We start from the raw sequence: 140701 nt of genomic DNA, 5'->3' as shown, positions 1-140701 counted from the left end.
TCCACAAGACGGTACCCAATCACCTCGATCTCAATCGGTGGCCACTCCAAAGTGGGGTGCTGAGGAATGGTCATTTTAACTCTGTTCTTCTTAATTCCATCCTCCGAAAACTGACGTCCCGTGTACTGGGGTGGATCTGGGTAGTGGAAGATACGAAGTGAATCCCAAAGAATCCTCGGAAAACCCTCCCAGTACAGACAATCGGTATGAGCATTTCCCTCCTCATCCCAAAAGATCTGGGAACAAGTCGCCATCTAAATCAAAAAGGATTCAAATGTGAGTAATACAATTATCTCAAGACTTCTCAAATAAAGCTTTAAGAAGACTGCGGTAAAACAAATGTGATTCTAATTCACAAGATGATATGATTCCAAACTCAAAGAATAATAAACCACAATTGGTACTGGTTCATCATTTGAGATTCTAAGGAATGAAAAGATCCTTATAACAACAAGATGGGGCTTAGGAGGAAGGCATGACTCGAAACCATATTTTTCATCTAAGGAAACCTAAGCATTTTACAAGCATGCTACTAAAATCAGAATTTCACTCACTCATGTTTTAAGCACACTAACACTTATCTTATAAGGATTCATACTAGAAATTCCTTAACAAGCTCATGTAGCAACTTCAACTATTATGAACCAATCAAACATCAACCAAATATGCATGCACATCCTGACCGACCTCACAAGATAAACAATTGCCAACTATGGTTGGGCTTACGTGGTTAGCACGGTGGTATACATAAATACGGCTCTCCCTATATAGCTAGTCGATACATTCTAACCGTTCTTATCTTATCGAATCGTGGTTAGCGTACCTGCATAAGATTGACATAACATAAATATATATATCCCCAATGAACCTTTCATGCCAGCACTCATGAAAGCGTTCCCAAACATTACCGCTTACTATAGAAGCGGCAGCCATACAATTTCCGCCGTATGGCCAACGTTAACATACGCTACTCAGAGGCGTATTCACAAGTTCCTTTACTCCCAATATAGTCGACTGAGATCGGTATATTGGCAGCAGCTCAAGTAAGTCACTGCTTGAGCGCAGCGTTTGGTTCGCATCGCCGACGGGAAGGTCAGACTCCCTCAGCTGACTGAGCACACTTTACTTCCAATATAGTCAACTAATAGTCGGTATATTGGAAGCACCTCAAGTAAGCCACTGCTTGAGGGCAGCGTTCGGCTCGCATCGCCGACGGGAAGGTCAGACTCCCTCAGCTGACTGAGTATCCTTACCATCTTACCTCAACGTAGGTGCGTCGTTACAGAAATTAAGAGTTGCTTGTGAGTATGGTTTGACAAAATGTAAAGTGCTGGAAGTCAGATAACATAAACCATACAGAAATAACCACCTAGTAATTCCCATAAATTCCCTAGGACTTTACGTTCTATGCACAACCCTTAACGAATCCAACGTATTTTTTTTGAAATACCCTGTTGTTCCAATTTTATACGGAAAGCGATTTTTAAGGTTCCAACACCTCTGATGTACGCTTGCAGCTCTGATGCCAGCTGTGGCAGAACCGCCTAAATTATCCCGGCTCAAGTGCGTAAACCATCACCATAAAGGCAACATTAGCTTAAACGCACTTCAAACGGAACAATTTTTGGTCTGTCGGGTAACGTCCCGATACAACCACCGATTCTCGGATCGAACAAGCATACCCCGCACGAAGGCGAGTTCAGAGATATTACAACCACAATTTTTACAACACAGGCATAGTAATGATTACAAGCCAGTTAAACACATTATTACAAGGCCAACTTAAATAAAACAGTTATACAAGTTATGATTATAAGTTCAGAGTCTAAACAGCGGAAAATGAGACACGATGACTACAACACATCACAAAAGTATACCAAGCTAGACCAAGCATGGTATTACTCGTCACAGTCATTGCCGGCCGAAGACGTATCCCATTCTACGGACCAGCCAGGAGGCAACGAGCAAGGATAGGTCAAGCTAGCGATCTGATCCTCAAAACTCATACCTGAAAAAGAGTTTCAACAGCAAGGCTGAGTATTCTAATACTCAGCAAGACTTAACCGACAACGGGTATAAGTAGCCCACCTTAACTAGACTATGCAAGGCTTTGTAAGGCTCTGGTTTTCCTTTGCTGAAAAGCAATAAAGAGTAGGTCCTTACTTTCAAGTTTTAGCTTCAAGATTCTAGTTGATTAACCATTCTATGTAAGCATCTACTATCCAAACATGGTGGAACTTCTAAGCAAACATCAAGATTAATAAGAATATTGTTGCTCTTATTACTCTGTGTGGCAAAGAGATCAAGCAGTCTCATTTCATCGTGAGAGGCGGACGATTCTGAATCGAAATTCAACCTTGCAAGGATAACCTAGCACACACGTCTGGAACACCGTCGGGTCATTCCCAAACAACCGTTGACCTTTCTTTCCAGCTTGTGGATAGGAACACTCTCCCCGACTACAGGGCTCCAAGGTCCACCCGTGCTCGGTCCACCCTTGTCCCTAGAAGTCGTGGTGTTGCGCAACATAAAATAAAACCTATCTCTAAGAGAGAGTGTCAGGTATATCCACTCCCCGGTCCAATCAGCTACTAGGCTTGCCGCGTACCATATTTACGGCATGTGACTAGTACTTTCAAAAACTTAACCAGCACTACCACACACCGCGACCTTAGCAAGTTCATCAACACAGACGGGGTATCACATAAGGTCATGATATCGAACACAACCCCGTCCGTCGTCCTTATATTGATAACAGAAAGTAAACAATCAATTCCTATAAAGCTCGCGAGTGACAGGCAATCACTCGACTTTTACCGGTCCTATAAGCTTAGCAATTATTCGAACTCAAGTCTAGTGTTTAGTACATAGGTTCCTAGGATCATGCATCTAAGGTTTCAATTCAACTCCTATGAACTGTAAATGCACAAGTAAAATAATACAGTAAATGATATTAATTTGAAATATAGGTCATGTCCGGGGCTTGCCTTCTCGGTAGTTACTAACTATTTCAGCGCTAGGCTCTTCCGAACTTTGGTTCGGGGCTTCAGTTAGTTCCGCAGTGTTTACTTGAGCGTCGAGATCACCTCCGTCAGACTCCGGAATCAACTCGTACGTCCCGTCCGACAAAGTAGTCGTATCTATATGTAATGCAAGGACAATATTAAAAACACACATGGGCAATCGTTTATAGAGTAGTTAAATAACACACTTAACTACACAAGGCATCATGATCAACAGCACAAAAGAAGTTAACTAACTTCATAAAATGAGTGGTGGTGATTTACTATACCACTAAGTCATGGTTTGTAAATATATCAACAAATCAGAGTACAAAAAGTAATAAATTCTACCAAAATTACCCTAAACAGAACATTAACATACTAAGCTACCCTGCAAAAATCATGCCAAGACATGTAACCATTTAATCACAACAAATCATTTATGCAGGCAACACCTAACAAAAGCTTGAATTATACAGACTAAAATATAGCAAAGTAGAAGCTCAAAATTTAACAGAAGATCTACACAGGGATGATTTATCTATTGTAAATTTTTCATGATTTTATCTACAAAGAATTAATTCTGAGAAAATAAACAAAACAGACATCAGTTTAGCAAGATTCAATTTTATCTCCTGTTCTAGTCATGAACTAAGGCTTAAACTTCCTGGACAAGCTAATATTCTCCAGATGAACACTCAGGAATATTTTCAGGATTTATCAAGAACAGAAACTATTTATCATAAATTAAGTATACTAAACAAGGATTAAATCAAATAAATAGCTACAGCAAAGAACTGATCATGAAATTTTTATAGAAAAGCTAGTGTAACAAGAGTAAACTACCATCAAAATTTCAGCGCAAAACCAGCTTTCAAACATCAGATAAGAAAAAGATTAAATAACTAGTATTTATAAACCTAGTAACACAAATCAAAATCTACAGCAAAAACTTGCAACTAAAGCCTAACATATTATGGTTCTACTGAATAGAGCTCTTCAAGAGGATTCCAAAACATCAAGATTTGCTATTTTACGAATTTTCTATGAATTGATATTGAATTTCAAAGATCACAGCAAACTATTACAAACAAGTCCTTAGTGCACTATTCACATGAGTCTAGGTCTATTCAAATAACACCCTGAAGTTTTGTTTCTTCCACCCCGAGGTCCCTGGGCCGGGTCAGAGAGAGGGGGCGGCGGTTGACCGGCGATTTCCCGGCGAGGGGCTCACCGGCGGCGAGGGTAGAGAGGTGTGTGAGCTGCACAGGTCCACGGCGCACCTCTAGGTGATCTAGGGTTGCGGGGAGGGGCTCGGAGGTGGCGGCTCGACGGAGCAGGGTGGCTTGACGGCGGAGGCAAGCGACGGCGAGGTAGTTCCGGCGAGGTTCGGGCGATGGGAAGCGGCCTGGGAGCTGCGCGAGGTCGAGGCGCGACTAAAGGTGGGGGCTATTGGGGTGGAGCGGGCTTGTGGTGGCGGCTCCGCGGCAGGGTGAGCTCGCCGGCGTTCCAGTGGGGCGGCGGCGGTGTTCTGCGGTGTGGGAGCGAGGAGAGCGAAGAAGGGCGGTAGGAATTGGTTTCTGGGGTATTTGTAGGGCCCGGGCGCTCGCTAGAAGGGGACGGCGGCCACTGCAGCGGGCTCTCCACCGCGACGGCGAGGTGGCGGTGGCGCGGGCGCTTCTGGACTCGGCGGCGCGCGTGGCACGGCCAGGGAGCTCCAGCGCGAGGCAACAGGAGGGGGAGGAGGTCGTCCGCGACGCGTGGGTGCCAGCGCACGGCGAAGTAATGGCCGGGAAAGCCGGGAAGGCGTCAGCGGCGACGCTGTCGGTGGCGTCGGCGGCGAGAAGCAGAGCAGGGAGGGGAGGAAGGGGATAAGGGCGATTTTGAAATTTCCAAAAGTTCCAGGGACCCAACTGTAAAACAGCGATAACTTTTAAACCAAAGCTCAAATGGAAAAGTGCCCAACATGAAAGTTGTTCAATTTTTCAAGAGCTACAACTTTTATGTTGTGCAAAAATTTATTTGACCAAAGGATAGAGAGCTAAATTTGAAAACACAATAGGGATTTTAAATTCTAGGAAATTTGTCTTTTTCAATGCAAATTCACTTCAAAATTAGACTTAAAAACAAAATTGGATGCCATGCAATAAATGCACTGAAATTTTGCACAAACACCCTCCATAAAAGCTATAAACACAAATAACTTTATAAAGGACCTCGCATAAAATCATAATTACACATATAACCTTTCATAATTACAAAAAGATCATTTTTAAGCATTTCAAGCACAAGATGCATAGCAACAAACACAATTACTGTGCAGACACTTATTTAATTACTGTGCAAACACCCGGGGTGTTACAATACCCGATCAGGAAGGAGCGAACGTGCTTTCGACGATTTGCCTGCATGCACAAACATGTGTGAACATTAGTCTGAGCCGTGGTCGGCTCCTCGGGACGACTCTTGCATCGGCTTTAAAGAGCCGATCGAGTCCCGGTGTCAGATCAGATCTGCATATCTAGATATTAATAGATAAAGCAAATAACTGCAAAAGCTGCTTCAATTAGATCTAGCTAATCCAATCCTCGATGGTAAAAGCTTCACTGCTAGATCGGAACATCCTACACGTAGTTAGGCCCAACGAGTGTAATAGATAACCAAACTTTAACCAGAATAGAGGCCTAAGAATAAGCGAAAGCCGATTCCCGGATCAATCCCTATTAAGATCAAAGCAAAGTATCTAATATGTCGCCGGATCATCCAACCCGTTTGCAAGGCCTAACCTAGCAGATATTAAGCCGATTCTTAAGTATAAGAACAAACCATAACAGATTAGATCTACTAGATAGAAAAGAAGCACGGTGTTATCTCTACGCGACTAATTCCTATGCAATGGGAATTAGCGTAAGATTAATACATGATCACGCAGAGATAACATGATATTCGTAGATGATAGATAACAAGAACATGATTGGTCTACTAAAGGTCATGCTACGAACATCAGGATAACTAGCACTACTCACCATAAAAAACACTTCAGTATGAGTAATACCAAGGTAAAAGCAAGAACAATGCTGCCCTGATCACAAGAAGTGATCAGGGCAGCGTGGCGCGTACTTGGATGAAACCCTAGGATTAGGGGTGGCGGTGCGCCGAGAATTGTTGTTGTGAGACATGATGTCATTCTTTCTTTATGAATATCATATGGTACATATTTATAGTCCGGACTCACGCAGGAGCCTATTCACGAGCCTTCTTTAATTCCTGCTTTAAGCCCAACTTGCTCGTGGCCCATTAATTAACCCTGTTAATTTATGGTGATAACACATGCCCCCAAGTTTCAAAGTATGAATGCTTTGAAACTTTGTATAGTCGACGCCTCAATCTGCATGATGGACTCAGCGCCTCGGCTCTTCTGATGCTACTCTTCTGATAGCTGATGCTTTACTGATAGCCGACGCAAAGAGACGAATAAACTTTACTCCTCCTGCTAAATAACTTGGATCTTTTGAACAGAAAATAACTTCACTCCTCAAATGATTCTCTCAAATCGCTCAATGTGTATGATTCCTCACCAAAGCATTATATTGCCTCCTTTCTCCCTATCTCTAGTATGGCTTTTTGTGGAGTTCAGGGTAGGGAATGAAGAGGTAGCATACTCAGGCCGCACATGTTGCAAAGGCAAAGACCGGATCCAATAGAGAAAGCAAGTCATACAATCAGATCAAGATGTGCATGTGTGTGGAATTTTTGTGGTTGGAACTTGCATCCCCCTTTTGCAGAACTCTCCCTTTTATCTTTTGCTGAGATATGAGTTGTCTTTCATTTTTCTTTCTTCATTTTGTTTCTTCTCATGCTTTTTGGGGCACGGACATTTCTATTTTTTTCTTTTTTTACATAGCCCAAATCTTTCTACATGATGAATATAAAGAGTTCTATCAAAAAAGGAATGAAGCATTTTTATGGATGGAAGGCATATACTTGCGTAACTTCCAGTGTAGAAGTCAGCATATGAGTGGTTGAGTACATGGAGTGTACGTGATCTTGATCTTAAAAATATGAAGCGAATCTCACAAGGATCACAAAGAATTTGACAATGCTCAATGCAAACACAAGCAGCATATGTATAAAGGTTTTAAATGTGTATATATGGCTCTGGTAGGAATTTAGCATATCACTGAGGAGCTAAGCTATTTAAATTCAAAATTCCCAAGTATTTTGCAGTAAGAAATAAAGTTTGCTCGTCATACCGGTATCAGCAGTGTTGGCGGCATCGGCAATTTGTTGGTGATCTCCTGTAGCTTCCCGATGCTCTCAACAATTGGTCGATAGAATAGATCCTGCTCTTTTTTTTATATGTTGGAGGTGATGGCAATGCATCAACTTTCCTTAATGTCCCTGTTCCTGGAGGTGATGGCAACACATCGGCTTTCCTCACTGTCCCTTGAGGCGATGGCAACATATCAGCTCCCCACACTGTTCCTGGAGGTGATGAATTTCAACTCAACGTGTTGCCCTTTTATAATACAGCCAGATGGATTTCATCAGCTCTTGTTATTCGCCTTCCCACATGCTCGGGAAATATTTCTTGAGGTTTTGGCCATTGACGGCTACAGGAAACTTGGCACCGTCTAATTCTTCAAGCATGTATGCATTTCCAGGCAGGACCTGATCAACCTTGTATGGCCCATGCCAAGTTGGAGACCATTTACCATACTTCCTATCTTTAGTTCCCAATGGTAGCACTGCCTCCTAAACCAGGTCTCCAGCCTGGAAATTTTTCGGCTTGACCTTTTTGTTGTATGCACGAGCGACTTTAGCCTTGTTTTCCTTGATCTTCTCAAGTGACCAAAGTCTTAGCTCTGTGAGATCCTCCACATTGTCGCTCATCAAGGCTGCATACTCCTCAGCCGACAGATCATTCTGGAACTCAACACGCCTCGATCCGGCCGTCATCTCCAATGGCAACACAGCGTCTTGACCGTAGACCAGATGGTATGGTGACGTCTTGATGGATCTGTGACACGAAATACGATATGCCCACAAAGCCTCTGACAACACCTCGTGCCAGCGCCTAGGATATTCATCAATCTTCCTTTTGATCAGCTTGATAAGGCTCTAGTTGGATACTTCAGCCTGTCCATTAACCTGGGCATAATATGGAGATGATCTGATCAGCTTGAACCCCGTGTCATCGGCGAACTTCCTAAATTCCTCCGATATAAACACTGATCCTCCATCGGTCGTAATGGTCTGGGGAATCCCGAACCTATGAATGATGTGCTCTTTAACGAAACTGATCACATCTTTCGATGCCACCGACCTCATGGGTACCGCCCCTACCCATTTCGTGAAATAATCCGTGACAGCCAACACCCATTGGTGACCTTTGCTGGATGGCAGGTTGATCTGGCCAATCATATCCATGGCCCAACCCCTGAACGGCCATGGCTTAATGATAGGATTCATTACTGATGCCGGCACCATCTGAATCTTGCCGAATCTTTGACATGCCCGACATCCCTTGTAATATTTAAAGCAGTCCTCAAGCATTGTAGGCCAGTAATATCTCGATCGCCTAATCAGCCACTTCATCTTATGGGCTGATTGATGAGTACTGCGGGCTCCCTCATGAACCTCATGCAAAAGCCGATTCAACTCCGAAGGCCCCAGACATTTAAGCAGCAGTCCTTCCAAAGTCCTGTAGAACATATCGTCCCCTATCAGAACATACTTCATAGCTTTGAGTCTTATCCTTCTGGGTGCCCCCCGAGCCGAATCCTTCAAATAATTGAAGATATCGGCTCTCCAATCTCCAGGTTCTAGAAACTGAACCTCTACATCTACCCCATCGGCTGTTTCCTTATATCCGGAAGCCATCTGTGCCAAGTCAATGGCTTCATTGTTCAAAGTCCTACGTATCCAGTGGAAATTAATGTACTTGAATTGTGACATCAACTCACGGCACAGCATCCATATCGGAAAAAGAGCCTCTGTATTCTTTCGTGAGCTGAGAAATCACCAGTTTCGTATCCCCAAAGATTTCCACCGCTTCTTCACCAGCTTCCAGGAGTAATTCCATCCCCTTGCGAACGGCATCATACTCTACAAAATTATTGGTGCATGGAGTGGTCATCCTGATGGAAAAGGAATAAGTCGCCCCTCGAGGTGATACCAAAAGAATTCCTACACCGCACCCATCATCACACGCCGATCCGTCGAAAAACATGGCCATTGGACGTATGAAAAGTGCAGCCACATCAGTGCTGATCCTGTCTGCAATGAGATCCACCAGTGCATGTCCCTTGACTTCCTTTGCCGGTTGATATCGGATATCGAACTCTGACAGCGCAAACATCCACTTTCCGAGTCGGCCTTTCAGAACAGGAGCCAACAGCATATGCTTTATGACATCCGATTTGCAAATAACGATTGTATCCGCCGAGAGCAAAATATGACGAAGCTTTGTACATATAAAGAATAAACAGAGACAAAACTTTTCAATCTCAGGGTACCTGGTCTCGGCGTCCAACATGCGCCTGCTAAGGTAGAACACAACCCTTTCCTGTCCGTCATGCTTCTGAACCAGCACCGAGGCGATGGAGGTGTCGCCTACGGATAAGTATACGTAGAAGGGCCTATCATGCTGTGGAGGAACCAAAACTGGAGGCTTCGACAAGTATTCCTTGATTTCGTCGAAAGCTTGCTGCTGTTCTGCACCCCAGTGAAATTCATCATCGGAATTGATTTTCACGAGACCCATGAATGGCTCGATTAGTCCAGATAGATTGGAGACGAATCGTCTGACAAAGTTGATTTTGCCAATGAGCTTCTGCAACTCCTACTTCGTAGTAGGCGGCCTTATCATCCTTACAGCTTCTTGACTTTTTAGGCCGATCTCGATCCCTCGCTCATGTACCAGGAATCCTAAGAACTGACCGGCCGATACACCAAAGGCGCATTTCTTCGGGTTCATTCTGAGCCCAAACCTCCGAGTCCGCTCCAATACCTTACGCAAATCTTCCAGATGTCCCCCAGCTGATGTGGACTTGACCACGACATCATCAATGTAGATTTCTACCAGTTTGCCGATGAGATCATGAAAAATGTAATTCATGGCGCGTTGATATGTCGCACCGGTATTTTTCAATCCAAAGGTCATAACCAAGTACTCGAACAAGCCGACCGGGCCTGGTACTCTGAACGCGGTCTTGCTTATATCCTCTAGGGCCATGAAGATCTGGTTGTAGCCGGCGTTACCATCCATAAAGCTCAGCATTTTGTGACCGGCAGCTGCGTTGATCAATGTTTCCGCGACGGGCATCGGGTACTCGTCCTTTGGCGTTGCTCTATTGAGGTCTCTGAAATCCACACAGACTCGCCATCGGCCATCCTTCTTTTGTACAGGGACCACGCTGGAGATCCATTCTGCATACCGACATGGCCCGATGAACCCTGCATCCAATATCTTTTGCACCTCTTTCTTAACCTCCTCTAGGATTTCGGCCTTCATCTGTCGTGCTCGTTGTTGAAACGGCTGAAATCCTTTCTTAAGCGGGAGCCGATATTCGACGATGCTTCTATCCAGACCGGGCATTTCAGTATAATCCCAAGCGAAACAGTCCCGGAATTCTTTCAATAGTGCTATCATCGGCTCACGCAGGCTCGGGTCTAACCTTTTGCTGATAAATGTTGGTCGCGGCTTATCCCCGGGACCTATATCAACTTCCTCCAAATCGTCGGCTGATGTAAACTCGTACCCCAACTTGTTGTCGCCTGTAAAATCAATTGTGGACGCAGGCAACTCGTCGTCATCTGCCACGTCGATAGCAAATACGGAGAGATAACAAAAGAAAATTTTCAGCCGACCGCACGGGCTGGACATTTCTGTATTACCATTCGAAATTGAATGCTCATTAACTAACCAACTGCTAGAGCAGGCTATTGTATGTTCATAATGTAACAGTTTCAACTCCAAAAAAGAATTATCTACCTTTTGGGGCCGGTCGCTGGGACCGGCCTCTCTGATGAGGACATGACCAATACGCATATGACCAAGGCCCAAGCGAAGATAGAGTTCAAAGCCCAATCCACATTGAAGTCCGATTTATTCGCGAGTCCGGTTCGGACTGCAGGAGCAGGCCTCACGAAAACGGACGCCCAGGCCACATACGGGCTTCGTTTTGGGCGTTCTATATATCGTTGGAAAGCTAAGGAGATAAGCTTTCCAACCCAACTGATCCCATATCAAAATACGCTCGGAGTCGACGGGAATCGTCGAAACAACATGACGACCAGAATCTGCCTGGATGCAGCGACGCCAGTTTTTGGGCCCGAAGTCCTTGTACTCCCTAGGGTTGCCCGGCCACCCCCTTGGCCGCCCCCTAGCCTCTCTCTTCTATATACACAGCAGCCGCCATTAGGTTACTGGGGTTTTGCTTAGATTCATTCTGTCAAGAACAGTTGTCGCCGTTCATCGGTTTGTGAAACCCCAACTTGTGAGATTAATCAATCATCTGCAGAGTCACTCTATTTGAGCTGCGTTTCTTTCGAGTTCTTGCTTGTGTTCTTCGTTGCGCTTGCAGGGATTAGCCTTCTTGGCGAGGTCAACCGGGTTGTGACACGGTTGATAACCAGAGGAGTTGTGGTGCTAAGATTGCTGGATTCGGGTTTTAGGATCTGAAGCCGGATCGGTGTGTCTCGCTCCGCCTACAACGAGAGTTATCTATAACCTGACGGAAGATCGGGAACCCACGTCCCCATTACTCTCTAAACCTGCTGACTTCCGAAGCGTACCAAGATGTGTTTATTCTGTGAGGCCAGTGGATAAGACCAGCCTCAATCTGTTTTTTGTCGCTTCGATCCGATCACAGTCTTCTAGCACAATCCCTGAGATCGGCTCTTGTTCTTCCGTGTCCCAGGCATTCATGTCTGCGAGTGAAACCTCGCTGGAGTCATCTGCACGGACCACCTCCACTTCGTCGCCATCCCATTGAACCAAACACTGGTGCATTGTGGAAGGAACACAACAATTGGCGTGAATCCAATCCCTCCCAAGCAGCACTGTGTACGTACTCTTACTGTTGACGATGAAGAACGAAGTTGGGACGGTCTTGCGGCCAACTGTCAACTCCACATTGAGGACGCCCTTTGCCTCCGATGGCTGCTCGTTGAAATTATTGAGCATTACGTTGGTCTTGATAAGGTCAGCAGCAGAACGACCCAATTGACGCAGCACTGAATACGACATCAAATTAACTGCGGCGCCAGTATCAACCAACATCCTGTTCACAGGCTTGCCGTCGATGAGGCCCTTGAGATATAACCCCTTCAGGTGTTTGTAGCTTTTCTCCTTAAGCTTCTCGAAGATGATCGGCTGGGGGCCAAGATCGAACTGTGCGACGGCCAACTCCTCCGGTTGGGATGCTCGAAATTCCGACGGAAGCACAAATACTATATTCACATCAACCGATGGTTTCTCGTCGGCTTTCAAATGTTTGGGATGCCACCCCCTCCTTGGAGGGTGCCTTGCCACTCTTTGCGGGTGCCTGACTTGCCCCGCGAGATCTGGGCGCGCCTTCCTCAACACATCGAGGTACCTTGCTTCCGCTTCTTCGAGATTGCACAAGCGCTGCACTCTGCGAGCGACTGAGTCTGTCAGGACACCATCGTGGACAATGATACTTATCCTCCCCTTCGAGCTCAAGTTCATCCCTGGGTGGCCGCTCAACATGGTCGTCATGACGTGCTTTGGGCCCCAAGCGTCGGAACTCCGACGTGTCGCCTGACTGGCGTCCCCGAGGCCTGCACTCTAGGCAATCATCGATAGTAGGCAATCGTCTCATGCCAGAATTCCAATAGTACCTGAAGAATGGGTAATGCCAGTGGTCGCGTACAGCCTGGCACCTCCCCAGCGTTCTCCCCGCGCGGTGCTCGTACTCCTCCTCTTCCGATTCATACCGGCGACGCAGCTTGTACTGATACTCGTATTTTTCAAGAAGCCGATTGGAAACTGGGAGTTGATTGCGGATGTGACGCACTTGTTCTTCAGTAATATGTTGGTGCTTCGACTCATCTTCATCCTAGGGCCGTTTGCCAGAATAGGCCTCTTTCCTCTGCTCGTCACGGCGGCGTACGGATCCCACCATGTTAATCCGGAACGCAAAATTCTGGCCCTCAGATCTAAGATCTGACAGCCCCACCATGTTAGCCTGTGGGAACGGTTGACTGTCAACCTTCATCGTGTGTTGGGCCAGAATTAATCGGACTTGCTCAATAGCCGATTGGATCTGCCGACGCAGCTCCTTGCAGTCATTCGTGGCATGGGTGAACGAGTGGTGCCACTTGCAGTATGGCCTCCCCTGCAGCTCTTGCGTCATTGGCAGCTTGTGATTCTCTGGGAGCTTCAATTGCTTTTCCTTGAGCAGTAGATCGAATATCTGCTCTGCCTTGGCCACGTCAAAGTCAAAGCCCTTCACAAGCCCCTTCTGTTTGACCCACTTGCACGGGATGGAGTTTGCCCCCCCCCCCCCCCCGGGTCCACTCTGCCATAGCCACTTCTTGCTCCCTGCTAGAATCATCAGAATCATCTTCTCGGGCCATATTCACATGGCGCTTGAATTTTTCCTGGTACAGCTCAGGGTGATAGTGTTCATACGTCATGAGCTTCTGTACCATGTGCACCAGAGAGGTGAATTCCAACTGAAAAGCCAGATCCTTGATCGGCTTAGCGAGCCCCAGAACTGCCAAATCGACTGCCTCCTTTTCTGTGATGCGTGATGAGTAGCATCGATTCTTAAACTCTCTGAAGCACTGCACGTACTCCGACACACTTTTCCCTCGCTTCTGCTTGACTTGGGCGAGGTTGGCAATCCCGGCTTCAGCAGCCTCTGAGTGATACTAGGTGTGGAACTGATCTTCCAGCTGTCTCCAAGTGCGGATCGAATCTGGGGCCAATGATGTGTACCATCCAAAGGCTGAGCCCGTGAGAGACTGGCAGAAGAACCGGACCCTCAGAGGATCCGATACTAAAATCATCCCGAGCTGTGTTAGGTATCGGCTCACATGCTCGATGGAGCTGGCCCCTTCTGACCTGCTGAACTTGGTGAACTCCGGGAGCCGATACTTGGGTGGCAACGGGATCAAGTCGTAGTCGTTTGGTTACGGCTTGGAATATTTGATAGCCTTTCTCTTGGGCAGAATGCCGAACTGGTCCCTTAGTATTGCACTGATCTGCTCCACACTAAGAACTCCTGGGGCCGAGGGCTCAGAACTTGGCTCAGTAGCGTACTTCGCTAGCCATGTTTGTTTCTCCACATCTGTCCCTGAAGCTCCTGTACTCACCAACTGTCCCGCGCGTGTTGGGTTGATGTTGTCAGGTATGTACACACACGTGTAGCCGTGTGGGATCTCCTAGGCGGCTCACTCAGGAACTGGCCCTCCCTGGGATCACCGCCAATCCTGCAGATGACATAGATCGGCGAACTCTGCGGCCCTGGAGTTGTGAGAGAGTATGGCAATGGCGGCCTAGACTGAAGTGGGGCCTCTCCCCTGTGACTCCCCAGGATTGGTCCCGATGGGGAGTACTGGTTCTTGATCACCTTCTAGACGACGCGATGTGCCACACGCTCGAACTCGTTCACCAAGCTTTCTGAGTGCCGATGAAGCGAGTGAGCCACCATGTAGTTCATCTCCTGGCGCAGGGCTCTGGTGCGCTCCTCTGATGGTACGGACAGGTCGATGTTGTCAAGAGCGCCTTCGGGTGAGAACCTCTTCCACCTGATTCCGTGGTTGCGGGTCCTCTCGAAAGAGCCGATGAGATCGGCTTCGAACTGAGCTTTCACCTCATCATACTTCTGCTGGTGTTCGGGGGTCAGCTCTTCATACGTTACAGGGTTGGTGACCGACGGAACCGGCGCTTGGTTCTGAGGTCCAGTCATCCCGGCGGTGGACGTTGTTGCTGATGAAGGTCCCACCGGGTGTGCCAGAATGTGTTGTCGGTCAAAACCCACCGGCGAGTAGCGACAGGCAACACGAAGAGCCGGTAGGCTGCTGGGGCGTTGGCTGGCACCGGTCCCTCGGTCAACGGCCCAGATCCTGGCACACGCCGATGCTTCCGGAGATGCAGGGCGTGCCACCTGACCTATACCCGATCAGGAAGGTGCAATGTGCTTTCGACGATTTGCCTGCATGCACAAACACGTGTAAACATTAGTCCGAGCCGTGGTCGGCTCCCCGGGACGACTCTTGCATCGGCTTTAAAGAGCCGATCGAGTCCCGGTGTCAGATCAGATCTGCATATCTGGATATTAATAGATAAAGCAAATAACTGCAAAAGCTGCTTCAATTAGATCTAGCTAATCCAATCCTCGATGGTAAAAGCTTCACTGCTAGATCAGAAAATCCTACACGTAGTTAGGCCCAACGAGTGTAATAGATAACCAAACTTTAACCAGAATAGAGGCCTAAGAATAAGCGAAAGCCGATTCCCGGATCAATCCCTATTAAGATCAAAGCAAAGCATCTAATATGTCGCCGGATCATCCAACCCGTTTGCAAGGCCTAACCTAGCAGATATTAAGCCGATTCTTAAGTATAAGAACAAACCATAACATATTAGATCTACTAGATAGAAAAGAAGCAGGGTGTTATCTCTACGCGACTAATTCCTATGCAATGGGAATTAGCGTAAGATTAATACATGATCACACAGAGATAACATGATATTCGTAGATGATAGACAACAAGAACATGATAGATCTACTAAAGGTCATGCTACGAACATCATGATAACTAGCACTACTCGCTATCGTGGGCTTTTGGGGATACCCACAGCCGGGTGGCGGAACGCACCCGCCTATTCCCTGAGGGGGTGTACTCGGGGAAGTGCCAAGCTTATTAGGCCGATCTAGCTTGGGGGCAAGAATGCAAGAACACACGGATTTAGAGTGGTTCGGGCCGCCAGAGCATAATACCCTACGTCCACTGTGTGGTGTATTGCTCTTAGTATGAATGAGTCTATCCTCTGCCCTGTCGGGCTTGAGTCATTCTCTAGCGGGCGTCCCCCTTTTATAGTGCAAGGAGGGCGCGTACACGGGTGTTGGACCCCGACAGGTGGGCTCAACAAGGAGGTATTCTATACTTAAATAGGCTCTAATGGTGCTACAGTGATGGAGAATCTCTTGCCAGATATGCTTCGCTGTCTTGTAGACTCCCTGCCGAGGGGGTCTTCTCCTTTCCCATCGGTGAGACGCCCGTTGAGACAGTGTAGGTTGCGGCGTAGACTGTTGGGGCTACCACGTAGCCGTTATGATACTCTTTCACCGAGTTGTCGTGTCTAACTGGCGTAGTAGACTGACATGCGTAGCGTAAGTGGAGCTAGCAGCTGTACTGTGTACCTTGGTAACGTGTGACCAACAGTACAGCCTGGCAAAAGTCTCCTCGGGCTCTGCTTTGGCATAGCGCACTTAACGTCTCCCGCATTGAATGAGGTAGGTGAGCAAGTCATCCAGAGGAAGCTTGGCAGTCGTGCACGCTCCTGCGCCTGCGGACACGTGGTGGCTCCGGACCACTCTTAGGTGGGATGTCTGTTCCCTTCCTACTGTGGGGTCCGGGTAGCATTTGGGGATCCGGGACCCCATGGGGGGTCCGGGGCCTCCGGCCGTTTTGGTCCTGAGCGCCTTCTTCTCTAGGACACGTGGCGACACCGGACCTGTCCCGAGCGGGAAGCGGGTCCGGGGCTGTTGGCCCGGTGAGATGGAACCGGACCCCAGGGATCCGGCTGCTCCGCTCCTTAGGGCGTAGTTGCGAATAACTACACGAGACTTGTCATAGTAAGAGAGGGGGTACCCCAGTCCTGAGGTACCGACACTCGCCATCAAAAATGCTTCAGTACGAGTAATACCAAGGTAAAAGCAAGAACAATGCTGCCCTGATCACAAGAAGTGATCAGGGCAGCGTGGCGCTTACTTGGATGAAACCCTAGGATTAGGGGTGGCGGTGCGCCGAGAATTATTGTTGCGAGACGTGATGTCATTTTTTCTTTACGAATATCATAGGGTACATATTTATAGTCTGGAGACTTGGAAACAATCTAAACCAACGTGTCCAAATCGGACTCTATCTCTAACCCATACTGAACTAAATCTAAAGATACATGGCCCACATGGCCCAAACACTCACGTAGGAGCCGATTCACGAGCCTTCTTTAATTCCTGCTTTATGCCCAACTTGCTCGCGGCCCATTAATTAACCCTGTTAATTTATGGTGATAACAAAGTGCTTTGCCCCCAAGCCGTTCGTGCGGCTTGGGTGAACATCTGGGGCGTCCACTGTGTGCGTGGCGCCCCTAACTATGTTTAAATTTTTGTTCGTCTTTCGTTTTTGCTCCGTTTTCTGTCTCACTAGAGTTTGTTTTTGGAAAGCATTCTTGCATTTGCTTTGCGATTTGGTTGTGAGAGCTTCTGTGCGTTGCGTGCTGCACGGTTTGCCCTAGTGAGGCCCCTAAGCGCCTTGGCCTGAAAGTGTTCAATGCAAGGGGCTGTAGAGGCGGGAAACAACGGGAAGTAAGATGGTCGAAGACTATGGTCTGGCCCCCGAGCGCAGTGAACATATAAAATAGGGAAGTGTGTGGCCCCCGAGTGGTTTCGGGTCACGGTGGTGGCCGGGTCGGGGCGCTAAGTGAGTGCACTGTGTTGTGCGGGAGAAAAAAATCGATAGTTGTCAGGGCCCCGAGTGCTTTGAGATGGAAGTGGCCGGGTCGGGGCACTTGGACTGAGCCGCTAGTGCGTCTTACGGGAAGAAACGACGTAAATGTTCTATATTTGGTCAAAATGTTACCGTCGGAGTCTTTTAGCTTGTAGGTGCCTGGTCGTATAACCTTTGCGATGCTGTAGAGCCCTTCCCATGGCGGCAAGAGCTTTAGCTTGTCCTTCGTCGACATGACCCGTCGCAGCACCAGGGCGACCTGCAGCGTCCTCTCCCGTATGCGCCTTTCGTGGTACCTGCGTAAAGTTTGTTGATAGCAGGCCGATCAATGCAACGTAGCTAGCCTTGCTTCTTCCAAAACTTCCATGGCATCCCTCTGGGCTTCGGCTACCAATGCTGGGTCAAAGGCTTTGACTCTTGGTGCACCGTAGTCCAGATCAGAAGGCAGTACGGCCTCGGAGCCGTAGGTTAGGAAGAAAGGCGTTAGCCCTATGGATCGGTTAGGTGTGGTTCGCAAGCTCCAGAGCACTGCCGACAGCTCTTCAACCCAACGACCCGTGAACTTTTTGAGCATGTCAAAAATGCGCGGTTTGAGCCCTTGGAGTATTAAGCCGTTAGCTCTTTCTACTTGCCCATTTGTGCGCGGGTGTCTGACCGATGCCAAGTCGATCCGGATCCCGTATCCTTCTGCGAACTCTTGGAAGTAATGGACTGTGAAGTTGGTCCCGTTGTCGGTGATAAGGGAGTTGGGCACGCCAAATCTGTACACGATGTATAGGAAGAACTTGACGGCTTCCTTGGAGTCGATCGTGGTTATCGGTTTTGCCTCTATCCATTTTGTGAACTTGTCGATTGCGACAAGTAAGTGGGTGAACCCTCCCGGTGCCTTCTTGAGTGGCCCAACCATGTCTAGACCCCATACGGCGAATGGCCATGTTATGGGGATGGTCTGAAAGGCTTGGGCTGGCAAGTGGGTTCGTTTGGCGTAGAACTAGCATCCTTTGTATGCATGGACGATGTCTTCCGCGTTGCGCAGGGCTGTTGGCCAGTAAAATCCCTACCGGAAAGCCTTTCCGACTAAGGAGCATGGCACAGCGTGGTGTCCGCAGATCCCGGCATGTATCTCGAGGAGGAGCTCCTTGCCCTGGGCAATGGTGATGCACTTCATGAGAATGCCAGTCTCTGAGGGGCTGCGCTTGTAAAGCTCGCCTTCGATCACAGCGAAGGTTTTGGCTCGTCGAGCTAACCGACGGGCTGTGTTGCGTTCCTCAGGGAGGACTTTGTGGAGGAGGTAAGCCAATAGGTCAGCTCTCCAATCTGTGTTGTCTTCCTGGCTCGGGTTTGATTGTCCCGTAGCGAGACAGGTTGGCCCCTCGAGTACCTGGTCGGGCTGGGTCGTAGGGAGTGTGCTCTGTTTTCTCTACATGCTCTATTTCCCCTATTTTTGTCTTGTCTGCAGCTGGCTGTTTCTCTTGCGCCGACAGTGCGTTCAGGTCATTAACAAAAATGCCATTGGGTGCCGGCTTGCGCTCGGCGGCCACTTTTGCGAGAGCATCCGCGTCGGGGTTTTACTTCCGTGGGATATGGTGAAGCTCCAAACCCCGAAATCTCCCTTCTAGCTTGCGGACTTCTTGGCAGTATGCGTCCATGAGAGGGCTCTCGCAGTTGGAGTTCTTCATGACCTGGTCGACTACTAGCTCGGAGTCGCCGTAGATGTACAGGCGGGTTGCCCCGATGTCGATGGCCATGCGGAGGCCACTGATGAGTGCCTCATATACTGCAACGTTGTTGGATGAAGGGAAATGGAGGCGGACCGCATACTGGAACTTGCCTCCTTCTGGGGAGATCAAGATGACCCCGGCCCCGCGCCGGGTCCCATGACCGATTCGTCAAAGTAGAGGGTCCAGTACTCGTGAGACATTTCTGGGATCGGAACTTGGACTTCCGTTCATTCGGCGATGAAATTGGCTAGGGCCTGGGATTTTATCGCCGTGCGTGGCACGAACTTGACGTCGTAGTCTATCAGCTCAATTGCCCATTTGGAAATCCTTCCCACGGCGTCGCGGTTGCGAACAACTTCTCTGAGTGGGAATGAGGTGACGACCGACACCTCGTGCTCGGTGAAGTAGTGTTTCAGCTTCTTGGCCGCCATGATGACGATGTAGAGAAGTTTTTGTGTCTGCGGGTACCGTGACTTGGTGTCGGTCAGTACTTGACTGATGAAGTAAACAGGTCGTTGGACCTTAAGGGCGTGCCCCTATTCCTCCCTTTCGACCACCAGGGCGGCGTTGACCACATGGTTGGTGGCTGCCAAATAGAGAGGGGTTCGCAGGGATTCGGTGCGATGAGCACCGGCGGAGAGGATAGGAGAGCCTTGAGACGGTCGAGGGCCACCTGCGCCTCCTCCATCCAGACAAAGGTGTCGGATTTCTTGAGGAGTTTGTATAGCGGCAGGCCTCACTCTCCCATCCGGGCGGTGAATCGGTTGAGTGCCGCCAGGCACCCGGTTAACCTCTGGACGCCCTTGAGACCACGGATGGGCCCCATGTTGGTGATGGCCGCGATTTTGTCGCGGTTGGCTTCGATGCCACGCTCGGACACCATGTATCCTAGTAGTTTGCCCTTAGGCACGCCGAACGTGCATTTCTTAGGATTCAACTTGATGTTGAACTTCCTAAGATTTGCGAACGTGGCGCTTAGGGTGGCGACCAGGTCATCCGCGCGCGGTGTTTTGACAATGATGTCATCAACATAGACCGCGACCGTCGCCCGAGGTGGGTCCGGCCGGTCGGGGTCAATTGGCGGGTTGATCTGGTCGGAAAAGCAGGCTTGCATGCATCGCTGGTATGTTGCCCCTGCATTCTTGAGACCGAAAGGCATTGATACGTAGCAGTACGAGCCGAACGGCGTGACGAAGGATGTCGCGAGCTGGTCGGATTCCTTCATCGCTATCTAGTGATAGCCCAAGTAAGCGTCTAGAAAGGATAAGATCTCGCACCCGGAGGTAGAGTCGATTATCGGATCTATTCTAGGCAAAGAAAAAGGGTCTTTGGGGCAAGCCTTGTTCAGGCTGGTGTAATCAACACACATCCTCCATTAACCAGTTTTCTTTTTTACAAGGACTGGATTAGACAGCCAGTCGGAGTGGTAGACTTCTTTGATGAAGCCGGCAGCTAATAGCTTAGCTATCTCCTCTCCTATGGCCCTACGCCTCTCATCGTTGAAACGGCGCAGTCGTTCCTGGACGGGCTTGGATCCCGGCAAAATGCGGAGTTTGTGCTTGGCAACCTCCCTAGGTATGCCCGGCATGTCGGACGGCTTCCAGGCAAAAGTGTCCTTGTTGGCGCGAAGAAAGTCGATGGGCACGTGTTCCTATTTGGCCGGCAGCTGGGAGCTGATACGCACCGTCTTGGTTAGGTCGGCGTCGTCGACCGCGACAGTCTTGGTCTCGTCGGTTGAGACGAAGGCCGGTGCCTGGCTATGCTTACCAGGGTCAGGACGACACTCGGGAGTTGTGGCGCGAAGCTGACCAAGCTCAGCCGGTGCTCGAAGGAGCCGCTCACGGAGATGACCCCGTTCGGGCCCGGCATCTTGAGCTTGAGGTAGGTGTAGTTGGGCACCACCATGAACTTGGCGTAGGCGGGGCGTGTTGACGGCCATTATTTTCTATTTTGATCATCAACTTCTCGGGAATAACATGAGCTTTACACCATATTCCATACATATTTTGATTATTTCTAACAAGTGCAACACGTTTTGGATGAGTTGTGGTCGCAAGAAATAGTGTACCAAAAATCAGGAAAAATGGACAAAATACCAGGCCGACCGGCCTATCCAAGGCCGGCCGGCCTGGCACCTCAACATACCATGCCACAAAACTTTACCAAAGTGATCATGAGCACAAATCCAAGCCAATCCAATTTGGTTTCGTCCAAATTCACAAAAAAAGACTGAAAGGCTTGAGCAATGGAAGGTTGGGTCCACTTTCAGTGTCCAAACGCAGTTTCAAGACCAAAACCGCCTTGAGCAAGAATGTGCAACCATTGATTGATGCGTCGGTGAAATAGAGGGCCGAGAGGAGCCAAACCCAGGCCGGCCGGCCTAAGGGAGGCCGGTTGGCCTAACAATCACGTGCTTTGGACCGAATACTCTTCCACCGACTTCCAGGAGACAATCCAAGCCGTCCACAAAAAGTCGGTGGCCAGATGACGGGATCCCCAGACCGGCCGGCCAAGGGGAGGCCGGCTGGCCCCACTTTGTGGCGTCTCAAGCTCAGTTTTGGAGTGGAAATTAAGCACAACTGCCACAATTGCTTGCAACTGACGCTAGCCCAAATACCAACCTTGGAGCACTTTAAATAGAGAACAATACCCTCACTCTCAACACACACCAAAGGAGTTCTCTCTTCTCACTTTTAGTTTCTAGAGTAGGTTAGGTAGTCTGGGAGTTAGAGTCGAGTCGAGCTTGTCTCGAGATTCTGGAGTCGTCATCGGAAGTCGGGTATAAGCTCTTGTATCTTTTCCTTTGATATTTATCAATTTAAGTAATCTTCTTTATCTTTTCGAGGCAGCTTTACTTTTCACATTTATTTACCTTTCCAAGTTATCTTACTTGTGTGCGAAAGTAATTCTCTAGTTTAGACTTTGTACCTATCTAGTTTATTGGGATCTTACCTTACAGGTTTTCTCGCCCGGACTAGAGTATCTTAAGTTAGTGCTCTAGGTTGAGGGGGGTTTCTCTTGTTCGCGATAAGAAAAATCCTAACACCGAGTACGGACATGGTGTCTGGGCTTAGTGTTAGCTAGAAAGTGTGTTCCACCCCACGGAACCGTTGTGGTAGTCGGTAGGTTGTGACAACCCTATCTGTTCTTTGTAGTCCTCCACGTTCGGGTGTTTTCATAACAGTAGTTGCAGGTTGCCGTTGGACTCCCCTCTCATCCCTTTCTGAAGTCCTTCCTCTTCCAGCCGCCGAAGTAAGCTCTAGGTTCCCGATAACTAGTTAGAAGCAAGGTTTAGTCTAGAGAGTCTAGCTTGATAGTTTAGAAGTGTTTTAGGGGTCTTTCTCGCTCTTTGCGATTGTGAGCAAGCATCAGCGTCATGTCAAAGGTAATTTATGATAAACTTAACCATCATGTGCTTGCTCCTACTGCCTTGTGTTTGCAGCTAGCAGACCAATCAGTTCGTCATCTCGTGGGGATCGCCAAGGATATTCCGGTGAAAATACGGAATTTCTTTGTCCCCGTTGATTTTGTCATTCTCGACATGGAAGTCGACATTGAGATCCCTCTCATATTGGGGAGGCCATTCTTGAGCATGACAACTGCACACATTGATGCGGGAGTTGGAGTAATCCAACTCAACATCAATGGGCAGAAGGTGAGATTCGGTTTCAGACAGAAGGATGAACAATGCTCACAAATCAAAAGTTTCAACCGGAAGGAATCCATGAAAGAGCTGGAGAAGCCGTATTCCCTCACCGAATTCGTGGAGAATCTTCGAACTCGAGAGGAGATTAAGGTGTATAACCAACAGAACGCGAAGCGGAATATCCAACGTAGGAATTTTCTAGAATTTGGGAAGAAAGAGATCGAAGTACCTCTGCCTACACGGAAGGTGTAGCAGAAGAATGAGTCGCCACCAATGTCTCCATCAGGTGACGACGACCAAACCCAAAGTATGGATAGTCTTGCTCAAGACGAGAAACTCGAGCCCTTGCCATGAGGTACGTGGTAGTTATCCATTCTTGCATTTGCATATAGGATAGTTTATCTTCTTGCGTAGTCTTCCTTTTCTCATCATGGCATATTTAAATTCTCACAAATGCATTCTTTTCACTTTACATTGCATACAAAAAAAATCGACCAAGATGGCAAACCTACTGAGCTTCATTCAAGCTTGGGGGGTGCCAATGTATCCAGTTAAGTCATCTGACCTATCATTTCATATTGTGTCCTAAAAAAAGTTGATTAGTTAGTTTAAATCATTCAAAAAACTCAAAAAATAAGTAAAAATACAAAATAAAATAAAAACAAGAAATAAATTAATTAATTAAAACACACAAAAAAATGTTTCATGCTTTGAATAAAACTCCCAACTCATATGTGTGGAAATCCGTGTAAGCTCTTATCATGGAGATGATGAATAGTTGCTCTGTCCATGCTTTGCAAGTGCCTTGTTTACAACTATTTACTCTCCTAGTACTTGAACTAGTTGACACATAAGCAGTTCCACTAAAATCTGGTTGTGTGGGAGCATGAGCTTGATTTGCAAGTCTAAGTTGTTGTGAGATTTGAGATAGCCCGAACCGGAATAAAACTGCATGCTCTAGTAGGGAACCTCTCGGAATTTCTTTAAAATAAAACATGGTAAATAATTCCCCTTTGGTTTACATGTCCTACCCAGAGCCATAAAGTTTTATCATATGAACCGATATAAGCTATCTTGAGTTATTTTGAGCTTTGCCGAATGGTGAGTTCGTTCGAGGAAGGTACTTGTCATCTACCGATCTTTCTCCTTTGCGTACCCATTGTTTTGCTAGCCTCAAAATGTCTGGCATGTCAATTACCTACTCCGGGTATTGATATCCACCTTCGCTAGACAATTCCCTCACAACAAAACCCAATATCTCTACAGTGAATCTATACATCTCGAATGGTCTATCCAAGCAATGCTCCCTTCCAATAACTGTGACACCCCGGCCCAGGGCTTAATAGGATTAATAGGATAATCATACCAACAAGTTGCAACTTCTTTTCCGGAAGCCGATCTCCAAAGAACTCCGAGGTTAAGCGTGCTTGGCCCGGAGCAATTTGGGGATGGGTGACCGACCGGGAAGTTATTCCCGGGTGCGCACGAGTGAGGACAAAGTTTGCAGAAAAGACATGTGTTGGTCTGTGAGGGCAGTCTATGTCCTAGAAAGCTGTCAGATGTAAGCGGGCCCGGCCTCGGGGAGGCGGGACGTTACAATAACTCTGTACTTATGGAGTGTGGGTCATCTTCTTAAAAAAACTGGAGCTGAAGCAATGAGAAAAAAAAAGAGAGACAAGACCTATACCTCCACTCAAAAGAGTTGAAATAAGGAGCTCAAATAAAAAAGACCACAAATGTTCTAAGTGTGAGTCCATGTCATCCCTCTCTCCTGAACACTTCACCTTCCATAAGATCAGGATTTGATCGAGTACCAACCTCTTACGAACCACTTTTTGGCTCGGCAACACAGATAACTAAGGTATGCTACACTCTTCCTACCCAAAACTCCACATATCAGCCCTAGAGTAGGAAGAAGATGGTCAAATTGTCCGACCATAGTGAGGATCATACACCTTGAGCGACTTGAGAGTACCATCGGGGAACCTTAAACCACTTTTGAAAAAACTTGCAAAAACTCTGAGATAGGAACCTGAATAGGAGGCTGGCCTGGCACCTCAACATACCATTCCATGAAACTTTGCCAAAGTGATCATGAGCACAAATCCAAGCCAATCTTTCGTCCAAATTCACAAACAAAGACCGAAAGGCTTGAGCAATGGAAGGTTGGGTCCACTTTCAGTGTCCAAACGCAGTTTCAAGACCAAAACCGCCTTGAGTAAGAATGTGCAACCGTTGATTGATGCGTCGGTGAAACGGAGGGCCGAGATGAGCCAAACCCAAGCCGGCCGGCCTAAGGGAGACCGGCCGGCCTAACAATCACATGCTTTGGACCCAATCGTCTTCCACCGACTTCCAGGAGACAATCCAAACCGTCCACAAAAAGTCAGTGGCCAGATGACGGGAAGCGTCGAACTCCTTCCCGGTGGAGGCCAAGCACACCATAAGATGGATTGCACCTTAACTCCTACATTTATTGGTAGTAGATGAACAATAAGAGGTGCCCGTCAACACCTGGCTAAGCAATCCATTTAACGTGGAAACTAGCACGCGAAAAATGGGACTAGTTTGCTAAAACGAGCGTATTTTCCACGTTCGGTGTCCGATTTTAATGAAATTTTTTTGGTGGAGAGCTGAAGCATAGACCACCACCCTCAAAACAAAATTTCAAAGAATATATTATAGTTAAATTTTCTAAAAATATAAACAATTAGCAACTAACGTAGTATTCCCCCGGATATCATCAATATTCGACCCGCAAGCTATTTTCAGCGTCGAACTCCTTCCCGGTGGAGGCCAAGCACACCATAAGATGGATTGCACCTTAACTCCTACATTTATTGGTAGTAGATGAAGAATAAGAGGTGCCCGTCAACACCTGGCTAAGCAATCCATTTAACGTGGAAGCTATCAAGCGAAAAATGGGACTTTGCGGCGTCTCAAGCTCAGTTCTGATGTGGAAGTTAAGCACAACCGCCACAACTGCTTGCAACTGACGCTAGCCCAAATACCGACCTTGGAGCTCTATAAATAGAGAGCAACACCCTCACTCTCAACACACACCAAAGGAGTTCTCTCTTCTCACTTTTAGTTTCTAGAGTAGGTTAGGTAGTCTGGGAGTTAGAGTCGAGTCGAGCTTGTCTCGGGATTCCAGAGTCGTCATCGGAAGTCGGGTATAAGCTCTTGTATCTTTTCCTTTGATATTTATCAATTTAAGTAATCTTATTTATCTTTTCGAGTTAGCTTTACTTTCCGCATATATTTACCTTTCCAAGTTATCTTACTAGTGTGAGGAAGTAATTCTCTAGCTTAGGCTTTGTACCTATCTTGTTTATCGAGATCTTACCTTACGAGTTTTCTCGCCCGGACTAGAGTATCTCAAGTTAGTGCTCTCGGTTGAGAGGGATTTCTCTTGTTCGCAACAAGAGAAATCCTAACACCGAGTACAGACGTGGTGTCTAGTCTTAGTGTTAGCTATAAAGTGTATTTCACCCCACGGAACCGTTGTGGTAGTCGGTAGGTGGTGACAGCCCTATCCGTTCTTTGTAGTCCACCACGTTCGGGTGTTTTCATAGCAGTAGTTGCAGGTTGCCGTTGGACTCCCTTCTCATCCCTTTCTGAAGTCCTTCCTCTTCCAGCCGTCGAAGTAAGCTCTAGGTTCCCGATAACTAGTTAGAAGCAAGGTTTAGTCTAGAGAGGCTAGCTCGATAGTTTAGAAGTGTTTTAGGGGTCTTTCTCGCTCGTTGTCCTCCCAGCTGCTTACCTCTCTAAGGATTAGAGTCTCCTGTGTCAAACAGTCATCGTTGGCCATTATCTTATCCTATCATATCAGGCTTACCCCCACTAAGTTAGCCGGTTGATATCCCTAGTAAAGTTTGTCATTCGATTCTTCGATACCCTTTAACCATAGTGCTTTCCTGAGGTAATATACGATACCCTGGAATACTCCAAGGTGAAGTGCTACAGCGGTGATTTTGTGTGCTTGCGGAATCCATATTTTATTGAGCGTAAGAAACGCCAACAGGACGCCCGAGGAGGGGATGGTAAATCCCCTTCCAGTCCACCACCTCAAATGTGAGGGTCTCGGTGCGGAAGTTGGCTTTGCTGCCAAACGTGACCGGCAAGTCGATGTTGCTGACCGGGTACGCCTTCATGCCCGGCAGGATGCCGTAGAAGGGGAAGAGGGACTCTCACAAGCAGCCCTGCGGGATTCCCATGGCTTCTAGAGTTTCCAAATAGAGGATTTTGAGGCTGCTACCCCCGTCCATCAGCACCTTGGACAGGCGCATGTTGCTGATCACAGGGTCAATGACGAGAGGGTAGCTCCCAGGCCGAGGAATGCTGGCCAGATGGTCGTCCTAATCGAAAACAATGGGCGTGGATGCCCACTTTAACTTTCTAGGAATGGAACTTGCGGCAGCACATACCTTGTGGAGTCGAACCTTCTGCAGTCGTCTGGAGCATTCGTCCTCCAGGCCGCCGATGATCACCAAGCACCAATCCACGTCCAGGAACTCTCCCTCCGCTGGCTTCTCTTTGTCCTGGCCGGCGTCAAGCCGCTTGTCGCGGTCGTCGCCGTCGGTCTTGGCTGGCCTGTGGAGGAGGCGCTTCATCATATCACAATAGCCATGGTTGGTGCATGGCTTCTCCAGGAGCTGGTTGAAGTGGTCGTTTCTCGGCGGGTGTGACACCCCGGCCCAGGGCTTAATAGGATTAATAGGATACTCATACCAACAAGTTGCAATTTCTTTTCCGGAAGTAGGTCTCCAAAGAACTCCGAGGTTAAGCGTGCTTGGCCCGGAGCAATTTGGGGATGGGTGACCGACCGGGAAGTTATTCCCGGGTGCGCACGAGTGAGGACAAAGTGTGCAGAAAAGACTGGTGTTGGTCTGTGAGGACAGTCTATGTCCTAGAAAGCAGCCAGATGTAAGAAAGCAGCCAGATGTAAGCGGGCCCGGCCTCGGGGAGGCGGGACGTTACAGAATAGTATCAGAGCCGACTCTCGAGGTTTCACGGGCACGTACGGGCGTAAGTACGGAGGCATGAGCACGGGCGCGTGGGGGCGCAGATGCCACCGACATGTGCACGGGCGCGTGGCGGGTCAGTGCGCGGGCATCTGGGATGTGCCGTTGGCACTGGACGCACGGACGTGGCACAGGGACCGTTGGCACTGGACGCACAGACGTGGCACATGGGCTGCAGGCACTGGACGTACGGGACGTGGCCAAGAGAGGACGTTCCTGGCTTGGGATTGACCGACGAGGACGTCGGTCTCTTAAGGGGGTGAGTATGTGACACCCCGGCCCAGGGCTTAATAGGATTAATAGGATACTCATACCAACAAGTTGCAATTTCTTTTCCGGAAGCAGGTCTCCAAAGAACTCCGAGGTTAAGCGTGCTTGGCCCGGAGCAATTTGGGAATGGGTGACCGACCGGGAAGTTATTCCCGGGTGCGCATGAGTGAGGACAAAGTGTGTAGAAAAGACTGGTGTTGGTCTGTGAGGACAGTCTATGTCCTAGAAAGCAGCCAGATGTAAGCGGGCCCGGCCTCGGGGAGGCGGGACGTTACAGCGGGCGCTTGTCTTGGCGCTCGGTCACTGCGACCTCGCCGGCGGCGGGAGGTCGGCGGTTCTTCTAGTTCTTCCTGTCCTCGCGGCTCCAGGAAGGCATGTTGCGGTCACGCCGCTTTTCCTTCGCCGCGTGCTGGTCGCGCTCGAAGACTGCCCCGACCGCCTCCTCGCCAGAGGCGTGGTGCGCGGCTTCTGGCACCCTAGTTTGTGGACCAGGGTCTTGCAGTGCGTTCCGTTGAGGAATGCGCCGATGCCATCGGCGTCGACGACGCCCGGCAGTGAGTTGCACTGCTTGGAGAAGCGCTGGATGTAGTCGTGCAGGGACTCGCTGGGCTCCTACTTGCAGTTCTTGAGGTCCCAAGAGTTGCCAGGGCGTACGTACGTGCCTTGAAAGTTGCCGATAAACACTTTTCGGAGATCTGCCCAGCTGCCGATGGAGTCGGCGGGCAAGAAATCCAGCCAAGCGCGAACATTCTCCCCCAAGCAAATGGGGAGGTATTGGATGATGAAGCGGTCGTCGCTTGCTCCTCCGGCCTGGCATGCAAGCTGGTAGTCCTCCAGCCACACGCCGGGGTTCGTATCCCCAGTGTACTTCACGACGTTCGCCGGCGATGAAGCCTAATGATCCAAATGAGCAACGAGGCTCTGATACCAATTGTAAGGATCGATGGACCAAGAGGGGGGTGAATTGGGCCTTTTTCAATTTCTAAAACAAAGTAAAGCAACCTTAACCTATGCAATGCTAGTAGGGCACCAATTCACCAACCGGATAACTAAGCTACCTACACAAGCTAAGAGAGATAAAAACAAAATAAAGCCTAGCAAGGTAGAGCTAAGTTATGATCTCTAAGTCAAGCACATGAGTAAATTGCATGAAAGAAAATGCTTGAATAAAGAGAGTGGACAAGAGACGACCGGATTTTTTCCCGTGGTATCGATGTGTTGGCACACACCCCTAATCCACGTTGTGACACTCACAAAGAGTATTGTCACCTCCCAAGTCACCGAGACGAGGGCGCTCACTAAGAGTCTCCATTCACCATCCAGGTGTGGTGGAGATCAAGCCACGTACAATCTTCTTCTCCGGGCTCCCACAATCCTTGGCAAGCTCCGCGAGAAACACCTCGATCACCAAGATCGCCTAGGTGATGCCAATCACCAAGAGTAACAAGCTAAGGCCTTCACTTGAGCAAGAACCGATCACCAAGAACGGATGCACACTAGCTTCTCTCTACTCAAGTTCTTAATCTTGCTTCTTGATTGATTGAATGCACAAGTATGTAAATGATGAAGCTCAAGGTGGCTCTTGACTATAGTATGAGTGTATGGATGTTGCCTGGTGTCAAGAGTGGGCGAAATGACCCATTGGAGGGGTATATATAGGCAGCTCACACAAATAGAGCCGTTAGAGAAAAACTGCCAGAAAACTGCGTAGCGCCGGTTAATCCGACGTCCCTCCAATAGTCATCGTCGGTTTAACAGGTGAATGTAAACTGCCACTTCTGAAAAACTAGCCGTTACCACTTGGGCAGATTAACCGACGTATCATCGGTTTAACCGGTGAGTGTAGTTGTCCACTGATCAACTGAAAAAAAAAACCAAGTCTCTGGACAACTGCACCGACGTTAACTCAAACCTATCGTCGGTTTAACCGGTGAGTACAACTTTTGAATTCCTCTGAAAAACCATCTCACTGGTCAATTGCACCGACGTCTTGATTTAAACAGCGTCGGTTTAACCGGTGTATAGAACTTGAAATACCCTGGAAAAACCAACTCTGGACTAATGCACCGACGTTAATTTCAAACACGTCGGTTTAACCGGTGTATTGAATTTGTCCAGACTCTGCTGACTTCGTTTAACCGACGTATAGAGAATTGAGAGCGTCGGTTAAACCGGTGTATAGACTTTTTCTGATTTTGTCTTTTCTGATTTGAGTCTTGAATGAAATCCAAATATTCTTGAGATATAGTTTGAGAACCACTTATTTGAACTTCTAGAAACCTGAGTGACCATAGTGTGCATCCATTTTCAAATGATCATGTCCATGCTCAAGTTACTTAGCCTTAACCCCTCTTAATAGTGCGATCACTACAAAACTGTAAAACCTATACTAACCTAAGTGTCCTTCTCAACCTTATGACACTTAGGACTAGAAAGATCCTTAGTCTTGACATAAAATTGAGTTGAATACCGAGATCGCCTTTTTGAATAATGAAATGAGGGGCCTCTTTTGACATATGACCAAATGAGCGATAATGATCTATTAAGCTGCACAAACTCATTAGTCACAATAATGGTTGTCATTAATCACCAAAACATACCTTGAGGGCCTAGATGCTTACACTAGGTTGTATCTTGGTGGACATGGACTTCCTCTTCTATTTGACTACTAGATCCACCCTTGTCAAAAGCTTGAACAAACAACACTAGTGGTAACCCACGATGAGTAGCAATGTTCACATAGTCCCTCCAGTTATGTGTTTCTTCCAAAGGCATCAACTCCCAAAACAGTACTTCACTTCGATTAATTACTGCCCTGACGGACAGCTCATGTTCCTCTTCATTAAGACAAAAAACCTTAAATAACCATTTGCAAATTGACCCCAAGTCCTCTCTCTTGCTCTAGGTACTACTTTTGTTATCGACTTAAATTCAGACAGATCTACCCCTTGAGGACCATAACAAACTTCCCCTAACCCATAAAACACTTGGAAACATAGATTTCTGACATGCCTGCCAACAACAATATTTTAAATAAGACAGTCTGAATTACTAAAATTTTCTAAAAAAAATAATACTACAGGGGCCTGAATTACTAATTATATTTTAATCTATGTGTCGATAAGTATAACAATTTACTACTTCTCAATATTATATATACCAAGCCTGAAAACAACACATTTCTAAGCTGAAGCCAAAAAAAACTATAACAAGATCTAATCTAGTGTACTATATGTCATCGAAACTATAACTATTATTATCTAATACATACTATTACTATATCTCATCTAGTGTACTATATGTCATTAAAAACTAATATACACAAATCACATTGTATAAAATATCTGCATAAAATAAGATCTCCAAAATAGACTGACATATTGAAAAAATACCTTAACCGAAGCGCAGATCCGGCAGGGCTTCGCCAGGGCCTCCTCTCCCCTCCCCTCTCACCCCTACCCTCTCCTCTCCTCCCCCTCTTTCTTTTTTTCGGAATTTTTATGGCATTTACGGCCATTTTTTGGCCTCTTATAGGGGTCAGACGCTTATCGCCAAATGGATTGGCGGTAGCCCATGATCCCACCGCTCCAAATGGCGGAAGCCCCTTACCGCCGTTTGAATTGGGGGAAGCCCGTCGGCCCCCACCATTCCACCAATTGAATTGGAGTTATGCTTTGTGGGGCCATAGGGTGTCAGCATGTCAGGGACCCAGAGTGCTTGCCGCCTATTCAACTAGAGGTTTTTCTCCTACCGTCGTTTCAATTGGTGGTATGTTAAATCACTGTCTCATCTGGCGTTTTCCGGACATACCGCCGTTTCAACTGGCTGTCGCCGTTTCAACTGGCGGCAGCCAGCTATTTCTGCAAATTATGTACCCTAAAATATATTTCTGCAAAATCGTAAAAAAAAAGAAATAAAAAAAATTCCCGAATCTGAAGTCAGAAGTCTTCTCTGGTCCAGCCCAACTCACCTCGATCAACTGGGCTTTTTCCCATACCAATCCGTAAGCTCATTTCATTTTGGCACGGTCAAGCCCAATTCACTTCTCGACGTCCGCTTCTCCAACCTCCAGCCCAGTCCCCACCGCAACAGCACAGCTTCTCCGTTCCCCAATCTCGCAGAAGACGCACGAGCGCACCCCACCGGCGACATCGATGCGGGCGATCTCGACGGCCGCGGCGGCGGCGGGCGGCATGCTGCGCGCGCGGCTCCGCTCCGCGTCCCGCGTGCGCGGTGGCGGCGAGGGCGCGGGGCGGTGGACGACGCCGGGGCACGAGGAGCGGCACAAGGGGTACCTCTTCAATCGCCCGCCGCCGCCGCCGGGGGAGTCGCGGAAGTGGGAGGACTGGGAGCTGCCTTGTTACGTCACCTCTTTCCTCACCGTCGTCATCCTCGGCGTCGGCCTCAACGCCAAGCCTGACCTCACAATCGAGACCTGGGCGCACCAGAAGGCGCTCGAGCGCCTCCAGCAGCAGGAGCTGGCCGCCGCCGGTGCCGTGGGCGACGGAGACGCCGAGTGATCTACCGGTCAGGTCATCCTCGACCCTAGATTTTTCTGATTATCGGTTTGTGCCTGTTCCAATAAGAGTTTGTCTGTACTATGATGTATGTCATATGAGATCCAAAAATGGATGGACATGATCAAATTGAGAATATGTAGCCCTGTTGATGTTTTTCACTATGGTGTCGAGTCTTTGTTACCTATTGCGCAACTGGGAACATGCTATGCAATTTTAATGTTTTCCATCTGTATTCTCTACATGTGCTTGTTGCAGTGAAATTGTTCATGGCTATAGTTTTAATGTATCTGTTCATGGCTGTAATTACATGTATCACGTATTAGTTTTTGTATGCACCCTTCCTTAATGAGTACACAATTAGTTCCGATGTGAGAAATTATGTGGATTCATTCTTCATGTTTACATCTGCCCAGATCTTTCATTTCAGAAACCTAATTCTCAATAGCAACTTAGCAGGTTACAATATGTTATATGCTACACGCTCAAGGCATTGCTAGTTTTAGAAATAATTTGGTTAACTAAAAATTACTTGCATGCAGGAATGATTTTGTAATCGATTCTCTGAACACAACAGTTGCTACACAACATAATTTAGTTTCAATGATCATGTGAGGTTCGGATAAGTGTTGTGCCAAATAGACAAATATGCTATTGATGGATAAGGTTTGGAATTTGCAATCACATTACTGTGTGTCAATGATGAATATCTTTTGATGTGGCTATTTAGAGGGATTGACCCCCCAAACTACAGTTCTTCAAATGTCTCAACGGAGTCTGACCCTGGGAGCTCTACCAAATGGATCCAGAAATTGATGAGTTATGCTCTAGATCAGAATGTATCTGTATTCCATATCAGCTTCCGTTCTGCTGGATAAAGTGGATATAGCATACTCCTTGAAGTTAAATTTGTAAAAATGAGGAGTAAACTACCAGATCAATGCCCTAAACTAGGACCATGGACTTTGTTATTATTACATATTATGTGTATAGAACTATGTGCATTCAGGTGCTAAGGCGAATGTGACTTTGCCATTGTAACAATGGCTTGCCCATAATCATGGTTAAGAGCACTGAGAAATCTTTACGACTAAGAAGGGACAATGACTTGGCAGTTTCTAGCAGCAATCCCAGTTCTGGTGGTAGCATTTGCTCACTGGCCATGTTGTGTCTGATTGCTGGCAATGAGCTCCTGGTGACAAGGCACAACACCTCAGAAAAAAGAACAGTAGTCATTGATCTGAATGGAAATTCATCAAAGGTGATGGAGTCGAATGATAGTTTTCTTTTGAAAGTAGCTCAGATTTGAAATCATCTCTATGAATTGAAAATACAGCTAGTTTTCTTTTGAAAGTAGCTCAGATTTGAAATCATCTATGAATTGAAAATACAGCCTTTATAGTAAACTGGATCCAAAGAACTCAATACTGGAGCATAGCCTTTTCTTTTGAAAGTAGCTCAGATTTGAAATCATCTCTATCAATTGAAAATACACCCTTTATAGTTGGCATAAACTGGATCCAAAGAACTCAATACTGGAGCATAGCTCTCTGTTCCAATCAGATGATGCCATCAAGCCTAGAAAAAAAAAAAGGGACGAAATGAATGTCAGCACACTAAAATACCAAGACAACCAATATGTTCAAAATAAAAGATAATTACATATAGCAAAATAAACTTTTTGAAGATTTTTAAAAGTTAATAAATACAATCGATATCTTCCACAGCTGTCAATTTTATCCTGGTTAAATGAAGTTTGTATAGCTGGCTTTACCCTTCATATTTTTTCCATAATATTAAGTATATGACGCATAGGATAATTTACTCTTTTAAAATATCATCTTTACTGGTGGTTTCTATCGGGTTTAATTTTTAACCAACTAGAACTTGCTTGGTGTCATATAAGCTTTGTTATTGTCATTATAGACTTATAGTCATAATGCGTTACCCACAAAAGAGTGTGTGATAATATAAGTCAAAGTTATTTTGCAATTATGATATTTTACAAAGACACATGTGGCTGTTAAATTTCTAACTATCAGTAATTATGTTGCTCAAAGTTATATAATATTATCTCTAATTTTTTCAAGCAAATAAATTATGTGTATAACTCTAGGTTGTGATTGCAAACGAAATATAAGAATAACACTAAAACATCAAGCCAGTTAACACTACATATTAAGGGTCGTTCTATTTATATGCTGTTTTGACATCATAGCCAATATTGTCACTGTAGCATCAAAACATCACAAAAGTTGAAGTTCATCGTAACAAATTTAGTTAGCAACGCTAACTGACTTCGTTGCAAAGCATTGAACCGAAGCAGCACCCCAAATTGTTCGATGAGAAACAAGCAAATGTGAGCCAGTTGAGTATGTTAAGAAAAAAAAAAGTGGCAGGCACACAAACTTAATTACCGCATGCCGCAGATCTTGCTTCACCATCCAGATAGGCTCTGTTTCAATGCAAACCATGAGGCCCTTATTCCTGTAGAGGCAGAGACAAGGTTCACGTTAGCTTGGATTCAAAGAGAGAGAAAAAAACTCTTTTTCCTCAGAAGTAACATTTAGCACCAGGAAAATTCACCGCTCAAAATAGTCTGTGAAAGCTAAACAAAAAAGCAGACAGAGAGTTGATTTCTTGGCTTACCAATATCTGCGATTGCAACAAGATATGATGGATGAGTGTATGGGGGCTAGGCGGTGGTCTTTGGCAAATGTCTCCATCACTGGCTGGTGTCCAGATACCAGTACCCAAGTCTTGCCCAAAACGACCCAGCCCTACAAAACCAGGATTGCCTGGCAAACTATGGCAGCAGATGATAGAGTTAGGCGAAATGGAAGAAAGGCTGTTACTGCCCTTGTTAGGCGAGACCGAGACACAGAGACAACGTTCATCGATGAACAAGGCGTTGTCTCCAATGCTCGTTACAGGCTCATTCTTTCCTCCGACCAGGTCTGCAAACCTGCAGACTACCAGCCTTGAATGAGAAGCATCACTGTAGGCAACTAGCAAGAGCTCCGAGCCGCATTCTACATAGTTCAGCATGTAAATAAATTTCCCCAACGGGCATTCAGCAATCTTCTCTGGCAGTGGAAGATGAGACGGTCCCTCGTTGGCGTTTGGGCATGGTGGATTAATCTTATAGATGTATACTTTACGCATGCGAAGAATGGGCTGAAATGCGTAGAGTTTGCCTTGGAATGACACGGGTTTGATCAAAGGCTTGAGATTCCAGGCAGACAGAGTCCAGCGTTGGTCGCCGGTGGTGGCGTGGGCTACACGGTGCAGGAGGTCAAGCACCAGCATGACGGTGATGGCCCCAGTGGAGCTGGCGGTGATGGAAGTGCAAACTCTCATGAGTTTGCTGCGCTTATTTAGCTCGCTGTAGAAGTTGTCGGGTTCTATCTGCGGCAGGAGGGATGCCAGCGGCGGCAGCTCGGCGACGTCGCCGGTGAAGGGGTGGAGGACGCGGATGGCGGTGTCGTGGTCGCGGTGCAGGAGGAGGAGGCCGTCGACCGAGTCGAGGACAACGTGGTCGTCCAGGAGCGGGAGGTGGGCGCGGACGAAGGCGCCGGTGGAGAGGTTGAAGAAGCGGACGAAGCCGCCGAGGTCGGGGTGGCCCGGGTAGAGGCCGTGGCCCTCCGGCAGCATCATCCATCGGCGCGGGTGGAAGCGCGGGTCGAGGACGCCGCGGCCGCGGGGGGCGGCGGTGCTGGTGCTCCAGTGGGCGCAGACGGCGCGGAACCGCACGTAGTCCTGCAGGTCGCCGGCCAGCACCCGCCACCCGATCAGCTCCACCAGGTCCCGGCCCAGCGACGCCCAATCCGGGGACACCTCGCCGGCGCCGGCGCCGGCGCTGCGCGTGAGGCGGCGGAGCTTGCTGCAGGGAATCATGGGCTGCGGCAGATCTCCCTCTCTTCTGCTGCAATCGACAACGGCAGATGGAGTCGGTTAACGAAATCTCTCGCTGTCCTCCGGAAAATATATGTGGGGATCGGAACAAAGTCGGAGTCTTCATTTGGCAATAGAATCAAATCAGAATTAGTCTTCCGAGTTCCGACCTTGAAAGACTAGGGAGCCGCCACTAACACTTTGTGAAATGAAAACAAAGTGTAGATTTGTCATTCCTTTTTAAAAACATCCGGATATTGTTGTCTACTATGTTTTATAATTTTTCGTAATATATTGCAATGTAAAATAGGCGTCATCGTTGTGTTTGAGATCCCATGTTGATTTCCAAAACAACACTCTTGCATTTGGAAGGAGTAATGAACTGTTACTTATCAATTTCTGGCCTATCTCTGACAATCTCATCACTATGAGGCTGGTTCCAACAGCGGGTCTGCAGCCCAAGCCCACAACCACAGCCACGTCAGCGCCACGTCAGCTCTCGCCAGCCCACTCGACCCCAGCGCTCCATCAGTCAGCCTGCAGCCTCAGCCCACAGCCACATCAGTGCCACGTCAGTTTCTCCATTCCAGACTTAACCATTTCAGAACGCGTTGCTCTATGATTTAAATTGACACAACAAAACTACTTTATTAAATTTAAAAATTTAGAAATTACATAAAAATTTGAAATAAAAATTACACGACAATTTAAAATAAAGAAAATTACATAAAAATATAAAAATTACATAAATCTACTCGTCGTCGTCGTTGAGGTGAAGCTGTTGTTGCAGACGTTGGCCAATCACAGAGCGCCGCGTGGCAGCCGACCGGACGCGGGGTCGGTACCGACCGCGCGCGGCTCCAACGCCGGTCGGTACCGACCGCCCGGCCGGTCGGTAGCGCTACCGCCCCGCGCTCTCGGTTTCCGCGCTTACCGACCGGCGCGGGTCGGTAGCCGGGTCGGTACCGACCGGCGGGGGTCGGTACCGACCCCCGTTGGAACCAGCCTGAGAAGTTCTGAGCATTTTCCTGTCGACCTTTCCTTGGGTTATCTTCACTTATCTTCATAAGCCACCAACAACAACTATTTCAGTCTTGTTCTTGGGGTCTGTCTGTTCATGAGGAAAAATCTCCCAATAAAAGCCTGTCTATGATAGATATGCTTTGGCCCAACCACTGTAGAGCCAGTTTAACTGAATTGGCCCAGCTAGGTTTACAGAAATTTTGAAAGACCCATGTCATAATCTTGGCCCAACTAGTCTCTGTGGACATGCTCAGGCTAAGTTTGAATGCCTTGAGAAACTAACCCAGTTATGATTGTTTATATCATGGCATCATTGGTATGCCTCCTAGCTAAGGTTATCCGTTTGAACCATGTTAATATGTATTATACACCTTGCTTTTAGGGCTTCACATGCAAGTGATACCCTTGACCAAGCACCGGGAACCAAAACGCTAAAAGGAATAACCCAGTTATGTAAACTGGCGCATGATGTGTTGCTAACAATCGCTTGTCATGTACTTGTTTATATCTGCCCAGTCTCATGCTTGATGCAAAGCATGAAAGGCAGGGGTGGTTGCTTTCTGTACTGTGCAAACTGAAAATGTTACAGAATTTCACATTTGACTGTTGCATCTTTTTTCAGTACTTTAATCATGTATTGAACATCTCGAGGAGATAGCAGTGATGTGTATTATTATATCCTTGAATTTTTAGCAATTATGATCTCACACCTGAGCATCATATGCTTTTCTTTGGTTTAAATAGTTGTCACCATCTTTACCAGCAAAAGGCATTTTTATTCCATCACTGCAGCTTTTGATGTCCAAGCATGCATTGCTTTTGGTCACAGTATATATGATTACCTCTGTAAACTCAATTGCTGATGTTGCTGCAGCTTTGGTAACGAGAACTTCTTGCCTCTGGAGTCATATAATTTTGCTTAGTTTCTTTGCATGCTTTATTTATGATTTGACTTGTGAAATGAAAAAAGTTGATGCTTGTTTAATGCTTCAGACGATGCTGAAGTTGTGCCAACCACAATGGTAAATGAATTCAAGGCAGCTCCTTCACCAAAATTGTCCAGATTCTTATAATTGCCACTCTCTTGCTACTTGATAAAAGCTAATCAAACAAATTTGATATACCAGTAGAACAGGAATCCATTTTAATTTACCTGTATTGTTGACTGGTAAATAAAAGTAAGGAATATGATCTGTTGCCATTTGAGGGGACCACTGGAAGCACATGAACCAGTGGTTAATTGTTTAATGTCTAAAGTTGTTAATTTCAAACTGGTAACAGGACTATTTTATTTGCTTACATTCTGTTAGGTAACTAGCAGGTTAATGATAACTTAGATCGCAACACAGGTCTTCATATTGTAACTTTAACCATACTTTTCAGTTATAACTTGAGAGAATCTAAATTGTTAATTAGCGTTTCTGATGCACAGTACTGTCAAGTAACTCTTGGAAGTTGATTTCATTGAATTTCTGGTCTACCAAATAAAGACCTGTCACTTTACTTATTTGTTGTTTCTTCACGTTACAGTCTACTAACCTTAGTTTCTGAGGCAGCTTGTTTATCCTTTGATGTAGATTTGTTCTCCATGCATTTTTCGAATGCTTTCAACAAGACATGGAGTTTTTGGTGGTCTATACTTATCTACCTTCGTGCGAGTACAGTTTAAACCTTTGCAGAGATTGGAAGCTATGGCATGTGCACTTTAGAAAGAGCTGCAGTTCTTTGTTATCAGATACCTCTTGTTGCATCATGATAGGGCACATTGTCCTCTAATTTCTAAAGTTGGATGTTGGCAGCTTGTATTACAAGCTTACAGTTTTAGGCCGAAAGTTTGAACCAATCTTCTTGCTGTGAGCTGTGACACTAACATCTTACCTGATGGTAGATTTCAGCGAATTCTAGTTGTGCTGGGGTATGCGAAGGACAATTCATATATCCTAAGTCCGGCTGAGTTGCTTTCGCTGGTAGCTAATCTTATCCTTTTTCGAAGTTGATTGATCTCAGTGATGCTGTCTTCAGGTGGGAGAGTTCCAAAATGCAGCTTGAAGTTCTCTTCAAATGCATCTTGATACTTGAGTACTTGATCATCCCAATTGCAAAGTTCCTTGAGAGGCAGTGTCTGTGCAAATGCAGGTATGATGACAGCTTCCTGATTACTGGGTACTGGTACTGGTACTGGGTCACTTTCCCGTTGTATGGTCATGTATTCTCAAAGTAACATATACTTGAATCTAAAGGGTGGCTAGAATCATTACTAGAGGCTATGCTGTTCCATCTCATACCTTACTTTTACTTTCTTTCCCTTCAATTTTGTGCCCCCTCTGCATCTCGCCATGATGGCGTTCAAACGGATATATGCAGCTCGGCTCTGCTCATCCCTAAGACCCTAATGGAGGTAAACGAAACATTGCTTTCCTAACCGTCATTCTACTGTGTTGTTAGCACAGGTGCATGTGTGGTGTCGTGTGGTGGCCTTTTCAGCCCGTGCAAGTGCGTTCACCTCCAAACGTCAAGACTCCAGCCTCCAGGTCAGTACTCCTGTTGCTGTGGGTGCGGCCGTTTTTTTTTGCTCTGAAGCAAGCAATCCTACAGTAGGGTGGCAAGGTACTTGTCAGTGGGTTGATGGTGAGGTGGTATGGGCCGGCACACTGGTGGTGCGCTGGTGTTGCACTTGCAATACGGCGCGTCGTTGTTGGCATGTCCTCGTGTGTTGCTTGCTGTGTTCTGATCTGGCCTGCCGTGCAGGTAAAATGATCTTTGCATCCAGCGACATGACTGACCGCTGGGTGAGCTGTGTGGACGTACACGCTGAGCTGCTGACATTTGCAGCTCAACTTGAATCTTCTGCAAGTGTATCCATTCACCATTTCCTTGCATTGTTCACTGCACGTATGATCCCAATCCATGTGCTGAAACATTCTTTTGCAAAGCTGCTTCTTTGGTCAGGATGGAATGGTAGGGCATGCTTCAGAGTTCAGACTATGATAATGAGAACTGAAAAGGCCCTCTCACCGGCCGTTGGCAGGATCGATCTCGATCGTGAGGGGTTTGTTGATACACCAAGTAAGGAGTATATGCCTGTGGTCTATTTGCAGGGCCCACGTGGCACTGAACGGTCTGCTTTGAACAGCAATGCTAGTGGCGACCTGAACGAGGCTTAACGGGGCTTGATATCTGGTTGGTGAGCGTAGTTTTCTGGCGATTAATCGAAATAATGACGCTTTATTTATGTATAAATTCACGAACTTGTTTCTCCAGGGCTCACTTTCGTCATAAACCCAAGTCAGGCCCCGTTTAGTTCCCAAAATTTTCGTATAGTACCCGTCGTATCGAATTTTTCTACACATGCATAAAATACTAAATGTAGTTGAAAAAAATAACTAATTACACAATCTAACTGATTAGTACGAGATGAATCTTTTAAGCTTAATTAGTTCATAATTGGACATTATTTGTCAAATAACAATAGAACGTTCTACAGTAATTTTTCACCCAACTTTTTACGAACTAAACGCGGCAATGGCTTCTGGAGATGGACCTGGTGTCATCTGACGAAAACTTGTCAGAGAATGAGGCCGGCTGGCCTGCCACTTGATTTCTCCGGCTGGCCGTGGCCGGCGACCGGCCGGCTGGTCCTGGCCGTGGGCAAAATGGTAATTTGCCCGTCCCAAACATAAGCCAAAATTCTCTGATACGCACGGGTACCGGGGACGGCCGGTGGATGTACCACCACCGACAGCTTCTTCCGGTTATCCCAAACTGGGCGATGGGCATGGCACTTTGGTCGCATCGGAGTCAGATCACCTCACAAAAAAAAAGATAGGAAAAGAAAGATGCAGGAACAAGGAAAGGAAAAGGGTTGCTTTCTCATATTTTGTTTTTCTATACCCTAGTGAGAATATGTTCCTCTTTCCTTTTTCTTTTTCGGCTGAATGATTGGAGATCTTCTGTTCTTGATATGGTGCCAATGGCGCACGCATATTTGCACAAGGGTAACATGGAACATGGAGCGATAACAATAGTGCATTAGTGTTGTCCAGCTCCACCTCCCTAGCGTCGAGAGGGACAGAGAGGCCTTGCCAATTGCCATGTGGAGACGACACCACACCATGCCCAAGAGGAAATGCAGATGTCCCTTCACATTTTTTTTTTTTTTTGCAAAGGTGGTGCCACGGTACATGTGTGGTTGATGAAGTCCTATGTACATTTCACACGCAACATTTTATAAAAGTAAATAAAAAATATATTTCTTTTTGGGGGTACAAAAGTTCAGGGTGTCATTTAGTCAACGCCGTGGGGAGATCACGAGCGTGTACGAATGTGTCGTGTTTCGTGAAATGAAGACAAGCACAAGTACGAAATCGTCTCGGGTGTAGTGGGTAGATCGTCGTAGGTAAATAGGTGAGCAGCTGAGCATGTTTGGAGGGAATGCCCAGCCTTGAGGCGCATTAGCCAAAGAGGAAATTACCTTATGCTATTTCCATGAAAAAAAATGTAATGGGTGGACCATAAAATGGAGGAAGAAGGTTGTGATTTGTGCAGAAAGACTTGGTGCATGTGTGGAAGGATCCAGGAAAAAAATGCCTGCACTACTGAGAATTTCGAAGCAGAATAAAGCGTCAAGGGAACATTTAAAAGAGAACCATGATGATCATCAAAAGTGGCTAGAAAGAGAGAAATTTCAGAATTTATGACTCAATTCGCACGTCTCACTGAAATTGACATCCAATTCGCAAGCCTTTCAAAATTTGACATCAAACAATTCCGGCCTTGGCCCCTGGCCAAGTTGTTGGCTCGTTGCTATGCTGGTGAGTGGTGAAGCACTAGTATGAGAGAGAGAAAGAGAGGGGACAGGAACAGAAGAGAGGAGACGAACAGGAGACCAGCAGGGTCGATTCACATGAAGGGATAAGGCAGAGGGGCATTATCGTCTTTTCCCATGGCTTGGTGTTTAAAAAGAAAATAGAAAAAAGAGAAATTGACGAAAAGAGATGAGAAACACCCAAACCGAAGAAATTCGTATGCTCGATGTCAAATTCTGAAAGACTTATGAATTGGATGTCAATTCTAGTGAGGCATGCGAATTGAGTCCCAAATTCTGAAATATCTCCTAGAAAGAAGTCTAGGACCCGTTTGAGATCGACGGAGGACATCATGTTTGTTGTTTTGTGGTTATTGGTTGTATAATCTTAATCTCAGGGTTGGCTTAAATAGATTGGTTGGAAAAAAAACGAATATCACTTACAAAGACGTAAAGAGTGTGGAGAGGCCGATTCATCGAAGAGTTATACTTCTTCCTCCGATTCAAATTGCATATTATTTAGCAAATTTAGATATATAGCTTTCTTTGTACACTTTAATTAACATTATATCTAAGATACATAGCAAAAAAAAATGTATTTAGATTTGCCAAACAACTTACAATTTGGAACGAGGGAGTAGATACTTAACTTAAAATATTATATAATAACATATCAATAGAAAATTCAAGAGGCAACCATATATTGTAACATTTGAAAATTGCAAAGAGTCACACAAAAAATTTGAGAGCTACAAATAAAAGTTAAAAAGACAAAAATAAAAGAGACATGACCTAAGTAAGAGACGACCACACACATGATAATCACGAAGAACTGGAGGTTAAATGCATGTTTAAAAATGCTATCATTTTCTTACGAAGAAAAATGCAACGTACAAAAATCCACCGAACTTGACACAAAAGGAACTGAAAACCAAGAGCTAGAAACCCACATAAATCGGGCCGGCGAAAAGGGCAAGCGGACAAAGACAAGCCGCTTGCCGGCGGCCACCCTCGCCGCCCGCCCATCACCACGCGGTGAGCAGACCCGGCCAAGCCAAAAAAAAAAAAAAAACACTCGCCTGGCGCTCGATTTAAGCAGAGCAACCGCCCACTCTGGCACTCCCCCCCCAACTCCTCTCCGGTCTCCGCCCACCACGCTCTCCGCACGGGCAGACCCAGCCGCGAGCGATCCCACCACGCCTGGCCGCGGGCGTCGCCTCCCCTCCCCTCCCCTCCCGCGCCGACAGCCGCGCGCACGCAGAAACCGGCCCGCGAGCGGCACCGCAGGCACCAAGTGGGGTTGCCTTGCGCGTTCCCGACGGAAGTCTTACCTCCCCGCCGCATTGGATCGCGCGGCGGCGCCACCGCAGCCTGCTGCTGATTGCGCCCGCGGGGACCGGCGCTGGAGCCTCGCCGGACGGTGAGGGATTGATTCTCCCCTCTTCGTCTTCTTACTGTGTTGCAACCTCGCGCCTGGAGCTTCGCGCTCCGTGAAGCCTCCGCCGCCCGGCGGATCTCTGTGGGATCGTGACCGGCGGCGTGGCTCTTGATTCGCCGGCTTATTTATCGCGCTGGGTTCCCTCCAACTTTTTCTTCGTAGTTTATTTTCTCCTGCTTGGGGTCCTAGTATTCCTCTACATGCTCCACGGATCTTTGTCCGACGACAGCAGCATTGATTACCTAGCCTCATAATTTGACCTGGCACTTCGTGATGAGTTGGGCTTGGGCGCCTGGGGAGCAGATCATGCCGAATTTTTTCTACCACGGGATCCACATTTCCGAATTCCGGCGCCTAGTGTTATCACGAGCAATTGGTTCCTCGGTGCTTCCCGATTGCCATTTTTTTCACTCCTCCTGATCTGTTGTCTGTACGACGGGCGAGGTGGTTGCAGATTTGGAATTTCGCGGCGGCTGTTTGGTTTGATTTATGATGGCCTGCCGTCCGCATTTATGATGGAATGTACTCCAAGTAAACTAATTTGCCCCTTCAAGCTGTTCTTGTACTTGGGGGTATTGATTGATGAATTCCCCGTTCCTTGCCAGTTGCCGCTATCGGAAGCCCTGTGCCAGCCTAACAGGTGCTTTTCGGTTGCAGTGGGCTATTTCAGGCAATTGTAATTATTTTTTTTATCAGAGTGGTGTATGGAAATAAGTATTGGTTCACGAGTGGCTTGCGATGGAGTTTGACCATTTGTCCATGAACATACTCATACTGCTATGCTTTGTTACCCTTTCTAGAGTAGTTGGTGGTATGATTTTAATACTTTTGGGGGAACTTGATCACTTTGTAGTATCTCTACTATGGTAATTAGTACGGTTTTGATTGGCAGTCATCCTAAAGATGCTCTTTTGAATCTGCAGAATCGATTATCTTGTCATCCATTAGCTGGTAAATTTTATAGAGCTGTGTCGGTGGTAAAGCCCATACTCCACTGCAGGTTCAAGGTGATTATCTCACCTAAAGTAGATGGGATTGTGGGGTGGGGAGGGGGTGTGCTCTTACCCGTTGTGTCCTTTGCCTCCTTGATTTCATTGTCGCATCCTAGAGTTCATGATAGAGTTCAGTTATGGAAATGAAAGTGAGCTTGATTTGAGTTCCAATAGTTCGAAGTGTGCTTATTAATCCTCTTTTCCAGATCTCCTGTTTCTTCTGATTCAAGTGTCACTAACGTTAGATCTATTTGAACATGCTTGCTTTTCAAAGTCTGTTCAGCTTGCAAAAATTGCTAGAACAACCTAACCAGTTGTGCTTGTTATTTCTCCAGGAATCAAAGTTTCAAACAGATTAGAAGTACTCCGAAATGGGTGCTAGAGATAATGTGGAAGGGAGAGAAGAGAAGAAGGGGGTTGGATCAGATTATGTACATGCTAGGGACTCCTTTTCATCACAAGGTGAGTCTCGGGTTCCAAGGAAGCTCAGTAAAAAGGAGACTAAAGAAAATAGCCCCCGCACGACCAAAAGCAGTGCTAGCCGTCTAGCTCAAAATAAGCTGCAACAAAAAGGATTAAACAATGTTCAGAGCAAATCTCAGAAGCAAAAGAAAACAGTTAGCGCTGCTAAAGCTGTTGAAGTTAGAAAGCCAGACATTGCCAGAGTTCCTTCTCGCCCTCCATCAGAATTGTCTGAGGAAACAGATGATATAATCAGCGATGCTGGAACCATCGACGATAAAGGCATTGAGGAGGCCAAGGAGATCGACGTATTAGATGAAGCTCCACACTGTGATCAGAGTACTGGCACTGATGATGATAGTCCTGATATTGAAGAGAAGATAGTTCATCATGACAAGTCAGTTTTAGGTCAAGGGAATGAGGAATCAGCGTCAAGAATTGACAAGTTGGAACAAGAACTTCGTGAAGTTGCTGCTCTCGAAGTTTCTCTATACTCTGTTGTGCCCGAGCATGGAAGTTCAGCACATAAGTTGCATACCCCAGCTCGGCGTCTCTCAAGGCTATATATTCATGCATCCAAGTTTTGGTCCGCAGACAAGAGAGCTTCAGTAGCAAAAAACATTGCTTCTGGCCTCGTGCTTGTTGCAAAGTCCAGTAGCAATGATGCTTCAAGGTATAATACGGCTGCGCTTTTCTGAATTTTGGCTCTAGCATATGACATCATCACCAGAAAATTCCCCCAACTGACAAACTATTCTTGATATAGGTTGACATTCTGGCTGTCCAACACAGTTGTCGTTAGGGAGATCATTGCACAAACATTTGGCGTCTTGCGTGTGAATCCAACGATGATGACCATGAACATGAATGGTGGTGCCAAAAAGCTTGATGGGAAACCTATGACAATGCCAGATGATTGGCAGGAAACAAGTACATTTTTGGCTTCATTAGAGAAGATTGAATCTTGGATATTTTCTCGGATTGTTGATACAGTATGGTGGCAGGTAAATATCTGTTTCTTGATAATAGATTCTAACTGACACTTCATGAGGCTGGGAGCATTCTGTCCTAGTCCGGTGTTTCAAAAATATACTTCAGTGTTTCTCCTCTGGCCTACCTGTTTTCTGAATATGTTGGAATATTCATGTTGTCAGTTTTATGAAAAATGTTTCTCTTCCAGGCACTTACTCCTCACATGCAAACGCCGGCTGAAGGTTCATCTACTCCAAAGGCTGGCAGAGTGTTAGGTCCTGCTTTGGGTAACCAGCAGCAGGGCACCTTTTCTGTTAACCTGTGGAAGGCTGCATTTCTTGATGCATTCAGTAGAATGTGCCCTCTCCGTGCTGGTGGACATAAGTGTGGCTGTTTACCAGTATTGGCAAAATTGGTATTATTTAACATCCTTATTTTCGAAATAATAAGATTTTTTCGTTACTGCAAATATATTTCCGGTTCTCATGGTTCTCCCATTATCAGGTGATGGAGCAATGTGTAGCCCGTTTGGATGTTGCAATGTTTAATGCCATCCTTCGTGAATCAGCAAATGAGATACCAACCGATCCTATATCTGACCCGATTGTTGACCCAAAAGTTCTACCAATCCCAGCTGGTGATCTAAGCTTTGGGTCAGGCGCACAGCTGAAGAACTCTGTATGTGCTGATTCAGTTCTTTGTGCATTCCAAAGTAGTTTTTTGTTATAACTGTTATATAGTTGTTTGTCAAAGGTTATGCTTGCTAAGGAACAAAACTAGACTGTCAATGTGCTAGGATCTTGCTATTACCTCTCAAACAATTAATTTATGTAAAATAAATGACTGCAGATTGGAAACTGGTCAAGATGGTTGACGGATAAATTTGGCATTGATGATGATGATTCGGACATAGGAAACGACGACGATGATAAAAGAAGAGGTGCAGCTGAATCAAAATCATTTCAACTGCTTAACGAATTGAGTGATCTCCTGATGCTACCAAAGGACATGCTTCTTGAAAAATCTATCAGGAAAGAGGTCAGTGTTCACGCATAGCAACTGGCAAATTATTATACTATTTCCTCTTTTACGTGACGATCAAATGACCAGTGGTTATGCCTTTGATGTCTCAGGTCTGCCCCTCAGTTGGCCTTCAGTTAGTGACAAGAATCCTGTGCAACTTCACACCTGATGAGTTCTGTCCTGATCCTGTTCCAAGCACAGTCTTAGAGGAGCTGAATTCAGAGGTTTGTTTCATTCTCACGAAATGCTGTAGGCTTCTAGCCTCACACAAATTTATACACAAAAATGTAGTGGTTAAGAAATACTTGATGCTATGCAGAGCTTGCTGGAGCGATGCACCAACAAAGATGTGCTCGGCGCATTTCCATGCATTGCCGCTCCTGTTGTGTACCGAGCACCTTCGACATCAGATGCGGCAGAGAAAGTGGCAGACATAGGAGGTGTCCCAAAGCTCGATAGGAAAGCCTCAATGGTGCAGAGGAGAGGGTACACCAGCGACGACGACCTGGATGACCTGGACTCTCCCCTTGGATCCCTAATTGACAGGAGTGCTCCACCTTCACCATCAAATGGTATTGCGCATTTCAGTGCTCAGAGAGGAGCTTCCATGGAGAATGTAAGATACACGCTCCTAAGAGAAGTATGGTCGGAGCAGCGGTGATCAATGCATCTGTAAAACCTAAAATCTCTTCTACAGCTGCCGTATAAGATCACAAGAAGGCGCCGATGTGTATGCCCTTCAACAGTCTTTTCACAGTTACAAAATATGAAACACTTCTTGTACAGCACATTCCCACAATCCTATATATGTAGCCCTTTTGTAGTATAGCACAACTCTAGACACGGATAGTAAGACTATTGCACCTTGAAGTTGAATAACACTATCTACGGTGCAAATTTGTGGAGTGAAGCTATGAAAGTTCGTTTGCCGACCTAGCTACCATTGTGTAGGGTGTTGGCATGGATGATGATGCAGTATTTCAACTGCATTTCTTTATTGATATGGTATTCTCCTCATGGAACAATTGGATAGGGACTCGAGACGCTTACATTTGAGCTGTCTCCACTATTCTTAACAAATCAGAGTATGGTGACGGCCCAACGGAAGCCAATCGTCGTCGGACGGCCGCCGACGATGGCGACCCTCCATCTGCAGATGCCGCTCTCGCGCTGGATTGTGCCGATCCATCAAGTTCATTGCAACCTGGTGTGGTGGGGCTTGGCGTTTGATTATAAAGTACACACAAAAAGCATAGGGACCTCGTCAAGTTCACAAGCCGCCAACCATCCTTCGCAGCTGCCACCGGGAGGGTCATGGCTGATCAATTGGCATTCAACCACCACACAGGGTTTGCGATGGCTGAGCATGATACCCGGGACTGGGCACTACATTTGTCAGTTGTCAGGAAACACGGCCTTAAGACGTAGACAAAACTGAACAGGCAAGCATCTAACAATTCATTTGAGCAAGTTCGATATAGTATGTTTCAGCTTTCCTCACAAAAAAAGAGTATGTTTCAGCTAAGAAAACCATTCACCCTTTCAAATGCAAGATTCCTCGCCATCACATGACACAAGTTCAGGCAAAATCACACTGGCGTTACCAATTACCCAAGGAGCACTACTGAGATAAAATACAAAAAAATGGCATTTCCTAAGAACCCAGCTTGACAGTAAATCATAAGGGCAATTTTGAAGAAATGAATAACTAACCATTGAATTCGATTTAAGGAAATAGAACTGTGTGATGTCGCATCACAGTACAAGAGTTCAGAACTTCTTTGGGGCACAAAAGGTTTGCTGTTGCCAATACAAGCTACACTCGTTCTAAAGATGTAGAGGATGTGAGAGCTTAATCCGCTTCGTCGATGACCTTGGTTCCCAGCCCTTTCAAACCCTCAGCAGGGATCTCAGCGACAGTGACGAGGGAGTAGAGTTCCTCCTTGGCATCCTCCTCATCATTCCTCCTGCGGGCGATTCTCACACGCACCCTCCGCGGAACGCTTCTGATCCCGCTGCTCCAGATGTGCTTGTTGAGCTTCACATCAACCCGGACATCTGTGGTGCCCATAGCCTTCTGTGCAAACTTCCTGATCTCCTTGATGGCATTGGGCGCCTTCTTCTTGAAGGTGCTGCCAAAGATCAGAAAATGTTGAGTAAAAAGAAAGGGATAATGGTCACATTCAGTAACCTTCAATTCCAATAACAGTACAAGATTAAGTATAAACAGGTCATGCAGAGAACAGAAAACACTCAGATAAACATTCAGTAACTGAAATGGAACAATCGATAAGTCCATTGGATCCAGATGAAACATTTAAACAGGTGAGCTGAAGTGAGCAATCAAAACAAACAGCGCTGAAGTGAGCAATCAAAACAAACAGCTTTTCTTCTGCATTTTTTTAGTCCATACTAAGCCTTCCACAGACAATGTCAAAAACAATGGATTACAATGTCAAATGAGGATTCTCAGCCTTGCATGGTTTATATGTTTGGTAAAAACTTACCTCATAAGAAAGTGTGTTGAGCATATACCGCTATATCTTTCTAAGACAGGTAAAACAGACCCTACATTGCTACCCATAAGTTCTCTGATAGCATATTTTGCAATTCTAAGTGGAAATAAAGGGCGAGGGGCCGGCCTATTGCTTTTACCTTCCATGGCTATTAGTAAATGAAATTAAGAAGATGTCAAAATGTTTCTTCTCGTGCTCATTGCAACTTACGAAGAGAACAACTAATCACGTAGAACATACTAAATGTTCAGCAATTCAGGGCCTCCAGATCGCAACGAGAACAGAACAGGGAGATCCTTGTCTAGTACCACTGAACACACAACATCGCCTGCTACCAATCATCTCATGATTGCTTGATACTACGATGCGAACCGCGCGATCGAGCCGGATCTCCTAGCGAGAACAGAGCGCAGCGCGCAGCAAACACCAACAAGGTGGCGAGAGGGAGGGAGGAGAGGGGTACCAGCCGTGGAGGCGCTTGTGGAGGTTGATGGTGTACTCCCTGGTGACCACCTCCTCCTTCCTCGCCGCTGCTCCCTTCTTCTCGGCCATCTCCTCTCCTCCGCTCTGCTCCGAGGGGCGGCGATTCGGGTTGGGAGTGTTCCGTTCCGGCGGCGCGAGAAGAAAACCCTACCCGCGACGGGGGTGCCTTTTATACGAGCGGCGCGCAGAGTTATGGGCCGTTAAAAGGACTATGAGCGGCGTTCAAGCTGGATAGTGGGCCACGACTATACTCGGGCTGAATGGCTGGCGGGCCGCGTGCAATTATATATTAACTGTATTTCCAAAATGTGAATTGACTTGTAGTCTAATGGTAGGACGGTCCAATGGGACGCTACCCACCCAGATTCAAATCCTAGTGCCCGCATCTTTTTCTAGGATTTACCAACGTTATGCTTTAAGTGGTATAAGCGACGTCCCGAGTTATGCTTTAAGTGGTATAAGCGTCGTTCCCATCAACAGCGACGCGCTATAATGACTTCGGTCCTTGCGAAAACAAAAGAAATAAACCTCAGGTTTTCAGGGGCGTTGAACATGACAAGCCCCCATGATAATCATGATACTCTAGTTACAGGAGCTTCTTATCAGTTTTACTTTTATTACCGAACTGGATTGGATTTGCAAATATTTAGAGCCATGGGATGGAATGAGGCAGGTGGTCGCGGAGGATGAAAATCTGCCTAATTCGGATGAAATTCTGCCTAGTTCTGATCAATAGCCAGCCAGGCGTGGGTCCGTGCGATGAGGAAGGCTGCTCCGAGCCCCCAAACCTCTGCAACCGCAACCAGCCTGCAAATTTTGCACACACGCTTTGATTTGTAAGGTAAGGTAATCGGCCATGGATGTGCAACTGCCTTCTTCGACTATTTTGATTTACAAATACTACATTTCTATTAAAAGTTCCTTACCACTTGTGCTGCAAAAGGGAGCATCCTCTCTGGTGGCATGCCGGTGCACAAACCTAATCCAAAAGAACAAAACAATAAGCCTGTATGGTAAATATTTCAGAATAGACGCAGCAATCAGCATTTATAACCTAACAAAGTGCTTCTGGTTAAAAGCAGAAAGAAGAGTAACAGCAAGATGAGCAAGCTGCCACAGGACATGATTGTGAGACATTGCAACTAGCCCATGTATTGTATTCGTTTCAGGGCTTTTCAATTCCTGGGCAGAGCCTTATGCAACCAAAACTTCAACAACTTTGATACTCCCTCCGTCCCAAAATACAGGTCATCCTAGAAATTCTAGGACAATTTAACAAGAAGGTAAAATGACCATGTTTGCCCCTATATATTATCCATATTTGGCACTAGTTGATTCTTGCAATGCGCATGCACTTTCTAAATAGGGTAGGATGACTTGTTTTTTGGGACAAATTTTGAATCCTAGGATGACTTGTTTTTTGGGACGGAGGGAGTAGAGTACAGACCATTATCGATATGAGACAGGAAGGTTATTTCTTACCTTGTCACAATTGATTTCTGGAAAAGGAAATTTACTAGCTTAACTAACAAAAGGTGCTGTAAAAATAGAAACACTAAGCAGAAGAATTGATTTCCGCGGCTATATTTATGGTGGAGAAGGAGACATTGCACACTGACCGTACAGAACTGCTCCAATGAATGCATCTCCTGCGCCAGTTGTATCTATGAGCTCTCCAGGTGGTATAACTTCAGCTGTACCTAGAAGTAACCTGCCACTTATAGAGCCTACTCCATCCGCGCTTATTCTCAAATTCGACTGAAAACAAGGACAGACGCAAAAACAAATGTATTAGGAAAACACTATATGAAATTGCCAATTCTAGCATAATGAATCATGAATTTCATGCAGATTGCCACTAATATACTCCAGACAATATGTCTGTCTGGAAGCAGACATTTTGAAGTGCTACCACTCATTTAATTTTTAATTTTCAAACCAGAGGACTTCAAGTGTTCAAGATGATAGATGAATATACATACGTATGGAAAATATACCATCCACGTTCCACGTTACATGTAAGGTCTCATACCTTGGAAGAAATGCATTTTGGTATAGTAGAACTCTGGTCAACATTCTTCTGTAGTGATTCCAGTAAAGCCTCTGCATCTATTTCCCCTGCCTCAGAAGCATCTGCAACATGTTTATTTCAAAGGAGAGAAAAACCATCACTAGATCCTTTGCCTGTGCAACGCACAATCCCTTGTATCCATGTCTATAAATACTAAGACCGTCCACAGCGAAAAGAGCAAATGGAGGAGCAAATGTACTGTTTGGCACTGTAGACGCACTGTTTGGCACTGTAGACAGAGAGGGCGTGGAAACCGAGGAGGAGATGCTCCTTAGGATGCTCGGCCCGTTGTGGACGGCCTAAGGTAGCATAAACATGCAAGCTACAGTAAACTAACCTGTCATACTTCTCTCAAGCATTAAGCAACCTTTCTCCCCCAGAGTTACAATAACAAATTTGATTTTAGGTAGTCTTGAAAGCATGGACACTAAAGCAACCGGTATTGATGAAGCTCCTGTCCAGGCCTACAAATTTATATAGGTGGAAATTATGTAACCCACAACTGAAAATGCTGAACAGATTCCTAAGCCTTATTTACCAAAATATACAGTACAGGGAAATGTTGCTGTCACTCACCTAATTCGGTTGATCTAATCCAACTAAAATTATCTAATATGCTAGATTAAGTAAAGCAAAGCCAGCACATGTTTGTGTTGCAATTAAAATGACACTGGCCATGCCATGAGAAGTATATAAAGCAAATTCCTGCATAAGCCACAGGAAATGTAGGCACTTTTCATTTCTAAAAGGAGGCGTTATTCACGAACAATGTTTTATAGTAAAAATTTGAGACAGCAGTGCTGTAAAACTTTAACCATCATGCGAGCTGATCTGGGCCAATATTAATGAATCACGTGGGGATTCTCTCCCCTCATGTTGTTGACCTTCAAAATGAATTGGAAGGGTCTTGGGTAGGATCTAGAACTAGAAGTTGCACTCTTCTGCTATCAAACAACTAACCTGAGGAAACTTTGCAGAGCATACAACATAGGATGCAAAATTAAGAAGCTCGTCCAGACCCTCCCTCTTTCTTTCGGCATCAATCAAAATAGGGATTTTTCTTTGACTTGCCTGCACTGGATTGTTCCATAAGCAAAGGTCAGTTTCAGTAGCAGTGCAGAGAGAAGGAGAAAACTAGCCAGAAAAAGTCTTATGTGTGGCATTAATCCAATCGAAGGTGTAGATTGACAACATCGAAAAAATAAAACAAATCCTGAAGGCATAAATCAAATTTATAAGCTACCCACAATCACAACTGCAGAAAGAGTAAGTACTCTTTTTCTTTCAATTCTTGTGGACTGAGATGATGTGCCTGGAAGATATTACCTCTTCTGCAACAAGCAAAGCAGTGTCATGCAATCGTACATCAAAATAGACGATGTCTGCTCCATCTAAAGCAGAAGACAAGTTTGCCTTTGTGAGCTCTTCTGGCACCAAGGGGGGAGAACCAGGAGTGTGTATACAAGTACGAGTTTTCCTGAAAGGCAAAAGCGGGACGGCTGAATATAATTCAGTAACAGATATTAGCTAAACATTTTTTTTTGGATATAATAGCTAGGATATGTCACTTGTTCTGAGTTGCTATTGTCTATTGATGATCACAAGAAGTTGGCAAGAATCAGGTAGTAGCATGACCGGTTTGCATATTATCTGATATACCAAAAAAAAAAAGTGACCGTGCAGGTTCCTAACTTGCAGCAGAGCCATGTAATTGCAAAATAGGCATGTGAGCGTGTTATGTGAACTCACGTTTGTTGATCAACGATGACGTAGGTGAAGGGTGAATTCCCGTCCTCTGCGACCTGAAAAGGGACGCATCACGTTCTAGAGGATGAGCTTAGCAGCACTGAGTGACTGATTACGTTGCTAATGCATAGTAATTCATACCAGAATGTAGGATGTGTCGATGCCATCAGCTTGCAGCTCGCTGAGGATGTTCCTTCCTTGAGCATCGTTGGCTACCTGATCCCGATGGGTTGTTTTGTAGGTTACTAGTTGCGTCCTGTTAATGGGGAAGTGAAGGGGAGGGAGGGGGAAATCAAGAACGCACCTTGGAAATGATCCTGGGGCGGAGGCCGAGTCGCGCAGCTGCGGTGAGCGCGTTGCCCGTGTTGCCGCCGCCCTGGACCTTGAGCTCGAGGCTGCGGATCTTGTCGTCGGGGTTGGGGAAGGACGCCACCGTGGCCAGGTAGTCCACGGAGACGGCGCCGCACCCGAGCTGCGGCGCGTCACAGAACGGGAGGGGAGGAGGAGCTGAGACTGAGACCGAGGCGGAGACGGATCGAGCCTTGTCGGAAGGAGAAGAAGGAGCAGGCACCGTACCGCGACCGGGCTGGGGCCGCCGGCGTCCATGGCGGCGACGATGGCGCTGCGGGGGCGGTGACGCGGACGAGGCGGCGGAATAATCCCCCTGCCCGCTTGACGACGAAGAGCGTGGAGAGAAGCGGTGGGCAGCTGCAGGTGCTGGGCGCAGGGCGCCATCTCTCACCCCCCCCCCCCCCCCCCCCCCCCCGCTTTTTTTTTTGCTTGCTGCTGGGCTGGCCTTGGTGCCAATGCCAACGCAACAAGGTGGTTGGCTGGTTGCTAGGATTTCCTTTCCTCGTCTGCCGATGGGCAATGGCGGCTGTGTGCTTCAGTGCTTGCGTGCCAGTGCAAATGCTACCCGCCAAAACAAACTAGCTCCAACCAGATCAAACCGAACCAAATCCAGGGCGATGCGATGCGATGCAAGATCGAGTGGAACGAGCGATGAGAGGAGGACGCTGGCTGGCCGGCGAGGGCAATCCATCCGTCACTCCAACTGCAAACACCAGCCACGTGGGGTGGTGGGCTGCATAGAAGGGAGCAAACAGACTACGGATCGGCCCACGTGGCTGACTGGGACTACGAGTGGGCCACATGGACACGAACGAATTGTGTTGTTGATGGGCTGGGCTGATTTTCGACTGTCTTGGCCTCCTTATGTCCTGGTGCGTTGATGTGCTGACCTTTTTGTTATGGCGATTTTATTGTTTGGTCCTGCAAACCAAAGCTCCTCTAGTCTATTTGGTTAAAGGAGTTGAGGTATGGTCGTCCCCACGAGGTCGCGAGTTTGAATCCCAGTTGGGACGAATTTCCGCCCGTAGGTAAAAAAATCCCCTCGCTGTGCTCGCCGTAAGGCTTGGCCCTCATGGGCATGGGCCAGGGTTCGGGGATTTTTCCGCGGCCGGGAGAAGTTGTGTTGCTTCCTCTTAATGAAAAACGGTGGGGTCCATTCACCCCTCCGGCCTCGCTTTTTTTGTTTGGTCCTGCAACATACAAGGGCTGGGCCTGTGAAGCTTCTTAATTTACTACGGGCTGGGCTGCTGGATCGTCGGCATAATTGGAGGCTATCTCTCTGCTTTGCAAACAAAAAAATCGGGCCCAGAGCCGGACACCAAGAGCCCCAACAAAAGCAGGCCCAGGCCAGAAGTAGGCCTTGGATCCGCGCGCAGCACGATCAATCACATCAGACTCCATCACAGCGCTAAGCTACTATAACTGCTTTAAATTATCTAGTTCACTTTAGTTTGTTATTAGAAGTCTAACTTCTCTAATCGTAATAAAGTTTGTTAAATTTCTTTAAAAAATAAATTTTGTTAAATAATAAACACCAACGATTACAACATCTAATTAGTTTCATTTCATCAAATCCAACATGAAAGTTATGACTCACCCTGATCAGCTTGTCAGCTTTTTCGGTTTATTCTGGCTTATTATCTTTCACAAAACACTATTGAATCAGCTGAAATTAGCGGTCTTCTTTGGATTGGGGAGTACATTTATCTTGATGCTAACAACTATACAGTTAGCCAAAGCTAATCCCAGCTAACCATTAGCTCTAACCCCTAAAACTGATCAAATTAACCAATCAAGAAATATTTCTCCTCACAAACAATGCATCTCTGATGATAACCTCAAATAAAAAGTTATACGATGCTTTGGCTCACCACTACAAACGTCATCATCCTAAGACTGACTTCAACAGCCGAGGTGCATTTTGGAGAGGCAAACTCGGTTTGCCTCTCGTGAACAGTGGATGCAGCCCGCCCGCGAAAATCCTCATTTCCAACACACGGAGGCAAAAGCAGAAGCAACCCACCGACCGTTCCTCTCGTGCGCCGCTTGTGAAGGGAGGGAGCAGAGGCGTCCTGCTCGGCGCTGCTAGCCTGCTACTGGGCCCGCTCCTTTCGTCCTCCTCACCTCGGTAGCGTCCGCGCCCAGATCTCTCGCTCGCTCGCCGGCCCCCGGGCTAGATCTGGGCGAAGCGAGGAGGCGGGGGGCGGCTAGAGCGTGGTGAGGCTCGGAGGAGGAATGGGAGGGGGACGGGGAGGGCAGCGAGCGCGCGCGCCATGGAGCTGGCGGTGGGAGGCGGGATGCGGCGCTCGGCGTCGCACACCTCGCTGTCGGAGTCGCCAAGCTCGACCTCCGCGCTGCCAAGCTCGACCTCGAGGGGAAGCTCGCCGAGGCCCGCCCTCCACCGGCGCTCCTCCGGCGCCGCCCTCCTCTGGTCCGCCGCCCCTCCTCCTCTGGTCCGCCGCCGCCCTCCTCTGCCGGCCAGGCATCACCTCCCTCCTCTGGTCCGCCGCCGCCTCCTCCCCTGGTCCGCCGCCCCCTCCTCCTCTGCCGGCCGGGCATCGCCGCCGTCCAGGGCATCCTTCGCCGCCCGGACACGCCGCCGTCCGGGGCGGCTCGCTCGCCGGCCCCCGGGCTAGATCTGGGCGAAGCGAGGAGGCGGGGGCGGCTAGAGTGTGGTGAGGCTCGGAGGAGGAATGGGAGGGGGACGGGGAGGGCAGCGAGCGCGCGCGCCATGGAGCTGGCGGTGGGAGGCGGGATGCGGCGCTCGGCGTCATACACCTCGCTGTCGGAGTCGCCAAGCTCGACCTCGAGGCCAAGCTCGACCTCCGCGCCGCCAAGCTCGACCTCGAGGGGAAGCTCGCCGAGGCCCGCCCTCCACCGGCGCTCCTCCGGCGCCGCCCTCCTCTGGTCCGCCGCCGCCCTCCTCTGCCGGCCAGGCATCGCCTCCCTCCTCTGGTTCGTCGCCACCTCCTCCTCTGGTCCGCCGCCCCCTCCTCCTCTGCCGGCCGGGCATCGCCGCCGTCCAGGGCATCCTTCGCCGCCCGGACACGCCGCCGTCCGGGGCGGTTAAAGGGGCTCCTCCTTCGGCCGGGCACACCGCAATCCGGGGCGTCCTCTGCCGCCTGGCACGCCGCCGTCCGGGGCGGAGGAAGGGCTCCAACGTCCGGCCGTGCAGCGCGCGCCCGGCGCGTGCGTGCCCCGCGGCTGTAACGTCCCGCCTCCCCGAGGCCGGGCCCGCTTACATCTGGCTGCTTTCTAGGACATAGACTGTCCTCACAGACCAACACCAGTCTTTTCTGCACACTTTGTCCTCACTCGTGCGCACCCGGGAAGAACTTCCCGGTCGGTCACCCATCCCCAAATTTCTCAGGGCCAAGCACGCTTAACCTCGGAGTTCTTTGGAGACCGACTTCCGGAAAAGAAGTTGCAACTTGTTGGTATGAGTATCCTATTAATCCTATTAAGCTCTGGGCCGGGGTGTCACATGCTCACCCCCTAAAGAGACCGACGTTCTCGTTGGTCAATCCCAAGCCAGGAACGTCCTCTTTTGGCCACGTCCCGTACGTCCAGTGCCAGCAGCCCATGTGCCACGTCCGTACATCCAATGCCAACGGTCCCTGTGCCACGTCCGTGCATCCAGTGCCAACAGCGCATCCCAGATGCCCGCGCACTGACCCGCCACGCGCCCGTGCACATGCCGGTGGCATCTGTGCCCCCACGCGCCCGTGCTCATGCCTCCGCACTTACGCCCGTACGTGCCCGTGAAACCGCGAGAGTCGGCTCTGATACCATTCTGTAACGTCCTGACTCCCCGAGGCCGGACCCGCTTACATCTGGCTGTTTTCTAGGACATAGACTGTCCTCACAGACCAACACCAGTCTTTTCTGCACACTTTGTCCTCACTCGTGCGCACCCGGGAAGAACTTACAGGTCGGTCACCCATCCCCAAATTTCTCCGGGCCAAGCACGCTTAACCTCGGAGTTCTTTGGAGACCGGCTTCTGAAAAAGAAGTTGCAACTTGTTGGTATGAGTATCTGAAAGTGATCGGGTGCTCTAACTTATGAGGGGGAGGGGGTGAATTAGGCACTAATAAAAACTTAGACCTATGGCTCCAACTAGTTTGCATAAAACTTAAACTAAAACAGGCTATCTAGATGTGCAACTAGGTTGTTCTAGTGTGAAAACCCTATCCCAAAAGAGTTTAGCAACCTATAGCTTTTCCTATCAAGAAATTATTCTATGAAAGTAAAGGCACACAAAATGCTAGTATGAAATGCGGAAGCTTAAATAGCGGGATATGAGATAGCAAACTCTTGACGCGGGTGTTTATCCCGTGGTTCGGTTAGCCACAAAGGCACACCTACATCCACGTTGTTGTAGCACTCAGTAAGAGTATTGCTACTCGATCACCAAGTCTCTTCCGTGAACACAATCACGATCACCTTGGCCCCGGGTTCCACTAAGGAGCTTCTCCACAAAGGATGGGGGTCTTCACGTCCCCCGCACAAAGATGTCGTCGCCGCTCCACACCAAGTCGGAGGGTCGATGACGTTGCCGGCGAGCTTCACGCTCCAAGGTGCCGGCGCACCAAGCTCTTGTTTTGGTTCACTAGAGAACCACAGCACAAAGGCTCAAGGCCTTGCAATCTCACTCACTAAGAGCTAATCCTTTACACAACACTCTCAAAGTGTGCTAAGGGCTAAGGATATGATCTTGATGCTTTTGTATGGCTTGGAGATGTTCTTGGGTGTGTGTGGGATGTCCAGCAACTCCAGCAATCTTCAAATGGCCGGGGTGAGGCGTATATATAGGCCACCAAGTCTTGTAGCCGTTGCTCCAACGGTCAGCAGAAAATCTGCGTATCACCGGAAGAACCGATGCCTCTGGCAGGGGTAGCATCGGTTCATCCGGTCACTCTAAGACACGAAGTAGCCGTTGAACTCCTGACAGCTGACACAGTGACCACCGGTTGAACCGATGCTTTCCCGTCGGTTAAACCGGTCACTCACAGCATTCTCCTCTTTTGCTGACGTCATTACACCGATGGTATGCACCGATGCTTCACCGGTTCAACCGGTGCTGAAAACTTGGCTTTTGCGCGACTTGCATCGTCTCTGGAACACAGTACGCCCAAAGCACCAATGCCCCTTTTTGAACCGTCGGTTCATCCGGTGCCTATAAGCTGACTTGGCTTCGATTCCTTTCTGCACCAAAATTCCATGGCGTCGGTTCTTCCGGTGCTACTGACCGAAGAGCTTCGGGCCTTCGGGCCTAACTTTGCCTATATTCTCTTTGTCTTTGTCATCACTTGGACCTAATTGCCTGAGAATGTCATCTTAACAATCATATTAGTCCCATTGATTACGTTGTCATTCGATCACCAAAATCACTCGAAATGGCATAAATGGTGCCATGTTCGTTTCAGTATCCTATTAATCCTATTAAGCCCTGAGCCGGGGTGTCACAGCGGCGTGGGCTACCGTCCTGCGCCGCCGCTCGGCAAATGCATTCAAGGAGAGAGGGGATGTATTTTTACATCTCCTCTCTCCTCGAACGCAAACTGCATCACGCGGATGCCTTGTCTGTTGGATGCCGATTTGGTGCGGCACAGTGACAATTGGAGAGGCAAAAAGGGATTTGCCTCTCCTGTTGGGGGTCTGTCTAAGAAGCAGAAAGATTTAGTGTATGCAGAGAACCAGCTAGTGGCGTGCCTTGAACCATCACTACCACTACCAGCCCGGTTTCCTGTATCCTCCTGATACGCGATTAGCCCTGCAAATGGGTTGAAAACCAAACTATACCCATACCAATCCATTCTCATTAAAGAAATCAATATTACCTCCACCACTCCAAACCACCACCACAAACCAATCCAACCCAAATATTTCAGCTCATGATGTAATAAACTATTAGCCAAACTATGGTTACAACCCAATAAAAACCTGTTTCTCAAAGTTGCTGTCAGTTATACTGAGCCATCTCCAACAAATTTCGATTAATTTCGATAAAATTTTATAGTGTGAACGCGATGTTTTATTTCTAGGGTCCGGCTCTTGACGTGGGACCCACATGTAATTCCATCCATGCTGCTTTGCACAAAGTAGCTGCTAGTCATACCGAGTCATCTCCAACAAATTTTAGTCAACTTCGATAAAATTTTATAGTGTGAACGCGATGTTTTATTTCTAGGGTCCGGCTCTTGACGTGGGACCCACATATAATTCTAGCCACGCTGCTTGGCACAGAGTAGCTCCTAATCATACTGAGTCATCTACAATAAATTACAGTCAATTTTGATAAAATTTTATAATGTGAACGCAATGTTTTATTTCTAGAGTCCGGCTCTTACGGGACTGGCATTTATATATAGCCATACTGTTTTGCATAAGGAATCTATTTCAGCCCACCCCAATCCACTCCAATCCATATTTACATAGAACCCGCTCCACCCCACCCCATTAGCTAATACAACCCATTTGAATCAAACCAAACACAATCCATATCAAAATCCAATCCATTAAACCCATTTCAACCCAAACCATTAGCAGGGCTAACGCGATTTCTCTGATCTTGGTAGCATTATCGAATTGAGATAAGCTAAATACTCCCTCTGTCCTAATATCCAAGCATTCAAAATTTTTACCACAATCTAAGCATTTCTAGACTTGTGTGGGTCCCACTCCATCCTTATTCTCCCTACCACGCTTCTCCTCGCTCTCCAATCTCCGACCGCCGCCACGCTGCCCGTGCTCCGACCGGCGCCGCGCGGGGTCACCGCACCACCCTCCTCTCCTCCCGCTCTGGTAGCGCCCCTCCTCCCCTCCCGCTCCGGCCGCCGCGTGGGATCCACCGCGCCGCTCTCCTCCCCTCCCGCTCCCGCCGTCGCGCAGGGTCCATCGCGCTGCCCTCCTTCGATCCCCTCCTGCTCCGACCGCCGCCGAGATCCGCCGTCGCGCCCTCCTCCCCTCCCACTCCTGCCGCTGCGCAGGATCCGCTGCCCTGCCCTCCTCCCCTCCGGCTCCGGCCGCCGGGCGGGGTCCGCAGCACCGCCTTCCTCTCATCCGGCTCCGGCCGCCGTGCGGGGTCCGCCACGCCGCCCTTCTTCCTTCCCGCCCCAGCTGCTGCATGAGGGACTGCCGTACTGCCCTCCTCCCCTCCTATCCCAGCCGCCGCGCGGGGGGCCGCTGCGTTGCCATCCTCCCCTCCCGCTCCGGCGTGCCCTGCAGGAGCAACTACGACGGCGCGCGTGGGAGCAGTGGCCGGTGCAGCGACGCGGACGCGAGAACGTTGGCCAGTCCAGCGGCGAGCGCACGGTACCACAGTGGCAAGGCGGGAGCCGTGACCGGCATCCCTGAGACGGGTGGTGCGGCGGCGCCGGCATCACCTGGAGGTGCGGTGGCATCGCTGAGATTCTGAGAACCGGGCCACTTGCTTGTCCGCTCACTCACCTCAAGGGCAGAAATGGCATTTCCTCTTGTGCTATTTTTGCTTTTGAATCCTTAGAATGCTAATATATTGGGACTGTCGCGGGATTTTTAGGGTACCCACAGTCGGGTGGCGGAGCGCACCCGCCTATTCCCAGTGAGGGAGAACTCGGGAAAGTACTAGGCGGTTAGGCTAATCTAACACTGAGGCAAGCACACATGAACACACGATCTAGAGTGGTTCGGGCCGCCGGAGCGTAATACCCTACGTCCACTGGGAGAAGTATTGTTCTTGGTTGTATATGAACCTATCCTCTGCCCGGCCTTGGCCTTTTTCCAGCCTGAGCCCCCCACTGGGAGAAGTATTGTTCTTGGTTGTATATGAACCTATTCTCTGCCCGGCCTTGGCCTTTTTCCAGCCTGAGCCCCCCACTGGGAGAAGTATTGTTCTTGGTTGTATATGAACCTATCCTCTGCCCGGCCTTGGCCTTTTTCCAGCATGAGCCCCCTTCTAGCGCCCCTCCCCCTTTATAGATCAAGGGGTGCGGATACATTGGTCGTTGAGGCCCCCGACAAGTGGGCCCAATGTGACTGTGTAGCATACTACGCAGAGTACTTAAATGGCTACAGTAGTTGTGAATCTTTTCTCCGATATGCTTCCATGCCCTGCTGGCGCTCTGACTCAGGGAGGTCTTCTCTTGTCCCGTCAGCAAGGTGCCCGTTGGGGAAACGTAGCTTGCGGTGTGGCTTGTTGAGGCTATTATGTAGGCGTCATAATGGGTGAAGCCGAGCCGTCGTGTCCATTTGTCATGGCAGACTGACAGGCGCGGCGTGGGCGGCGCCAGCGGCTCCACTACACGTCTTGGTAATACGCGATCAATAGTGTCCCCTGGTCAAAGACTCGCCTCGGCTTCTGCTATATCAATGCGGACGTCCACCTACCGCAATGAATGCAGTGGAAGGTGAACTTTTAGTATGGAGACCAAGTGGCCTTATATACGTGTCTGTGCTTGCAGACACGTGGCAGCTCCGGACCTCCCCGGGGCGAGGTGTCAATTCCTTCCCTTAGTGAGGGGTCCGGTTACTATACAGGGGTCCGGACCTCCATGGAAGGTCCGGAGCTCCCGGCTGTTCGGGCTGAGCGCCTGCTTTTCCTGAAACACGTGGTGCTCCCAGACCCTTCCCAGCCGGGGGACGGGTCCGGGACCATTGTTGGGTGAACAGGGCTCCGGACCGCAGGAATCCGGCTGTTTGGACGTAGTCAAGGATAACCACAAGGCTCCTGCCTAAACACAGCAAGAGGGGGTACCCCAGTCCTGGGGTACCGACAGGGACGGAGGGAGTAGCTTTTTTGAAGGTCACAGTCCCCAAATTTGCGCATAAAGCAAGGGTCATATGTCTCCTAATCCTTGAACATTCTCCAGGAACACTTCTCTTAAATCAAATGCACTACATATTAAACTACACTTACATATAGAACGGTATAGTCGATCAGAAGCAACATATACAAACTCGTTTTAAATTAGTGTGCTAATGTTGCAAACTAAGAGATTGCTGATTGAGACCAAAAGGGTTTAGGGCTGCATGAGCCCACCGTACCCAACCTAACAAACTTTGGTCAAATTCAACAATAGATTTTTTTTGGCACAATAATTCAACACTAGTTTTAGGCAACTAATTAACAAGATGTGTGATGGTAAACTCACACGTAGACCACCACCCATTGATTATAGATAACACACGAGCGTTATGGTGTCCAGACTCCAGGCCTGCAAAATAATTGCCAATCAGTACTACTAAGTCGTACTAACCGATTTGAGATTAGGTTTAATTATAATGTATTTTTAAAAATGATTAAGATACTTGTATATATAATAAGGAGCTTGAATAGGGCCACCAGTGCAGTTCACCAATATGGATGTTCACCCGTGCACAGAGTGTTAGAGATTCTGAATTCGCAATAGGTTCCAGGAGTATTTTTAAGGGGATGATTTGTTTTCAGATAAAATTCGTATGCCATGCGCATGAGTACGGGTCCATTGAAAATTGAGAAAGTTCTGGCGCCGTGTGGGGGGGGCATTTTTTTTTTTTTTTTGAAACGGTGCTAGCTCGTCTCAACCACCAGCAGCCCGGAACAGCGCGGCGCCTGTACGAATCTGATGGGCATGTTTAATGAGCAGCAACGGCCCAGATTATTGCGAGTCAACAATCATTGGGAGACAGATTAGGCTAGTACTCTGTCATGCATGCTGGATTGTGCTAATTAATTTCTGGCTCGAAACAACGCTCTTTTTTTGTGTCATCCCTGCTACAAATAAATAGGGCCGTGAAATTTTTTGCAAATAAATTTTATTTAGTACTCCATACATAAAAGATTTTTTTGCGTTAGGTGTGCTACGAGTGATCCAAACAGGGCTTAGAATCCATGGCAGACACTTGAATTTAAGATCGAGCATTACATTACACCGGTCAATCAACACTCGAGTTTGCTTCACAATTCTCTCGTGAACTCATCATCATTGGCGAAGTGATTAACGTTTAAGCGGTCAGTAAAAAAATGCTCCAAGTCACGTTACCTTTTCTTCGGTAATCAGTTTCATCGCGTGCAGGGCAAGCGAGAATTACACGAAGAAAATGACTCGACCTCGAGCAACAGCGAGCCCACACGTGCGCCACCCCAGCCCTCCCAAAATGTTTGCACAACCCCGCCAAGTCTACGCCGAATTTACAATGGCATCCCCCCTCCCCGTGTATGTACAGGCACCCTCGAGCCGTCCGTTACAATATGGTACTCTACTGAGGTCCAAATCGCAAAACAACTAAAACCTGCGGCTCAGAACTCCGACGAGAAGTCCGACGAGGCGTCCGACGACGTGGCCTTCGGAGGCGGTGGCTGGTGGAGGTTCCTGAAGTGATCTCTCACGTCGAACCCCTCGCCGGCCGCGAGACCCTCGTCCGCCGGTGGCGGAATGTAGGGCGGCCGGGACACCTCCGTGAGCATGTCCCACGCCACGCCGGCGAAGAACGGGTGCTCGCGGATCTCGTCGGCGCCGCCGGCGTACCCGAGCCTCCTCCTCGGGTCCCGCTCCAGCAGGCGCGAGACGAGGTCGGTGAGCTCCGGCATCCGCCGCCGGCTGTCCCCCGGGAACTCCAGCTCCTTGTGCAGCACGTTCCGGAACGTCTCCTTCCGGTTCTGGCCCTTGAACGGCGTCCGGCCGAACGCCATCTCGTAGACCAGCACGCCGACCGCCCACCAGTCCACGGCGAACCCGTGGCCCTCGCCGCGCACCATCTCCGGCGCCACGTACTCCTCCGTGCCGACGAAGGAGAAGGACTTGCCCCACGCGCCCGCGCCGGCGCTGCCGCCGAAGCTCCCGGGCTTCCGGCTCACCGGCGACACCCGCGCCGACTTGGTCTTCTTGGCTAGGGCTCCGTCGCTCCCCATCAGGTACCGGACCAGGTTCTGGAGCTGCTGGCGCGGCGACGGCGACGGCGCGGACCACGGCTGAGGGGGCCTGGACTTGGCCTGGCCGACAAGGGAGTCGCTGCGGGCGGCGACGCGCGCCCGGCGGTTGTGGCCGCGGTGCGACGGCGGCGGAGGCGGCGAGGGCGAAGAGGACGCGGACGTGGGCCGGTGGTGCAGGAGGCGGGAGAGGTCGAAGTCGGTGAGGATGACGTGGCCGTCGGCGCGGAGGAGCACGTTCTCCGGCTTGAGGTCGCGGTACACGACGCCGGCGGCGTGGAGCTCGGCGATCGCGGAGACGATCTCGGCAATGTAGAAGCGTATGGCGGCGGGGGAGAAGATGCGGTCGGGGAGCGAGTACCGGAGCTCGTTGAGGTCGCCGCCGGAGCAGTAGGGGACGGCCCAGGCGAGGAGGTCGTCCGTCTCGGTGAAGCCGAGGAGGGACGGGAGGTGCGGGTGCGCGAGGCGGGAGAGCACGTTGATCTCCCACCGCGCGCGGCGGTCGGCGTCGGGCTTGGCGGAGCGCTTGTCGAAGGCCTTGAGGGCGTAGCGGTCGGGGCGCGAGGAGGCCGCCGAGGGGCCGTCGGCGACGAGGAACACGGTGCCCATGGCACCCCGGCCGAGGACGCGCAGCGCGCGCGCCCGGTCGAGGTCGATGTCCATGGCTGATGGCCGGCACGGGCGCGCGGGGCAGCCGTGGGTTCGCACGCCGTGCACGGCCGGGAAGTGTTGGAGCCTGGCGCTGGGCTAAGAATAGTGAGCGGGAGCAACCGCGCAAGCGCAAGGGAGGGGAGGCACCAAACGAATGAAGAGGCGAGGAGGGTTTGCAGGGAAGATATAGGAGGGGAAGAGACACTGACAGCGCCCTCCTGCTTTTGAAATAATCTTCTTTTTTTCATCACAGAAAAAAGATCTCTTTTTAGGGTTGTCCGTTTGCACACAGTCAGACCATTTTGCGACCATCTTAACACTGGGTCCCCTACCATTAGATCAAGATCCAACGATGACCTGTAACAGTAAAATCTTGACTTAACGAAGCTAACGATGGGTTTTGTCTACCACTGAAAAAAAATTAGACTATAAAAATACAAGCATCCATGCTGGGTCAAAAACTCTGAACTTGAAACTCGAACTCAAGTGAACTGTGAACCCAAGTATTTTTTTTCTATGAAAAACTATAGATGAACCTCCTTTCACATAAAGAGATTCCACCACACTTGAGAAAGAAACTAAATTATACTCCAAATGGAGATCTTATTAGCTGACAGTTGCCACAGAAGACCTTACTAATTTGGCATTATATTTCCTGCTCCATAGTATTTGGTCAGTCGCCTCTGCAATTCCTTTGCTGTTAAAACTCTGATGATGAAACTACGCATCTCTGTAGCTTCGTCCTGCTAACAAAGCTCTGAAAGACTGAAACACAGTTCTTGACATCTTGTTTGCAACCAAATAAAGTAGCCTGACATGTTCATTCACACTCCACCAATGGGAGTGTGCCACTGTATGCAGAGCGCAACCTTTTGGGTTTGGCGTGAAGTGCTCCTCCCCTGCTGGTGATTAGAATAAAACACGCGCGGTTGCCGATCCACTAATCCTGCGATGAGTTGGATTACGCAAAAACAAAGCAAAGCCCCTGCTCCTATGTGCAGTACTAGCTGCTCGAAAAAAATTATGCTAAAAAAAAGATGGCCGGGCGTGGAGCTCGAGGAGGCAAAGGCGGGGTTTCCACGAGCGGAAGGGAGCAGGGATCCCATTGCAGAAGAACCCATCAATCATACGGTGCAATGGATCTGAAGAAACAGTGGTGTTTGGATGCGATTTCATCAGGCTTTCAGCACAGTGGCTAATCTAGGAGCTAGTACATGCTTTGGCCTCGCAAATGCCAAGCGGTTTTTGTTCAAGGAAGAAGCCAAAATGGCAAGAGATTTTGGAGATTTTGATGGGATGCGTCGTACGCAAATTTCGCGGGGGGCGTGCAGTTCGCCGTTTGTTTCGGTCTCGATGCGCCCCTGCCCAGAAGAATCTGAAGCGGGTTGTTGTCAATTGTCTGCACACCGAGCAGCTGGATGCTAATGCCAGCACAGGCATCTATCGCAAAACAAAAGGTTGAAGTTTTTGCAATAAGTTGCAGAGATATGTACGTGCCGATGATGGGGACTAGCAAGAACTGAACTCGTTGTCATCAGTGATAACAGCAACCTGATCCTTTATTCGTCAGTTCTGAATCACCATCGACGAAACTAATAGCTGATCCACGCATCACCGCGAATACAGCACACTATTGCTTGTCATCTTTTTAATTGGACTGTATTTTGTCAAACGATGCAGAGAACCCCGTTTGGAGTCGAGCGATCAGGAACCGAAGCTGCCTGGAAGCATCGCGCATACAGCTCCCTGCCTCCCTCTGCATGTACAGCACACAGGTGCAGAGCCTGCAAGGACTTGTTAAAAACCACGCACACACGCCTGCGTGGAGCTAACAAATGGTGTCAGTTGTCAGTAGCCCATCAGCCCACAGTATCCTGAATTGCTAGTACAGCTAGCAGTAGTAGACTAGCAGCTGCTGCGGTGCTGCCCGTGCAAACCTTTCATTCCTCCGGCGAACCAGCACCGTACCGCCATTGTTTAGTGCAGGCATCATTGGCTGCTGCTCGGGGTTGATCCGCTCCCCACGATGAGCCGCATGTGAGGAGAATCATGGAGATGATGGAGCTGGAATTAATCTTTGCTGACTGCTGACACCTAATTGCAGTAGGGGATTAGATAGGCAGGGCCAGTATTATACTTCCACTTGTGCGGTTTTTCAGTTAGCTGCTCTGTCTGCTGTGTGTGTCAAGTTGCAAGTTGCAACGATGTATTAGTGGAAGGATTGGTTTCGATGAAAGTGACTGGAGTTTGTTTTGTGCGCTGTCTGCTTTTCGAAATGGTAGTAGCATTTTTGTGCAGAAATTCAACTGGATTTGGATGAACTTATATGAAGAGTAAACTTTTAACTTTTGATCGTCACTGTTGACAAGCTTATTTGTGTAGTTTAAAGGGAAAAATTAGACAAGAAAGTTTATGAGTTGGCAGCACAAGAAGCTGAAGAAAAATAAATTATTTGCCTAGAAGGATGGAAGAATGCAGTTCACTGAGACAGCTCTTGAATTGGGCACAACCAACTTATAGGCCATCTAATCTAATAAATTTCTGACCGAAACTTCTGGCGCCGATCAGCTGATCCGATTTGTGCGTGCGTTAAGCTTCAGAAGTACACGTGCAACAGATCGAATAATTGTATACCGACTGATAAGAAATAATGAAGAGCGAAAAGAAAAAATACCAATGAGTGTCTCTTATTCAAGTTAGTTTATTTATAGTTTGGAATTTTTAAAATGATATAGGACGAAATGAAGAGACCTGCATGTATTGCCGACCAACCTAATAATTGACGCAGAGAGAATCAAACACAAGGTTTGACTTTTTTCATAAAAAGAATTAAGCTGGACCTGAAAATGTATTATTGGAGTGTCTCATAAATTAAAAGAAGTTTTTTTAAAAAATGTTGACATATTTGAGAGAAATTAAGAAGACTGACAGTATATTACGAAATATAGATTTACAAAGAACTACATATCAACTCGATCGAGTAAATAGAAACCTTTAAAGAAATAACCCTGTCGTGGTGTGCAAACCCACAGTCGGGTGGCGTAGTGCACCCGCCTAAACCCAGAGGGTGAGTACTCGGGGGTTAGCTAGGATTAGTCCAATCTAGATATAAGAACACGATGAACACAGTCGGTTTAGAGTGGTTCAGGCCGCCAGAGCGTAATACCCTACGTTCACTGTGTGTTGTATTGCTTGTGCTCTCAAGAGGTTGAGAATGGGATTGTTCGGAGTGAATCCGAGCTTGTGTTGTGTCTGGCTTTACTTGGCCTTAGAGAGTGTCGAGTGAGTCTAGAGTGTGCAGCGAGCGCCTCTCTTTTATATCTCAAGAGAGGCACGTACATGGCCGTTGAGTCCCTGACAGGTGGGCCCAACGATGTTGTATTTAATACGAATAGCCTAGCGCTATTATGATGCTACGTCTGGGAAAGATCTTATTCCGGGATTTTCTTACTTTGCCCGTGGGAATCTTCCGTCCGGCATAGCCATGCCCTGTCTTGTCGAAACGGCGCTAGGGCGTAGCTTGCGGCGCAGCTTGCCGTAGACTGCCGCGTAGCTGAACGGGCCGTGTAGCTTGCGGCGTAGGCGGTATGATGAAAGGGTACCGTGCCGTCGTATCCATTTAATGCGGCAGACGGGCTCTGCGCGGATGCGGCGCATGCGGCTGCACTGTGTACCTCGGTAATATGCAGTCTACAGCCCGCGCCTGCGCCTGCGGGACACGTGGCGCCCCCGGACCCCGCCCCTGCGGTATATTGGTTTTACGCGCATGGGAGGTCCGGACGGACGCGGGGAGGTCCCGGACCCATATGGGGGGTCCGAGCCCTCGGCTATTGGCGCGGAGTTTCCCCACCTCAGGGACACGTGGCGTCACCGGACGCGTTCCCAGAGCGGGGAATGGGTCCGGGGCCGTTGGCCCGGTGAGGTAAGAGCAGGACCCCTGGGGCCCGGCTGCTTCGAGGGGCGTAGTTATGGATGACTACGCGAGTCCTGCCTTGCTGCAGTAGGAGTGGGTATCCCTGCTATAGGGTACCGACAGTGGCCCCCGGGCCCACCTTGGGAAAGGCTACGAACCCGCAGGTGGGGCCACTACTGTGATCTAGCTCTGCATAACTTGAAGCCTCTAGCGTTAGACTGTGCGCGCTGTAGGAATCTTGTCCGGCTTTGACCATCCATCGGGTTCCCTACTAGCCTATCACGTCGCTACGGCTCACTGACTCAAGGCCCCCACGCACAGTGGTGCGCCTAGTCACGCGTACGACGCTCGGCACTACTGCCGCCGGGGTAAAAGGAATTCTTTTCCGCCAGCGCGGTTCCCGAAAGGTCTGACCCTGTCAGCGCTCGTACATGCGCGTCGGTTCGGTTTCCGCCTCGTTCCCCGCGTGCGCGCGGCGGTTCAAATCCCGCCAATCCACACATTCGTTTGTTACCCGCCTCTCCTGACAGGCGGGCCTGGGCCCCTTTGTCATGGACCGGGCGGCTAACACCAAGCGTGAGCGTCGCTTTGCTTCCAGTGACGGTTCTGGGGCGCGCCAGATGGATCAGGCTTTATAAAGGGCCGAACCGCATACCGCGGTTATTTTTCCGCATTCGCCTTCTTCCTTCCAAACCTTTGCGCCCCTTTGCCTTCGATCCTCCCCGCCCCTTGCTCTTCTGCGCAGATTGTTCCTCGCCTCCATAGCAAGATGGCGTCCCTCATTCGTCCCCATCGTTTCCAAACAGAGGCGGAACTGAATGTGGTGCGCCGCCTGCTTGGGCGGAGTCCACAGGAGACTGCCTGGGGAATTCGAGCAGGCTCGGTTCCCCTCAGCGATCTGCGCGCCGGGGAATTTGTGCTGTTTATTTCGCACATTTTCACCGGCGTGGGGCTTCGGATTTCTTCGTTCTTCCTGCTACTGCTGGAGGATTTCAGCCTCCAACTCCAGCATCTCATGCCCCACTCCATCCTTCTGACGTCGATCTTCGTCCACCTATGCGAGATGTTTGTGGGGGTGCGGCCCTGCATCATTCTCTTCCACCACTTCTTTGTCCTGGTGAAGTCCGGGAAGAGCAAGGATGAAGTGGGGGCGTACTACTTCCAGACAAGGAGCGATCTGCAGACGCCCTATATCCCGGGCTTACTGGCGGGAAGTGGGAGGATTGGCACAAGGAGTGGGTGATCACCACCACCGAAGGCAACGAGCGCCTCTTCATGCTGACCGAGGGACCCGCCTCCGACCGCCAGTCCTGGAGGGCCAAGCTGTCCCTGCCGTCGGAGTTTGACCCCGTGCTGAGTAAGATCAGGATGCTGGTGGAGAGCGGCCTCACCTCGCTGCACGTGCTCGAGGACTTCCTAAAGCGCCGGATCGCCCCTCTGAAGCAGCGGCCGCGTCCTGCCTGGAGCTTCACCGGACTCCAAGACTACAGCAGGACCCACCGCGGGGAGGGCAGCGATCTGACCCAGTAAGGCCTGGAGGTCATGGTGCGGGTGGTGACGGGGGAGATCTTCGTCCCGGAGCACCTGATCCTCCCTCAGGGCGTCGTTCCCCTCTACGAGGACTCGAGCCTGAGGGCTGCGGTGCTAGCCACTCTGCCGACCCTCGACGACGGTGGGCTAGCAGCGCGCCAAACTGGGGGCGACCCAGACCGTGGGATCCGAATCCCCAGTGCGTCCGAGGAACAGGCCGTGCTGAGCGCCGCAGGGTCTGGCCCTTCTGCCAAGGGCAAGCAGGCCGTGGTTGGTAGCTCCACCGCGAGCGCTCCCAGCCAGGCCCGAAGCAGCTCCGGCGCATCGCCGGAGGAGGTGAGCTGGCGCAGGTTGCACCATAGTGACGGGACCCCAGTTATGGAGCCCGCGCGCAAAGCGTCAGAGGGCCACTGAGGACGCGGGCAAGGATAGCTCCCGGGCCCCTGGCTCACGTGGGACCCCTGGTGTAGCTGCGCCGCCACTACCACCGCCGGGAGGTGCCTCTTCCCGGCGGCAGCAGCCGCAGCAACAACCTCCACGACCTTCGCCACCACAAGGGCAACAGCAGCAGCCACGAGGTGCACCTCCACCGCAGCCATGGCAGTAGCGGTCGCCCGGCCTCCGTGGACGCTGGAGACCCGGCGCTTCGGGGTAAGTGTTCTTCCGTTCACTCCTCTTATTCCTGATGCTTCGCTTTTTGCTGAAGAGCTTCTTCTCTTCGTTTGCCAGGGCCTCTCGCCCGGGCAGCTCTTTCGCCGCCGCTGGCTCGTCAGCGGGGATCCAGGCGACCGGTGCCTTGGCCGCAACGGCGGAAGCGACGGCAGATGTGGGGAGCTCGGGTGCGGCGACCTCTGCTAACCCGATGGCGCCCAACGCGGCGGCGGCAGATGCACCAGTGCCAGGCGCAGCAATGCCCGACGCGGTGGCCCCCGAGGCCCCGGCTACGGCAGCAGACGCACCGACACCGGGCTTTGCGACGGCGAGCACAGCAGCAGCGGACGAAGCAACGGCGAGCACCTCGGTACCCGAGGGCCCGACGTCTGTGCCAGATGTCCCCACCCCCAGCTCCCAACCTACAGCAGAGGAAGAGCTGGAGGTGGTCTCTGGTAGGCGGCTCTTGCAGGGTCCCCCAGAGGAGGATGCGGTTCCCCTCCCCCGGGTGCTGGTCCGGGTCCGACGGACGATAGAAGAGGCGACCTCTACCGCTGAGGCAGCATTCCGACGGGAGTGGGCAGCTCTAGAGAGCGAGCGTCAGTGCCTCGGTGACTGGCACATCTGCCTAGAGGAGCGCATGAAGGCCGAGGCCTCCTATGCCGCCGCCGCCCGGTCCGAGCTTGAGGCCGACCTTGAGTCCTACAGGAAAGGGCTCCGGAAGGTGTTCGACCGGGAGCTCGGGGCGGCGGGACGGGAGAAAGCCCTGGAGCGGCGGGAGGTTGCTATTGCCAAAAAGGAGGCCAGCTTTGCGGCCCAGGGATCCGAACTCGAGTCTCGCAGCCAGGGACTCGAGGTCCGCAAGAAGGAGCTCAACAAACTCTCCGAGTCCCTGCATCAATGGCGCCAGGAGCTGCAGGAGACCGCCAGCCAGCAGGCAGTTGCCGAGATGGAGCTCGAGGAGGAGAGGAAGTCCCTTGCACGGCGGGAATCCTTCACCACCAGCATGGAATAGGCCCTTGCATGCTAGCGCGAGTGTCTTAAGACCCTGAAGGAGTCAGCGGCGCGGAAGGAGGCCTCACTCCAAGTGAAGACCCGCCAGCTGGAGGCGGCTCAGGCGGCACTAGATGCCCAGGTGCAGGAGGCGGTCCAGGAGGCAGCCTGAAATGTCCCCTCATAAGAGAAGACTTAAATGTGTCACAAACATCAGTCCCAGGAGGCTGACGACACATTTATTACATCAGATGGTTCATTACCGTACAACTCTACGCGGTAGTGAGCATAAAAGCGCCACTATCGCGAGGATTACAATCCACACACACGTAACGATATTAAAAACAAAAAGAAATTCATCAGAGTCTTGCGCCATGCGGTATCTCCTGCGGGTGTCCCAATCCACAGGCAAGGCTGGGTGCAGGACGGTACCCTACTCGACGTCGTCCGGAACGAAGTCTGGATCTTCTTCTGTAAAAATTAGGAGTGGGGTGAGTACAAACGTACTCAGCGTCCAACCGCACCCACGGAGGGGGGTTATAAACAGAGTATAATGCACAGGATAAATCAAAGATAAGGCCAGGGTTTAATTTGTGGAAAGCAATATTTTATGTAAGGGTTCATTTGAAAGAAAGCATTTTCCAAAACCAGTTTTCTTGTTCCGCGTGACACAAAGGGTTGATCCGCATAGGATCCAAGTTTTAACATGCTACCAGACTCCTCATTCATCGTAGCACACGGCACAACTGCCGGACACATTTCCAAAACAACTCACGCCAACCCATCCCAAAGTAAACACTAGTTGTGAGACCACACCATAACTCACCCAATACCGTGGGCATGGACTATTCGAATAGATTCTTAACTCTGCAGAGGTGTGCAACTTTACCCACAAGCGGGGTACCGCAACTCGATCACCTTAGTGTCGGTGCAGATCCCAACAAAGCCATTACCCACCTTAGCTAGACCTGACTAGCCATCACAGGATGCACCAAGGGGTCATCGACCGTTCATCTGGGTTTCACCGGGGCATAAGTCACATGGGGCTTATCCCTTCTCCTTAGTCACCCGTTGCTCTCAGCTCTCCTGATGGCTATCAAACTAGATAGTGGGATTTATGCTAAGCCGTTGCCCATTCAACGGTCGAGTGGTTTGCACGAAAGTGGAGTTAAGTGAGATGTAACCCAACTCGGTCCTTAGTTGTGACAAGATGGATATCTCCCTTCCTTGCCCTGCCACACCGACACGAGCACACCAAATGGCAAGTCACACCGAAATGCCATCCATCCCGTCTAGACTCATCTTTCAAAAATCCAGTTTTATCCCTTCCCACACACACACCTTTTCTTTATGAAACAAGTTATATTGTATGTAAGATCCTAAGCGTTCTAATAGTGATTAACGTCCAAACAAAAATCAGACATTAATCTAGGTGGTCAAGGAATGATCATAACAAATCAAGGGGTGGCTATCCAACCGTGTTTTCAGCAAGCAAAATACATGCAATTTTCTAAACTAGGTCAATGGGTCGTGTTTATAAAAAGCTAGGACAAAAGCATGCATCAAAGGGCGGGATTGAACTTGCCGTCTTCGAAGCCTTCGGGGAGATCCTGGTCGAAGCACTGTCCTTCGGGCTCGGGGTCGCGAAGCTGGTCCTCGTTCACGGGCTCGCAGCACTGCTTATCAACGGGCTCTCCTTCGTTCACACCGTGGTCTACGACACGCACAAACAAACACATAATCAAGAAAAGGAAATAAAAGTTTTATCGTTGAGCTCGAATCGGGAATGATTAAGATACGGAGTTTAGAGTAGTGTTTTCATGTGGTTTCCTAATAGCATTGCCGAAACTAGGTAAAGAAAGGCGTGGTAAAGTTTCGGGCCGATCAGAGTTCGTTTGGTGCATAAAATAATAGATTTTATAAAGGTTCGTGGGTCGGATAAGGGGTCAAGGGCCTAGTTGTAATTAATCTGGAGGTAGGGGCCTGGTTGTAATTTTTGGAAATATCTGGGTTATTCTGGAAAGGTCTTAGGATGTATTTAGAATTTTGTTTATATGTGGAAAGGGTTTATTTTGAAAATAGAGTAAAGGGCAGGTGTCTTTTTGAATAAAAACAATAAGTGGAAGGGCCCTTTAAGTAATAGAGGGAAGTGGGGGGCTATTGGCAAAATTGCCATCCCCTTCCTCCCTCCTCCACGGGAAATAGGGGAGGCGCCCCCCGTGCGTCGGCGGCGGCCGATTCGGCCGTTCTGGACCACGGCGGCGGCCGGGGGTGAGGGGGAAAGGGGGCTAGGGGGTGTGGGGATTCGATTCCCCGGCTCACCTCGGCCTGGGGCGCGGCGAGGGAGCGGGGCATCTCGGGCTGGCAGCGGCGACGCTAATGGAGCGTGGCGGCGGCTCTGGCACTGAGGAGGGGAGGCGGCGGTGGCTGTGGCGGCTTGGGGTGTGGAGGAGCGGCGCCGGCGCCCCTTTTATAGGCGTGCTAGGTCGGCGAGGCGGAGCGGGGTAGGTAAGGGTGGGTGAGGCGGCCGGCGAGCAGCACGGGTCGTAGTAATGGCGCTCCGGCCCCGTCCGTTCGTCGCGGAGTGGTGTGCGGCGGTAGCGCGGGTGTCGAGGCGGCGAGCAGTGCCGCGCTGTGCGGCCGGACAGGGCAGCGGCGGGCGACGCGCGGCGCGGCCAGGCACGCACGTGGGCTCGGCGGAGCTCCCAGCGTTGCGGCCTGGCGCGTTCGCCACAGCCCGGTGCTCCGTGTGCGCGTGCGCGCAAGCGGCGCTGAGCGGGGCGGGGCGCAGCGAGGTGGCGCGGGCGGCGAGGCCGCGGCGTGCGCGTGCGGGCAGCCTGGCAGTGGCGGGCGGCGCGGCAGCGCTCCGGGCACGCGGTCCACGTGCGTGGACTGGCTCGGCGGGGCACGCAGCGGCGCCACGGCAGGCGGTGCGGCCATACAGTGGCAAGCCCGTGTGCGTGCATGAGCGCGCGTGTGGCGACGTCGCGGCTCGGCGGTCGTGCGCGTGTGCCGCGGCGCGGGCAGCGGCGGTGCTCAGGTGCGCAGTGTGCGGGGCAGGAGCGGCGTGCGCGGGGCGCGTGGCGCGGCGGGCCAGTGGGCGCAGCAACGCGGCGCGTGGTCATGGCCGAGCGGGGCGGGGTGCGGCGCGCGGCAGAGAGCAGGGAGGAAGAAGAGAGGGAAGGGAGGAGGAGGAAAAAGAAAAAGGGAGGAAAAATGGAAAAGAGAAAAAAAAAGAAAAAGAAGGGAGAGAGGGAGAGAAAAAGAAAGAGATGGGGCGGGATTTGCGGTGCCGACCGTGGCCGGTCGCGCACGCGCGCCGGTCGCGCGTGACGTGTGGGACAAGGGCTAAAACGGAGATGGGATAGCGGGAGATTTAGATATCAGGCTCGGTTCTTCAGGGTATCGGGAGATCAGGCGGGAAACAATTTAGGAAGGGATCGAGCTCAACGATGAAAGGTTTCGACAAAACAAAGACTAGCGTGTGTTTTATTTTTGGTGTATTTTTTTCGGGATGTCACAAACCTACCCCAGTTAAAATGAATCTCATCCTCGAGATTCGGTTGGTTCCTAAAGAGGTGGGGAAACTCCTTCTTCAGAGCGTCTTCGCGTTCCCACATCGCTTCTTCTACCCCGTGTCTGCTCCACTGGACTCTGCATATCCGCACTTGGGAGTTTCTGGTTCTCCTAGTGACCGTGTCTAGAATCTTGACCGGTACCTCCTGTTATCGCAGGTCTGGCTGTAGATCTATCATTTCTATTGGCACATGCTCTGCCTCGGGTACCCTCAAACACCTTCTCAATTGCGAGACATGGAATACTGGGTGTATATCCGACATCTCTTCTGGTAGCTCCAGACGGTATGCTACTGCTCCGACTTTCTTCAGGACTTGGTATGGTCCAATGTACCGAGGGGCCAGCTTCCCTTGTACCTGAAATCTTCGGGTCCCTCAAATGGGTGACACCTTGAGATACACGAAATCTCCTGGGCTGAAACTTATTTCCCGTCTTTTCTTGTCGGTGTAGCTCTTCTGTCGGGACTGGGCTGCTTTCAGCTTTTCTCTAATCTCGGCAACTCTTTCTTCTGCTTCCTTTATGAGGGCGGGCCCGACTAGGGCACGTTCTCCAATTTCTGACCACATCAGAGGGGTTCTGCATTTCCTTCCGTAGAGAGCTTCGAACGGCGACATGCCCAAGCTTGCTTGATACCCGTTGTCGTATGAGAACTCGGCATAGGATAAACTCTGTTCCCAATCTTTGCCGTAAGTGAGGACACATGCTCTCAACATATCTTCCATAATCTGATTCACCCTTTCTGTCTGTCCGTCTGTCTGTGGGTGATAAGCAGAGCTAAAGTCTAGCTTGGTGCCCATGGCTTTATGCAAACTCTTCCAAAATCTAGAGGTGAACTGGGCCCCTCTATCTGAAACAATTCGACTGGGCACACCATGCAATTTCACTATATTTTCCACATAGAGCTTGGCTAGCTTATCTCCGCCGTAGTTGGTCCGTACAGGTATGAAGTGAGCCGCTTTAGTGAGTCGGTCCACTATTACCCATATGGAATCGTGTCCTTTCTGGGTTCTGGGCAATCCCACTACAAAATCCATTCCTATTTCATCCCATTTCCAAACCGGGATGGGTAGGGGTTGCAACAATCCTGCCGGCTTTTGGTGTTCAGCTTTGATCCTTTGGCAAATATCACAACGAGCGACAAACCGCGCAATATCCGCCTTCATCCCATTCCACCAGTATTTCTGTTTTAAATCCATATACATTTTGGTGGATCCTGGGTGAATGGAGTAGGCTGAGTTGTGGGCTTCATCCATGATTATTTGCCTGAAATCTCCTTTCTGGGGCACACAAATTCTATCTTTATACCATAACATTCCCCTATTATCCACTCTAAAGTCTGGGGCCTTATTTTCTCCGGTCTGCCTCCGGATTTCCATCAGTCCCTTGTCCGATCTTTGGGCTTTCCTGATTCTTTCTTCTAGAGTGGATTGAATGTTCAGTACTTGGCTGGAGCCTCGAGGGACAATGTGCACGTTTAATCGTGTCATTTCCTCTCGTAAATGCTCATCTTTGGGACCGTAGGATTTCCGACTTAGGGCATCAGCTACTACATTTGCTTTACCAGGGTGATAATGGATTTCCAAATTATAATCTTTGACCAATTTCAGCCATCTTCTCTGCCTTAAGTTCAAATCCAGCTGGGTGAAAATGTACTTCAGGCTCTTGTGGTCGGTATAGATTTCGCACTTATTTCCAATCAAATAATGCCTCCAAATTTTAAGTGCGTGCACTACGGCTGCAAGTTCCAAATCATGGGTCGGGTAGTTCTACTCATGAGACCTGAGCTGGCGGGAAGCATATGCAACTACTTTCCCGTCTTGCATCAGCACACAACCCAATCCTTGTCGGGATGCATCACAATAGATGACAAAATCCCGATGAATATCTGGTAGGGTTAGTACTGGAGCGGTCGTCAGTCTTTGCTTCAATTCCTAGAAACTCCTTTCACACGGCACCATCCAGGTGAATTTCTTCTCCTTCTTGAGTAGTTCTATCATGGGCCGAGCTATCTTGGAAAATCCTTCAATGAATCTTCGATAATACCCTGCTAATTCGAGAAAACTTCTGATCTCACTGACGTTGGTTGGTTGCTGCCAGTTGGAGACTGCTTCGACCTTTTCGGGATCCACTGCTACTCCTTCCGCGGTTAGAATATGACCAAGGAAGGCTACCTTCTCCAGCCAGAATTCACACCTGCTGAATTTGGCGTATAGCCTATGCACTCTCAGCTTTTCTAAAACTACCCTCAAGTGTTGTTCGTGCTCCTGGATACTCTTCGAGTAAATAAGTATGTCGTCGATGAAGACTACGACAAACTTATCTAACTCGTCCATAAACACCTTGTTCATGAGATTCATAAAAATATGCAGGTGCATTTGTCAGCCCAAAAGACATCACTGTGAACTCAAACTGCCCATATCGGGTGACAAAGGCTGTTTTTGGGATGTCGCTCTCCCTAATCTTGAGCTGAAAATATCCGGACCTCAGATCGACCTTGGAGAAGTACTTGGCTCCTTTTAACTGATCAAAAAGATCATCGATCCTGGGAAGGGGGTACTTGTTCTTAATAGTGACTTCGTTTAGCGCCCGGTAGTCTACACATAACCTCATACTTCCGTCCTTCTTCTTGACAAATAGAACCGGGGCTCCCCAAGGAGACGAACTTGGCCTGATGAAGCCAATTCGTTGTAGTTCTTCCAGCTGTTTCTTTAATTCTGCTAACTCAGAGGCTGCCATCCTATAGGGTCTCTTGGCTATAGGGGCGGTTCCAGGGACAAGGTCAATAACAAACTCTACATCCCTATCTGGTGGCATATCGGGGAGTTCTTCAGGAAAGACATCTGGGTATTCATTCACTATTGGGACTTCTTCCAAGGACTTGGCTTCCATTCTAAACACCATCGGGTTTGCTCCACTCTCCCGGGTATGACAGGTCACTCGGACTCCTTCCGGGTTCGTGAGGTGTACCACCTTGTCAGTACATCCTATGAGGCCATTGTGTCGGCTTAGCCAGTCCATTCCAAGGATCACGTCTATCCCCTTGGACTTTAGTACTACTAAGTCTGCTAAAAATTCTACCCCACTTAAGTTGATCCTTACCCATAGACAATCTAGTTGACACTTGATGTCACCTCCAGGCGTCCGGGTTAATAGGGGTGTCTTTAGTAGTACTGTAGGTATTTTGTGCTTTTCCACAAAACTCGAGGATATGAATGAGTGTGATGCTCCAGAATCAAATAACACTGTTGCAAGGGCTGAGCTGACTAGGTACTCACCGAGTACTACGCCCTGAGCTCCTTGAGCCTCCTGTGTGATGATATGGTTGACGCGGGCTCGTCCAAACGACTGCTGGGGCTGCCTCATCTGCTGACTGTTGTTGTTGGCGTTGCTGTTGTTGCGGATGGGCACTCGGATGGCACCGGTCAGGACTGGCCTTGGTCCATTCACTGTATTAGAGAAGGCTGACATAGCTGGCTTGTTCTTGGCATAGAGGCAGTCGGCGATAAAATGTCCCATCTCTCGGCAGTTGAAGCAAGCCCTCACATTGCTATTATTGGTGGTGACCTGGATTACATTACTCTGCGGGGCCCTCATGGTGTTCTGGCTTCTGGGCTGGGTGTTAGGGGCCCATGGTCCTGTCACTTGAGACTGAGTCCTGTACTGCATTGGGGCTTGGGACCTTGGTGCGTTGTAGCTGAAGCTTCTGGGCTTCTGGAAACGATCCTGCTGGCGAGACTTGCTCTCCAGGAACTTGCGCTTGTTATCCTTTCTTTCATCAGCCTTGGCCTTCTCTATGAGGATTGCCTTGTTCATCAAAGTGTTGAAATCAGAATAGATCTGAGGGGTGAGCAGGGTCCTGAGTTCTGGGTTTAGTTCCTTCTTGAACATATCCTGCTTCTTCTTGTCGTCGTCCACTTCTTCTGGTGCATAGCGAGCCAGCTCCATAAACTGGTGTGTATACTCTTCCACCGACATACTCCCTTGCTGAAGTGCGCGGAATTCATCCGCCTTGCACTTCATGGTGGTCGAGGGGATATGGTAGCAGCGGAACTCCTTCACAAATTCATTCCAAGTGATGGTGGAGGCATCCTTGGCAGCAACGCAGTAATTTTCCCACCAGGCTAAGGCAGACCCAGTGAGTTGATGTGCTGCCAGCAGAACTTTATCTCGATCCTGGCACTTAAACGGCTCAAGCTTCCTCTGGATCACACGCAGCCAGTCATCTGCATCCAAAGGGTTGCTGGATCCAGCAAAGGTGGGTGGCTTGGTCCTCAGAAAAGCCGTCAGCTTGTCATTCATGGTTTGTCCTCGGGGCTGCCTGTTGACAAGGGCATTGGCCAGTGTTTCTAGGATGAGGGTCTGATTGTGGATTATTTGTGCCAGGTCTCCGAGGGGTGGAGGTAGTGGCAGTGGCACTTCTTGATTTTCTCCCCGTTTCTGGCTCACTTCTTGTTCATCCTGAGGAGAGTTTTGTCCATTCGGCTGCATTCCCACATCAGCGACCAGAGGGTTCCGAATGCGGGAGGCCCTCATAACGCTTCGGGAAGCCATCTGTAAATTGGGTAGAGTTTTTGTGAGATTTGGGATTAAGTGAGGTTTAAGTTGTTTAAATCGTATTTTTTTTGAAAAGGCAGAATCTACCTTCTGCCGAAAAACACACAACCAACAAGCACACAAACATAGCAAACAACAAGCACAAACAACTTCATTGCTGCAAGGGGGTACAACACGGGGCAAGACTAAACATGTACTACTCGTCCGGGTACAGGTTCATACTACGTGTACAACATAAGCCAGTAGGGCTGGGAGGTACAACACTAGGGTGACGTCGGGTATTTTACTCGCAGGGTGAGCCTTCTTCTGGGGCGGAGTGTGTGAGTAGTCCTTGCTCGCCGTCCTCTAAGTTCCCGTTCTCCTGGGGTTGCGCAGTAGCTTCTCCTTCACCGACAGCAGTGGACCCTTCGGGGTTCTCGGGTGGTGCTTGTGGGATTATCACGTGTGGTCCCCATCCTATGACGGGTGTCCCGAGTAGAACTTGGTCTTCCCCAATTGCCGGGACCGGGGTTCCACTTCTGGTCCATTCTTGCATACGCCGGTCTCGGGCTTGCCTGAGGCTCTCCTAAGCAACTGCTTCATTGCTGACCGCGGCTGCAGCTCTGGCCTCGGCTTGGGCTGCTCGTATCTGTTGCAGTCTCACTGTGAGCTCTGCTTGTTCGGCTCGGTGGGTCTGCTCCCTTAGAATGTTGGCTTGCTCGTCAAAGAGCTGATCCAAGGCGGCTAGGTAGGTAGCCACTTGGTACAGAGGGTCCACTTCATGGCGGCGTTGTTCCAGACTTCTCATGCGTGCTTCCCAAAATAGGGTTCTGATGGCCGGTGGAAAGAACCTCATCGGTGTGGGAGCTAGGTGTTCTTCGAAAATCCGGCACAGGAAACGGAGTGCCTTCCTGATGGCCAAGGGATAGGTGTCTTGGTGCCTAAATCCCGTAGCGGTCACTCGCCATGACTGGATGTCGGTGTAGCGATCACTCCTGGCGATGACCAGGATCACCCTGCAGCGGAGGGTACCATGGTGCTCGTATTCTCTGTTGTAGTACCTTGGGCGTTCTGTGACGCCAAGGCTCTCCAGGGCATTGATCAACAGGCTGGGGAAGCCAGGTGCAGTTTGGCAGTCGCCCTGGGTCCATCCTTCCTCAGCCATCTGAAAACAAAGATAGGGTGAAAAACTTGCACAATTATTTGGGGTACACAAAGGGAGTAGATGATATTTATTATTGCAACATGGTGGGGTACAAACTTCATGGTTACATGATTATTAGGGCAGAGGTTCTAGCTTAGGGGGGCTACTCTTATCATGGGGACTCTTCCTCGATCCTAAGAGGGCGCTTCTTCAGTGGAAGGTACTGATCCATCACGTCATCTTCGGTCTGAGTACCTTTATCCCACTGGGTTTCTTCAGGTTCTTCTTCTTCTGTCTGAGTACCAACATCCCAATGGGTTTCCATGGGTTCCTCTTCTTCTTCTTCCTCTATCCATCCACATATTCCTCTGCGAGCCTCGTATTCTCGCATCCGGGCTTGGAGGGCGGCTAGGGAATTCTCGGCGCGTGTGACTCTTGCCTGTTGTTCTTCCAGTTCCACCTCTTTTTCTTGCATTTGAACTTGGAGAGCGGCTAGGGAATATTCGGCGTGTACGGCTCTTGTCCGTTGTTCATCCAACTCTTGGGTTGCCTTCTCTGCTCTGTGGACTTGTTGCTTCAGTTGTGCCGCTTGTTCGCGGTAGAGCTCATCCAGGCCGGTGAGATAGATGGATAGGTGAGAGACTGTATCTTCTAGGTCTTCTTCTCTTCCAAGTCCGCTCATCCGAGCAATCCACGTGCGTCCTCTTCCTTCAGTCGGCGGGAAAAATCCCATAGGAGTCCGCTGAAGGTGGTGCCTGTAGATCACGCGTAGACATCGGAGGGCTTTACGGGCGGCTTTCCGGTAGGTGTCCGGGAAACGGAATCCAGTGGTGGAGATGAACCAAGGGTCCACATCAGAGTAGCGGGTGCTTCTTCCTATGAAGATCATCAGATCACACCGAAAAGTGCCCTTGGAGTCGTACTCCTGATAGAGAAACTCTGGTGGGTCCACAACTCCAATGCGTTCCAGGCTGAGGATCAGTAACTTGGGAAGGCCGGGCTTTGCGTGGCAGATTCCACCAATCCATCCATTGTCAGCCATCTGGAATAGGGAAAGAACCAGTGGTGAGTGTTTGTGTGAAAGAAAGATTAAGGAAAGAAAAGTCCTAGTGAAAAAGGGCCAGAAACAGGGTTTCGCTCCTAGGGTCACGTCCTACAGCCAACCTACGGCTCTGATACCACCTGAAGTGTCCCCTCATAAGAGAAGACTTAAATGTGTTACAAACATCAGTCACAGGAGGCTGACGACACATTTATTACATCAGATGGTTCATTACCGTACAACTCTACGCGGTAGTGAGCAAAGAAGCGCCACTATCATAAGGATTACAATCCACACACATGCAACGATATTAAAAACAAAAAGAAAGTCATTAGAGTCTTGCGCCATACGGTATCTCCTGCGGGTGTACCAATCCACAGGCAAGGCTGGGTGCAGGACGGTACCCTACTCGACGTCGTCCGGAACGAAGTCTGGATCTTCTTCTGTAAAAATTAGGAGTGGGGTGAGTACAAACGTACTCGGCAAGTCCAACCGCACCCACGGAGGGGGGGTATAAACAGAGTATAATGCACAGGATAAATCAAGGATAAGGCCAGGGTTTAATTTGTGGAAAGCAATATTTTATGCAAGGGTTCATTTGAAAGAAAGCATTTTCCAAAACCAGTTTTCTTGTTCCGCGTGACACAAAGGGTTGATCCGCACAGGATCCAAGTTTTAACATGCTACCGGACTCCTCATCCGCCGTAGCACACGGTACAACTGCCGGACACATTTCCAAAACAACTCACGCCAACCCATCCCAAAGTAAACACTAGTTGTCAGACCACACCGTAACTCGACCAATACCGTGGGCATGGACTATTCGAATAGATTCTTAACTCTGCAGAGGTGTGCAACTTTACCCACAAGCGGGGTACCGCAACTCAATCACCTTAGTGTCGGTGCAGATCCCAACAAAGCCATTACCCACCTTAGCTAGACCTGACTAGCCATCACGGGATGCACCAAGGGGTCAACGACCGTTCATCTGGGTTTAACCGGGGCATAAGTCACACGGGGATTATCCCTTCTCCTTAGTCACCCGTTGCTCTCAGCTCTCCTGATGGCTACCAAACTAGCTAGTGGGATTTATGCTAAGCCGTTCCCCATTCAATGGTCGAGTGGTTTGCACGAAAGTGGAGTTAAGTGAGATGTAACCCAACTCGGTCCTTAGTTGTGACAAGATGGATATCTCCCTTCCTTGCCCTGCCACACCGGCACGAGCACACCAAATGGCAAATCACACCGAAATGCCATCCATCCCGTCTAGACTCATCTTTCGAAAATTCACTTTTATCCCTTCCCACACACACACCTTTTCTTTATAAAACAAGTTATATTGTATGTAAGATCCTAAGCGTTCTAACAGTGATTAACGTCCAAACAAAAATCAGACATTAATCTAGGTGGTCAAGGAATGATCATAACAAATCAAGGGGTGTCTATCCAACCGTGTTTTCAGCAAGCAAAATACATGCAATTTTCTAAACCAGGTCAATGGGTCGTGTTTATAAAAGCTAGGACAAAAGCATGCATCAAAGGGCGGGATTGAACTTCCCGTCTTCGAAGCCTTCGGGGAGATCCTGGTCGAAGCACTATCCTTCGGGCTCGGGGTCGCGAAGCTGGTCCTCGTTCTCGGGCTCGTAGCACTGCTCATCAATGGGCTCTCCTTCGTTCATACCGTGGTCTACGACACGCACAAACAAACACACAATCAAGAAAAGGAAATAAAAGTTTTATCGTTGAGCTCGAATCGGGAATGATTAAGATACGAAGTTTGGAGTAGTGTTTTCTTGTGGTTTCTTAATAGCATGGCCGAAACTAGGTTAAGAAAGGCGTGGTTTCGGGCCAATCAGAGTTCGTTTGGTGCATAAAATAATAGATTTTATAAAGGTTCGTGAGTCGGATAAGGGGTCAGGGGCCTAGTTGTAATTAATCTGGAGGAGATAGAGGCCTGGTTGTAATTTTTGGAAATATCTGGGTTATTCTGGAAAGGTCTTAGGATGTATTTAGAATTTTGTTTATATGTGGAAAGGGTTTATTTTGAAAATAGAGTAAAGGGCAGGGGTCTTTTTGAATAAAAACAAGAAGTGGAAGGGCCCTTTAAGTAATAGTGGGAAGTGGGGGGCTATTGGCAAAACTGCCATCCCCTTCCTCCCTCCTCCACGGGAAACAGGGGAGGCGCCCCCCGTGCGTCGGCGGCGGCTGATTCGGCCGTTCTGGACCACGGCGGCGGCCGGGGGTGAGGGGGAAAGGGGGCTAGGGGTGTGGGGGTTCGATTCCCCGGCTCACCTCGGCCTGGGGCGCGGCGAGGGAGCGGGGCGACGCGGGCCGGCGGCGGCGGCACTAATGGAGTGTGGCGGTGGCGCTGGCACTGAGGAGGGGAGGCGGCGGTGGCTGTGGCGGCTTGGGGTGTGGAGGAGCGGCGCCGGCGCCCCTTTTATAGGCGTGCTAGGTCGGCGAGGCGGAGCGGGGTAGGTAAGGGTGGGTGAGGCGGCCGGCGAGCGGCACGGGTCGAAGTAATGGCGCTCCGGCCGCGTCCATTCGTCGCGGAGTGGTGTGCGGCGGTAGCGCGGGCGTCGAGGCGGCGAGCAGTGCCGCGCTGTGCGGCCGGACAGGGCAGCGGCGGGCGACGCGCGGCGCAGCCAGGCGCGCACGTGGGCTCGGCGGAGCTCACAGCGTTGCGGCCTGGCGCGTTCGCCACAGTCCGGTGCTCCGTGTGCGCGCGCGCGCAAGCGGCGCTGAGCGGGGCGGGGCGCAGCAAGGTGGCGCGGGCGGCGAGGCCGCGGCGTGCGCGTGCGGGTAGCCTGGCAGCGGCGGGCAGCGCTCCGGGCACGCGGTCCACGTGCGTGGACTGGCTCGGCGGGGCGCGCAGCGGCGCCACGGCAGGCGGTGCGGCCGTGCAGTGGCAAGCCCGTGTGCGTGCGTGCGCGCGCGCGTGGCGACGTCGTGGCTCGGCGGTCGTGCGCGTGTGCCGCGGCGCGGGCAGCGGCGGTGCTCAGGTGCGCGGTGTGCGAGGCAGGAGCGGCGTGCGCGGGACGCGTGGCGCGGCGGGCCAGTGGGCGCATCAACGCGGCGCGTGGGCGTGGCCGAGCGGGGCGGGGGGCGGCAGAGAGCAGGGAGGAAGAAGAGAGGGAAGGGAGGAGGAGGAAAAAGAAAAAGGGAGGAAAATGGAAAAGAGAAAAAAAAAGAAAAAGAAGGGAGAGAGGGAGAGAAAAAGAGAGAGAGATTGGGCGGGATTCGTGGCGCCGAGGGATAAAAGGGAGATGGGACAGCGGGAGATTTAGATATCAGGCTCGGTTCCTCGGGGTATCGGGAGATCAGGCGGGAAACAATTTAGGAAGGGATCGAGCTCAACGATGAAAGGTTTCGACAAAACAAAGACTAGCGCGTGTTTTATTTTTGGTGTATTTTTTTCGGGATGTCACACAGCCCGAGGAGGACCAACGCATGGGGGCCCAGTGAATCATTGACTGTGCAGGCGAAGCAAGATCAGCTCTGGTACCACTTGGAATGAGTCCAATCCAAATGGCGGAGCGGCCAGCTTCAATTGTTGACGCCCTCCCGGTGCTGAACTCTGCTTCAGAGAGACTCCGGTGCCTGGAGCCGATCCTCGCTGGCCACCTTGAAGCCGAGGGCCGTGAGATGTGCCGGATGGTGGCGGAGTACATTTTGACCTGCCTCCGGAGCCACGACCCTGCCATCTCGCTAGCCCCCGTCGTCGATGGTCTAGTGGCGGAGACGGAAGCCTCCGCTTGGGAAAGCGTGCGGGAGGTCGTCGACTTTGTAGCTACTTATTTCAAGCTGGAGCCTGCAGATTCCTGAGTTGCATCATCACAGCAGTAGAACTTTTGTTTTTTGTGTTATGTAAAAACATTGTACTTGTTGAAATTTTAATAGAAGAAATTTCAACTTAGCTGTTTGTCAGTTGCTCTGGTTGCGGTATGCAGCACCCCGGCGCCTTGGCTCCCTGGTAGATAGGTTCAGTTGTTCGAACCTATCTGTCATCCGAGCTGAGAAGACACTCCGGACCCCCCTATGAGGTTGAACAAGTGTTCTTGGGCATAGGTGTAGCACAGATTGTAAGTCAAATGAGCGACTTATTCCCTAAGTAGCAGAAAAACTATAGAGAAGAAAATCAAACTCACTGGGATGGTAGTAACGATACTGCAACTTAGCTGTTTGACGCATGCAGAATCGATCCTTAGTATCTGGCTCAAAGCGAATGCTCCGGGCCCCCTGGGAGACAGGCTCAGTTGTTTGAGTCTGTCAACCACCGAGACTGGACCTCGATCTGCATGAAGCCTTAAAGCGGATGCCGGGCCCCCCTGGTAGGTAGGCTTAATGGTTTGAGGCTAGCTACCACCAGTCAAGGCTTAACCTGCATACCACTCAAAGTCAAAGCTTAGTAGCAGGCCCGCGGGACGTATTCTAAACCGGCCCCCAAGCTAGTATGAGGTCCGGAGCTCTGGATACGTAGGTCCAGGCAGCACGATGCTCGTTACAGGGTGGTGGAGCATGTAGGCTTTAGGTACAGAACCAGCTAAGCGTTTACACAGGACTCCGGACCACCCCAGGAAACAAGCACCCCCTCTCCAGAGCAGGTCCCTAGGGGTCCAGACCCCTCTCCCAGCAGCAAGGGGGTCCGGACCTGTATGGCAGTCCGGCAACTCAATACAGATCTTAGATGTAGCGACAAGAGTGGAAGTCCACGCGAGGGTTAGAAAGGGAAAAACTCGAGAATCGAGATGCGAAATAAAAATTTAACACAAAGACAGAACTGGGAGCAAATCTTTCCTTTGCAAGTTGATATACATGGCTTGCGCGATGGATGCCTGAGGCCGGGTTTATGAGGGCGGACCTCTACCGCTCTAGGCCGCGTGTTAATGCTAGCCGATGGTGCGATGGATGCCAGAGGCCGGGTTTACGAGGACGGACCCCACCGCTCTGGACCGCATGCTGATCCTATCTTATTACAAAGGAAAAATTCATTTCCTATTCTGTCTAAGCGTAAAACTTACGCAGATGCTCTATGTTCCATGAGTTGGGTAGCAGCACTCCTTCTTATGTGGAAAGGCGAATGCATCCGGGCCGGCATACTTCTGTAACCTTGAAGGGACCCTCCCAGCTGGGGGAGAGTTTGTGGAGCCCTGCTCGGTTCAGGATCCGCTTTAGGATGAGGTCCCCAGCCCGGAGCTCCCTACTGTGCACGAACCATTGATGATAACGCCTGAGCGCCTGGTTGTAGCGTGCATTTCGGATTGCTGCTCGCCACCTTCGTTCGTCAACGAAATCCACATCGTCACACCGCAGTTGTTCCTACATGGATTCGTCAAAAGTCTGGACCCGTGGTGAGCCCAGGTGAATTTTCGGGGGAAGACATGCTTCAGCACCGTAGACTAGGAAGAATGGGGTCTTCCCGGTGGCTCGGCTGGGTGTGGTCCGGTTGCCCCATAGCACGCATGGGAGCTCATCAACCCATTTTGCACCATGCTTCTTCAACCAGTTATAGGTGCAGGTCTTGAGTCCCCTAAGGACCTCTGCATTCGCTCTCTCGACCTGTCCATTGCTGCGGGGATGTGCCACGGACACAAAGCATAGCTCGGTGCCGATGTCCTCGTAGTACTCTTGGAAGAGTCTGCTTTTGAATTGGGTCCTGTTGTCCGCTATGATGCAGTTTGGGACGCCAAATCTGCACACAATAGACTTGAGGAATGCGACTGCTGATTTTTTGGTGATGTTCACCACAGGGGTAACCTCCGGCCATTTTGTGAATTTGTCAATGACGACATAGAGGAACCGGTACCCGCCGATGGCCCGGGGGAACGGCCCCAGGATATCCATGCCCCATACGGCAAATGGCCATGAGGGCGGGATCATTTGCAGAGCTTGAGCCGGTGTGTGTATTTGCTTTGTATGGAACTAGCATGCTTTGCAAGACCTTACCAGCTCAGCTGCATCCTGGAGTGCTGTCGGCCAGTAGAAGCCATGCCGAAAGGCCTTACCAACAAGCGTGCGAGATGAGAAATGACTTCCACACTCGCCTCCATGGATCTCCGCGAGCAACTCGCGGCCCTCTTCCTGAGAAATGCACCGCATGAGGATACCATTGGCGCCACGGTGGTAGAGATCCCCTTCTACCACCGCGTAGCGTTTAGCCAATCGTACTATGCGCTCAGCGGACACATCGTCATCAGGAAGGATATTGTCATTCAGGTAGTCCCGGATCTCGGAGATCCATGCATCAGGACCTCCCTGAGCAGGTGGGAGTGGCTCTATGAGGTCTCCAGGGACCTCAACAGCACACACAACCCTGGGCGAGCACCACGGATGGAATGCCGCCGGGACCGCTAGCTTTGAGGTGCTAGCTTGATCCCCTTCAGCCAGTTCGGCAGGCTGGGCAGTAGGTCTCAGCAACTGTCTTTCGAAGACGCACTCGGGCACGGGTGCCCAGGTAGATGCTCTCGTGGAGAGATCATCTACTGCTGAGTTGAATTCGCGGGGAACATGTTGCATTTCTAAGGCATCGAAGTCCTTCTCGAGCTTCCTCATGTGAATGAGGTATGCCATGAGCTGGGGATTGTTGCAGCTGCAATCCCCCCGGACCTGCTTGATGATTAGCTGAGAATCTCCCTTCACCAGGAGCTGCCGGACCCCCAGAGACAGGGCTTGTGTCAGGCCAAAGATCAAAGCTTCGTACTCTGCCATGTTGTTGGTGGCCTTGAACTCAAGGTGCACCATGTACTTCAGCTGATCTCCGTTTGGGTCGATGAGGACCACACCAGCTCCAGCCCACTGCTTGCGGATGGACCCGTCGAAGAAGAGTGTCCAGTGGGGCTCGGTGAAGACTGGTGTCCTGACTTCCGGCTCCGGGGGTCCGGCGTTGAGGTCCGGACCCCAGAATTGCTTGGGGAAGGAGTCCATTCTGCTATGAAATCAGCCAGGATTTGGCTTTTGACTGCATGGCGGGGCTGGAAGTCCAGCTGGAACTCAGCCAACTCTGCTGCCCACTTGGCGATGTTGCCCGTGGCGTTGGAGTTGTGCAGAATCGCTCTCAGCGGATAAGAGGTCACTACGACTACTCTGTGTGCCTGAAAATAGTGGCGCAGTTTCCTGGACGCAATAAGTATGGCATAGATAAGCTTATGCGTCTCAAGATACCTAGCCTTTGCCTCGTGAAGAACTTCGCTGACATAGTAGACTGGCTTCTGGATGGTCCGGACCCTGGCCACCGGGTCCGGCTCGCCCTTGTCCACCACGTCAGGTCCTTGGGCCCCCAGCGGTTCTAGGTTCCCACTGGGTCGAGACTCCTCCGGACCTCCTTGTCTGGGGTCCGGACCTTCAGACAGAGGAGTGGCTGCCGGACTCCCATGTCCATGGTCCGGCTCACCATCCTTGGCCGGGGGGACCTTGGTGTCCCCCTGGCGAGCTTGCTCCGTCCTCTCGGCCACCAGCACCATGCTGACCGCCTCTGCAGACGCAGCAAGATACAAAAACAATGTCTCACCCGGCTCTGGAGCCACCAACACTGGCAGTGAGGTGAGGTGCTGCTTCAGTTCCTGAAAGGCTTGTTCAGCCTCTTCAGTCCAAGAGAATGGACCGGACCTCCTCAATAGCTTGAAGAAGGGGAGGGCCCTCTTAGCCAGCCTCGAAATGAAGCGGCTAAGAGCGGCCAGAGATCCAGTAAGCTTCTGGACGTTCTTGATGCGGCCAAGAGGCCTCATCACCTCGATCACCTTGATCTTGGCTGGGTTTGCCTCGATGCCTCGATGTGAGACCAGGAAACCCAGCAGCTTCCCTACCGAGACGCCGAAAACGCACTTCTCGGGATTCAGCTTCGTGCGCGTGGCGTGCAGTCGGTCGAAGACGAGGGACAGGTCCTCAAGTAGTGTTGACCGTACCTTAGTCTTGACTACAATGTCATCGACATATACCTTAACTATATCTCTAATTAAATTACAAAAAGTTTTGTTCATAGCTCGCACAAATGTGGGTAAGGCATTTCGCAGACCATATGGCATGACAATATAGCAATAAAGTCCATCCACTGTTACAAAAGCATTATGTTTCCTATCCTCTCTAGACATCTGAATCTGGTGGAAACCAGAGTATGCATCTAGGAAAGACAAAAGGTTACACCCGGAGGTGGAGTCCACAATCTGATTGATACGTGGAAGAGGATAGGGGTCTCTTGGACATGCCTTGTTGAGGCTGGTGTAGTCGATGCACATCCGAAGGTTCCCGTTGGCCTTTGGGACGACGACCGGGTTGGCCAACCACTCGGGGTGGTGGACCTCCTCGATGAAGCCAGCGTGTAGCAGCTTGCGAACTTCTTCACGGATGAAGTTCTACCGCTCCACGGACTGCTTCCGATGCTTCTGGCGTACCGGCGTGGCGTCGGGGTAGATCCTCAGATGGTGCTCGATCACTTCCCTGGGGATCCCGGGCATCTGTGACGGTTCCCAGGCGAACACGTCCACATTTTCCCGGAGGAAAGTGGTGAGCGCGTCTTCCTATTTCTCCTCCAGGTTTCTGATGATGCGGGTGGTCCTGGAGGAGTCCGCTCCGATCTGCGCGGTCTTCACGGGAATATTGTCCGGGTCGGATGGTTGAACCTTATGTGCCCTGGCAGGCACCTTGGCTCGTGAGGTGGATGGGTCCTCATCGGAACGTGCAGCCTCTGCCGCCAGAGCATGCAGTTTCTCAACTACAGCAACGGCAGCGGTGCGGTCGCACCGCATGGTGAGGACACCGGCAGGGGAAGGCATCTTCAGGACCAAATACACGTAATGGGCAATGGCCATGAAGCGGTAGAGGGCCGGCCTGCCAATGATGGCATTGAATGGGAGGTACACCTCCGCAACATCGAACTGGTCGCTCTCTGTGCGGAAGTTCTCCTCGGTCCCAAACATGACCGGCAGAGTGATGCTCCCCAGAGGGAACACCGAATGTGGGCCCACTCCGGAGAATGGGCGAGAGGGAGTCAGCTTGGACTCCGGGATCTGCTGCTGTTTGAATGCTGCATAGCTGATGACGTTGAGGCCAGCCCCACCATCAATCAGCACGTGATAGAGCCTGATGTTGTCTCTGATAGGGGCGGTGACTAGAGGTAGTACACTAGCCCCGGCCATGTTCTCCGGGTAGTCAGATGGCCCAAAGGAGATGGTGGTGTTCCTCCACCTGTGGTGCGGCGCCGCCTTCGGGACCCCCGGCTTTGCCGAAAGGACCTCTCGGCGAAGGGTCTTAACGTTCCGTCGGGAGGCAAGCTCCCAGCTTTCGTCGTATATTACGTACAGCTTCTTGCGGTGCTCCTCGTTGTCAGAGTCGGAGTTGTCATGGCTGTAAACGCCCTTCAGCTCCCGAGTGGGGGATTGGTACCACAGCTCCTTCTCCCCGGCAGCGGTCTCACTGTCGGAGGCTTTCTCCTTGCCAGACCGCTGGCGAGGAGGGGGTGAGCCTTCCTTTGAGGCCTGCTCACGCCGCCCACTGACCCGCTTCGCGAGTTTCTGGATCTCGCGGTAGTCAACGGCGCTGTGGCAAGCGGTGGGATGAACTGGGCATGAACCTCCGTTGCCACTTTGCGGGCGCAGACGCTTGCCATGCGCATTCTGGCCCCCAGCCGCTGCCACAGCAGCTGGTGCCGCTGCTGCAGCGACCAAACCGTCGGCTTGTGGCTCCCCGCGACCCCGGTTCTTGTTCTTCTTTTTCTTGCCACCTCCCTGGACGGTAGCTCCGGAGCCACCAGCCTTGGCGTCTCCATCTTGTGGGGCTGAGTGCCATGCGCGGCCCTCAGCGGCCTTGGCACACTTGTCAGCCAGGGAGAAAAGCATGGTAACGCTTTCCACCTCGTGTGTCGTCAGTTTCTCGAGCATCTTCTCATCACGTACCCCCTGACGGAAAGCAGTAATGATAGATGCGTCAGAGATACGAGGAATGGTACCCCGTACCTTGGTAAAGCGCGAGATGAATGCCCAGAGCGTCTCTCCCAGGAGTGAGGTTCATGAGCCAAGTCCAGGCTGGCCCAGTCAAGGCTACATGAAAGTAGCTCGCCATGACAGCGTCGTTGCCACCAGCTACTGTGATGGTGGTAACGTACACCTGCAGAAATTCCGACGGATTAGTGGTACCGTCGTACTTCTCCGGTAGGTGCGGGCAGAACTTCGACGGCCATGCCACTGCGCGGAGGTGATCCGCCAGCGCAGCGCAGGCCACCCCAGCCACCGGGGTGCCCGCCTGTATCCGAGTGTTTCCCGGAAGCTTGGGTGCCGCTGCATCCAAGTCGGCGTTGAGGTTGCGGCCCTCGATGTTGAGGCGGTGTTCTCGCGCCCTTTTCATGGAGATGCGGGTGACCTCACCCGTGCGCCTACGGTTGAGCTCCGCCCGCAGGTCTTCTGTTCGCGCACCCCTCACCGTGGGGGAGCGCATGGACGCCGACGCACCGCCCTGGCGCTAGTGGTAGGGTACCACCGCATTGCCAGACGGAGGTCATTGCCCAGTCCTTGCAGAAATGGGGGAGGCCTGAGCCAGATGGAGGAGACGGTCAACATCATCCCACCACTGCCTCAGGGCGTCTGGCGAGGCTGCAGCAGCCGGAGGGTTGCGAAGCAACTCCCTAGCTGCTGCCAGTGCTCCGCCGCTCGCAGTTTGTGAGGGGGCCCTTGATGAGCGCCCCGACTCTCGCCGACGTGCAGCGCGCGCCGCTGCCGACGGTGGCTGCTCCACAGGCACGGTTGCCCCTGGAGCAGGAAGGCATGAGGCGCGTGGCGCGGATGACGCCATACCCTCCGTCATCTCCACGTCGTCGTCGTGGTGGGAGTGCTCAACCACCCGAACCATGGAGATGAGCAAGAGATGAGCTAAAACTAGCTAAAGTTTCCCCTACCTGGCGCGCCAGATGTCGTGGTGTGCAAACCCACAGCCGGGTGGCGTAGTGCACCCGCCTAAACCCAGATGGTGAGTACTCGGGGGTTAGCTAGGATTAGTCCAATCTAGATGCAAGAACACATTGAACACAGCCGGTTTAGAGTGGTTCGGGCCGCCGGAGCGTAATACCCTACGTCCATTGTGTGTTGTATTGCTTGTGCTCTCAAGAGGTTGAGAACGGGATTGTTCGGAGTGAATCCGAGCTTGTGTTGTGTCTGGCTTTACTTGGCCTTAGAGAGTGTCGAGTGAGTCTAGAGTGTGCAGCGAGCGCCTCCCTTTTATATCTCAAGGGAGGCGCGTACATGGCCGTTGAGTCCCCGACAGGTGGGCCCAACGATGTTGTATTTAATACGAATGGCCTAGTGCTATTATGGTGCTACGCCTGGGAAAGATCTTATTCCGGGATTTTCTTGCTTTACCCGTAGGAATCTTCCGTCCAGCATAGCCATGCCCTGTCTTGTCGAAATGGCGCCAGGGCGTAGCTTGCGGCGCAGCTTGCCGTAGCCTGCCGCGTAGCTGAACGGGCCATGTAGCTTGCGGCGTAGGCGGTATGATAAAAGGGTGCCGTGCCGTCATATCCATTTAATGCGGCAGACAGGCTCTGCACGGATGCGGCGCATGCGGCTGCACTGTGTACCTCGGTCATATGCGGTCTACAGTGAAGTCTGACAAAAGCTGCCCCGCGTGCCGCGGCGGTAGAGCACGCCTCAACCACCCGCATTGAATGAGGTGGGTGGGCGAGTCTTCCAGTGGAAGACTCGCGCCCGCGCCTGCGCCTGCGGGACACGTGTCACCCCCGGACCCCGCCCCGGCGGTATATTGGTTTTACGCGCGTGGGAGGTCTGGACGGAAGCGGGGAGGTCCCGGACCCATATGGGGGGGTCCGAGCCCTCGGCTGTTGGCGCGGAGCTTCCCCTCCTCAGGGACACGTGGCGTCACCGGACCCATTCCCAGAGCGGGGAACGGGTCCGGGGCCGTTGGCCCGGTGAGGTATGAGCCGGACCCCTGGGGTCCGGCTGCTCCGCCCCTTAGGGTGTAGTTATGGATGACTACGCGAATCCTGCCTTGCTGCAGTAGGAGTGGATATCCCTGCTACAGGGTACCGACAAACCCTGTTTCGTTCAAACTACGGATCAACGGCAGTAGGTTTACTGGAAAAAAAGGTACTGAGGTTACATTCAGCAACTGAAAGGGGCATTCAGTGCAAGTCGACCAGCTTCTTTCGTTTTGTCGGACCATGCTGTTTTCTTGCCTCTCAGTATTTTCCTAAAACCAACCTTGTTTTTGGCCGTTAAGCAGCCATTATTATAAAACAAATTTTTTAGGCGAATTATAAAACAAATTCACCAACGGTACGTGCTCAAACATGCCAGATGCGTACGGGTACGTGCCGTGCGCTTGCATAAAATCCAGAACAATCAGAACGATGAGCCTGTTGGATTGTTGAATGGTGCAAAATCTTCCACGCCGGGAATGTCCGGCACGAATATGGTTATGGAGACATGTTTTAGAAATGACGGCCGCCTAACTGTATGATCTACGCATGAATATATTGTTGCAGCAGCTTAATAGATAATCTCCCGCAAACGTACGTGCAGCGTAGTGCTTCGCAGGCCCCTCTTTTTTTTACATCTAGTGGATCAAGAAAGAAATACGAGGTTTTTAAGATAAAGGATTAACCCGGCCTTATATATCCACTGCCAAAACGTTACAAGAGTGCTTAGACTCTGAACCTCAAATGAGGGATTTCACGAAAAAAGAGAAAAGCCAGGAATAAATCAAGAAAACTAGAAGGCTAAGCTTCAATATTCTACTTTGTTCCTGTTCCATCCTTGTAACATCTTTGCGCAAACACCAATCCATAACATCTCTCGTTTACTTAGAAACTTGATGTCCGGATCAAATCTCTTCTTCCCTCCACACTGACCATGATAGCCCTCCCAAGGACTCCATAGCGATGCCCCAGCAGAAGAGCAATATCAAAGACGTTGTCGTAGCCGGAACATACAATTTAGTTCTTCAATTTTCACTTGGAGCAATCCTTGGAGGTTGAGGTCCTCACAACAACGCCCTCAAGAACGAGAACGATGCACTATGGCACCGTCGTTGCCGGCAACGATTGAAGACCGAGCAAGACTTTCATCCGAGAACATGCACAACCTGGCCACCACCCACCTCTAAATCTGCCACCACAAAGAAGCAGACAACATCGACTGCGGGCTGCCCTACCGGCCGCCGCCGCTGCCATGGTCCACTTGAAGAGGAGAGCCCAGACTAAGCCGAGTCATTGCAAGCCTTCTAACACCTCTGGGTGCTCCAACTAAGCCGGATCTGGACGCCAGCTGCCTCACGCCGGCGCGTCGCCGAGGTGTCACCAGTCACCACCACCGTGGCGCGAGGACGCCGCCCCCACCACGGTACCCCGTACGTCCCGCGCCGCACGTGGCCACTTGCAGGCCACTGCACCGCCGTGCCTGTGAGACACTGACATCGCCACACCTCAGAACTGGCAAGGACAAGGAGCTGGTGCGGCCAACCCCCGCCTCCGCTGCCTGCAACCGCAGACAACGCCCAGCCACACGAGGCACTCTGATGCCGTGGCGGGCCACCAGCCTGCGGCCATCTTCATCGCCGAGCCACCTCCTCGCGCGCACACAGGCAACATGACAACCGGATCTGGCCGGTGCCGTACCGGATTCGAGGCCCACCGGGCTCACCCGCCGCGGAACGCCGCCCGCATTGACGAGCCGCCATAGCAGCCACGCCCACCCAATATTGTCGGAGGATGGGGAAGGAGCCCCGCCGCCGCCCTCCTCGTGGGCTGCACGGGCTTCCGGCGGCCCGCTCGAGCCGCGGCATGGCGGGCGGGGTCAAGATTAGGGTTAGCATTACATCAATAACTCCAACTTATATAACACATTTTTTTATTTTCAGTTTACAAGTTTTGATATTTGAAAATGACATGAGTAGATTTGTGCCAAGGACTGGTTTCATAATAGTTCACTCTTGCTAAGTGTTTGTAATAGTTCACTCTTGGCTCTTGCTATGATGATCCAAACTGCTCGGGGGAGTTTTTTTTTAAAACATAACAGAACATTAGCTATTTTTTCACTAAACCATGTGAGTAAAGGCTACCTTTTTCATCACTGTCGCAAAAAGACACCTCCATGTTTTCTTGAGATATGCTGAAAACATGTGATTCTTCATATTTCATTTCTGAATCGTCGCCGACGAACTTAGGAGGTTAGAGTGATTTATTTCTCTCGCAACAGAGCGCCGAAAGGGTACAAATTCTTGCGTCAGAAAGGTTCTTCTTGTGGCATTGCCCGTGTTAAAAAACAAAATAAACCTTGTTTGTTGCTAGGCGAGGTAGCGATAGGGACATCGGACATGTGCCTGGGTGGGTATCAGTTAGGAAAGTAAAACTACCGAACCTCTCTTGTCTCTTCACAAGGCAGTGCAGAGGAGAGAGGACAACAACCTGATTTTTTTTTTTATAATTTTCCAGAATTAAAGAAAAAAATAAATTCATCACAGTCATTTCAACTTCACAGTAGTAGTGCTGCTACTCATCATCAACAATCCGGAACAACTAGACAAAGAAGATCACTCTTATCTTATCAGCTAGGCTACCTACAATTATTCCATTTTCTTTTGGGCCTCTTGGCCGAACATTTTTTCTCTCTCACCATCTTCTTGATGTAACAAAAGCAATGCATGGAAGAAGCCAAATACACAAGGGAGTAGGAGTAGAAGTAGGTTGCAGTGTTGGACATCACTAGGGGCGAAGCCACGTTAAGTTTGGGTGGTGCACGGGCACCAGGCAAGAAAAAAATATTTAGTATTATGTAGCTTATTTTGACCATATAAATCAGTTCAAAGTAGACATGTTTCTACACTGCTGTTAACGTTGTGCACCACCATAAATTTTACACTACCTTCGCCCCTGGACATCACAGATCATTTGCTCATACACTGCCCCACTGCTGCCTGCATGCAATATTGCAATTCCCAACTCCCAAGTGCCCATGCAAAAAAACGGAAGCTACACCATAGTTGCAAGCATGTTAGCCCACCAACGCAAAACGGCAAAAGGCCTAAGTTTCTGAATTTTGTATGGGTGGCTCGGTCGGCCATGGCACTGCAGCCCATGCCACCGTTCATGGCTTTAGTGCTTGGCCGCCATTTGAATAAGGGCTCCTGGACTTGTAATTGGGGGGACATGAGTGGCAAAAGGTGGTGTTGATTAGAGCACACTCTGCACAGCACGGTTGTGTTTCGGTATGGTGTGCGTCCCGTTGGCATCTTTTGGTGTCAGGGGATTGGATTTTTAGGGGCTAGCAGGGCCTTTTGGCACCGGGAAATGGTGGTGGTGATTGCCCATCAGCGCCACTAATCAGGCTTTGTTTATTGCAAAAAGTTTTGGGTGTAAAGTACTGTAACACTTTCGTTTGTATTTGGTAATTATTGTCCCGTCATAGGTTAACTAGGTTCAAAAAATTCGTCTCGCAAATTATAGTCAAACTGTGCAATTAGTTACTTTATTTAGCTATATTTAATACTTCATACATGCGTTCAAAGATTCGATGTGACGAGGAATCTTGTAAAGTTTTGGAATTTTGAGTGCATCTAAACAAGACCTCAGAATTGTCCTTTATCTGCAGAGGAGGCACCGTGGCAATTGGATTCAGCAATGTAACGTGGTGGAGGAAAAGTGCCTTGTAATCAGGGGCGAAGCCAGGATTTCAAAACAGGGGGGCCTGAACTAACAATGCCATAAATTCGTTGAGTCTCATACTAAACCAACATAGTTGTTTGAAGCGGTTTCATATGACAACATTGATAAATAAAACAAAATACATTGCTAAGAAGTAAAAAAAAATCAAATTGTAATTTTTCCATACCAAAGCAACAGAGCTAAAGCACGACGTTCATTATTCTGCATGAATCATGAGGATTGAGGATCTTCACGAGGAGCATTCTGTATACCAACATAATAAATTGGTGACAATTGGCAAATTAAAAGTTCAAAATAAAATGAAATGTTGAAATGAATAGAACATACCCGAGGCACTAACATTCGGCATTTTTTCATCTCTTCAAAACGTTGCATAATTTTACCATTGCTAATGCTTCTAAATATCTCCTTCTCGATGTAGCATATCATCAAGTGGTTCGTCCAATCATCCCCCATTTTACTATGCAAACCTGCCTTTATAAGAGTCATAGCTGAAAAGACTCTCAACTGAAGCTATTGCCACCGGAAGTATCAATGTCAGTTCTATGAGTTTATAAACCAAAGGATAAGATTTATTCATTCCGGTCTTCACCATTATTTCAGCAACTTTTGGGAGCTCTGTACATCCTAGAAAGTTACTATTTCTCTTCACACGGGTTATGAAATCTTTAAGTTGACCCGGTAACAACAGAAGATTAGCAAAATTGAAATCTTCAACATAAATTTCAGCAAGTCTCACAAGCTTATCCACATCAAAATTAGCGAACGAGTTCCTTGGATTAAGAGAAGCCATGCATAGTAACAACTCTGAACTAACTTCAGTGCACCGATGATTCATCTCTGACAAAATGGCATCAATGTCAGCTAGAAAAATCTCAACATTGTAATAATGCATATTTGTTACCTATGTTCCTTTAGCATTTACTTCCTTATCCATATTTAGCACTTTAATATCATTTTTATCACAAAATAACTTCACCCTTTTAAATAATGGCTCCCATCCATTGTCCCTCATATTCTGCAAGCGTTCTTTCATATCCATGATCAAATGCACTGCTTCAACAATATCTTAGATCCTTTCTTTGCAAAGCACATGACGAAATCATGACGAAATGAATAACCAAGTGATTGTTGAGTTGGTCTCCTCAAAGCATATGCCTTCCTCACCTGATCTCTAATCTCAATTGGATACTCATCAATTGGTTTACGCATTCCTGGATCCCCAACAATATCTAAGCAACTAAATTCTACTCTTGCCAATTTTGGAGGTGGTGGCCTAGTAGTGTTCTCATTATTCGGTGTCTGTGAACTAGGAGTACTGCTATTACTTGAAAAATAGCTCAGCAAATTTCTTTTTGACATCATGCAAATTGCAATTCGATGATTCAGCTATTCAAGCCAAAATACTGCAAAAGAAATGAAAATTTTCCATCTGCATATTCAATTGTGCATTCAGATTCACTAAACATTCAAATAATCAAATTCAAAATTACCTGTGATGTGTGCAACTTTCCGCCGGCCGTCGCTGCTCACTGGTAGGTGGCAGCTGGCCTGAGTGCCACGCTGCACCGTTGGCCGCCGCCGGCCTGGCCACCGCACCGGCCGCCGCCAGACTGTGCACCGCGCTGCGCCGGCCGCTGCCGGCCGCCGGCCTGTGCGCGGTGCGCCACGGCCCACGGCCGCGCTCCGCCTGCCGGCCAGTCGCAGCGCCGCGCGTCCGCGTCGTCGGTTAGTGGCGTGCTAGGCCGGGGGAGGACTGCGGGCGCTGCGCTGCCGCCGCCCGCCGGTGAGGGACCGCGGCCGCGGGGCGTCGCCAGAGGGCTGGTAGTAGGCTGCGCCGTCGCCGCCGGTGAGACGCTGGGATGGGGGCATGGGATGGGGCGCTAGGGTTGGGAGTGGGGGGTTTGGGCTGGGGCGCTGCGTATTTTTTTACTAGGCCGAGTGATCGGAATTGGCCCAAGTACATTTCTGCAATGGTCCACTTTCGGCCCAACGTTGCTAACTGGCCCAAATCGCGAACAGGGTCGTCATTAACCTCCAGAACTGCATCTCATCCCCCCTAGTTTTCCATCAATGGCTACAAAAATTAATGGGGGGCTCCAGGGGGGAGGGGGGATCCACTGCTCTATCGGGGTAGGGGGGGGCTCGAGCCCCCCGTGTACCCACGCTGGATCCACCCCTGCTCCACATCACTCCCCAGTTCCACAATCCGGTTCCCCCTGCGGCCATGGGCCGCATTCTTCTGGCTCTTCTGATGATCGCTTCGGAAGCCGCTGTCATCGCTGCTGAGAAGATCGTGGACATGCTCGGGGCGATCTCGTTGCCGGAATGCGACGTCACCGGTGGTAGTTATCCGGCCGGAAGCTTGTACGCCAAGAACGTCGACTCCCTCATCTCGGGCCTCATAGCGAAAGCGTCTTCATCGCCAGCGCTATTCGCCTCCGGCTCCACCGGCGAAGGTGAGGAAGAAACCTACGGAGTGGTTGTATGCTGCGGGGATGTCACCTCCGAAGACTGCTTCGATTGTGACAGCCGGGCCATCTAGGACTTGCCGGTGGCCTGCAATCGAAGCCTCGACGCAGCGTTACTCTACGGCCGATGTTACATCCACATCGCAACAAAAAAATTCTTTGCATCTTCGAACAACAACGGCTTGGTGATTGTCGACACCGCTTCCAGTCCTTCCACCATCAGCGCCGCCGGCAACTGTTGAATGCCACGGTGACCTACATTGTCGGCAAGGCTGCCGCTTCGTTGCCAAAAGTTTACTTCGGCACCGGTCAAGTCAGTGGTGGATGCAAGATTGGACTCTAGGGGGGTTCTCCTCTTCGTCTTTCTCATCCTACCTTCCCTTCCCTTTTTATTCCTACTCAAATTTGTAGGGGAGGCTTGTGGGGCCTCTAATGGAGATCCTGGGGGTAGGGGGGCTGGAACCCCCTGCACCCACACTGGCTCCGCCCTGCTTGTAATCTAATACAGCCCTTAGTAAAGCAGCTGAGAGTTCAGAGTTGAGTTGCTGAATCTTGTAGCTCCGGAGAAGTAAGAGCTGAAGTGATCACATGCTGCCTCAGAAAACAAAGGCCTTTTGGGTTTCACTGAAACGTGCATCGATCATAGGCACCCCCGTGCCCGGCGTCCCTAGGCCTGCTAATGGGTTGTGTTGAAATGGGTTTTATGGGGTGGGTTTTGAAATGGAGTGTGTTTGGATGATTTAAAATGAGTTGTATTAGTTAATGGGGTGGGTCGGGGCGGGTTCTATATAAATGCGGGTTGAGGCGGGTTGGGGTGGGTTGAAATGGATATTTTTTACAAAATAGTATAACTATATATAAATGTGGGTCCCACGTGAGAGCTGGACTCTGAAATTAAAACCACGTGTTTATATCAGAAAATTTTATCGAAATTGACTGAATTTTGTTGGAGATGACTCAGTACGACTGGCAGCTATTTTGTGCAAAGCAGTGTGGCTAGAACTACCTGTGGGCCCCACATGAAGAGCCGGACCCTGGAATTAAAACCTCACGTTCACACTATAAAATTTTATCGAAATTGACTGAAATTTGTTGGAGATGACTCAGTACGACTGGCAGCTACTCTGTGCAAAGCAGCATGGCTAGAACTACACGTGGGCTCCACATCAAGAGCCGAACCCTAGAATTAAAACCTCGCGTTCACACTATAAAACTTTATCGAAATTGACTGAAATTTGTTGGAGATGACTCAGTACGACTGACAGCTACTCTGTGCAAAGCAGCGTGGCTAGAACTACACGTGGGCTACACATCAAGAGCCGGACCCTAGAATTAAAACCTCGCGTTCACACTATAAAATTTTATCGAAATTGACTGAAATTTGTTGGAGATGACTCAGTACGACTGGCAGCTATTCTGTGCAAAGCAGCGTGGATAGAACTACACGTGGGCTCCACATCAAGAGCCGGACCCTAGAATTAAAACTTCGCGTTCACACTATAAAATTTTATCGAAATTGACTGAAATTTGTTGGAGATGACTCAGTACGATTGGCACCTACTCTGTGCAAAGTAGCGTGGCTAGAACTACACGTGGGCTCCACATCAAGACTCGGACCCTAGAATTAAAACCTCGCGTTCACACTATAAAATTTTATCGAAATTGACTGAAATTTTTAGAGATGAGTCAATATGACTGACAGATACTCTGTGCAAAATAGTGTGGCTAGACATATATGTGGTCCCCACATTAAGTGTAGAACCATTAAATTCCTCTGCATAGTAGAACCCATGGGTTTTTATGGGTTACCCGCTTATAATGGGGCGGGTTGGTTAGAGTTGAGAAATTAATTAATTGGGTTGGGTGGGGTTGGATATCTAAATATGTTAATTTTGGGTGGGGTTGGGTATGGTGCGGGTTCCATCCCATTAGCAGGGCTAGGCGTCCCTTTTGCCGCAGTCGAGTTCAGTATGGGCGCCAAGACGCATGCATCCCGGGCCGGCCCCATGCATGCTGCAGCATTACCGATTACCATGGCCCATCTTCGCATCGATTTCACAGAGCTCTGACGACGAGACTTTGGTCCAGCAGTCGTGCTCGTGCCGTTCAGTTTCCAGTAGAGCGGACCGGCCCGGGCCGTGGTCCTGGTCCGGTGAGAGGCACCGGCACGGCGGCACGGCGATCGATCGCGCGCGCGTGCCGCAAGCCGGGCAGCCTTTCCCGCGCCTTTACAGGCTACCAATCGTGGTCCGCGCAGCAGCCAGCAGGCACCACACGTCTCGTGGTCCGCGCGCACCGGGCAGCGGGCACTGGTGCCGGCGCGGAGGTACTCTATCGGCGGCCCGCGCGCGCGGCACGCGCACACCCACCCAGTCACCTACCGCCTAGAACGGAGGAGAGAGGAGCGAGACCGTGCCCGACTGCCCGTGCGCCGAGCCGCGCGGCTGCCTGCCGGCGTCATCCACAGGCGGCCGGACCGAGCAGCGTTTGCCGTGGCCGGTGAGACGCCCGTGCGGCCACGGCGACCAACCCACGTCTTGTTCTCGCGTGGGAGGAGCCGCGCGGATCGCTTGGGCTGCTGGATGGCTGATGTCGGGAGTGACCAACTGTGCCGCCCATTTTCTGTTGACCAACTGGGCCAGGCCGCCGGAGCTCGGGCACCGCAGCCCACCCAACAAAAAAAAAGTGGGCCAGACCTCGAATGGACGTGCTGGGTTCGAATGGGCTCAAAGCCTGGGACGTGTTGGGCTCTCTCTACTATGGTATTGGTGCTAACCCAAAACTGAACGAGAAATAAAACGGAAGCAATTTGTTCGTAGCCATTTCTAGCTTGCTGCATCTTTACTTGTTTGGCTTTTCGAAACAGCAATGCGATTTTAGAGAGGGGGGGGGTTCTTACATTTGCCACAAGCATAGCAAAACAGGTATATTTCGTTTCAAAAAAAAAAGCAAAACAGGTATAGTCAATATTCTTTGCCTCAGCAAAAATGTGTAACAAGTTCTAGGTTCTTGGAATCAGATGTCACAAACTTCTGTACTTGGTACTATGTTATGAGTAATAGAATCTAATATAAGTATTTTTTCTATTTTATTGTGTTCTCTAACAGATCCACCACTTACATTTAGGCGACACTTAATGAGAGCATAAGTAACACCACACTAAGGACGCAAGGACCATCATAATTGTCATGCAAGCCGTGGCGAATCTAGCCACATACAAGTAGAGGGGCTCATCTCCCCTCTATTATTCTTCCTTCTCTTCCTCTTCATTCTTTTATCCAACAAATAGAGAAGGGTGGCCTAGGGGTATTCATTGATCTTAGGAGGGGGGGGGGGGGCTTGATCCCCCCTTAGATCCGCCCCTGATGCAAACTGCAAAGTGATTGAGTGCTATCGTGGGTAAGTATATGCAAAATGCAAGCACACCATGTTTTCAACGTGTTGGGTTATGATAAAGTAGCAATTTGTTTGAAATTTCTTTGTGGTAAGGTGTGGGTCATTGTCCCCAGTTCATCGTTGTGTTGAACGATATGACATTACTTTGCATCTGTTGAATCCTTGCTATTGGAAATGAGAACAAAATAAGCATACATAGGATTCGTTTCCTTCTTTATTCTGACAAGATGGTTTTAACAGGAAACAAACGTAGTACATGCATTGCATCATGATAACAAGTTCAACCTTTACACAATGCAAATTTCACCCACTTGAGAGGCATACACTCTATTTTCTTATCATGTTTAAAGTGAGGTGTGCTTGGTTGGCTTTCTTTTCATGCCTTTTAGTCATGGAAGATAATAAAACAACCACCGAATGCCATAAACTTTATGAAATCATGTACTCATACTCATTGGCAGTGCAATCCCTCTTTTTAGGGACGGTCGCTGAAGCCTTGAATGATTGCAAAAGAGTAACATAACTAGCTTAAATTGGTCCCTTTTCCTTTGTCATCATATAATTCATTGCTTGTATTTCAGAATTGAAATGAATAAGTAAAAAAAATGCTCATAAAGAGATTGGGGAACATCACGATTTCGGCAGCAATGAAACTCATCCATAAAATGCCCATCCATAAAAGAAAATCGAGCACGGGTGGGTTTAGGTGGGCTTAAAGGATTGCAAGGAGCCAAAGCTAATCTCCCTGTCCATAGACGCCGGCTTTCCCTCCGTTTCTTCCTTCAGAAGTGCGCGCGTACTACTTGTTCATGCAGTTTCTAGCATGATCTCGGCAGCCTTGGCAATCAGCCTACGACCCATTCACCTGATCAAAAAGTTCCATTGCACCGAGCCACACCTCTCCTAACACCGGAGAAAATGCAGTGGAAACTGGCCTCCAATTGAAGATGCCAGAGAAAGATGATGCCCCGCTGGACAGAGCGCGAAACTGGATGGAGATGTCAAGCAACAGCAAAGGTTCGGCGAACCTGCTCTTTGGGGCTGTCCGAAAGGCCGTGTGGCGCATCAACCGGTGTGACTCCAATCCAGCCTCTGATCTCGGTCCCAATCATTGTACTGAACGTCTCAGTCCCCGTTTGGATGACACTAGCATAAAAAGAAATTTTGCCTGCATGAAGCACTAAACGGAGTTTATTTGCAAAATCTATTTATGGATGAGTGTAACTTTTCGTGACGAATCTAATGACTGTAATTAATCGATGATTGACTACAGTGATGCTACAGTAACCAATCTTTAATCGTGCGGTCAAAGGCTTCATTAGATTTGTCTTGCGAAGTAGCGCAGAAGTTATGGAGTTAGTTTTGTAAACTGTCTTTATTTAATACCTTTAATTATTGGTCAAATTTTGTGCTATTCATGCTATTGGAGTAACCAAACAGGACCTCAATTAAGCTTTTTTTTTTAATTTGGAGTGACTACCGATCGTCCTTGATCCGAGCACGATAAGAAAGAGAGGTTTTCCCCGTGGCCCATGAACAGTCAATCGTACAACTAGCTCGGTCCTTCTCTCCCGGCCACGGACCATCCTCCACCGTCACCACGTTCCTGAAACTTTCTACTGTGGCGACCGGGACAAGTCGATAACAGTGTGCCCGTCACGTGATTCCTGACTGATCTCTGCAAACATCCCGTCGTCAGGGCAGGGCCGTCACCGTCGAGGGCGGTGAACCCCCGGACGCGGCTCGGAGCCGGAGGCCCAGCCGCCGCCAGCCATACGCGACCGGAGAGGAAGAAGCTAGCTAGCCGGCGAGCGTCGTCGTCACGGGCGCTAGCGGGGAAGGAAAGCTCGGCCCTCGGGCGAAAGGGAGATCCCTGGCCCGCCGTCCCGTTCCGATCTAGCCTGGACCGCGTGGCGCGGTGGTGTGCGCTCCCGTGGTGAAGGCCACCCGCCCGGGTTCGATTCCAGTTTGGGACGAATTACCGGATGTGGCAAGCGTTTTTCCCCAGTTTTCAGTTAAAGTCTGCGGTCTCTCACACGTGAAACCATAAAAGGACTACAACGCACCCGTCGTCTATAGAGTCGGTGGATTCCGGTGATCTCAATAAAAACGCGATTTAGATCTATGTGTAGTTGTAGATCTGTTTATATATGAGTGGTGTGTGTAGCGTACATGTGTGGAGTGTGTGTATGAACAAATATTACAACTGTACCCAGATGAAAGACACTAAGATAAAATATAGCAGAATAAAAAAAACGGCAGCCGCGGCTGGCAGCCGACCTGTGGCGCCGCGCTCGCGGCTGGACGATGCTGCCCGGGCCGGCCCGGCCCGCGCGTCGCGGCAAGTGGACGGGTACGCGGCGGTGGCCGGTGGAGATGGGTGGCGGATCGGGTACAGCTCCAGCCGAGAGCAGACCTGTGACCACAAGCCGAACACAGCTGCCCACCGCATCGCCGTCGCCGCTGCCGCACCCACACCACCACCTAAAGAGAGATGATAGGCCTCTCCCCTGTTGAACAAAAATCATTGATGGATGCTCGGACCTTTCTTTCTTTGTTTCCATTTTTTTTGTGAAATAATGCTCGGCTGCTCGGACCTTTCCTCTCTGGGTTCGGTCACGCCTTTTTCCACCCAACTACTGTACAAATTCGTACTCGGCGCCTAGAGGAGAAGATAAGCTCAAGGACGCAATGACGACTCTACAAAAACAATGGAAAAGGATGGGGTTAGACGGACGGCAATACCCAAGTGCACGTACCAATCATCAACAGGCTGGGAGGGTGAGGTGAGGTCAGGGTTTAACTTTTCGGCGAAATTTCGCCGAAATTTCGGTTTTTTTTCCGTTTCCGCTAGTTACCGGGATCCGAAATTTCGGTATTTTTCGATATATTTCGTTTCAAAATTCAAAATTCAACAAATTTCGTCCAAAATCCACCGAAATTCGCCGAAATTCACCGAAATTCCGGAACGGAATTCCGTTTCCGCCGATCACCGGGATTCTACCGAAAAACGAAATGGTGAACCCTGGGTGAGGTGAACCAATCCGTCCAACCACAACAGAGCACCACAAACACCAATGGCTCAGCTGTCATGGCAAATCACAGCCAGTGGAATAAATAAATAAACAAGGAGTAGCTGTAGCTCGAGCTGGGCAATAGGGAGATTCCAATTATAATTTAGTTTATACAGAGAGAGATGGAAGGAAAATTTAATAGAAGATTGTGATTTGTAGTAGGACAACACACCAAACCGACCCCTATCTCCACCCCCAACCACCGCTACAACAACATTATCATCGCACTGTGCTCTCGATCCCCTTTTTCCTTCATCATGATTTGCCATGATCCGCTCCTCCTTTTTCCTTGATCATCATCTTCTTCTTCTACTTTGTGGAATTCTCAAGAACAGCATGATGATAGCACCTCGACCAATCACCTTTTTAAACTTTTGTAAAAAGGGAAGAAAAGAGAAAAACAGAGAGGGGATTCCGGAGCGCGGGAGATGGATCGACGATCGGCGTGGAGCTGAGCTGCGTGGTCTCCTCCGGTGCTCCCCAGCTCTCAGAACCTGACGATCTTGGCGGCGCGCACGACGGGGTTCTCCCGGGCGATGGCGTCCCGGGCGACGCCCTTGTAGTCGTAGCCGCAGTCGTGGCGGTCCGAGTACCGGTGCGCGCCGCAGAAGAGCTCGCCGCAGCGGCACCGGAACCCCGTCAGCCCGACCCGCTTCTGGCAGCTGTGGCACCGGTTGACCGACGACGACGTCCGGGGCGCCTTGGAGGGGGACTCCGCGGGGCCCGCCGGGGGCCGGTCGGCGGCCGCGGGGAACGGCGGCCACACGGCGGGAGGGGCGGCCGCCGGCCGCGGCTTGTCGAACACCGCCGGCGAGGGCGACGAGGAGGAGGAGGGCGACGGCGGCGACACGGAGGCCGAGGCGGCCAGGAAGCAGTTCTGGCAGAGGTTCTTGGTCGCCGGGTTGCCCGGGAAGCCGCAGCTGTTGGCGCAGAGCGTGAGCTCCGGCGCGTGCAGCTCCGTCGGCTCCTCCACCTTCTTGTCGCGCTGCGCCATGGGCCGAGAGAGAGAGAGAGAGAGAGAGAGAGAGAGAGAGAGAGAGAGAGAGACGACGAGGTGTCGTGTGAATCCGGCAGCAGCTGGGCTCTTGCCGATCCGGAGACGAGAGGGAGAGGCACCGCCGGGCCTGGGCTGGGTCGTGGAGGCAGGAAGGAAATGGGTTTGGGGGGGAGGCGAGGCCGGGGAGGGGGGCTCCTTTTTATCGCGCGGGGAGGAAGGGAGGAGACGGGCGGCGTACGCGTCCCCCCGCCGGGCCGGCGCGCGACGGCGACGTCCGCCCCGGCGGGGTTATTCCCCCGCCCCCTTGTCGCGGCGCGAAATGGCGGTGCTGCCCCTGGCCCCTGCCGCGGCCGTTGAATCGTCGGGTGGACTCGGCCAGAGCGAGAGGAGGAGCCGGACTTTTCCGTCTCCGAGACGCGCCACTAGCGATTGTTGCGACACGGCCCCCTTTTTTTCTTCGAAAGGAAGGAAAGGCGTGCAGCACGGGGGGCCGTGATGCAAGCGGGTGCGTATTCCTGGATGCGGGACACGGCTGGGATGGCGGTGGTAGTCCGTAGATAGACTCTGCGTACGGTGGTTGGACGGTTATGATTTGGTTGGGCCTATGATACATTGGTTGGGTTTTCACCGAGACTTGTTTAGCAGCAAAATTTAAAATTTCAAAACTATTACTTCGAAAAAAAAATTTACATGCATGGAGTATTAAATTTAGACAAAATAAAAAATAAATTACATAGTTTGTTTGTAAATTGTGAGATGAATCTAATAAGCCTAATTAGGCTGTGATTAAATACTAAATTGCTACAGTACACGTGTCCTTGACTAATTTATTAGTTTTAATAAATTCGTTTCGTAGTTTATAGACGAGTTGTGTAATTAGTTTTATGATTAGTCTATATGTTAATATTTCAAATGTGCAAAGATTCCATTTCAAAAACTTTACGGGCGCAACTAAACAAGGCCCAAAAGTACAAGGTTTGATTAGGTTGCCCGGGCTTTGATTGGTTAGATGCCAATTTTTACCAAACCAAAATCATGGCAAGCCAATATATTGGCTTACCAAAATCAGAGCGTGTCAAAGTGTTGCCAGAAAATTTAGATACTCATTTGATTTGGTGCCAATCAATACTCTCTTCTCTTGTAAGGTTTCGGACATTTCTAGTAACTTGCCAAAATTTTGGTCACAATAACCAATTTGTAGGCATGAACCAATTGATAGCCAAATCTTTTTGACATGCTTTGATTTTGGCATGGCAAAAATTAGTAGCAAACCAAGAGGCATGCAGTGATCATTGCAGTGCTATTTTTTTTAAATGGTAAATGTACAGATGGCGAGGAGTATGTATGTAATTTTATTTTGTGAGCACTTTAAAAATGAGTCAGTAAATTTTAAGATTGGTGAAGTCATCACAAAAACCTAGATATACCATGCACGTTACCTAGCGTTAAAAAATAACGTAGATTAAATTCTAAAATAAATTTAGAAAATACGAGCAGCCATATAAAGTTGAGAACTTAAATTTGAACAGTGAACCAAGATGGATTGCACAAGAAACATTATCAGCTGAGTTATACTCAGCTCGAATACTTCTGTTTTTGAACGCGGGGGGGGGGGGGGGGGGGGGGGTCGGATCATGCTGCGCAGAGAGCGTTTGATCGTAAGAAGCGCTGGAGCCTTACCTCGAACCAGGCAGCATCTACTCTTTTCTCAAAGGTTCTCGGTAAAAGTTTGTCCGATGCCAAATGGTTTCCTACAAATGTCGAGACACGCTTGTGTACACACCGAGGGGCAAAACGGTCAGACCGCGGGGCGGTACAGACGCCCACGCCACGACGTTCCACCGGGGGGGGGGGGCATTGGCTACGCGAGCAAGCAAGCGGCCGCCCAAAGCTGACCGGCCCGCCGCCGCGGCGCACCCGAGACCGAAAACCAGCAGGGAAAGAGAGGGCAGGCAGGCAGGCAGCAAAGCCGAGCCGGAAAACCATCGGCCCCGCCGCCCGCCCGCTTATTATAAGGCGGCGCTCGTCAGCTCGTGTCGTGTGGCCAGGGGTGGTAAAGGGCCCAACATTTTGAACTAGAAAATCTAAGGATCGGGCCCTAAAAGGGCCGGGCTCTAAACATATGTATTTTTGAACTAAAAATTTTAAGGGCTTTATTGGGCTGTGAAGAGGCCATTAGGGCCATGGCCCATTACCACCCCTACGTGTGGCCTCGCTTCGGCTGGCCTGGGTGGTGGAGCCGCCCCCGCCAGGCCGCCTGCGCGCGCCGTCTCAGCTCCAGCCCAGCTGCTTCCTCCTCCCTAGCCGCGTACGCGCGGTCGCTGTCCGCCCGCCCACGCCGCTGAGCTGTGGCGCCGCGGACCGGCACGGGCGCGTGCACCAGCCCAGCTGCTTCCTCCTCCCCCGTCTCCCCCACCCACGCGCGCACCTGCTCCTCATGTCCCTCATGCACGTTAGGCCTCCCCCACCGCGCACGTGACCGCCGCCGAAACCGTGGTTGTCAACTTTTTTTTTACCCCTCGGCACACGCCAGTTTACCGCGCGTCAGTATATCCAACTCGCGTGGGCCATATCGACCTCGCGCCAATAATAGCCAGCTAGCAGGTGTGCGTCATAATAATAAAGTAATAAACACAATATTTTAAAATTATAAAAAAGAAGAAAATTATGGACGGTTGGGGGCACGGCGGCCGGGCCACCTAACGGCGGATCCACCGATGACGAGGCAGGGAGGGAGGTGGGATGTATGGCGGCGGCGGTCGACTAGTATATGTGCGGTCATGATTGCGTGATAAGCGTTCGGCCAGCGTGCACCGGACAGCCGACCTGCCGCGCTGAACCGGCCGGCCGGTTCACGCTCGCGCCCGTTGATTCGCTTCGCTCCGCCGCGCGCCGGGCGCGGCCCAGGTGAGGCCACGCAAACAGGTGGTGGTAGTCGACCTCCACCAGGGCACCAGACCAGGGTGAAGCTGCCCTTTTTGGAGGTGTGCTCTTCTGTTGCTATGTTTTGAAGCCTGTCAGAGTGGTAAAGAGTCATAATTTTTCGTTTAGATAATCTAAGGGCCGGATTCTAAAAGAATCAGACTTTAATCTTATTCAAATTTGAGCTAAAAAATTAAGGGCTATCTAGAATTGTGAAGAGAGCATTAGAGCCATTATCCATTACCACCCCTGGTCAGACTGTCACGACCCACACACTGACTGTTTATGCTGCAATTTGCACGAACTTTTATTTTCCTTTTAGAAAAAACGTTCCACTGTCTACGATCTTGTTGAATTCAGTTTTACACTTCTTTTTTTGCCTGACAGATCAGGAGATTGCCACGTTTTAGACGTGCCTTCTGCACGATTTCTGCGAAGGTCCTGCGGTACCATCATGGCCGGTTGATGCCGCGAGAACCAACCTTTTTCTAGAAAGGGTCACGACGCGGCACTGCTCCGGCGGTACGATGCGAGCCCGCTTTAATCCGCCGACTAATCCTATGCTTATTCGAGTCATCACCATGGGATCGGTTTGTTTACAGCCTTTCCTATGGTGTGGCGGGGGAGGGCCTAGTGGGCTGTCCCCACCAGGATTTAATTAACCGACCGGTCCGGTCAAATCAGCGGGGTCCGGTACCGGTATACCGGACCGGTTTGATCGGAAACCGGTAGAGACCGGTCAAATTCAAATTTAAATTTAAAAAACTCAGTTCAACCGGTTCGAACCGGTATACCGGCCGGTTAGACCGGTTTGAATTCAAATCTAAATTTAAAATCGCATGTGTAACCGGTTTGGAACGGTATACCGACCGGTTTGACCGGTTTACCAAGTGGGCCTTAATGGGCCGTCTCATTTTTTTCCTTTTCTTTTTTGATTTAACTTTAAATGCCTGAAAAGTATGCTAAACGAACGAATTTTTGAGAAAATTTGACACCATTAGATTCGTTGCACCTTGAAGTATTTTTAGGATTTTTTTGAAAATTTTTCATTTTTTGAATTCAAATTTAAATTTTGAATTTTGGCCGGTTTGGTACCGACCGGAACCGGACCGGTTACCACCGGTTTTGTAAACCCTGGTCCCCACACAGCACAGCAACACCTAAGAGCATTTAATAGTTACAGTCCGCTGCTGGCTGTTTGGTTCTTTGCAATTTTCTTCCAGCCCGCTCGTATAGTAGTCAGCTCTCTGCAATTAAAATATAGCCCACATATCTCTCTCACAGAGTTTTTTTTGTTCTTGTGCTCAAGTCGACTGTAAGCTTACAGCCCTCTTCTCCTCTCTCTCCTCCATTCTCTCTTCCATATCAGCATTTAGCCGGCTTACAGCCTATTATTATACTTGCTCTAACACAACACGGAGGACCCATCCATCACCTCAAAAAAATGCAAAAAAAGAAAAAAAAACGGTTCTATCGCCTCCAATGAGGACGACGTGACGGCTCAAGTGGCGGTTTTTATATAGAAGTAGCAGCAGCATGATTTTTCAGGCATCTATCAGCAATGCGGCAGAGAATCCTTAAATCACACCTAAAGCTGTTTCACGCAAGAGGAGGATGAGGGCCAGGCCACAGCGAGACCAAATCCAACATGATATTGTTTTTTAGTGTCCATCCACGCCAGAGCCGCGACACATGCATCGACATGTTGGCACAAGGGAAAGAATCTCCTCTCTCTCTCTCTCTCTCAATCCTTGGAAAAAATAATTGAGCTGAAAGGGTGCGAAAAAGATCAACTAATCATGGTCCTTTGTATTATTAGCGTATAGTATAACCTTATTTGGATCTTAAATGCTGCGAGCTAGGTTCTCGTTCAGCTATTGCTGTGCAGTGTGCACGACCGTCTTCTACCACTTACTAGTACTGTGCGTTACTGAAAACGAACCAAATTGGAAGTCAGAAGACTATATATAGATTGATGTGGCGAGTGCACCTGCTTTACCACCGAAAGCCCCCTCCGTGTCAGAATTCACCTCTCCAACTGACTAACTCAAAAGGCGTGGAAACATTCATGCTAGCGGCGTGTGGTGTTGACCCTTGATTTTTTTTTATGGTACGTGTACCCGTCAAACCTCGAGGCTATGCTGCCGTGCCCATGGCTCATCACCGGTGATGCCATTGGATCATCTTTTAAGACGCCGAGTCGCCCACAAAGCTACCCCAGCAACGCCTAGCATAATGTACTCCCGTGATGACAGAACGCTCACGCCCGGCTGCGTTGTTGAACCACTAGCTGAGGCTTGCCTCGCTCGGAGGCTAACGCCCAATGCAGCACGCCCCACGTGCTGGAACTTTGCACGGTTCAGCTTGCTGACGCCCTGTGGACGGCGTCTCGCGCCCGAATACGATTTTTTTGTGTCGTTAGTGCAACTCAATGGGAGGTCAGCACTAGGTTCACAACCAGGGCAAAAACACATGCATTATTCAGATATCAAGTGACATCCTGTGCCCATACATAAAACATAAAGCGACTCGAATACTTGAGAGTTCAGAAATGCATAATGGTTGCTCTTACGCAACCATCCATCCATCCCCGCCAGGCCGCCACCATGCGAGAACCAAAGCTGTTCACCACACAAAGCATTAGGGCGAGAAAGGGGGGAGGAAAAAGAAGAAAAGGCCAGAAATGTCTTTTTGCATTTCAAGTTAAGCCTCCAACAATTGACTTTCCCAAGCATGCTCATTAGCGAGTAAACAACAAATGGCTACCCTATATACAAGATACAACCTACAACTACTACAGCCACAAGCAGATATCATGGCAACATCTAAAGTGCAGTTGCATTTCTTGCCAAACAGTTCGTGTATGGCATCGAAAGTGTGGTCGCATCGTTGAACGAATATATATGATGCAAGTCATGCATAGACCAGGCACGGTCAGCACTAAGTTCACAACCAGGGCAAGAGATATCAACTATTAAACTGAAATTTGTAACTTAAAATTTTGATCCATGAGTCAAGTAGCATGTTCAATCTCATTATTGACAACACAGGATAAGTATTGTAAAAATGTTCACAATGAATGTCCAATTAAAATATCATACCAGTACAATAAATTGAACAGTTCATGAGAACAAAGAAGAATAGAACACCTTTTTTTTGGGTTGGGAAAGAGATTGATTCAGAGAAAGGGTATAAATAGATTGGTTATTGCTATACAATTAAGGCTTACATCCATGATCACAAAATGTCTTGTCCAAAATCTGCTCATCTTTTTCTACTTGATAAGCATCTGCCATCCCACAAGTTTGAAGCAAATGTTCATCAATCCTGCCCATGAGACTGAACACAACCAAAAGGTTGTGATTATCACGAATGTTGATGATCCTCTTTAAGATGGCTGGAGTCTGCTTGCCCAGTATGTTAAGCCAGCTCACATGTTGCGAAGAGGACCAACTCCAGTTATCAGCATGATAAGCTTATCATATTTCTGATGCCAACCTCCTCCCCTGCTTTCTTATTCTTAACCTTTTCTATTTTGCATGCTTTTTTGGACTTTTTTTTACAGTGCAGCAGGAAGGAACAATCTTCTCAGCTTGCTGTCCAAATTTAACCATTACGGGCAACGACCAAGATACCAATTGGTTCTTGTTATCAGCTTAACTATAATATGCTCCGCTATGTGGCAGGTGGGAGCACCTGCTCAGAGGATAACGGCACACTCATGTCAGTTTTTGTACCTGAATCAGTGCCTGAAGGCTCACGTTTCCACTGTAAACTTCTAGCACCAGCTTTCATTGGAGCACGCCCTCTAAAGGAACCGCCAGGGAGAACAGCCCTTGGGTATGCCATCCTACCGTGCCTACCATACAATGATGATCGTCCGCTACCAGGCCAACCATAGAAGTGAGCGGCTTCATGAGAACTACGACGGACAACCTACAATACAAGGAAAAGCAACATAAACACCAACTTTACTTCACGCTCCGAAGCTTTGTTAATAGTTGCATGGGAATACAAAATGATGACAAGAAGAGCAACAAGGAGTGAGTATGCTGCATTCATAGAGCACGAGTACATAGGGTAGAGAGAAAAAGCTGATGAACACAAAAACTGAACAAGATAGGAGGATTATCTCCTATTAAAAATCTGCCGGAGTACCATGTTAGACGATGGCAATCCCTATTGGCCAACAAAATGCAAATGGCAATCTAAGAAATGTTGAAAAGATAAAGAATCATCATACCTTAAGAATACGAGTCATAAATGATGTGCCATTCAATGACAAAGCACGTTCAGCTGATTCTTTGTGTAAAAACTCTACATAGGCAGATCTGTATCATAGAAGAAAAACAATTATTAAGTTCTATTCAAGAAACGGCAGAATAGTCGATTTGATGCATCAACTTTCGTCTCAGGCTCAAATTCGTCCATCAACTATCAAATTCGCCAATCTGATCCTCAAACTTTTATCTGGGCTCAATTTCACCTGTGTTCCTATGTGGCACACACGTTGGTAATACCATGCCTAGTCAGCAATGGGTGCTGTAGAATGAGTCAATTGACATAAATTGACTCTTTCATCCCCGATTTCTTTCATGTGTTTGATGTATCCTAAAAAATGTGGTCCAATGGTCTAGGACAATGCAGGAATAAACAAAAGCATAAACATTTTATTCATAGACACAAGTTTCAATCACACTTTTCGCTATGCTAGTGAATTTTGAGTCAGTATAGCACTTGAATTGATATTGGTGCTCGAGCTGGTAGCATCGAAGAACCTTAAATGCACTCTTGGATGATGTGGCATGCCTCATAGGCGTGCCACATCATGCCGGAGATGAAATTGGGCCTAAATGAAAAGCTTGAGAACTAAATTAGCTAGCTTCATAGTTGATGGATGAATCTGAGCCTTGGAAGAAAGTTGAGGTATGAAAATAGCTATTTCCCCTCAAGAAATGTAGAAAGACTTCTGAGATTAGAATTAAGTAAGCCAGTATGTTCAAAATGACTTGCATTTCAAATGAGATAGCATTTCACTTACCCTTTTCCTTTTATCACTAATTGTCAAAAAAATTTGTTTATCTTAAGATAGACAACAACCACAATTTCCGTGTTATATTCGGAGAAATTTTCGCATTAATCTGATCTCAAAATGAGGGTGTTAGCATCACAGGAATTGGTGAACGTAGTGATTTTATTAGATATGGATCTCTGGTATAAGTAAAAAAAAATTAGCATGATACAAATCTTATCTCAGCTACGATAAGCATTAAAAATAAACTGACCCTGTTGGCTGACCCGTTGCAGCATTAGTGACAATGACTACTTTTAGTACTGCACCAAACTTGTTGAAATGGCGAGATAATGAGTCCTTTGTGGCAGCAAAGTGCACCTTCAAATAATTTAACAAGAGGTAAATTAATAAATACAATAACATGAAATAATAAGGGTAATGAGAAATACACAGATACCCACATTGCTAACGTAGAGGGTTCTCGAATCTGCATCCTCGGTTGGGTGTGCTGTGCTATATGAAACTGCAACTGCGAAGAAGACAAGGTAAACTATATAGTGATAAATGACACTCCCAACCAAGGTTAACAAGGCTTGATGATTAATTGTAATAATGACTTGTGCAACACATTAAAATAATCTCAATGTATTTTCCCATCAACATATGATAGAATAATAAAAATTATTACAGTTTTTTGTATTAATAGTAACTGCATATTTTTTGTTAGGAACATGATGGACAAGTGGCAACATATGTGATATTAGTCCCATGCAAGTTGGGTAGGGTTACAATAAAAGTGATATAGATGCTAATGATTAGGTGCAGAGATGATGGGCTAACTAGTGGTATTACCGCATGTATCAGTGTTATTAAATAATTGGAGAAAGGAAGGACACAACCAATAGCAGCAATTCAACACAGTTAACTGGATGGAGGATTGACATGTATACACTGTGTGGATGAAGGAAAAAAAACCACTTGTGCATCTTATATTAGTATACATTAGTAGACATGTGTACCAGAAGGTGCAGCCCGCTGAGAATCCTTTTGGACTTCTGCATGACCTAATTCCTGCATGAAATTTGGTATCAGTCAGGGGCCAATGTACCCAAGAATTACTCCAATAGTCAGGGCATACCCACAAGACAAGACAAATGATCAAAAGAAGAAAACTCCAAACTAATGAGCATCATAATCAACACGATGGCATGATGGGCCATGATGTTAACTGCTAAGAGCATACAGCACTAAACCAGTGCAGTAAGCAGTATGACATGTCAGTTACTGTTTTCACCCAATGTTTCATTTGCTGCAGGCAAACACAAAAAGCATTCTGAAGAAATATGTAACCTACCCCCATAGTTCTAAAGGCGCCGCCTAGGCATCCAGGCAGACCCAGCTGGCCTCGGGTCGCCTTTAAAACATTGCCTAGCCCAAATTAGTTCAGTATAGAAGTACTGGTCTGCCATTCCATTCAAGTAGCAAATAAGTGTAGCTACTAATTTTTTTTACTGTAAAGTGTATACCAACTAGCATGGGAAAGTTCCAAGGAAAAGCTGCAGTCTTGTCTTACGACTTCGACTAATAATTGTAAATTTGATTTTCACCAAAATCAAAAGGATATTTGGTAGAATATTAAGCATACCATACAAATTGGGCTGTGCATAGTAGCGACCGAAATGCATAGTAAAGGGAGACTTAAAAGTATTCTGATTGAGAGGTGGGAAGAAATTTAAACATAATATTTGCTCACGATACAAGGCTGCTTACTTTGGCATTGGTGGCCACACTGGTTGCATTTGCATTCATGGGTGTAACACAAGGCTTCTCCACAACATGAACATCTTTTGGAGTTTCATAACTAAGAGGTTCCACCGTATTAACATCAACAGAAATAGCCACAGCTTTATTTGCTGTTTTTGTTGATGAAGGAACAGGTTGTTCCTCAGCAATCACACTTGAAGACCTTATTGCATCAGTCTCTAGTTCAACACTGCACTTTGTTGATAAAGCTTTCTTCTCTTCAAACGATGAGAAAGCACCTTCATGAGAAATAGAGGTTTGGTATCTTGTAATCCCCTCATCTCGGTCCATATCATCTTCAGAGCTTGAATCAACACCCATTTCAGCTACCCGATCTGGCATGGTCAGTTCTCCAGATTCCTCTTCAGATTCTTCATTATTAACATAGCGATCAGAATCATGTTCATCTATGGTCATAACTGGTTTGAAATCTTCATAATCTCTCTTCTCTTCACGAGAACGAGATGCCTGTTTATCAACATTCCCTTGACCCAATCGCTTGAAAACACTTCCAGTAGATCTAACCTTGGTAGAATCTGCAGCAGCTTCTGCTGCAGCTCGAAGAGCTAAAGCAGCTCCCTGCACCTGTAGTGTTGGCCTAGTTCTTTCTGATCTCCTCTCACTCGGGTTGTCTTGAGATCTTTCTGATCTTTCATAACTCAGGTTATCTTGAGATCTTTCTGATCTTCTATCACGCAGCTTGTCTTGAGATCTTTCTGATCTCCTATCACAATGGTTCTCTGCAGAAGTTGTGGAAACCACAGAGCGCAAACGCTTTGATGCTGGTTCAGCAGAGCTGCTCGTTGGCTGTACAGCTTTTACTGCATCCCGAACAGCAAACTGTAGGAGACGGCGAGAAGCACCACCACCTATCATGGGGCGCGATGAGATGTCTCTCTGGTAACAAAGAAAATGAGTTGATTGTAAAAGGCATAGTAATTCAGAAAAGTATAATCAAATTTTAAAGTAATAGTTAGAGGAGAAAAGAATATTCGAGTGGACCTATGAAGGGTTTAGGGTGAAAATAGGAAGCAGTGCCATGCTCATCACTCAGCGGTTCAAACAAGCGATTTCATATCAAAACTTGGTGCAAAATTACAGAAGTTGATAAACTAATGTCTACTCAAGAGACTTCTCCAACAGTCCAAATTATGGGAATGGCAAGATTTGCCAGTTGGTTAATCAAAGGAACCAGCAGTACTGAAGATAAACCATCAAAATTCATATGTGCACTCTCATGATGAACAAACATTTAGTTGGGACTTGATTGTTGGAAAATGGTATGATAATTCCACCATATGCCTGAAACTAATTTAAAGCTAACAGCATCTTGGTATATCCAATCTGGAGAAGTATGGACTAAAAAATATTTAGCAACAGCAAATAAAAAATTTGGGAGCCTTAGAAGAATAGAACACAGATATTAAGAAGTACAAATAGATATATGAAAGCACAATGTTACCAACTTGCTGTCAGCTTGGCCAACAAAATAAGACATTCTTTGGGATTATTTTGCAGTTGAGGCCTAGGTAATAAGTATGCATCGCACCTTTGTTTGCTGTGGCTCATCGTCCCTTTCACGCTTCCTGCCATTCTGTTGTTTTGATGGAGGGTGACGTATTTCACTAGATTTTTGTGATCTTTTCTCCTCTCCATGAAGAATATCAGTTAGTACACTTCGAAGTGGAAAATTTTCACTACCCTCCCGACCAATTCCTTTCCACTCCCTCTTATTCCGTCTCCTTGTGGCTGTACTTGATTCAATTGTATGCTCAGAATGAGTTTGACCGTTGTTTCTTGGAAGCACGTCTGATGATTTTTGTCTTCCTGATACTTCCTTGGGAGACTCATCATTCTTAGTCTCCTGACTTAGTTCTTTTGCTTGCACATAAAGGTGCAAGTGTGAAGAAAGATGCTCCCACAACCTACAAAAGCAACAACATTCAGTAGCAGATTCATTTTGTGTAATAAGATGATATGAAAGCCAACCAAGATTTTTTTTTTCTCCTCTGGCAATCTTTGTTGCGTTAGGTTTTGGCAAACCAGTATAAAAAATAGCCACTCTAATGGATTTGAAACCCACAAGAAACTCGTTGGGGCGTAACCCTCTTAGCGACGCGCTACATCGAAATGAGATCCCTTTGTGTATGCTCTTTGCTGATGATGTGGTGCTAGTTGACGAGAGTAGGGCAGGGGTTAATAGGAAGTTAGAGCTGTGGAGACGCACGTTAGAGTCAAAAGGGTTCAGACTTAGTAGGACCAAGACCGAGTACATGATGTGCGATTTCAGCGCGACTAGGCATGAGGGGGGAGACGTTAGTCTAGATGGGCAAGTGGTGGTCCAGAAGGATACTTTTCGGTATTTAGGATCGGTGTTACAAAAGGATGGCGACATTGATGAAGATGTTAGGCATAGAATTTCAGCTGGCTGGTTGAAATGGCGGCAAGCTTCTGGCATCCTTTGTGACAAGAGGGTGCCACAAAAGCTAAAAGGCAAATTCTATAGGACAACAATTCGTCCGGCGATGTTATACAGTGCTAAATGTTGGCCTACAAAAAGGCGACATGTCCAGCAACTGAGTGTAGCAGAGATGCGGATGTTGCGGTGGTTTTGCGGGCACACAAGGAGGGATAGAGTCCGGAACGAAGTTATTCGGGATAGGGTCGGGGTGGCACCAATTGAGGAGAAACTTATCCAGCATCGGCTGAGATGGTTTGGACATGTCCAACGAAGGCCTCCTGAGGCGCCGGTGCGTAATGGGGTTCTTGAGCGGGTCGATAATGTAAAGAGGGGCAGAGGTAGACCTAAACTGACGTGGGATGAGTCGGTTAAGAGAGACCTTAAGGATTGGAATATCTCTAAAGAGATAGCTTTCGATAGGAGCGCTTGGAGACTAGCTATCAATGTGCCTGAACTTTGAACTTATTTCTTTCGGGTTTCATCTCTAGCCTACCCCAACTTGCTTGGGAAAAAAGGCTATGTTGTTGTTGTTGTTGTTGTCTGGCAATCTTTGTTGCTGTGCATGAAAATCTTTATGATGTTGAATCAACTCAGGGATATGCATTACTACTCTTGCCTGAGAAAAGAAAAGGGCACACATTTCTTAGTTTATATAATTGTTTCTGATTTCAAAAGTAAAAGGTGCTCTACCGTTCTAGTTTCCATCGAGTTCAAATGTTAAAAAAATTAGAGGTCTCCAAAATGTGACTTTAATGAATACATTTTATAGCTTCATTAAGAATTTTGACTGCATGGATTCAAAAGAGAATATAAGAAAGAATGAGTAATGGGCTTTTGTGTCTGTGGGTATCCATAAGGCAATGGTACCTAGATGCAACTAAACTTCAAGGCTATCTAGATACAAGGAGCCATTTATGTGGCCTAACTCTAAAGGATATTCAATGTTCACTAGGCCTTTTGTTGTACAATTATATGTTTTTCATTCACAAATATATCAATATCATAGAATATAATGTGAAGTAGATACCAAGAACAACCTTGTCAAAACCTCTGCTATTCTGCTGCCACCAGTGTTACTTGCTAATTTCAATCCACATACAGGAAAGATTAATCAGACCCTTATTGTAATCTTGCTCAATATGAGCATATTTGTCTGAATATCAATTAGTGAACTGCGTAAAAGGACACATACAAGGCCACTTGTTATATCTACTCTAAAAGTGAGGTGACCATTTACTAACCCTTTACCATTATTTATAGCATCCTTACACATGAATAACCAATTACAATAAGAAAAATATTTGCATGTGAAATATACTAGGTACTGCTTTAGACAGTTGATAAACAAAGAATACAAGAAATTCAAGTGCATGATATGAATACTGACCAGGAAACGAATGCATCAGTATCATCCCCTAGAAATACATTGAGCTCCGCTCTGGCCGTTTTCTTAGATCTGCCATTCTTGAGCAAGACCATAACATAATCCTGCACTTAAGACAGCAACAGAGGTCCACTTATTGCTTTTTTCTCAAAGTTTTCCAACATAATAAAATGAAAAATAGAACAAGAGAATGATGATTGCAAAAAGTGAATACATGTAAATTAAGAGTATTACACACTCCAAACAAAAATACATGTCGTTTTAGATTTGTGCACAAAGGACTCTGAAAATTGGCCAAATGACCTTCCTGTCCTTCATTTATACTACATCAGAAAGTGGCGTCATTTTTTGAGGTGATATAGAAAAGCAAGAAAAGAATAAAGAAGAAAAAATGCCTAGAAGTTCTAGGATGATATGTGTTTGAAAAAAATTTGATAAGGTAAAATGATATCGATATTCAGTAGGAGGAAGTAAACATATAAGCAATGCTCCATGCAGATTATTTCATAGGTCCTTTCCCCTTTGCTTTGCCACAGACACTGCATGCCGATCTGTTTTCTGGGGCACTCTTGACTACTACTAGTATAGGTTTTGGGCTAAATGTACATAAATAGTACAGATTATGGTGAAATGAAAAAAAAAAAAGGTAGTAAAGATTCATAGCATATACTGGCATGCAAGGATAGGAAAATCATTTACATCTGCAGTCTAACGTGTTTCAAATAAGTATTGCAGCCTCAGTTGCATAAAAAACACCAGAGGAACAGACAACATGCAACACCTTTCCGCAATTCCGCTCCAAATTCAATGATTCTAATCTGTCATTACATATGTTCACTTCACCTGAGGCATGCCCAAGGACAAGTATTAAGTACACAAGCAGCAACAAATAAGATCCATTGTAAACTTTGATAAAATAGGTATCAGTTAAGAAGAGGAAGTTCTTCTCAATTAAGAGTATGTTTCACACATGATAACAGAACAGAATGGTGTATATAGTCCACCAGTCGATTAAATTTGCTGAGTTCACCTAAGCAGGGCCACACTAAATTGAAACAAATAGACAGCAATCATCCCACACAGGGAAAGAAAGACTCGAGCCATCCCACACTTCTCCCTACTATCTTATCCTGATCTGAAAAATATTCCACTGAGAGGAGGGTCTTCTCAGCTAAGAGGAGGCTACATGAGTATATGTTGCACATGATAACACAATAGTTTAGTGCATATAGTCCACTCCACCAGTCCATTGCATTTGCTGAGTTCACCCAAGCAGGGCCACACAAAATAGAAACAAATAGGCAACAATCATACCAAACAGAAACAACAACAAAAACCTCCAGCCATCTCACACAAGCATGCATGAACATGTTATCTAACCACATTACATTAGTGGTTCCAGCAAAATGTAGTTCGCGGGGCGGCTATAAACAGAAACATATGGCACAGTCACCTAATCTGCACGAGTTATCTAGAATTCTAGACAGTCGGTGATATGCTGTTAGCTAAGGGTGCATTTGGTTCAGGAGTCTACTGGGATGGAGCCGCTCCATGTCATGTTTGGATGAAGAGCGTAGGAACGGAGCGGTTCCGAGGAGCGAATATTCGCTCAAGATTCGGGACGGCTCGATCCCGCAAAATCGACCGAACCGAGCCGTCCCACTTCGACGCCGTCCCGCGCCGTGAGGAGGGAGCGCATCTCGGGCGCGGTGGGGGCGACGGCCTGCGCACCGACGAAGCTCGATAGGCGGACCGGGGGCGGAGGTGCTCCGCGGCAGCGGCGCGTCGGAACGGAGACGGAGGGGCTTCGCGGCGGCGGCGCGTCGGACCGGAGGCGGAGGGGCTCGGTGGCGGCAGCGTGGGGGACCGAGGGCGGAGGTGCTTCGCGGCGGACCGGAGGCGGAGGCAAAGCTCAGGCCGGCGTGGAGCAGGGCGCGGAGACCGTGCTCCGGTCGGGGCGGAGCTCGGGCCGAGGCAGAGCATGGCACGGAGGCGGAGCTCGGGCCGGCGCGGAGCATGACTCGGAGGCGGAGCGCGGGCCTGGGTGGATCTCGGCATGGAGGCGGAGCACCGGCGTCGCTGGGGCGGAGCTCGGCGCGGATGCAGAACTCGGGCTGGGCTGGTACTCGGCGCGGGGATGGAGCTCCAGCGGGAGCGGAGCGCGGGCGGCGCGTGCAGGCGAGACCGGGAGGGATGGAGGCCGGCGGAGCAGAGGAAGGAGGAGCCATGGCCGCAGAGGGAAATAGGAGGGAGGAAGAAGAGGATCGAGTCACCGACAAGCGGGACCCACGTAACGGTGCTTGACGGTGTAAGGACAGCTCCATCCTCGCGCCTCCAACCAAACAAGAAATGGAGCCGTTCCATCCCTCTAACCAAACACATAGCATAGAATCATCTCATCCCTAAAATCTAGAATGGAGCCGTTCCATACGACCTCGCTCTCCAACCAAACGCACCCTAAGTCCCCCGAACAACCGAAATTGACCACTAAAAGGCGAACCTAGCGAATCAGTGTTGACACAGAGGAAATCGAGCCGGCGAGCGGCGGCAACGTACCAGGAGGAGGGTTTCTGGGGCGCTCCTCCTGAACTCGCGCAGCTTCTCCCGCACGCGCCCCTGGAGCAGCTCCTCGCCGGCGGCGGTGAAGACGGCCTTGAAGCCACGGGCGTCACCGTCCGCCGCGTCCATCGCGGCGGGGGCTTCCATAACTCCTCCCCACGCAACCCTAGATCCAGCCCGAAGCGGTCTCGGGGCCGGTCGGAGTGCGGCGCGAGAGCAGGGCCGGTGGCGGCGACCGCCTTATCCGAACCGCTGCGGGGTCGGGAACCTTCGGCGGCGTGGCGGAGGGGGTTAGACTCGCCGGCAGGCGGCGGCGACGCGTGGAGATTGGGGTGGTGGGCGACGGGGGGAGCCCCGGACTGAAGCGAGGCGAGATTTTATTGGGTTTTTTGTTTGGGCTCCTGGGTTTCTATTGCTTCTCCGTGGTGGGTTCGCCAGGTCGGACAGGGTGGTTCGGCCACGAAGTTGAGCAGGTTTGATCTGACCCTCTAACAGGTTTTCCTTACCGATCGGTAACCGGTGGTTACCGCCGATTTTTACCGATACATGTGAAAAGTGATAACATAAACCGGCGGTAAATTATGAAAAATTTCGCCAAAATTTAAAATTTTCAAAAAAATTTGAAATAAATTACGCAAAAATATGGTAAGAAAGTAGAGATCACATACATCATTCTGATATAGAACATGTTCAAATATTTGACCATTTGGTCACCGAAAAAATAAAAAAACATTCGGAACCCGTTAAGACCCATTAACCCGTTAACCCATTAGCTTTTTTACTACCCCACCGACACCCCCATGGCCCCATCTAACCCGTGAGTCACTTTCCCCTCCCCCTCCACCCCTTTCGCCCGAGCTCCGGCGATATCAAGGCGATCCCCGTCGATTTCGGCTTCAAGATGATTTTTATCGCCGGTAAGGCGGCGGAAGCCGGGAGGTAGGAGCGGGAATCGCTCGCTCGGCCGCCGGCCTGCCGCGGACGCCGGTAAACGTCGGTAAATCGGTGGTTTCCGGCGATAGGGCGGCGATTACCGGCGGTACGGTGTCGGTAGAGACACCGGTGTGGCCGTCGTGGAGCGGGATCCGCTAATACCGAGCGGTATTTGGAGATTCCCGAGCGGTTTTCGTCGCTTTTTGGACCGGTAAGCAATGGTTTGCCGAGTATTTATTGATTTAACATTGATTTTTAGATGTTTGTTGTGTAGGTATGTGTTTGTGTGTTGGTTTAGTGGGGACTAATAACTGTGTTATGCATATATATGTAGATGTTATTTTATACATGTTATTTAGATGTTAATTTGTTCATGGTAGCTATAATAAAAAAGATGTGTGCTCATGTTTGCAATATGTACATATATTTTCATGTTAGTTTTATATATGTAGTTGTGTTAATATTTGTTGTATCGTGGTTGTAGGCAAATTGTGGATCCGGTGTGGGAGCATGGAGAGAAGAGAGGTAATGGATGGAAGTGCAACTATTGCCATCAACAGAGGAATGGGGGAGGAGCAATAAGGCTTAAGGAGCATTTGGCGCAACGTGGGAAGGATGCGAAGGACTGTCCTTCGGTCCCTCTTGAAGTGAAGACGTTTTTTAACCGTGAGCTTGACAGGATCAGAGGCAAAAGGATGGAAAGGGAGCGGTCAAAGATGAGGGCCGATGAGGCAGCTAGAAGTAGTTATGTGCACTTGGAAGATGAGGAAGATGATCCAGATATGCAAGAGGCCCTACATCAATCATGTCAGGAGTTTCAATTTCAGCAGAAGGCCGGTCCACGGTATGAGAGGGGTGGTGGCTCTGGTTCAGGAGGTGGCCCAAGATTGACGAGGAGTCACACACAGATCCCTCAAAGACTTAGAGATTTCCACCTAGCGACTGTCTCTGGACCGCGGCAGTCAAGGATAGATACTGGACCATGGACCAACAAGGGTAGGAGTGCGAAGGAAAGGGTGGGAAAAGCTTGGGCAAAGGCACTGCATGCACTTGGTATACCTGGTAGGAAAGTGGATGACCCCTATTTCAGGGCAGCCATCATAGAGACACAAAACCAAGGTGAGCTAATGTGTTCTTGTAATGCAGGAGTATACATAAATCAAAATATTGAGCTAATACGTTGTTCTAATGCAGGAGTTGGTGTCCAGCTGCCAACTGGCAAGGAGATAGATGGCAAGTACTTGGACGCTACTATAACTGAGATTGAAAAGGAGATAGAGAAGTGGAAGGAAGAGTGGCCACAACATGGTCTGACAATTATGTGTGATTCTTGGACCGGTGTAAGTCGTAACAGTGTCGTCAACTTCTTAATTTATAGCAATGGGATGATGTACTTTTGGAAGTCTGTCGATGCAACTGGTGTGGTTCAAGACCATGCATTCTTGCTAACGGTATGTTCACAACTCACAAGACCATGGGATGATGTACATTTCTTCATAATGCTTGAATCTTATATTTTGCTATCACATGCAGGAGATCAAAAAAATTGTACGTGATGTTGGGCCCGAAAATGTTGTGCAGATTGTCACAGATAATGGCTCAAACTTCAAGAAGGCATGTGCGTTGTTGCATGAGGAGTACAACCATATCGTGTGGCAGCCATGTCTTGCACACACCATCAACCTCATGTTGAAGGATATAGGGAAATGGCCTGAGCACGATGCAATGATCAAAAGTGCCCAGAGGATATGCAGCTGGATGTACAATTCGAACAGTCTACATGCCATGATGAGTAAAGCCATAGGAGGTGAGTTGGTTAAATGGAATGCAACTAGATTTGGCACCAATTACATGTTTCTAGAGACCTTTTTGAGGAAGAAGGATCAATTCATGGCATGGATGGTGTCTCCAGAATTCAGAAATTCACGCCATTTCAAGTCACCTGAAGGTCAGTATGCATTTCGGTCTCTCACAGCACTTGACTGGTGGAATGCCATGCAGAGTGTTATTGATGATGTTGAGCCTCTATACATTTTTTTGAGATTTGCTGATCATGACAAGACTCCAACTTTGGGAGGAGTGCTCATGGAATATCAAAACACAAGGCAAACATATGCAAGCAAATTTGCTCATGATGAGGCCCGTTTTCGAAAGATCACAAATGATATCATCGCTCGAAGGCTGGTTACTGTGATGATGGGCACATATGTGCAAGCTGCTTGTACACTCCATCCATATGTCAATTATGTAAGTGGAGTGACGGACGGTGTACTGGGAGATATGAAGAGGGGGATGGAAATGATGTTTGACACAACCAGAGCGACCAAAGCACTTTAGGAGTATGAGTACTTCAGGAGGAAGTATGGAGAATTTGGGAGCGACTTAGCTATTAGGATGGCAAGGGATCGCTCCACCTCGCCAGCTAGTTGGTGGTCTATGTTTGGATTAGATACACCAACACTTCAGAGGGCAGCGATGCGTCTACTCTCACAATGTGTGTCCTCAAGTGGATGTGAAAGAAATTGGAGTACGTTTGCCTTCATCCATACAAAGCTACGCAATAGGATGGGTCACAAGAAGCTCCACAAATTGGTGTTTGTCAACTACAACCTTCGGCTTCGTATCCAGCGTGCTAAATCCACACCTGAGCCAAGTGACTTCGATCCTATTGCCGGTATGATGGACCTCTCATTGTATAGGCAACAATCAGTTATTCGCAAGTGGATGGAGCTAGGGAGGTCCAATGCAGCGCCGGCTTTGGATGAGGATTCTGATTTAAGTGACACCCCAGTTCCTAGCACCATCATTACAGATATTGCACGTGATATTCCAGAGCTACGGAATTTGGATGTACGTGAATGGGCAGAAGAGACTGTTGGTGACACACATGTTGGTAAGAGGAAGACACGTGTTGGACCATCGGATCGGCAAAGGAAGAAAGGAAAAAGACAGGATGACATTGAAGAGGAAGAATTTAGAACAGATGACAGCACACCTGATCCTAGTGTCGGTGATGATGATGATCATGATGATGGGGGTGACGACAGCAGCACCGATGCTAGTGATGATGGGATTGGCAGTGGGGGATATGTAGGCGGAGGTGGCGGGGGTGATGATGTAGTTGGAGGTGGAGAGGGTATGAGGTTTACCGGGGAGAGCCAGTTCACTCATGCCACACAAGATACGGATCATGGTGCACCTCGCTCACAACAACAGACTAGAAGCAGTGCACGTCATTCTATTCCCCATGATGATGATAGCTCTAGCTCAGTGAACACAGACTATACTTATCCACACTATCCATATGACCAACCATATGCATATCCATCATCACATCGAGTACCCTATTTGCCACCCCCCTATGTTGGCTATACAAGCACCAACATGCAAGATGCTTACAATGTGCAGGTAAATGGCGGTTTAGCAACTAGTTTGTATTATTTTTATTGTTTCATCAAAATTTCATCACGTTCAATACGCAGGCTCAAGGATATGCGACATATGGTGCCTATGGCGCATATGGGGCCTATGGAGCCTATGGCAATAGCTCATATCAACAGGATGAGACTGAAGAATAAACTCCATGTGGTATGTATCGTGTGAACTACTATGTATTATGTATATTGACGATGATGGTTTGTAAGGACTACGGTTGTGATGATTTGTATGGACTATGATTGTGATGACTTGTATGGACTGTAGTTGTGATGATTTGCATGGACTATTGTTGAGATGATCTATATGGACTATGGATGTGAATTTCTATTTTTATGGATATGAACTTCTATTCTATGTATGTGTAAATGTTATATAATTGTTTAATATATACCATCAGTAATGATATTTACAAAATTACGGTGAAATACTGCCAAAATTTTTAATTTTCCAAAGTCATATGGTGTTTACCGGTTAAAACTGACGGTTACCGGTCGGTAAACATCGATTACCGGTCGGTAAACATCGATTACCGGTCGGTAAACATCGATTACCGGTCGGTACACAACGGTTACCGGTTTTTTGAATTTGAAGTGTTATTTCGAGCGGTTTCTAGCGGTTTCCGGCGATTTACCGCCGGTTTACCGATACCGCTAGTTGGCAAAAATCGCTTTACCGTCGGTAAGGTGAACCCTGCCCTCTAGCAACCGTTCCGTTCCATTTCAACAAAAAAAGAATAAAATTAAGGCGCCATGATTTTTTTGAACCTAATGCAGGTTATTTTTGCCGAATTCGTTAGAATCCAGCTGGTTTTCGCTAAAGAAAACTGAAATGCAACTTATTTTTAATAAACAGGAGAGAAAACTGAAATGCAGCTCGTCTACTGTTACGCGTACGGTTATCGTATCCTACGGGTTGTTTTTATATTAGTCCTCAATAAGCAAAGGCTACCGGACCCTAGACTGAATCCAAGTGGTGTGAAAAAAGAAAAAAATTCTGACCTCCCTCAACTATTGTCATTATTTAATTTACTTATTCAAATAGAAAATCGGATGTGCTCCTCAAACTATTGAAACTGGCCGATTTACCTTCCTAGACGGTCTTCAAAGCGGTTTTGGCTGACGTGGTGTGACAACCCACCTTATTATTAGCATGGATTAACCCTAAGTGACTATGGTTAAAAAATAAAAATGAGAGATAAGATAAAGAGAGGAAAAGAATAAAGAAAAGTCAAACTAAGTCAAATTTGGGTCAAACTTCAACCAAATTTGAAAAGTTCGAATGTCAAATTTTCTGAAGAGTGTCAAACAGCAGATTTCAACAAAAGGCACTCTAATTTGATGGATGGAATTCAAAATCTCAGCAGAAAAAGGTTAAATTTGATGAGTTACCTCAAAAGATAAAATGGCTACTTGATCGTGTTTAACAGCTTATATTTGAAAATTTTGCTAAGCAAGTCAACCATTGGTAGCATGAGAATACAGTACAAAGTGTCTCGCTGGCAATAGAACTATGGTTCAAGTGTTTTGAAGACGATAAGAATTTATTTGAAGGATTCAAAATTTGCAGAAAATAAGAATCAGCTCAAGACTTGAAAAAAAATGTTAAGCCTAGAAATTTTAGTGAAAGGTGATGGACTTTTGGACGACGACAAACCAACGAATGTTAGCCCGGGAAGACCCGTCGGGATAGGCGCATGTAGGGTTGTTCTAGGGTCGGCAGACCACCTAAAACGCCCTCAATCGACATAGAGACGAAGAAGGAATATCAAATAGTAGATTGGAAAAGTTAGGGCAAGAGAAAGTAAAAAGATAAAAGTTTTATGTTTGATCGATTGGATGATGACTCAATCCGCCGTGACCCTTTATATTAATAGGGTGGGTGGACTTATCCCGCAAGAAATCATATTTACAGATCTAAACCCATGAAAAATTCTAATTGTACTCGGATTCCGGATAGATCGGTCTGACCGATCGGACCAACCGGTCAGACCGGCCGGCGCTTTGCCGGGTCAAAAACAGGACCGACCGATCAGACCGCTTATGGGTACTGGTCAGACCAGCCTTGTCTAGCCTATACCAATTTTAGTCGTCAACAAGGTGGACATGCTTGCTATGTAAGCCTGGGATGCCGACGAAGCTCGCCGTCGCTGGCCGAGCGCTGTGATGGAGGAGGGGAGAAAAAAAAGACTAGACCCACGTGTAAGAGAGTAAGAGAGAGGGAAGAGTAGAGTTGAAATAGTTAGGAAGTCCAAGGGGGTTTTTTGTGTAAAACTAAAGTTTAGATTTCTTTTATGTGCTATTAACTTGTTTTATACTCCATAAATCATAGAAAATCCTAAAATAGTCAAACCAATTTTTTTAGGTTTGTTTTATTTTTCCTTTATGCATTAATAATATGAAGCCCTAAGCTAATAGTAAGGTTTTTTTCCTTATTTATTAAGGGATTTAAATAAATACTTAAATCCTTATTTTGTTTAATAATAAAATTTGGATAATTCTTAACCCATTGTTAGAAATAATTAGGAATAATAATAAATGGGAAATTAAAGTTTTTCTTAAGTAGAATAATTCAAATGACCCTAATTAATTGTTCAAAATTTATTTAAGGTTTAAATAATTAGGATAAAAATGTGTTAAGGTTTGTAGAAGGGTAATTAGGGTTGGATTGCAACTTTATCGAGATGGAAAGTTGTGATCCATTTTCTAAAACATTTTGCATGCACTAACTTTGCATATCATACGCTTAGAGCTTGAAGTCGAGGTCGTCAGTCGAGTTCATCGGGCCATCGTCCGTGGATTTCAGGAGAGAAGAAAGGAAGTTAATCAAGACCAATCACGTCTAGAGTCTTCACGTCTAGAGTCTCTGAGTCAAAGCTTCATTCACTTCCCAGAAAGAACAAGGCAAGCACCGGAGCATCTACGCGCTACTAATTTTAATTAATTAAATTATGTTATTATTTACTACTGCATTTGAATTCTTAAGTCTAGGAGTTGTTTGAATACCCATCTTATGCATGTTTTAACTTCCTTGACTTAAGGACATCTATACCACCTTTCAACTAGTTTAGATTGAATCCAGTTGTCTAAAAGTTTACTACTTTAAAAGCAATAATAGTCAAGATACTAGCAAAAGATTCACTCCATTCAATCAAGGAAATCTAGGAGACGTATGGTGGTCGTTGAATGCAGAACAGAAAAGGAGTTCTGATTTTGTCCTCGCTTCCAAAGAAAGAAATAATCTTGATCAAGTATTCAACGCACTAAAATTCGCATGCCGGCTGAATGGGACAGGTAAGCCGATGTAACTTGGTTGACCTAGATTCTTGAACCGAGTATTACCCCACTCAACGTCGAATTGGTGGCGGGGCCGTAGCCTGAAACCCGTGTTGATATCAGGCCTGGCGAGGGGTCCTTCACGGGGGTGCGAACCCGGGTCTGGGTAAGCTCGGTTCAGGATCTAGTTCTTCCTCGTCAAAGGTTGCCACGTATGGTCCACCCCGGGAACGCGTACGTGATGTGTGATCATGGATCCCCTGCAGGGTGTATAATCGATTCGAATCGCCGCACTTCTCGGTTATGAATATCGCTTGATCTCGCTTAAACATCGTAAAGTAAGTACGATGCAACCTTGATAAAAGTTATGGTTTGCTGAACCTAGAAGTATCTTGAAGAATGCGATAACTAAAGTTTATCTTTCGCTTTAATTAGTAATTGGATCTGATTGAATAAAAGTTAGTATCTAGTAAGTCCAAATGTTTTCATCAAACAAACCAGTCCACCCAACAAGCCTTTGCATATCCTTGAAACCTATATATTTATACTGGTTAGTCGGGTCAGTCTTGCTGAGTACCTTTTGTACTCAGTGTTTGTGCTTGTGTGTGTTCAGCTGCTACAGGAGGAGCCCGGAAGTCAAGATTTCAAGACCTCAAGACCCGGAGTGTATATTGAGTCCATACACCTCCGGATGTTTTTATAAACTCATGTGAAATAAGACATGCATGTTAACCAACCCTACGACCGTAGGATCTACGCATATGAAACTCTATAGTCCTAGCATGCATTAAAAGTTGTGCTTGTTATGTAATAACTCTTATCTTGTTTTATGATCTATATGGAACGCATGTGTGTAATATTTGATGCTCCAATGCAAAATGATCCTGTACTCTTATCTGAGACATAGTTGTACGGTGGATGATTCGGGTGAAACCCGATGGACTACCAGATTTGTTCCGTCGTAAGAGTGATAACGAGTTATCTTTGTAAAAAGGTGATCTGGCGCTCTTAAGCCGGGATAAATTGGGGAGTTTTGCCACACGTGGTGCCGCGCCAATTGTCCTACATGGCACCACGTCAGCCCCAAGAGAGATAAATTGAATTTTCATGATAATTCAGGGGGTCCATCAGGCTTTATAAAAATTGTAAAATATTATTTATAAAAATATAAATATTTTTCTAGTAGAATAAAAATGTTGTAGATATTCATTTCCTCGTCCCCTATGCATCGGTACTATGCACTACTATTCACAATAAGTCGTAGAATTGTATTGGAACCTTATAAAAGATTCTATTCTTTTCTTCCTTCCATGTATGTACTGCAGAGCAGGGCACACGCTGGGATACGCGATTTCGGCGGTCGGTGCTCTCACCGGCGGCTGCGTGGTGGCGCTCGAGCATGCCTGGGCTAGTGCGCACACATACAGAGGCGTGGCGTGGCTAGTAGCGGCCTGTGGCTCTGACCGAGAGTAGGTGGCAGAGGCGACCGAGACTCGACAGCCATGTTGTAAGAACGACAAGGGCAATGGGTGGCAATGAGGAGAGGAGCACTAAAACTCACCCGTTTAATGAAAAGATTTGTGGATATAAAATTTATCAAGGATTGATGGCTATCAAAACAGCCATAGATTAATGGGAAAATTCGATTCATGCCACCACAACTCCGTGAAATTGGGTGTCATGTTGAAAATCATGCCACTCAATGGCATGATTTTCAACATGAGATCCAATTTCAAGAAATTGGAGTGGCATGGATCCAACTAACCCTAGATTAATTTGCCAATAATTGGATTTAATTAATCATCTTTTAAATTTGCACGATAGTTCATATTTGTCTAACTTAAAATAAACTTTCTATGAGTTTATAATGTTAAATAATGGTATTTTAAAATGTATATTTATTTTAGAAATATTTATATTTTTTAAAAAATATTTCTATAATTTTTTTGTAAAATCTAATGGACCACCCTGAATTATTGTGAACTTACCTTGAATTATTGTGAAAGTTCAATTTACCTTCCTTATGACTGACGTGGTGCCACGAAGGACAGCTGACACGGTGCCACATTAGTCAAAACTGTTTTGAAAATCACCTAGGGAGGAAAATCGGCCGGTTTCAATAATTCAGGGAGCACAAACATTCGGTTTTCTAGTTTTTTTTTAGAATCACACAGTACAATGAAGACGCCCACAACATGCACGCACACTCACACCCTATAAATACACGCACGCAAACCCTACCCCTATGAGCACATCCGAAGGATTGAGCACCGGCAGATCTGAAGATTCTCGAAGTCACCACTGGCGCATCGTCGTCGACGGGAACGTCGCTTACCACTTAACGTGTAACACAGGTAAATCCTAGGAAAAGGTGCGAGCACCAGGATTTGAACCCTGGTGGGTAGCGTCCCACTGGACCATCCTACTATTGGACTACAAGCCAATTCGCATTCGGTTTTCTAGTTGAAGGAGGTAAATCGAACAATGGCAATAATGCCAATAGTTGATGGAGACCGGAAGAACTTTTTCCTAAAAGAAACACTGAATCCAAGTTACAAACAAAGGGGTTAGGCCGAATGGTCTGCAGGCCTACAAGGCCGAAACGCAAAAGGGCCACTACTGGGCCTCAATACAGCACTACTCCCGAAAAGCACCCGGCCTCTACATTTTTCCGCTCTCGCCGTCAAGTCGTCCCGCCATATCTAATATCCAAGATTGACTTTTGTCCCTGGTTCCCTCAAGATCCTGTTCCTAGTAACATGCATCAGAATATCAGATATCAGGAGAGATGATAAGTCCACCAAAATGTAGCTAGGCAATATATAAAACAGAATAACCAAAGCATACTCCACCTAAGACCAATTTTTGTTGGGGTCTGTACCAATAGCAGCTGCACAAACTAATTTGTTAGCAAAAGTGCAAGGGAACTAAAGACAACTACCATACCATTACATTAGTTTATTGTTTGTTATGTTAGCAATTGTAAGCAAATGGAATTTTGTGATTCATGGAAATCAAAGATGTGTGATGAAGCAGACAGAGGGCACAAGAGAATTGAATACCTTATGTGAGATGATGCCTTATGGTTTTTGGAAAGACTGATTCATGGGCTGTCATCAACAGAGAAATGCTGCGCAAAATGAAGCTGCATGAAGGGAGAAAGTATAAGAAAAGTGATCCCACTGAAATCTAAGGACATGCTGCATCACAATGTGAAGTGCTACTAGGAACGTGAGATGTATTTGATTATCCAAGCAAACTGACTTCATAATAATGGTTTGATTATGGTATCAAAGCAGTTCACTAACAATTTCATAGCACAGACAAAGTAACAAGGAAAGTAAGCAATGCATGTCGATGAGCACGATGGGGACATCATTGTTGCAGGACTTGCTGGGATTCAGCTGGGGCATAAGAGCAAACACCTTGCGCGTCAGTTTCAATTCATTCCAAACAAACAGAGGAGCTGGAGCCGGAAGGGAAGAACATGGATATTGCGCACACATTCTTCAAGCTGAGAAGGAGCGCTGCATCCTTGCCTCGTGGGAGGGTCAGAGGGGAGAGTTGAGATGGAACGCTGCCCTAGGCATGCCGTGCAGCTTGATTAAGGGAGGGAGGAGGAGCACCTCGCACCGCCTGTATCCACGACGCGGGAGAGGGTCCTGGTCCTGCAGCACCTAGATCTGCAAATCCACGATCCAGAAGGAGAGGAGGTGCTCACCTAGCACTATTCGGAGAAGCCGACACGTGGGGGCAGCGCTGCGGCGGCACGTCCCCACTCCCATCGCCCTGTGACAAGGACCATGAGGAGAGCCCAGGCGTTGACGAGTTAGAGGCGGCAGTCGCCATGGCTAGGAGTAGGGGTAGGGCTCGCGACGCTTCCCCTGCTTGGGGTGAGGTGGGGACGTGGGGTCGAGTGGAAGGAATCGAGAACGGAAGGAGTCAGATGTGAGGTGAGTGATGCAGGGACGGCAGGGAGGGAGGTAAGTCGCCGCCGACGAGGGGGAGAGGCGAGGCACAGTCGTATGGACAACAGGGTGGAGATACCGGAGATGGAGGATGGTGGACGCGAGTGTCACGGTTAACTGAACTTTAGAAATTTTTCATGTTCGAGAGAATTGATTGGAGACGTGTTTTCTTCAACGCGTCCCCTGTAACCGCCACCCCATTATAAGAGACGCGGGTTGCCCATCCACGTCTCCTATATGGGTACATAGGAGATGTGGATCACTTTTTGGTGCTGGAAGCGTACATATAGGAGACGTGGTTTGTCAATCCGCATCTCCTATATATCATAGGAGACATGGATTAACTCCGCGTCTTCTATGATTGTGTCTCCTTTGTTGGTTTCTTACATAGTGAATGTGAGTGCCATCTATAGCCCCTATGCAATCCTTGAATTTGGGATAGAACCGACGGTTCCTAACCCTGGGATGCCTTCTTTCATAAGTCCTTTCCCCTTTGCTTTGCCACAGACACTGCATGCAGATCTGTTTTCTGGGGCACTCTTGAGTACTACTAGTATAGGTTTTGAGCTAAATGTACATAAATAGTACAGATTGTGGTGAAATGCAAAAAAAAGGTAGTAAAGATTCATAGCATATACTGGCATGAAAGGATAGGAAAATCATTTATATCTACAGTCTAATGTGTTTCAAAAAGTATTGCATCCTCAGTTGCATAAAAAAAACCACAGAGGAACAGACAACATGAACACCTTTCCACTCCAAATTCATTGATTCTAATTGAGGCAGAACTAAATCACAAACAAATTAGCATATCCAAGGACAAGTATTAGGTACACAAGCAGCAACAAATAAGACCTAAACTTTGATAAAGTTGGTATCAGTTAAAAAGAGAAGGGTCTTCTCAATTAAGAAGAGTATGTTTCACACATGATAACAGAACAGAATGGTGCATATAGTCCACCAGTCGATTAAATATGCTGAGTTCACCTAAGCAGGGCCACACTAAATTGAAACAAATGGACAGAAATCATCCCACACAGGGAAAGAAAGACTCGAGCCATCGCACACTTCTCCCTACTATCTCATCCTGATTTGAAAATTATTGCACTGAGAGGAAGGGTTTCTCAGCTAAGAGGAGGCTACATGAGTATATTTCACACATGATAACACAATAGTTTAGTGCGTATCGTCCACCACTCCATAGCATTTGCTGAGTTCACCCAAGCAGGGCCACACAAAATAGAAACAAATAGGCAACAATCATACCAAACAGAAACAACAGCAACAAAAACAACAACAAAAAAACATCCAGCTATCTCACACAAGCATGCATGAACATGTTATCTGACCACATTACATTAGTGGTTCCAGCCATCTCACACAAGCATGCAGGAACATGTTATCTCACACAAGCGAATCTGTGTTGACACAGAGGAAATCGAGCCGGCGAGCGGCGGCAACGTACCAGGAGGAGGCCTTCGGGGTCGCTCTCGCTCCTCCTGAACTCCCGCAGCTTCTCCCGCATGCGCCCCTGGAGCAACTCCTCGCCGGCGGCGGTGAAGACGGCCTTGAAGCCGCGGGCGTCATCGTCCTCCGCGTCCATCGCGGCGGGGGCTTCCATAACTCCTCCCCACGCAACCCTAGATCCAGCCCGAAGCGGCCCCGGGGCCGGTTGGAGTGCGGCGCGAGAGCAGGGACGGTGGCGGCGAGCCGGCGACCGCCTTATCTGAACCGCTGCGGAGGTTTTTTGTTTGGGGTCCTGGGTTTCTGTTGCTTCTGCGTGGTGGGTACTGGGGATGGGCCGAATGACCTGCAAGCCTACAAGGCCGAAATAGAAAAGGGCTGGTACTGGGCTGCACTGAAGAATTCCGCCCAACACCGATGCCTCTACATTTTCCTTCTGCTCTCGCCGCGACTCGTCGTCGGCGAGAGCAAAACTGCCATGTCGTCCCACCGGATAAGCCGCGGGCCCACGCGATCTCCTCCAACCTCTCGTCCCCAACCCAACACAAAACCACATAGCCAACTCGGGCCAACCACCTCGCCGCACAGCCACCGCAGCGCGTCACGGGTCCACGGCCCCGCACCGTGACCATGTTTCCGTCCCTCCTCCTCTCTCGCGCGCCGTCGTCCCCTCTCCTCGCCGCCGCGTCCACCTCCACTGCCGCCTCGCCGCCGGCGGGCCCTCCGCAGGCGCTGAGGGTGCCGCCGCCCAGCAAGAAGCCGCCCCTCGCCACGGCGCTGGTCGCGGCGGCCGCGGCGGGGCTGCTGCTGCTGTCCCCCGCGCCGGCTCCCTCCCGCGCCGACCCGGAGTTCACGGTGTACTACGGGACGGCGGCGAGCGCGGCGAACTACGGCGGGTACGGCGGGAACGCGAGCAAGAAGGACACGGCGGAGTACGTGTACGACGTGCCCGAGGGGTGGAAGGAGCGGCTGGTGTCCAAGGTGGAGAAGGGCACCAACGGCACGGACAGCGAGTTCTTCAACCCGCGGAAGCGGTCGGAGAAGGAGTACCTGACGTTCCTGCCGGGGATCCGCGCGCTGGCGCCGCTCGGCGCCGTGCTCGACAACCTGGCCCTCTCCGACGTCGGGCTGCTGGACCAGATCGCGTCCGCCGACGACGTGACCTCGGCGGAGCGCACCGACGGCGCCGGCCAGGTGTACTACGAGTACGAGGTGACCGGCGCCGGCGCGCACAGCCTCATCTCCGTGACGTGCGCGCGGAACAAGCTGTACGCGCACTTCGTCACCGCGCCCAACGCCGAGTGGGGCCGCGACGAGGCCGTGCTCCGCCGCCTGCACCAGTCCTTCAGGACCATCCAGCCCGGCGCCCCGCCGCCGGCCACCGAGAGCTAACTGCATGTCTGCATCGGCATGCTGCTTTGCCATTGCAGGTAAGTGTGCGCATCTGTATGAGGGGAGATCGAGCTAGCAAGAAACTGAACTGAGAAGAACAATGTGATTTTGCGGTGTACTATACTGATTAATCAGTTTTGTGTAGGATGGAATTGGTTTGTTCCTGCGTTCGTTCGTATATTACTCTGCTTTCTTCCTCTGTTTCCACGGACCTCGCGAGTTTCAGAGCTCATTCAGATGTCTCAGTTCACAGTTCAGAGCTTCAGACTCAACACGTGGGCTGTTGAGCCGCTGTGCTTCCTTGTATCAAATGCGGCCAGCGGCCCAACATTGGGCCTCGTACCAGTTGGGCTACTGGGCTAAAAAATAATCCCATATGCATGGGCCGCTCCAGCCCATTACACCAGCGCAGAAGCCGCTACGGGCCGGAAGGGCCTAAACGGCAGCGGCCCGCTTCTTCCAACGACACACAGAAGGAATCTGAAGAACCTTTCTGAAAAAACTGAAGCAGCAATCACAAACTCACAGGAATCTGCAGTGATTTCTACACAGTACTCCAGGGAGCACGAGGATTTCCCAAGATTGCTGCTGCCTGCTAGCTGCTGCGAAATAATACAGATACAGTAACACCGGTTGAGCAACTCGTCTCGCGACACTCCAAACTGTTTGCTGATCGTAGCACGGCGGCGACACTCTGCGAGGCGCATTTAGTAGACGAACGCAGCTCGGCCCGGCGGCCGGCCGGAGCTGGACCATCCATCCATGGCGTGGTCCTGCGCTGCGACGAGGGCTTCTACTTACAAGAGAACTGCAATTAGTTATCCCATATGCCACGCCAGCCCCAAATCCGCGATGCGATCTGGAAGGGGGAGCAGTGCCCTGCACAGCATGCTTGATCTCACGCCA

At 48.9% G+C, this 140701-nt stretch overlaps 11 protein-coding genes across 16 annotated transcripts; 4 read left to right on the top strand and 7 right to left on the bottom strand.

The window, feature by feature from the left end:
- The first annotated feature begins 32433 nt into the window (after window positions 1-32433).
- On the top strand, window positions 32434-33152 carry LOC120679628. The gene has a single exon (XM_039961264.1). The coding sequence runs from the start codon at window positions 32527-32529 to the stop codon at window positions 32890-32892; it is 366 nt and encodes a 121-aa protein (XP_039817198.1). The 5' UTR covers window positions 32434-32526; the 3' UTR covers window positions 32893-33152.
- A 643-nt stretch (window positions 33153-33795) lies between these two features.
- LOC120679627 lies at window positions 33796-36843 on the bottom strand. Its single transcript, XM_039961263.1, has 3 exons — window positions 35539-36843; window positions 35307-35376; window positions 33796-34467 (listed from the first exon to the last, which is right to left on the bottom strand). The coding sequence occupies exons 1-2, from the start codon at window positions 36784-36786 to the stop codon at window positions 35371-35373; spliced, it is 1254 nt and encodes a 417-aa protein (XP_039817197.1). The 5' UTR covers window positions 36787-36843; the 3' UTR covers window positions 33796-34467; window positions 35307-35370.
- A 6756-nt stretch (window positions 36844-43599) lies between these two features.
- On the top strand, window positions 43600-48440 carry LOC120678981. Of its 2 annotated transcripts, none has more exons than XM_039960457.1 (8): window positions 43600-44030; window positions 45376-46175; window positions 46269-46506; window positions 46683-46889; window positions 46979-47152; window positions 47324-47512; window positions 47608-47721; window positions 47817-48440. In XM_039960457.1, exons 2-8 carry the CDS (start codon window positions 45412-45414, stop codon window positions 48156-48158), a joined length of 2028 nt encoding a protein of 675 aa, XP_039816391.1. In that variant the 5' UTR covers window positions 43600-44030; window positions 45376-45411; the 3' UTR covers window positions 48159-48440. The 2 variants fall into 2 exon arrangements, with proteins under 2 accessions (XP_039816391.1, XP_039816392.1); XM_039960458.1 differs by lacking the exon at window positions 43600-44030 and adding an exon at window positions 44106-44688 and having other exon boundaries at window positions 47817-48407.
- A 724-nt stretch (window positions 48441-49164) lies between these two features.
- Window positions 49165-50723, bottom strand: LOC120678983 (60S ribosomal protein L31). Its single transcript, XM_039960460.1, has 2 exons — window positions 50477-50723; window positions 49165-49629 (listed from the first exon to the last, which is right to left on the bottom strand). Exons 1-2 carry the CDS (start codon window positions 50563-50565, stop codon window positions 49350-49352), a joined length of 369 nt encoding a protein of 122 aa, XP_039816394.1. The 5' UTR covers window positions 50566-50723; the 3' UTR covers window positions 49165-49349.
- A 278-nt stretch (window positions 50724-51001) lies between these two features.
- Window positions 51002-55077, bottom strand: LOC120678982 (sulfofructose kinase-like). Its single transcript, XM_039960459.1, has 11 exons — window positions 54890-55077; window positions 54618-54785; window positions 54455-54529; window positions 54317-54369; window positions 53894-54044; window positions 53528-53638; window positions 52905-53031; window positions 52529-52629; window positions 52116-52254; window positions 51423-51475; window positions 51002-51303 (listed from the first exon to the last, which is right to left on the bottom strand). Exons 1-11 carry the CDS (start codon window positions 55046-55048, stop codon window positions 51226-51228), a joined length of 1215 nt encoding a protein of 404 aa, XP_039816393.1. The 5' UTR covers window positions 55049-55077; the 3' UTR covers window positions 51002-51225.
- Window positions 55078-64640: 9563 nt separating this feature from the next.
- LOC120677430 (serine/threonine-protein kinase UCN-like) lies at window positions 64641-66344 on the bottom strand. Its single transcript, XM_039958588.1, has one exon. It carries the CDS (start codon window positions 66214-66216, stop codon window positions 64924-64926), a length of 1293 nt encoding a protein of 430 aa, XP_039814522.1. The 5' UTR covers window positions 66217-66344; the 3' UTR covers window positions 64641-64923.
- Window positions 66345-108260: 41916 nt separating this feature from the next.
- Window positions 108261-109405, bottom strand: LOC120678996 (zinc finger A20 and AN1 domain-containing stress-associated protein 11-like). The gene has a single exon (XM_039960482.1). The coding sequence runs from the start codon at window positions 109180-109182 to the stop codon at window positions 108676-108678; it is 507 nt and encodes a 168-aa protein (XP_039816416.1). The 5' UTR covers window positions 109183-109405; the 3' UTR covers window positions 108261-108675.
- A 5701-nt stretch (window positions 109406-115106) lies between these two features.
- Window positions 115107-125752, bottom strand: LOC120677490 (nucleolin-like). Of its 2 annotated transcripts, none has more exons than XM_039958642.1 (9): window positions 125326-125712; window positions 122773-122878; window positions 120474-120849; window positions 118892-119821; window positions 118141-118192; window positions 117583-117650; window positions 117393-117499; window positions 116351-116438; window positions 115107-116043 (listed from the first exon to the last, which is right to left on the bottom strand). In XM_039958642.1, exons 2-9 carry the CDS (start codon window positions 122862-122864, stop codon window positions 115783-115785), a joined length of 1974 nt encoding a protein of 657 aa, XP_039814576.1. In that variant the 5' UTR covers window positions 122865-122878; window positions 125326-125712; the 3' UTR covers window positions 115107-115782. The 2 variants fall into 2 exon arrangements, with proteins under 2 accessions (XP_039814576.1, XP_039814575.1); XM_039958641.1 differs by having other exon boundaries at window positions 115160-116043; window positions 122773-122873; window positions 125326-125752.
- Window positions 125753-126128: 376 nt separating this feature from the next.
- Window positions 126129-129978, top strand: LOC120678240. Its single transcript, XM_039959382.1, has 5 exons — window positions 126129-126145; window positions 126746-127380; window positions 127456-127712; window positions 127795-129669; window positions 129744-129978. Exons 1-4 carry the CDS (start codon window positions 126129-126131, stop codon window positions 128596-128598), a joined length of 1713 nt encoding a protein of 570 aa, XP_039815316.1. The 3' UTR covers window positions 128599-129669; window positions 129744-129978.
- A 5122-nt stretch (window positions 129979-135100) lies between these two features.
- Window positions 135101-138708, bottom strand: LOC120678935. 4 transcript variants are annotated; one of them, XR_005676892.1, is made up of 3 exons: window positions 138405-138707; window positions 136034-136116; window positions 135112-135716 (listed from the first exon to the last, which is right to left on the bottom strand). XR_005676892.1 is itself a non-coding variant. In XM_039960395.1 (2 exons), the coding sequence occupies exons 1-2, from the start codon at window positions 138558-138560 to the stop codon at window positions 135633-135635; spliced, it is 246 nt and encodes an 81-aa protein (XP_039816329.1). In that variant the 5' UTR covers window positions 138561-138707; the 3' UTR covers window positions 135101-135632. The 4 variants fall into 4 exon arrangements, 2 of the variants coding, with proteins under 2 accessions (XP_039816329.1, XP_039816330.1); XR_005676891.1 differs by having other exon boundaries at window positions 135446-135722; XM_039960395.1 differs by lacking the exon at window positions 136034-136116 and having other exon boundaries at window positions 135101-135722.
- A 239-nt stretch (window positions 138709-138947) lies between these two features.
- LOC120678934 (thylakoid lumenal 19 kDa protein, chloroplastic-like) lies at window positions 138948-139999 on the top strand. Its single transcript, XM_039960393.1, has one exon. It carries the CDS (start codon window positions 139034-139036, stop codon window positions 139793-139795), a length of 762 nt encoding a protein of 253 aa, XP_039816327.1. The 5' UTR covers window positions 138948-139033; the 3' UTR covers window positions 139796-139999.
- The last annotated feature ends 702 nt before the right edge of the window (window positions 140000-140701 follow it).

The sequence above is a fragment of the Panicum virgatum genome, chromosome 6N, assembly GCF_016808335.1.
Source record: "Panicum virgatum strain AP13 chromosome 6N, P.virgatum_v5, whole genome shotgun sequence".
NCBI classification, from domain to species: domain Eukaryota; kingdom Viridiplantae; phylum Streptophyta; class Magnoliopsida; order Poales; family Poaceae; genus Panicum; species Panicum virgatum.
The sequence above is the reverse complement of the archived record's forward strand: the minus strand, read 5'-3'. Positions and strand labels throughout refer to the sequence as shown.

Coding starts and splice junctions, on each gene's coding strand:
- LOC120679628 (XM_039961264.1), top strand. CDS start 32,527: ATGCGGGCGATCTCGACGGCCGCGGCGGCGGCGGGCGGCATGCTGCGC.
- LOC120679627 (XM_039961263.1), bottom strand. CDS start 36,786: ATGATTCCCTGCAGCAAGCTCCGCCGCCTCACGCGCAGCGCCGGCGCC.
- LOC120678981 (XM_039960457.1), top strand. CDS start 45,412: ATGGGTGCTAGAGATAATGTGGAAGGGAGAGAAGAGAAGAAGGGGGTT. Junction 47,153..47,323: donor GCGCACAGCTGAAGAACTCT/GTATGTGCTGAT, acceptor AAATGACTGCAG/ATTGGAAACTGGTCAAGATG. Junction 47,722..47,816: donor TAGAGGAGCTGAATTCAGAG/GTTTGTTTCATT, acceptor GATGCTATGCAG/AGCTTGCTGGAGCGATGCAC.
- LOC120678983 (XM_039960460.1), bottom strand. CDS start 50,565: ATGGCCGAGAAGAAGGGAGCAGCGGCGAGGAAGGAGGAGGTGGTCACC. Junction 49,630..50,476: donor CACAAGCGCCTCCACGGCTG/GTACCCCTCTCC, acceptor GATCTTTGGCAG/CACCTTCAAGAAGAAGGCGC.
- LOC120678982 (XM_039960459.1), bottom strand. CDS start 55,048: ATGGCGCCCTGCGCCCAGCACCTGCAGCTGCCCACCGCTTCTCTCCAC. Junction 53,032..53,527: donor GCTCTGCAAAGTTTCCTCAG/GTTAGTTGTTTG, acceptor ATAAATTTGTAG/GCCTGGACAGGAGCTTCATC. Junction 52,255..52,528: donor CAAAATGCATTTCTTCCAAG/GTATGAGACCTT, acceptor CCTTGTTTTCAG/TCGAATTTGAGAATAAGCGC.
- LOC120677430 (XM_039958588.1), bottom strand. CDS start 66,216: ATGGACATCGACCTCGACCGGGCGCGCGCGCTGCGCGTCCTCGGCCGG.
- LOC120678996 (XM_039960482.1), bottom strand. CDS start 109,182: ATGGCGCAGCGCGACAAGAAGGTGGAGGAGCCGACGGAGCTGCACGCG.
- LOC120677490 (XM_039958641.1), bottom strand. CDS start 125,475: ATGGAAGCCCCCGCCGCGATGGACGCGGCGGACGGTGACGCCCGTGGC. Junction 119,822..120,473: donor ATGAGCCACAGCAAACAAAG/GTGCGATGCATA, acceptor CTTTGTTACCAG/AGAGACATCTCATCGCGCCC. Junction 116,439..117,392: donor GCAACGGGTCAGCCAACAGG/GTCAGTTTATTT, acceptor TCTATGATACAG/ATCTGCCTATGTAGAGTTTT.
- LOC120678240 (XM_039959382.1), top strand. Junction 127,381..127,455: donor CATAGAGACACAAAACCAAG/GTGAGCTAATGT, acceptor GTTCTAATGCAG/GAGTTGGTGTCCAGCTGCCA. Junction 127,713..127,794: donor ACCATGCATTCTTGCTAACG/GTATGTTCACAA, acceptor TATCACATGCAG/GAGATCAAAAAAATTGTACG.
- LOC120678935 (XM_039960395.1), bottom strand. CDS start 138,560: ATGGAAGCCCCCGCCGCGATGGACGCGGAGGACGATGACGCCCGCGGC. Junction 135,723..138,404: donor ACCCCGAAGGCCTCCTCCTG/GTACGTTGCCGC, acceptor GCATGTTACTAG/GAACAGGATCTTGAGGGAAC.
- LOC120678934 (XM_039960393.1), top strand. CDS start 139,034: ATGTTTCCGTCCCTCCTCCTCTCTCGCGCGCCGTCGTCCCCTCTCCTC.